The sequence below is a fragment of the Lepisosteus oculatus genome, chromosome 18 (genome assembly GCF_040954835.1).
Source record: "Lepisosteus oculatus isolate fLepOcu1 chromosome 18, fLepOcu1.hap2, whole genome shotgun sequence".
Taxonomy (NCBI): domain Eukaryota; kingdom Metazoa; phylum Chordata; class Actinopteri; order Semionotiformes; family Lepisosteidae; genus Lepisosteus; species Lepisosteus oculatus.
Genome location: NC_090713.1, coordinates 7851368 through 7995546, shown reverse-complemented (window position 1 = coordinate 7995546; position 144179 = coordinate 7851368). Strand labels below are relative to the sequence as shown.

General features: G+C 39.7%; 1 protein-coding gene and 2 long non-coding RNA genes across 3 annotated transcripts in view; 1 reads left to right on the top strand and 2 right to left on the bottom strand.

Moving 5' to 3' along the window:
* LOC138224051 (uncharacterized) overlaps window positions 1-590 on the top strand; it is a 2387-nt gene extending 1797 nt beyond the window's left edge. Inside the window, exon 2 of the long non-coding RNA XR_011182401.1 lies at window positions 201-590. This is a non-coding gene — a long non-coding RNA (uncharacterized lncRNA). The remainder of the gene's footprint in view (window positions 1-200) is intronic.
* Window positions 591-57334: 56744 nt separating this feature from the next.
* On the bottom strand, window positions 57335-134681 carry LOC107076257 (protein NLRC3-like). Its single transcript, XM_069180175.1, has 3 exons — window positions 133100-134681; window positions 109365-109538; window positions 57335-57512 (listed from the first exon to the last, which is right to left on the bottom strand). Exons 1-3 carry the CDS (start codon window positions 134581-134583, stop codon window positions 57335-57337), a joined length of 1836 nt encoding a protein of 611 aa, XP_069036276.1. The 5' UTR covers window positions 134584-134681.
* On the bottom strand, window positions 86013-101380 carry LOC138224062 (uncharacterized). The gene is made up of 3 exons (XR_011182417.1): window positions 100547-101380; window positions 95808-95981; window positions 86013-86181 (listed from the first exon to the last, which is right to left on the bottom strand). It is a non-coding gene; the product is annotated as an uncharacterized lncRNA (long non-coding RNA).
* Window positions 134682-144179: the final 9498 nt, after the last annotated feature.

Sequence of the window (144179 nt, the reverse complement as noted above, 5' to 3'; positions counted from 1 at the left end):
TTCTTTTCCTTTTATTTACTTTTACATTTAGAATTAAGCTTTATTTCTTCCTTTGCGGCTCTGATACAGCTGATACACACTGATACAGCTCTCTAGTTTACATTGTATACTGTTGTTTGAACTTGTTTACTTTGGAATTATGTTTAAGGCTTACAACTGAGAAAACTGAAAACTTTTTGTTATTTTGTGAACTTTTCAAGGATGATGGTAACTTTGTGGTGTATGGCCCAAAACCAATCTGGGACAGTGACACTGCTGGGACATACAATGCTGATCATCTGATAATGCAGAACGACTCTAACCTGGTGGCCTACAAGACTGATGGAAAAGCCATGTGGGAGACCAACACCTACACTAGCATCGGCTTCAAAGACTGCATGCTTCAGCTGAGAAACGATGGCATCTTGATTGTTGCAAGAGACGGTTATGAAGTCTGGTCTTCTGCAACATCTCGGGGTCTCAAGTATGGAGTAAACTTTTAGCTGAGCACTGCCGCCAATTGACAACTCCATTAAATTGTTCTGTTTTAGCTTGTTCAATGTTCAAATAGGAAAGCATACAAAATAAAAATAAATATATATATACATGAAGCATTTTATGTTTCTGTTACTTGTGGTTTAATGTCTAGCTGGGACTCATTAAATCCTGGACAAGGGGGACTAACAGCACCTCTTACAATTCTGTATTTAAGGCTGCAGTTCTGTGTAGGGATGTCAGAAGGCTTCACAGTTCTAGGATAGTTCACAGTTCACAGCTTCACAGTTCTGGCCACACACGTCACCAGAAGTTTTCTTGCCTCGTTCATGGCAAACATGGTGCTGTGCATACCTGTAACAGGAGTCGGTCCTGACTCCCGTGAAGTGCGTAGTTTAGGACACTGTGCCGACGGTATAATCTGGAAGTGACTAGAGAAGAGCTACGGGGAAAATATGGTGAGTAATGGGAGGGATGGCGAACAGGGGGCGGTGCCGACAGTGATCCAGGTGCAAGGGGGGAGAGCAGACTAACAAGTCCAAAAACAGTCCAAAATCCAAAACCAGGTGATCCATCCAAGACAAGACGATTAAAATCCGTGGGAAGGGGGAACTCAATCAGGAACACAAAGGTTAAAAGGATAATGAGACCAGGCGCTCCGAGCCCCAGATTCGGCTGGTCAGGACACCATTTGGAAGCCTTTGCCTTCAAGCTGCGGACATACGGCGACTTGATGCTAGGTGGGCCTCGGGGCATAAGTCTTCCAATACTTCCGGAGCACCGGGTTTAAATAATACTGGTGAATCCAGGGACAGGTGTACATGATAATGAAACTAAAACACAAAAGGGTCGGAACGCCCTCTAGAATAGGGATGAGGATCGTGACAATACCTGGAAGTTTCATCTATTTTGTGATGCAAATTGGAGGTTTTAGAAGACGCTGTGTATTTTACTGTTATTACGGTTTGAAATGCACTCTTTCATGCTGATTTTTTGTAACCCCAAAATCTGAAAATAGCATTGCAGTTCCCCTTTAACTACTAACTACCAAACAGGCTAGATGGGCAAAATTGCCCACTTTCGTTTGGAACTGTTCTTATGATCAAAGTTCTCATAATAGTAGTGAAAAATTGGTTCATTTAGCAGATTTTCAGGTAATGAGATATTACCTTCAATGTCACCACTACTGTGAATGTTACATACAATGTAGGTAGAGGGGTTTATTTGCCAAATGTACATTGGTATTCTTATTCACACTGCTCTATCAGGACATGCAAAGTACAACAGACAAGACAGTACAACAGACAACACCACACAATGTAGACGGTACATTATAAAAGTGGTACATAATAAATAGTGATAGTACTATAAATATACAAATAATAAACAAACAGAGCAATAAATATGTAGTAGAAGTCAAAAGTGCAGAGTGCAGAGGTGTATTGGCTTCTGAAGCATTGCACAGTGAGCAGTAGGGTAGAAGCTGTTCTTCAGAAAAGTGCTTTATTGGTGCTGCATGGGAGAGAGCAGTTTGCGGTGAGGATAGTTGAGATCTGGAATGAGGGATTTTGGGGGTTTTATTGTTTGTGCACAGATAGCCTATTACCGCTTCTGTGTACATTTTGCAGAAAGGATTTTGGTATTTTTGTGATTCTGTGATCCATGTTCTCCTAACTGAGCTGTTTCAGGAATGAAGAAAGTTAGAGAGACATTAGCTTGGCACCTCTTACCTTCTGTTGTGTAGTTCCTGACTGAAAAAAAAAACACAAAAACTATCACTTGTGAAACTGTAGTCTTTAATTATTTAGATTACAAAAGCAGAAAAGAAAATGTGCACTCACATCAGTATTCCAGGACATTTATATTCTTTTTTTTTTCTCAGTAGAAGAAGCAAATGGGGAAAACAGCCCTATTGACATAAGTAACTGTTCTTATTTAGATGCTTTAAAGTATGATAATTAGAAACAGATTAAGCATATATTTTGAGTTTGATTTATTTTAGGGGAGGGGATAATTATAGCAACAGGAAATGTTGTCCTCTTAAGAAAACTTTATAGTGGACAGATCACTATGCACACATGAGTTTTTCTATTAGTGCGGGCATCATATGTGAAAATATCACATATGATGCCCGCACTAATAGATCATTGGCGTCTTGCTCTCTCTTCTAGGTTCAGAATGTTAAATTAATTGTTATGTTTTATATTACATTGTTTTTTTTTCAATATTTCTGTTGTTCTAATAGTGATCCTCACCTTTGTGTCCAATCAATGTTACGGTTTCCACATTAACAAAATGCTACATAACTTAAACAGACCCTATGCAGCACAGCAGAAGCCCTTAAAGGGCAAGACCCAAAACTACAGTCTGAACATACGTTTAAATGCAAAGGTTTAATAACAAACCCATGAGAAATAACACTATAACATTGTCTATAACACAGTCTAAGGTCAAGGATATCAGGTGAACAGGATATCAGGATTTACAAGTCCAAATACAAGTGTAAGACAAAACACCAAGTCCCTCCAAAACCACACTTCTGTGATCATGATATAACCCAAATATACAGTCCCATATCCCAAGACCAGCACTGCTCCTTATGAAGGTATCTGTCACCAGAAACCGGATACAATGGCCATTCCCACAGGGTAAACCAGGACCCGGAAAACCAGGAACTTTACAACCCAGGAACATGGAGAAGCATATATGAAGAAGTTTGGAACCAGGAATAACCGGGAGTCTATGCCGAAGATCCACAACCAGGAAACCGAAAGCTTAAATACTGAAGCAAGTCCGACTGTACTAGCTGACACCAGAGAAGTTACAAATCTGACAAAGCTGAGCCCCAAATACGGCGGAAATCAACCTTATATACAAGGAAGTGACCAGTAAACTGATTCTGATTGGCCAACGCATGATCAGCAACATTCAAAGAGTGTTCTGACAATTAACGCTTCCTGACAATCAAACTCAATTCCTAATATTCACAGTTGAATATTTAAAATATCTAAAATGTTTTAAAATATGTAAAATTTGGCTTCGGTATTGTTATGTATTAGCACACATGTACACATTATACATTTATTAATACACATATTTAATACACACTGAATTTATTATCCACATTAAATTTGTTAGTACACATTAGACATGTTTGTACAGTTCAATCCCAGGAGAGAAGATCATGGATTCCATTACTTTGGAAACTATCCTAGGAGAAGACCCCTTCTCTCTGGGCCTACTGTAGAAGTACTACACAGCAGCAAACCTGAACTCCAAGGAACATTGCAAGGCCAGTGCCTTGCCTGAATACATCACAAGAGACTATTATAATTTCCCTCATTCTGAAAACTGTAATATTGACTGACTCATCATCAGACTCAATCCCGATAACATCATTCTAGATTTCAGGATCAGTGTTATTTGTGGTTTCAGGCATTGTCATAGGATCCCCAGTTGCACTCAATTACACAAATTTATTCATGGGTAATTCCAAGTTGGATTTTGTTTACAACGGCAATACATTTCTTTTGAGTTTAACAATATGTTTAGATACAGCAATGACACTTTTTTTTATTCTGGAGAGCCACAAAAATAGATCTCCAGTCATTATACTCATATGTCAATATATAATTTAAAACCTAATCTTTTCTGTGGAGTTTAATTGTTTATCAATCTCTGGTTAGAAGTGAAGATGACTTACGGCGAATTGAGGTTTACCTTTAAAAATCACCTAGAAATAATCTTCTTGATTGCTCTCGTTTTCATGTCTTATTTTCTATTGAATTGATATATGATTGTAAATAACTAGTATCGATTCGATGATGTAAATATTTATAAGGTTATTCTATTTTAATTTGTATCTGCATGGATGATTTTGTTAATAGGGTGTAGCGGCGAGGCTTATTAATAAGAAAGAATTAAGTGTTCTGAGCCTTCCCAAATGAGGCCCCATTTCTCTGTTCATCTCTGTGGTGCAGCCACAGAGAAACCATTCATGCAAGATGTTTTCTTTTTATAAGGACAGCTCCCAAAGGGGGATGCACTTAGCTAAGCCTGGCTATCATGATCAATGGTCATCCATTGGCGCCTATCTGTCTAGGGAGTGCCAGTTGGACATCTGGACTGCATTACTAAGTGTCAGGACTAAGTGACTCATATCTCACCTTGATCAACCAATCAGGGACTGGTAGGGCCGAGTAACCCACGTGGGACTCTGATGCCCATGGAACTTTCAGCCAATCAATGAGCTGAAGTTCCTCCAGGTAAAAACAGGCAACACAGAGATTCAGAGAGATTCAGAAGGGGAGATTCAGTAAGATTCTGAGGACAATTCTAAAGGGAATTCAAAGGAGAATTCCAGGGCAGGACGGCCCAGGAGCAGAAGGCTCCCAAGGGCAGGACATTCTCGCAGCGCGCCTCCTGACCATCCTGAGACTCAGCCCGGACAACCACGGAACGGCCAGTGTGTCCGAGTGCCAGAACTTTCCTTTGTTCTAAGAGTCTAGAGTAGAGGTTGCCAGAGAGTAACCAGCAGCAGGCCTCGTGAACAGGTCAGAACTGTGGACAGCTGAATCACTATTCAGAACTAGCTCTTCATCAGGAACGAACCAGTCCTCTTTCTGACTTGCTGGGACCCACAGTCATCTTTTCTCCTGCGCACAAACTTTGCTAGTTAAAGCCAACAGTGAGCATCAGCAGCGCACCGTCGCAAGCCGCACAGCACAGCCTGGCACGGAGCCAGAGAGCGCAGATTGGACCGCAACAGCCTGCAACTGTTTCTTTGTGCCCGCAGGAGATCTGAATCCCCGGAAACTGGATGAGTATTCAACTTCAATGCATTACAGCTCGAGAATTCAATTGTTATCCAAACCAGTTGATATCAATTTAATTCCTAAGAGTTATGTACTTGTTTGAGTATCTAATGTAGAAGTTATAACCAAGTTCATTTACGAAACGGTCTTAATGAATGATATACTGAACATATGTCCTCTTGATATGTGTAACTCTTTGTAACTGACCGAATATACCTTTTGTATTCTGATAACCCTCTCGATAAGATCTGTTAGGTTTATATGCATATTCTATGTATTAATAAATGTATCCTCGTGTATTAGTACCTGTGTGTGCGCGTTGTTTGAGTTATGTCGCATGGTTGGATTCTAAAGCCACCAAAAGAATCAACTTTGTGATTTACTGCTACAATTAATAATTGTCTCAGTAAATGCCCAAACCCTACAGAACTGGTGCCTTCAGAGAGCCACTATGATTACATATTTGGCGTCCCTGAACCGGTTTTCCCTACAAGGGTCATGTGATTTGTAAGTTTATATGGGAAGAATATCTGTTACTGTACATTTGAACAGAAAATAATGATTGGGAGTGCTATCCTTCTCCATTGACTAAGGGTCCTCTTTGTGAAGATACTCGTTAATTCCCACATGGGACAGAGGTGACGTGGGATTTCATGACAGGTTTACTGGGCCTCAGACTGAGAGGGGTTTCTGAAACAAGGTGTGAAGACACAATGCATCGTTACACCTGAGCATCTGCATACAGCCATACAGCCCCAAGCCATTAGCTCTGCCCACACCCAGGACATCACACGCTCACCCCAAACAACAGTACTTGCTCTGATAGATAAGGGCTTCATAGACCCAGACAGGGGTCAGACAGAACACGCACAGACTGAAAGAACAGTTTACACCACAGGACCCAGGAAGGTCTTGGACACCAGGGACTCTACAGAGAGAGCAGAGGAGAAAGGTCAGAGCACCGTCTTCCTCCTTCTCCACCCAAACTGGTCTTGGAGACGAAGAGGGTGATGGGGAAACATGCAGCACCGTGTTGTTCAGAATGGCTGGGATTGAGGAGGATGTCTGAAGCCACACAGAATGTCTTTGCTGTGGAAGAAGGAAGCACACCAGGTCACCAACTGGAGTGAGAAAGGAGATCCTGGACTGCTCCCCTGGGTCATTTGGGTTGTGGTAACCGGGGTCCACAGAGTTCTTTTATTGGTCTATGAGTTAGTGCCTCCTGTGGATAGGATGTAATATGGGGGTACTTCACCATTATGATTGTTACCAGGCTGAGAGACTGTAATAAAATGGGATATTATGTAGAATGGCTGTCTTGCCTGGTCTGAGGGTACACTGGTGGATTTACAAGGATGCAAATCAACCTGTTGCAGGGGAAATTGGTCACAGCAAACGTTTAAATTGCTAGGTTGCAAAGTTGGCTAAAAAGGCTAACTTCTCAAACAGGAAGTTGAGCTACAGCCATGTAGCTAGGAACTTGTGTTTTAAATAAAATACATGAGAACATGAGACTTAGAATAGATATCTGAAATCCTTTCATTTAGTCAGATGTCTTTTAGTAATTTTGAAGCTGTCTGCTTTAAATCTCTAATCCCTTTCTTCTAAAGATCTCAGTGTGTAACACACAAGTTCAAGTGGAATTATTTATTTTTAATTAATAGACAAATGTGGTCCCTCCTCACTCCTGTTGTCCATGAGAGTCCTCCTTCTGCATTTGTGACTATTGTACATCTACACAATATACAGTACTGCATCTACACTGCATTATCACAGTGAAGAGCAGAGAGCTCCTTCAACAAGAACGGCTATCGAAAATATCTATTTGTGATAGTTTTCAACCTAAATACCTGCGGATCATGCGGTCTCAGCACAATAAAACGTGCAATTGTAGAATAATTACAGTGCAAGGAGTTTTTATTAAAGCAAAACTTTCCTCTGGAGGCTTTTCAAAACCCAACACCAACCTCCATCTTGAAGCCCCTGTATATAACAAAACCACTTCATCAGACCGATGTATGAAAGTGTGAACTCTACCCACCAGCAAGTGGAAAGAACAGCCCCCTCAGTGTAGCTCCCTCTGCTGTCGACTGGAGGCTACAAGTCCCTGCTCTCTTCTACAGGGAGCTGCTGTCCCCTGGAGGCTGAGAGCAGGCTGTGTGAGAAATTCCTCCTCCTGGGTTGAGATCATGAGGAGAGCAGGGTTGCAATGATAATGCGCTCCCCACAGTCCCAAGCAGAGGGAGATGTTGTACAGAGTGAGAGGTTGTGATCTGTCCCTGGCCCTCACCTACTGGTGTCTCATATTGGTCAATGTCTCTCTTAAATTCAGTCAGGGATCAGACAGAAAGCACCTCTCTCTCATCTTTCAAAACCATGTGATTAATGAATGATGCAAAACAGAGGAAAACTATCCATCCATTTTCAAGTCCTACCTCTGCTCACAGCTTAGATCACATTGATTGCTTTAAAATAGGATTTATACAAAGTAAAAGAAGGTGCTTTGCATTCCAGAGCCACAACTACAGCAACTGATCTACTCCATGTTCTAACGACAGAGAAAGACAATTTGCATAGAAGAGGCACTTTGCATTGGCAGCACATGCTTCAGTGCTCTGGGAGTGTTTATAGCCCTGTGAGTTTAACACTTCATGACTGAGAACTGCCCTTCATGGCAACAGAACCCACAGCAACAATGACATTCATCACCATCTTCATCTGGACACTCCTTATCTCTGCTCAGGGTCAGGGTAAGATCTATGCACTGTTAATAATTTGCAGAAACGCACATACAGGACAGAAATGACATACAATGGTTATTACAGGAGGTCTGTCAACAGAGATACATAATTTGCCATAAATCACTAAATAGACATATTGGATAAAAAAATAAATTTATAGCAGATTTCACTCCGGTCTAAGTCACAGTAACTTGTCCACCGGACTCTGAAAATCAATAATAAATAATATTCTAAACATATGAAAACACAATATATTAATTTATTTTGCTTAAACTCTTTAAAGGTAATGGTGACTCCCCTCTACCACCAACGGTGTGTAGCACTCATCTCTATGATTTGCTGGCAGCAAAAGTGTGCCAGTATGCTTCTGAACTTTTTAATGACCACAGAATAAAAGTCAGTTGGGAACAAGGAATACCAGTAGTAGTGAAGTTGGCAGATTCTGTAATAGTTGGTAAATACACCTCTTGGAACACTTAGTGAGGAACAGATACAATAGGTTTCCACTTCTGGATCCTCACTGATAGTTCCTGTTGTTAGTTTTATCATTTGCTATCAAATTGTGATCACCTGATTTATGTATATTATTCAATCCTTTTAGTAAAGGAAGAGGAACTAAGGTTTTACCACCTGTGCTAGAACAGGCTATAGAGAACAATACTGGATATAAACAAATTTCCGAGGCTCAAGCCCTACTAATACGTAAAGTCTGAGGCCCTAAGAATGTAAATTACACAAACCTCAAACAATTCAGTGTATACTGCTGTACATTGTGTGCTTCAGGTGTCACGGGTAACCTGCCGGGATGTTATAACCAGGTGGAACAGGAGGAACTGAAGTGGGACATATGAACATCTAACACATATTCAAGGTTCCAGTGTTGCTACTTATTTGCATAATGGGAGGTATTAAAACTAATTTCTGGAGAAATTTAACCTAACTTTGTACTGCGTGTACCAAAAGGCACCTTATGTCACCCTAACTATTGAAATAGCAATTTTGTCTTGAGTAGGATATTTAATTTGAATCAAGTGATAAAGAGGTGGCACTCCAATGTACAAACAACAGACAGGATTTCTTGACAACATGTGCTTTGATATTGTTTTTCAGCTACACATCAAAACCTTATCTGTAAGAAAATAGAGAAGGTATGTTAAAAATATGAAAAGCAAGCTCGCACTCCAAGGTCACTACAGCAAACAGATGCTTCTCCATGCGGGCTGATCATCCACTGGTGCTGTTCAAACTTGTTATGAGTCCTTATTATAATGCTTCAGCTTTAGTCCAGCACTGAGTCAGTGAGTTTGCTCCCTCGAGTCAAACACATTCCCTAGTTGCGCTTTGCTGTGATACAAGTCTCAGCTTAATTCCTTGCTTTGCTTCACTGTACTCTGACCTTTGCTCATGTCTTCATCTTCTTTCCTGGATTCCCCTTGGCTTGTTTATTCCTACTGCCTACGTGGCTTTAAACCTTGCTTACAACCTTGACTCTATCTCCTGGTCTTGCCCTTTGCAACAGAATAAGCTTCCACTTAACACTAATGTCAGTGCAGCTATTTCAGTTTCACTCTTGCCTGTCTGCTAGCTGACTGCTCAGAGCTCAGCAGGTGGATTCACCCTTCAGTTCTGCAACCATTGCCCTTTCCAGTCAGTTTGTTTCATTACAAAAATAAGAAACAAAAGAAAAGAGCTGATTTGTATTAACAGCTGCTGCAACTTTATCACATACAGCATACTGAATCTACATTGTATATAAGAGTTGGGAAACCTCGGAGTTTCTGAATTGCTAGTTGCATTGAAATCAATAAAGGATGAAAGCACATTTCTTGCTCTTCTGTAAATAATTTCCTATAGCACTACACAAACTGGAGATTCAACCTATACTGTATATTAAAATATTTTATTAAAGAAAAGATAATAAGGGCGCTGTTCATCCAAGACTTGACTTGACTTGAACTTTATTGCCATATGTAACCGGTGCTGGTACAATGGAATTCTTACTTACAGAAAGTCTCTCGATTGTAAAACAAGTGTAAAAAAACAAAACAAAGTGCAAACAGTGCATCAAGACAATGTACAAACAAACAATAGACAATGTGCAAGTAAACATGCAGACAGTTTGAATGTAAACAATACAGACGTGTAAACAATGACTGGAGACGTACAATAAATAAATTACAATGAGGTAGATGGTGATGGTGTAGGTGTGGTCCGAGGGGGATGGCTAAATGTGTTCGCCAGTCTCACTGCTTGTGGATAGAAGCTATTGAAGAATCTAGTGGTAAGTGTCCGTATGCTCTTATATCTCTTGCCTGAGGGCAGTGGGGTGAAGAGCTCATGCCCGGGGTGGTGACTGTCCTCTGTGATGGCCAGAATTCTACCACGGCAGCGGTCCTCATAGAGCTGTTTAATGTCGGTGAGACCGCAGCCGATGATCTTCTGGGCCATATTGACCATTCTCTGCAGTGCCTTTCTTTCTCGCGAAGAGGTGTTGCCATACCACACGGTGATCCCATTGGTGAGGACGCTCTCGATAGTGCAGCGGTAGAAGTTCACCAACACATGTATTGGCATCCCCCATCGCTTGAGGCACCTCAAGAAATAAAGGCGCTGCTGAGCCTTCTTCATGATAGAGTCAGTGTTCACAGTCCAGGTTAGATCTTTAGAGATGTGAATTCCCAGAAACGTAAAGCTGGTGACTGTTTCCACTTCCGTTCCATCAATACTGAGTGGGCTGTGAGTGTGTGGCCTGTGTCTCCGAAAGTCCACTATTAACTCTTTCGTTTTCTTTATGTTCAAGTCCAGGTTATTGCTATGACACCACCTAAGCAGCTGTACAACTTCATCCCTGTATGTGGACTCGTCATCATCACTGATCAGTCCTATTATAGTCGTGTCATCGGCAAACTTAATGATGCGGTTGTTGCTGTGTCTTGCTGTGCAGTCGTGAGTAAATAGGGAGTACAACCTTGGACTCAGACAGCAGCCTTGTGGGGTTCCAGTGCTCAGGGTGAGTGGTGTTGATGTTTTATTGCCTATCCGCACCACCTGTGGTCTCTCGATAAGAAAGTCCAGCAGCCAGTTGCAGACAGAGTTGCACAGACCTAATCCCCTGAGCTTTGTCACCAGTTGACTGGGTATGATGGAATTGAATGCTGAACTGTAGTTCACAAACAGCATTCTCACATACGAGAGATTGCTTGAGGCATCAACAGATACTATACTGATATGACTTTCACACACCCTCAGTCATCAGTTAATATTCATCAGGCTGACGTGGGAGCTGTATTACATAAGTACCTCAATGAAGTCAAAGAGAACATATTCCTGAGTCTTCTTTCTCCAGTAACGATGAAGTCTGCGGTTAAATCAAAGAATGAAGTTTCCCGCTATGAACAGACTGACTCCCAGAAACAGCTCCATGCTCCTGAGGACAGCATGCAGCTGCATCTCTACAGAGAGATTGACAAGCTGCAGAATGGTATTGAGCTTTGTGTCTTTGAGGAATAGTGTGTCAAGAATACTTCCTGCAGTGGTCTAGTGTGTCCAAACTATACATCTGTATAAAGAGTAGTTAATATTTTGATTTCTGAAGTTAAATCAATGTTTTATTTCTGCCTAGAACTGGGCAGCCTGAAGAACAAACTAGAACAAAGGCGAGAGAAGGTACAATTGTTGGGCTTTTTGACATATTGGACCGTATAGCATTGTTTTGCAAATCTGCATCTTGTCTTCTGTGCCTTTACTCTAAACTCTTCAGAAGGATGCATTATTTTCTCTGTAGTTGTATTACTTACAGGATCTTTCCTGGGATTGCTTAAACTCAACTAGAATGTATTCTGATTTATTATTACTTTAAATACATATTTGTAGCGTGTTTATAGATTAAATATGTAAATTTGAATGTCAGAAACAGACAGAAATAGAAGATTAACTAGGTACAATGTTAAACATAAAATAATTAAAATTACTTAAGAGATCTGAGAACATCTTGGCTTATTTAAGATTATAATATGTTTTTAAAATTGAAAGAAATATAAAATATGGCAATATAAAGAGATTTTCTTCACTGTATATAGTGTGGTGTCGCCGGGGGAAAGCAGGTGTAAAAGGGATATAATTCACACCACACTGATCTTCTTTGTTCTTTGTCCATACATTTCCCAATTCCATTCCGTAATCCGTAAATCTTCATCATAAACCGTATCCCGTAGTCCGTTATTCTTTATTTCTTTCCAGCACAATCCTAAACCTCACCTTCACCTTATCGGCTTCTGCACCAGCTCACTGCTTCTGGGGCATTTATATTTTGTTTCCTGACGCAGCTCACCTGTGTCTCATTGTTTCGCCGCATAGATCTTTTCCAACAGCGGGTCAGCTGGTTATCCTGGCGGCCATCTTGCCTAGGTCTGGGATCAGTGAGTGGATTGCTGCCGGAGCTGCGACCTTCGGATCGGGTTTTTACCTGTGGAATACTCTTTGCCTTGGATTGTTTGGACTTTGGGGATTGCTTTGAAGTCTTCTTGCCTTTGGATTGGAGTGGACCCTTCGGAGAGCCTCCACTTATAATAATAATTGCCTCCACTGGTACCAACAGAAAGCTGGAAAAGCTCCTAAACTCCTGATCTATGATGCAACTAGTCGATATACAGGGATCCCAGAGCGTTTCAGTGGCAGTGGATCTGGGACTGACTTCACTCTGACCATCACTGGAGTGCAAGCTGAAGATGCAGCAGATTATTACTGTCAGAGTTACCACTACATCAACAGTAAAGATCTGTCCACACAGTGTTACACAGTTGTACAAAAACCTCCCTCAGGAGGACTGCACAGCGACTGTACTGCTGCAGCTGGGATGTACTGCAGGTGCACTTACAAGTTTATTTTGCTTTTATAAGAGATAATTGAATACAGTCACACTATTAAGAGAACTGTGATTATATTATTTCTCATTTTTGTGGTGTGCTTCAAATAACAGAAATACAAAAAAAGATAGAAGGAAAAAAATCATAAGTTACACATACATAAAAAATACAATATACAGTACAGTGGGTTTGCGTCTTACGCAAGTTTGAAATATGTGTTTTTAAACCAGTGGCAGCCATATCACCCTGCAACTCACAACTGGCAACCCATTGAAGCTAAGCAGGTGTGAGCCTGGTCAGTACCTGGATGGGAGACCTCCTGGGGAAAAAACTTCTGCTGGTTGCTGCTGGAAGAGGTTAGTGGGGCCAGCAGGGGGCGCTCACCCTGTGGTCCATGTGGGTCCTAATGCCCCAGTATAGTGACGGGGACACTATACTGTAAAACAGGCGCCGTCCTTCGGATCATTAAGAATCCCAGGGTGTTTCTTGAAAGGAGTAGGGGTGTAACCCTGGCGTCCTGGCCAAATTTCCCATTGCCCCTTACCAATCATGGCCTCCTAATTATCCCTCTCTGTGAACTGGCTACATTACTCTGCTCTCCTCCCCACTGATAGCTGATGTGTGGTGAGCGTTCTGGCGCACTATGGCTGCTGTCGCATCATCCAGGTGGATGCTGCACATTGGTGGTGGTGGAGGGGAGTCCCCATTACCTGTAAAGCATTTTGAGTGGAGTGTAAGCAATTATTATTATTATATTAAGTATATTTTTAAATATACTTAATTTTTATTAAGTATATTTTTGTTTGAATTATGTAGTGCGAGTCAAAATAACGAGCTCCGCATAGTTACTCCATTGGCAGCCCGATGCGAGTGTCTCATTGGTGCATTGGGAATGCTGGTACACAGTGATGCTATTGTTAAGAATTTTTCTCTCTCACATTTTCTCTCACTCTCTCTCAAATTCACTTTACAGTAAACATAACTGATGCATACTAACATTTTATGTATTTTATGCATGTCCATGTATACATGTCTGTGTAATCTGTGTTTATATTTTATATTATACATGTTGATGTATTGAAGGTATTTAGAGTATGCCACGTCCCATCATTCGCATCTAGAGGGTGTAAGTAGAGTGAAACTTATGCATGCGGAACGCAACTATAGCATCTACCATTATTTTAAATAGGAAAAATTAGTTTAAAATACGCAAAATGTACAATACGCGCGGGTTTCTGGAACGCAACCTTCACGAAAATTGAGACCCCTCTGTAAAACCACATGACTTGCATTACTTGCAAAAGGTGCAAGGCAGGATACACTCTGGAAGAGAAGCCAGTCGGTTGCTAGACAGACAGACACAAAAAAATACACAAACACTCACCCACTCACACTGGGGTAAATTTTCCCAGCAGCCAGTTATTCTAACAATGTATTTGGACTGTGAGAGGAGACCAGAGCACCTGGTGGGAAACCCATATGAACACGGGGAGAATATTTTGCACAAGCAAAATACAGAAATAAAAAGTTAATAAAAGTTTGGCAGTAAGGGATATTCCAATGGAATGTGATGATTAACATAGTATGATAAAAATTTGAAAATGCATTAATGATATCATAATGAACAATTAGATTGATCTGATTGAAAATGTTTTTTAAAAATATCTCTATTAGCACAATTAGCACAGCAGAATATCTTCACATATAGAATCATACAGTGTGTCCAGATGCCTGGATGTTCATCAATTACCACACAGTCAGAATGGATGTGTGCAGTCTGGCCCACACCTGGAATAGAGGGACAGACAAGAAAACTAAAGAGAACTAAAGGAAAAAAGATGAGATGTGGTCCCAAAGCTTCTGGTCTGCATCTTAAATAACAAGTGGAACATCCTGGAAGTCTCCCAACCACAAAATTACATATTTGCAATGTCCTACAAAACAGATCGCCTTTCCAAGATAAGACCTTCGGGAAGTTCAGGCGCAAAAAAAATATATATGAGTGCCAAAACTTGTCTTGACACGTTTGATAGTTCATGATAGTGAAAGCATATTTACTTGTATGTGAGAATATATGTGATTTATTCATTTTTTGTGATTTATTCAGCCTTTATATTCCAATATATTTTATGAGATATGAGATCATTAGAGTTAACATTATATATTAACTGATGTTATTAAGTCTTATCTTGGTAATCCCTGAGTGAAAGATCAATCTTTCCTATCACAGCAGATCACAGACAAATATATTCTATTAAGACTGATAGTTTATTATGCATGTTCTGGTGTTGTATCAATAAGTTGTACACCAATCAATAAGTTGTATGTTAGGCTGAAACCACTATTAAGCCCTGCAGTGAACTGACAGGTTGAGCCCGAAGCGCAGGACTGCAGGGATCTTTGGGAGATCAGAGAGATGAGATGGAGGTGAAGCAGCAAGCAGGAAGCAGAGAGCGAGAGAGGTGAGGGCGGACTGGGCTGGGAGCGAGTGAAGGCAGCAGTCTGCAGACTGGAACCTGTCTGTGGAGAAGGTGGGGAGACCAGTGCGAGAGGAGCTGTGTGGAAAGTAGACAGCAGGGTCACTGGGGAGAGTTCACCAGGAATAAACAGACAGAGGAATAGCAGGTTCTGTAGCAAGGCCAGCGGAGGACTGGGATCCCCAGGTGCTGGCAAGAGGACCTCCAGGGGAACGTGAGTCTCTGCTGGATCAGTGCTTTCAGAATGTTTAGAGAAAAAGCTGTTGTGTTTAAGAGGCATATATGCAGAGCCTAAATGTGGTAGAGCTCTAACATCAGAGTACTGATCTAGCACTACATATTATATACACATAACAACAGACCCAACCCTTGCAGATTGCACCTGTTCTCCCATCTCAGGCCTTTTCTAACTGTCTGAGACAGGATTTGTATACAGGAAGGAGCTTTGCATACCTGTGCCGCCTCACTGCTCCAAACACTTTAAGACTCACAGTGTGGATCAGTCACTGTTCAGCCCTTTCAGAGTCACTGACACACACAGGACAATGATGCCACTGATTCTACTGCTGTGGACACTGGGGCTTTTTGCTCAAGGTGAGGATTAAAGAAAATACTTCTCTAATTCTATTATTTTTATTTTGTTTTCATGAATTTCACAATATTAACTGTTAAAAGTTAAAGTTTAAAGAACTGAATACATTTAGAATTAATCTAAAATGTAAAGAGATTCAACAGAAGAGTAGCAGATGTGTTTTCTGAGGCAAATTTATTTACACGTTTAAAAAAGTATGTATTATAATGAATTACTGGATAGGTGTTGACTTAAATATACTTTTTGATATCTGCAGTATACTGTATACCTGTTACGATATTATGTAAAAAAGCTTTACAGAAAGGTGTAAAATAGCTAAAAGAAATTAAAATTACTTTGTTTTGTCTTGTTTTCAGAATCCAGTGGACAGGTTACTGTGACTCAGACTCCAGCAGTGAAATCTGTTCTCCCTGGACAGACAGTCACTATGAGCTGTAAGACCAGTCCTGCAGTGTATAATAACGACTTCCTAGCCTGGTACCAACAGAAAGCTGGAGAAGCTCCTAAACTCCTGATCTATAGAGCAACTACCCGTCAGACTGGGATCCCAGAGCGTTTCAGTGGCAGTGGATCTGGGACTGACTTCACTCTGACAATCTCAGGAGTCCAGGCTGAAGATGCAGCAGATTATTACTGTCAGAGTTACCACAGTGGTGGTGTGTTCACACAGTGTTACACAGCCATACAAAAACCTCCCTCAGCAGGACTGCACAGCGACTGCAGTGCTGCAGCTGGGACCTACTGCAGGTGCACTTAAAAAACTTTATTTTAAAATAAAAAAATCTGTATTTTTTACTACTATAAGTGATCATTTAATACAGTTACAGTATTGAAAGAACTGGGATTACTGTATATTATTTCATCATTCTGACTGTGAGGCTGGAGAGAGATTCTAATATGTCATCTCTGATACTCAAGGTGTTTCATTTTCCTGCTCATAAGAAGTGTGTTCTCTAGTGACAACAAAAAAGTCCATCCATCCATTTTCTAACCACTATTTCCAGTACTTTATAAAGCACTTTTATAAACACACTCCAACAATGTGTTGTGGCTTCAGTGGAACACGGTTTACGTTTCCCATAATTCCCAAAAATAACTCTAAATTTGTCTACATTTATGGACAAGAAAGTGACCCCATGTGTATCATGCCAGGCATGGAATGATCAGAGTTGGTTTGTTGATGTGCGCCCTGAAAAAGTGTCTTTTTAATCATTTCAGTTTGGTTTTCTCATTGTGCACTTGGATTCAGGTCTTGTGCTCCTTGTTCCTGTCCTCTAGTCTTATTGGCTTCTGCTTTCCTCCTCATCTCTCTTTCCTCTCCCTCCAGTTCTCTCTTTACCCATCTGCTCAGAGAGACACAGGCTCAGCAGGGAAGCTCACAGCTCTTCTCTCTCAGGACTTTATTCCCTGCAGCTGCTGTTGCCCCAGGAGGTAACTGACTAGTTTCCTGCCACCCTGAGCTTCTCCTAAATTATAATGTGGGTGAACCATGTATAATAAGTTCCAGGTGCACTGATAGTTGTGTAAGATTCATTGAGAATGTTTTGTAATTTTCTATGCATTTTAACACAGAGATGTTCATTCACAGGACACAATTGTTTCAGTGCAGACATTTACCCAGAAACATTATTTGTTATGTACTGAATCACCAAGTCACTGTATAAAGTAGTTCTACTGAATGATATATCAATGCAAAGTACACATCCAAATCAAACAATAAAGGTATCGTCTACTTCTCAAATCTTGCTTGGTACATTGCTAGTTACTATAGTACTGTAGAGATTTGCCCTAGGGACTGAACCAGCAGTACTGCCACTCTGACCCCCTCTGCTACACCCCTCCTCCCACTCCTTCCCTAGAAAAAGAGAGCTTTGCTGGGATTTGTGATTTTATTTATTAGTTGTGGCTCAAGCTAATAAATGCTATAATTCATAACACCTTCTGTGACAAAAAAACAAATGTTTTTAACATTTAAACCAACTTTTCTTTTCATAAATTTGGGGTTTTACGATTGGGGAGTTAACCCCAGTGTCCTGGTCAAATGCCTCCCTGGCCTCCTAATAATCCCCATCTGTGAACTGGCTCCATCACTCTCCATCACTCTGAGAGCTAGTGTGTGGGGAGCCTATTGGCACACTCCGGCTGCTGGTGCTTCATCTAGGTGGGGCTGCACACTGGATAAACCAAGTCAGTTTATGCATGAGCTTTGCTTTGTTCATGTACAGCACTTTATCGTTGATCATACCTATTGAGTTGGAAATGGTGTTATGTCATTCGCATCACGCCCCCGGAGGTCTCATCACCCTCAATCAACTCCTTCACATTCCAGTGGAGTCTCTAATTAAATAATCAGACACACCCTCTCCCACCTGTCTACTTCAAGCAGCCTGACACTCCACTCCTTGCTCAGTATTAGGGTTTTCCTATCCAGAGCTACATCGTTCCTGTGCTTCTCTAAAAGACTCCTAGTTTTAGTGATTGTGACGTCGGCTTGTTTACTGACTACTGTAGGTCTCTTAGTTCATGATTTGATTGTGTATTTTTTTGCCTTTTGACTCTGGCCTGGATTTTGGACTCATTAATTTGGATTTGTGTCTACAAGAAAATTTACGTTCAGAGGAATTCTGCATAGGGTCCTTAGACACGAGATCGTTACAGATGGTGCAGTTTTCAAGAGCTGCTAAGGCTGTTCCTACTAACCCTCTTTACTCTTGAATTGAAATACAATCGCATTAGTTTTTAACTCGATACATTCTTAAATTACAGTGAAACACCTGTGTTAAATGTATAGATAATGTGGGGTTTTGAAATTGAAATACATTTTGAAATTGTAATGTTACATTTGTGTGAACACTTGACAACTTTTATGAACCAATCAAAAATGATACAGTAATTTACAGTATTTCACATGGGTTCTAAATATATGACAAATAACAAATGTAATAGAATATATTTGTGAAACAATCTGCTGTCTGCAATTGATGATTACTTCTTTCAAAGAGCTTAAAACCTTCTTGTTTAGAAGGGCCTTTGCTTAACCAGCTCTGTTTATCCCTTTGCTCCAACTTATCACCTTTTGGGTTCGTTTAAATATACATCTTAAACACAGTTGAGCGTAACACAAGGAATGTGTTTAACTTAACTTTGTACTTGGATTATTTAGCAGTTTGTTCGTAGGTCAGCCAACTTCGAACTCTCGCCAGCTTACTCTAGGGAGTGTGTTCAAACTATCATGACACTACCGTATTCAGTAACCCCATCTACTTTATCCTCTCACTGTGTATTTCCATTGTTTATATCTTGTATATTTTTTATTGTTGTCTTTCTGTAAAGTACTTTAAGAAGCCACCTTTAAAATAGCTATGTTAAATAATTTTTTTTAATCAGATGAAATTAGATTAAATGTGAAGTTATTACTAATGGTAACTGGATGATAAGATGGAAAATAGACATAAATAGAAAGGATTTAATAAAAATATTAGGCATCAGGGTTGAAGGGTTGGGGTCAGGTAGTGTAAACTGGGTAGACGTACAGTATGTGCACAAAAGTAATGGAGCAAATCGACAGGGTTCCATAACATAGACAAAACTGCCACAAGAACCCCAGCTGTGCACTATATAAAACTATTCACCTATCCTTATCCTGTTTGAAAGACTCCACTTTACCCACGGGTTTTAGCAAAAGCCTTTCCCTTGATCCTAAAGCATTACAGTGTCTACTCTCCTCTCTCCCTAAACAGAAGGAGCTTAGACACAGCCTGTAGCTTATGTACACCTGTCTACTCATATAACCTGATAATAAATTCACTTGGATGTGGAATTTCTCACTGGACCAATCACATGAGCTCCAGAGGCATTCCAGTCACACAGGGCACTAAGCAGGCAGTTAAGCCAGGTGTGTCCAATTCTCACTCCCAGGAAAGGCCCTGGACAAAGCCTTGGATTGAGCCACCACAGAGTGGAAAGAGTGTTTATAGCATCAAGAGCAGGAGGTAACTCTTTACACACAGAAGTGTGGGTGTGTGGAACAAGCTGTCATAGCTACAATGTTGACGGTGATTCTAGTCAAGAAGAGGATGGATGAGCATCTCAGATCATTAAAAAATCACCACTTAATTTGGCTGTCCCATTCAATTTTATGAGAGCAATATGGTTGAGGTGCATTCTAAAAGGGCAAAACAGCAGTTGTCTAATGCTAAACTGCTCATCTTGCTCTGTCATAACACACAGCACCAAGCCTGTGTTTCCAGCACTGACTGGCTACAAGTGCTGCTGAACCCAGGAAGACAATTTGCATAGAAGAGACACTTTGCATTGGCAGCACATGCTTCAGTGCTCTGGGAGTGTTTATAGCCCTGTGAGTTTAACACTTCATGACTGAAAGCTGCCCTTCAAGGTAACAGAACCCACAGAGACAATGACTTTCATCACTGTCTTCCTCTGCACGCTACTCATCTCTGCTCAAGATACAATATAAAACTTGGCTGGATGCTGACTTAAAATGTTTTTTTAATTAATGAGGGAGGATATGGCTTTTAGCTTATTATGTTAAGAAGCTTTACAAAAAAGTGTAAAATAGCTGAAAGAAACTAAAACATTCACATTATTTAATTGCTGCACTTCCTGTATTTTGTCTTGTTTTCAGAATCCAGTGGGCAGGTTACTGTGACTCAGACTCCAGCAGTGAAATCTGTTCTTCATGGACAGACAGTTACTATGAGCTGTAAGTCCAAGCCTGCAGTGTAGAATAACAACTACCTAGCCTGGTACCAACAGAAAGATGGAGAAGCTCCTAAACTCCTGATCTATCTTGCAACTACCTGTCAGACTGGGATCCCAGGGCGTTTCAGTGGCAGTAGATCTGGGACTGACTTCACTCTGACCATCACAGGGGTCCAGGCTGGAGATGCAGCAAATTATTACTGTCAGAGTTACCATCAGCCCAGTGGTAAAGCTCTGCTCACACAGTGTTACACAGCTGTACAAAAACCTCCCTCAGCAGGGCTGCACGGCGACTGCACTGCTGCAGCTGGGACCTCCTGCAGGTGCACTTATAAGTTTATTATTCTACTGCAAGAGATCATTTAACACAGTTACAGTATTCAAAACACTTTGATTATATTATTTATCATTTCAATCATTTTGACTTTGAGGCTGCCGAGAGAGATACTGATCACGTCTCCCATCTCTGATATTCAATGGGTTTTGCTTTCTTGCTCATGGGAAGTGTGTTCTCTGGTGGCACCAAACAGTCCATCAATCCATTTTCAAACCACTGTATCCAGTACAGGCAGCAAAGCATTCTAAACTAAGTAAACTTGATTGCCAAACCAAGCCTTTGTGTTGTTAGGGATTTTTCTGGTGTGCTTGAAATATCAAAGATTCGAAAAAAGATAAAAACCATACAAACACATACAGTACAGTATATACAGAATACAGTATGATGCTACATGACTTTCATTACTTCCAAAGAGTGCAAGAAAGGATACACTCTGAAGGAGTCCATTGCAGGACAGACAGAGACAAACACTCACGCCAGGGTCAATTTTCCCAGCTCTCAACTAACAACCCACCGAAGCTAAGCAGGGTGGAGCCTGGTCAGTACTGTACGTGTCTGGGAGACCTGCGAAGCTATGGTTGCTATGGTTGCTGCTGGAAGAGGTGTAAGTGGGAACAGTAGGGGGTGCTCACCCTGCGGTCTGTGTGGGTCCTAATGCCCTGGTATAGTGGCGGGGACACTGAACTGTAGTGGGTGCCGTCTTTCGGATGAGAGGTTAAACCGAGGTCCTGACTCTCAGTGGTCATTAAAGGTCCCCCGGCATTTCTTGATAAGAGTAGGGAGTTATCCTGGTGTCTGGGCCAAATTTCCACCCTCTGCTCTTACCGTGGCCTCCAAATTGTCCCATGCATGATTGACTTGCACTTACCCTGCCATGGACTGGCACCCTGTCCAGGGTGTACCCTGCCTTGCGCAGCTTCACCGCGACCCTCACCAGGAAAAGCGGAAGTGAAAATGGATGGATGGATGTACAGTATATCACAGCTCTCTAACACTGAAGTCTCATCCTTATTTTGTCATGTTACATTGGGCTGATGCTGAATTTTTCCTCTTCATTTCCTAGGGAGGTCAATACCAGCCTCTAGAGCTTCAGGAAAATGTTTTGAACCTGCAATTGTTAATATTTTTTTAAATCCTTTTATGTTTAAGTTTACATTTGAATATTTCAAAAATATATTGTAAGATTATATCTCCTACTACTCCTGGGTACTACTGAAACACTGCTGCTCTTCAGACAGTTCTTATTTCTTTAGAAGAAACTAAAGAAATTAACCTGCAGTTTTATTATCTCTAGAACACAGTGATGTCTGGGTCTGGCTGTTAGTACAATGTACCATTTGTCTCTGCCGTCCTCGCGGGGGCGCTGTGGAGCTGACTAATTCTATCAGTCAGCTGGTTGCCATGGTAATGCAGTCAGACAGGAAGATGGCTCCACCTGTGGATCACCATGTCCTCCCTGTCTCCTGGTGAAGCAGGGTGTTTAAGGTCTGATTGATCTCTGCTCTGGCCTCCTGTATAGAGCTTTATCTCTGAGCCACTGCCTTGTTCTTGGCTGTGCTTGTATTTCTCTTTGGGCTATCAACCTGATTTGTCTCAACTCCAGCTTTGCATTTTCCTTGAGTTTCATTCAACTGTGTTCCTGGATTGCTTCTCATCAGATGTTTCCTTGTTCCTTTGTTATGTCTTTCCAGCTCCGAGCTATGATTGTTTCTTGACTTCAGTTCTGGACTGTGCTTTGCCTGTTTGCTGCTCCTGCCTGCTGCTCACCAGCTGACCTGTTCCAGCTCTACGGTTCATCTTATGACTTAAAGACCTCTTTTACAGTTCCACCTTAAACAGCCTCATTACACCCATAGGTCTTGTTTCTCTGTGCCTGGTTTCACTGTCATAGTATGGGACCCTCGTATAAGTCAGATTTAACCCCCCAGAACTCTTCCGGGGCTTCAAGGAGCGATTCTGGGAGAAGGAAGGGATCCACGGGGACAAGTCTGTCAAGGATCGCTCGTCGATCTTTATCTACTACATGAGCAAAGCGCTTGAGAGTGGGGTCGGGCTGCTCTGGCGTCTCACACATGGTCGGACGAGTCTCTGTTCTTCCTGGCGGCCATCCACGGCGAGGGCGGTCTGGTGAAGAAGTGGATCCTGGATGAGTCCAGCCTGGGCACCTTTGCACTCTTCACGCCCTTCCAGCTGACGGATTATTACCAGGACCTGCTCGTGCCCTTTCAGAGAGTCTGCTTCACAGGGGAGCACACTGCCCTGCCCCACATGGGGATCAAGACATCCAGGAAATCTGATGTGAAGGCAAGCTGGCGTGTGAACGACGGAGCATCTGCCGAAGCCGTTCCACATGTAAAGACAGAGCTTTAAAAAAATCTGCAGGGCTGCTTGGCTCTTCTTTCTAAAGCACAGTGAACTCTACAGGCTGGAGTGCTGTAAGCCCAGGCATAGCCCCTCCAGGGGTTAGAGTCTCACTGAGAGTCATTCTCACATATCCCTGGGCATGAAAATAAATCAGAGCAGTGTCTCTCAGCCCTGGGGCTGCAGGAACAAAGTCTGCTGGTTTTCATTCCAGCTGAACTCTGCTCCTCCAGTACGTGTTCATAACGTTATTGATATTTATGTTTGTTCAGACTTTTATCAAACTTCAGCTGTGCAGCGTCAGCACACAGGTCTTTAGGTGGCCTGTCCTCAACTTGCCGGCTGTTGATTCTGATTAAACAGCTCTTACCTGATGGTGAATTGTAAATGAACAGAAGGGTGGGAGTGATGTTGTATCAGACATGCCTATACTGTAGCAGGAGTGACCCTATATCTGACCCGCTAATTTTAATGAGGGACACTATTAGAAAAGCACCGACAATTGGAATGACATTATTGAACATGCCCACTTTGGAGACAGACAAGGTATGAGACATGCCCAGAAGAGGATTTTCCTTCTGCAGGTCCAATTGGCTACATTTCAGGTGCAACAGCAAACCTCTGAAACAGGTACAGATCTGTAACCTGTTACAAATCTCTGTAATGACAAATTACCTTTTTGGAACAGAAAGCAAATTTACAAATGTGCCCAACATGGAAAACATAAATCAATCAGCCTGTGATTAAGATCTTGTCTGGGTCTGAAATAAGCAAACACAGGGGGTTCCTCAAGAATCAGTCCTGGGACCCACTGAGTTTCTGGGCTGGGAAGAGGAGGCCTCCAGCACCTCTATCACACTCAGATTTGAGAAGGAGTGACCACAGAACATTCCTTACTTAGAAGAAACTCTAAATCTAGAAAGCTGTTAGGCATTGCTGTCCAGTTGTGAATATCCAAACCTCATTTTAGCAGAAACTATGGAAACCCTCTCTATAAACATTATAAAGCTGTTTTTTCCCTATGTTCTTCAGGTGACTGTGCTGGTGAATATTTTATTATATTGCATATCTTTTCTATATTATCGTGTTATTGTTTCACAGCATTAACAGTGTAGGGGTTTGTGATTTTACTGAGCCAATTATTAATTGTGGCAGTAATCACGAGGTGGTCTGTTAGGCTTTTAGACAATCAATTGTCAGAACAACCAACAACACACACACGCGCGGATTCAATACACGAGATACATTTATTAAAAATATATTGTGCATATAAACATAACAGATCTTATAGTGAGGGTTAGCAGAATACAAAACGTATATATTCAATCAGGAAGAGTTACAAACACCAAGAGGGACATACGTTCAGTATATTATTCATTTAAACCGTTTCGTAAATGAAATGGTTACAACTTCTACACTAGATACTCAAAACTACTCATAGGAATTAAATTCATATCAACTGGTTGAGGTAACAATTGAATTCTCGAGTGGTAATGCAGAATGTTGAATACTTATCCAATCTGTGTGGATTCAGATCTCCTGTGGACACAAAGAAGTAGTGGCAGGCTGTTGCATCCAATCGGTTTCTCTCTGGCCCGGTGCCAAGCAGTGGCCGGTGCGGTTGCGGTGTGGGAGAAGGATTCCTGCTGCTGATGCTCTCTGAAGACCGGCTAGTTAGTGTTGGCTTTAACTAGCAGAGTTTGTGCACAGGAGAAATGTTACTGCGGGTCCAAGCAGGTCAGGAAGAAGACCGGTTCGTTCCTGATGAAGTGCTAGTTCTGAATACTGGTATTCAGCTGTCCACAGTTCCGACCTGTTCAAGAAGCTTGCTGCTGATGCTAACCTCAGGTGGATCCTTTGGTTTCACGCTGGCAAAACTCCATTCTCGACTCTTAGAACAAAGGAAAGTTCTGGCATTCGGACACACTGGCCATTACGTGGTCGTCCGGGCTGAGTCGGAGGATGTTCAGGAGGAGCCCTGAGGCTGAATGTCCAGCAGTTGGGAACTGTCCTGCGCTGGAGAATGTTTGAAAAGTCTAGCAGGCGCTCTGAGGGGCTCTGTGTTGCCTGTTTTAGCTGGAGGGACTGCAGGTCATTCATTGGTTGAAAGTTCCATGGGCATCAGAGACCCACGTGGGGTTACCCTGCCCTACCAGTTCCTGATTGGCTGATCTAGGTGGAGGATGAGTAACCATGCTCTCTGACCTTGGGGTTGTAAACCAACTTTGAATAACACTTTCTCTTGGAATCTCAGACTTTTAGGCGTCAAAAACGACCATGTGTTACAGAGGTTGACGTCTTAGCTTTGGGGAGTTGTTCCTTATCAGGACACTCTATCAGCTAGAAAAACGTGAACCAAATTGAATGGCCTCTCTTTACCCAGCACCACTGAGATGGAGGAGAGAGGGACTGGCAAGGGAACAGAAAACTTAATTACTGTATTTTAATAAGCCTCGCCGCTACAACAGGATCCTCTATTATTATAGTACTGTAGATATGTTAATGGAAATCTGCAAATATTATATAGAGGGGCAAAGACATGCTATTTCTATTTTCTATGCAATTTAATTTGCAAATGCAGTATTAGTTATAGAGATTGGAGGACCTACAGTACATCATTAATATGATTACAGTGCCCAAAAAAGTATTCACCACCTTTTGACTTTTTTACATTGTAACAACATGGAACCATGACGTATTTAACTGAGAATTTTTGCCACTCATCAACACAAAGTACTCTATAATGTCAAAGTGAAAAAAAAAACAGACATTTGTTGTGGCAAACAAAGGGCATCAGCCGAGAGTTTGTGTGTTAGTTATCTTTATTTCATATGCATATGGGAGTTTTGCTCTTTAACTCAAAACTCAAAAGACAACACTTACAGTGCTCTTTTATACAGTGAAACAAACGATACAAGATACACTCCCACATGAATCTCTGCTTGCATTGTGGCTATATATGGTCATTCTAGAAAGCTGACTAGTACATTTATTTTCTTTACTGCTGGCTTGGGTGACAAGCAGCCCCTTCTGCTTGTAACTGAAAAGACAATTTTTTCCAGGATAGGTCACTCTGTCATTTCCCTGAGAACTATGCCAGCTATGTGTAAAGATACAGGACGACTGTATTAACTTTTGAGACAAGACATCCTTAGATGGAGTTAGTAAAATATAAGTAAAGAAATACATAGTCAACGAGATATAATACAAATTTTTAGTAAAAACTTTTAGTTAATTCCCTCATAACTTACAAAAGCGTGTCTCTTTAAAATCATTTTAATCTCTGTTTTACCAGTGACAGTCTTATATAGAAACAGAAAACAACCAACTGAGTACACATTGCCCAGAATTTATCCGTCCCATTTACCCCATTTGGTAGTTAAAAGCTAATTGATCTGAGGATTTTTCAACAACATGCTGGGAGGCTTGTTTCAGACTCTCACAGACCTTTCTACACCCTTGTAGACCTGAATCTCCATCTTAACAACCGACAGGTGAGCCTCATTGAAAGCCTTGGTTGCAATTCAAAGAGCCATCACTTTCATAAACTGACACATGAATATTCCATGAATGCTCACTGTCTCCAGCTGAAGTCATCACCCAGCCAGTCCAGGTCCAGATGACTGTCAACACTTATCCAATAGCTGCTGATCCTGTGAGGCTGAGATCCTGTCTTTGGATGTCTGAAAGTCCTAGACAGGTCCTGTAGACCTGATGTGTGAAAAGTGGCTCCCTCACTGCATTAACCCCACCAAACCGGACCCCCATTGACTAATTCCTCTGTGGCCCTCAGGACCCCTTGTTCCCCAGGAGAAGCAGGTGGCCCTGCTGTCCTGTACAGGGGAGTGTTTACACAGAGACACAGCAAGAGGTGAGAGAGAAACCCCTGGACTCATTAGATCAGATCAATTAATGAAAATTAGCAGTTGAACATTATTTAGACTAATTCTGTTTCATTATGTAAATAATTATATTCCTCTGGATTTTTAATGCTTAAAAAAGAGCACAAGTAGAACAGAATTCAGATACATGGCTGAAATGAAAGAAAGAAAAGAAAGAAATGAAAAACTAAATTATTCAAAATAAACAACAGTATCATAATGAGAACTTCAACAGGAATGAAATCAGAATAATTAATAGCATAGGGGACAATGCTTCACTTGCACTAGTGCCCACACCACAGATGCCACCTGACTTTGACAGGATTTGAATACAGGAAGATGCTTTGCATACCTTTGCTTTAAACAACAGCTGTAATAGCTGTGCTGCTCCACTGCTCAGGGTTTTAAAGCTGACAGTTCAACTCTTTCAGTCACACAGAGAGAATGTCTTCATTGGGTCTCCTCCTCTGCACACTGCTACTGCTTGTTCAAGGTACTGTAGGCCGTGTTTTCAAACCTCTTTATTTACTTAAATAAAAGAAAATAATATAGCTGAATCATCTTCAGCAAAAGGAATAGAGCGACTGTAGCAAAAAATATAGGTTACAATACCTCTGTCATCAATGTTATTCAGATTTATTTTCCTGGGTCATTAAAATGATTTTCTTCTTTTCTGTCTGTTTTCAGAGTCCTGTAGTCAGATTGTCATGACTCAGTCTCCTACAGTGAGGTCTAATCTCCAAGGAGAAAGAGTCACTCTGAGCTGCAAATCTAGTCAGCAGGTTTATCATCTGAGCTGGTACCATCAGAGGACTGGAGAGGCTCCTAGACTCCTGATCCACACTAAAGACACTCGAGCCTCTGGGATCCCAGACAGATTCACTGGCAGCTACAGTGGAGGCAGCGGCAGTGGTTATGGGACTGACTTCACTCTGACTATCACTGGAGTCCAGGCTGAAGATGCAGGAGATTTCTACTGTTTGCAGTATGATAGCTTCCCTCTCACACAGTGATACATGTCTGTACAAAAACCTCCCTCGGCTCTACAGGAGCTGCTCTGGCTCATAAACAGGAACCACAGAGAACTGAGGCTGAGAACAGCTGCTGAGCCGCTACAGTTGGACAGTAAATGTGCTGGAGTGCAATCATTACATTCTTATTTAAACATAATGCCATACGACATACAGTACTTTCTATACATGAAATGTTTCAGAAACACATAGAACAGATCAAAGGAAGAATGAATTGGAAATTGTCCCTAAACTGCCAGCTAGAGAACATTATTTTTGCTGTGCTACAATGAGCTTGAAAGAAAGAATAGCAGTCATTCAATATTATAGCTGACATGTTCTCTCTAATTTTGGAATCTGAAATCAGGATTCAAGTGAAAGATGGATTTGTGAAATCTGGTAATGGTAAAAATGATATACACTATGCCAGTGGTTCTCAAACTTTTTGGACCAAGTACCACCCCTGATCAAACCAAAACATCCAAGTACCACCTACAAGTCATCTTCTCATAAGAACCCCAGAAATTTTCAATGACCAACATGAGCACGAGCGCACACACTCACATACACATATAATAAATATAGCACTGAGCACTTACCATTTCAGTGAGAGGGGTTAGCCTGTTTAGTCGAGCAAAACAGATGTGAATTCATTGGTTGAGCCTTGATACAATTCACAACTTCGACAGCAGAGTCTAACAGTTTTTAGACTCTACACTGCAACTACACTGCTGTGTCTGCCTGTTATCACTCTAGTACCGTCTGTACAAACGCTGATGCATTTTTTCCAGTCGAGCCCATTCTCTTCAATAAATTCATTCCGAAGCTGAAATATGTACTCTCCTGTAGTTCCTGTTGGTACAAGAAACAGAAAGTTCTCATGAGACATGCCTTCAAGCTCGTATCTAACGTAAAACGAGCAATTGGCCAAATCAACGATATCTACAGGCTCATCTAATTGCAATGAAAAACATCTTCTCATCTTAACGCACTCTATCAGCATACTTTTGACATCATCTGCCATATCAATAATTCTACGAGTGACTGTGTCATTCAAAAGGGGCAGCAGGTTGAGCTGTTAAGCTGCTTGTTCTCCACACATAATACGTGTCAGCTCTTTTGCCAACGGTAAAAAAAGTTCTTCACAAATAGTGTGGGGCTTACCTGCTTTAGCAATCCGCAAGCTTCCATTTTTCCCCGTTTCAGTCTCAGAAGTTAAAAGAAGTTTTTATTTCATGCGCATGGGAGTGAAATACATATTTTTCTCAAATTAACCTAGAACAGTCCTTAAATATTTTTCTATCATGCTTTTCTGTGCTCACAAGATTGCCATTGTTCACATTATCCTACCTCTCTATTTGCTGAAGATAACTCTTTTTAAATACAATTGGTCACTTACTGTACATTTATAGGATGCATTCCTATACAATGGTATAGAATTTCATAGTAGCTCTTGTGTCCACTCAAGTATTAGCGTGTGCTGTATCGTAGTACATAGGCTGCGTATTTGACACATAAACTCATTTTATTAAAATAGAAAATATGAAAACCCGTCCTAGGTTTTCAGTGCTCACAACAAATTTCTAGGGTCATCTGGCATACCACCAGGGGGCGCGCCGCGTACCAGCAGTGGTACGCATACCACTGTTTGAGAACCACAGTTCTAGAGAATACAAAGGTGTTTCAAGGTTGTTTGAGAACTGCAATATGTGGTTTTCCAGGTTTGCAGGTGTGGTGGAGCTTTGTCACTCCTGTGTTTCCTCTTCTGCAACTGGGATTTTTAACTATATGTGCTTAAAGACTTTGATAGAGGGAGGAAACTAAGAGAGCACATTGCTCACACAAAGGAAAAAAAATAATATAATGTAGTATTTTGTAATTCCAAATCTTCTAACTGTGAGATAGTAAAGTATCTCATTATTACAAGATAGTCAATTAATTATGACATACCAATGATCACTTGAGTGTATAGAAAGCCTATTACATTGTACACAGCACCTAGAAGCTACTGAGAGCTCAGCTGGAAGGTTAAGGATAACAGTGTTAAATTTTGCATGGACTTACTTTCAACTAGGGTTTAGTCACAATGAAATGTTACAATTTTGATTAAGACTACATTTATCCAGCAAATGCATCACAATTGCCTGCATACTGTGGAAAAACTGACCCCAGCAATACAGTAGCTCTTCAAAACCAATGCAGTTCTTCTTCTCACATGAAGATGGCTCCACAGCCAAAATGTTGTGCTTCTTTTCCTTACCTATGGAATGGTATGGAATGAACCTTTACCTCCTCCTTTGTCAGAATTTGACTGGTTGCTAAGACCTCCTGGGAAAACTAAGGCTGCTGCTGGAGGAGGTGTAAGTGGGACCAGTAGGAGGCACTCACCCTGTGCTTTGTGTGGGTCCTAATGCCTCAGTATTTGATGGGGACACTATACTGTAAAAAAGGTGCCGTCCTTTTGATGAGATGTAAAACTGATGTAAGAAAAATCCTGACCCTCCGTGGTCATTCAAAATCTCAGGGCATTTCTCAAAAGTAGTAGGGGTGTTACCCCAGTGTCCTGACCAAATTCCCCCCTGGCCTTTACCAATCGTGGCCTCCTAATAATCCCCATCTCTGACCTGGCTTCATCACTCTGCTCTCCACCCCACTGAGAGCTGGTGAGTGGGGAGTGGACTGCCACATCATTCAGTTGGGGCTACACACTGCTGATGGTGGAGAGGAGTCTCCATTTCCTGTGGAATGGGGTGTTTAGAAAGGCACTACATAAGTGTAAGGGTTTATTATTATTATTGTAGTAGTAGTAGTAATAGAGACAAGAGACCTGATGTACAGTAGATATCTGGGTCTTTGCAGGCAGATGAAAGCACTGTAAAATGTCCCCACTGGATAATGTGCAGATTAGAAGAGGTTTTGCAGGGAACAGACCTCACACTTCAATGTGAAAATGTGCATAATGTCCTTTCCTTTTGTGTGGGCTGTTGTTCAAAATATATGAACTGACAGCAAGTTTTTGAACTTTCATTTTTTCATAGAGTGGGTATAAAAATAAATATCAATTACTTAACATATTTACTGTACCTTGTGTAAACATGTCTGAAACACCATTCCAAATTTATAAAGAGAAAGGAAATATTTATTATAATGAATTCTTCAGAAGATCTTCTCGGGAGACTGTTGTGGGGAAATGAAATCTAATCATGCTGTTGTTATAGTGGCGACAGTGATGACCTGTGTTTTTGTTGTGCCTGTGTTTTTGTTGTGGTTCTATTCGATGACACATCCAGAACCCCAGTGTCTCACATGACATTTAGATACCAATCCTTCTGCTTTAACAGAAGCATCTATGATCTGTCTTTAGATCTTTAATGGGCTGTATTATATTTGAAATGATAATAACAATGCATAAATATCACAATATAGAAAAAAATTAAATTTAGTTATGATAACAATATTGATATATTTTATCTGATGGTTTTTTTTAGTTACAATGTTAATAAACTTTATTTATTTGTAATTTTCTGTTACATAGCCTATTAAGTTTAATACTTACATACATCTACACATATTTCCTATATCTTCATAACACAACATTTATAAACGATTAAGACACTCATAAATGTCATAGCCTTTTAGGTTTAATAACATACGAGTATCTACACATTCTTTCTGTGTTTTTTAGTACACAATACATATATATATATATTGTACAAACCCATCTCTGTTCAGTTCAATAGTTGCAGCTCAGCAACTGTCTCAGTCTCAGACCTCTGTGGATCCTGCTGAGCTCCTGTAGCGATTTGTGTACAGACGTGTATCACTGTGTAAAAAGGTAGCTATATCTCTGCTGACAGTAATAATCCTGCATCTTCAGCCTGGACTCCAGTGATTGAGTGACTGAAGTGACTGAATCACTGCCAGTAAATCGATCAGGAACCCCAGACTGACGGGTTGTTGCCAAATAACCCAGGAGCTGTGGAGCCTGACCAGGGTTTTGCAGCTACCAGCTCAGATAGCTTGATAAAGGGCTGAAATGTCTGATGAAAGCTGTTGACATCAATTCCTGGCCAACAGCAGCAGTCGTTACCACTATGGACTATGGAGAGCATAAGGAGATGTATATGAGCAGTCCAAAAAGGCAGGTAAAGAAAAATATATTTCTGCACACAAAAAAGACAGCATATCTGTTTGCCTGTAATGGTTCATTTGGGATGAAGAAGTAAGAAAAGGAACAATAATAAAATATGTCACAGAGCTATAAATTGTGCTTATTCTTTCTTATCTCACTCTATACTTTCTTTCAAACATATTACTACAACCACTGTTGTATGTGTTTCAGCAATCGTTCTTAAATTTGTCACACTGCAGTCATCAGCTACCACAGCAATGAACTGCATTCCACATGGGACTGATCAACCCACTGCCATCTTAACATGAGCCACCTCTCACTCCGCAGTGAGGTTAATCACTCAATCAGGGTAATTTAAGCCTGTTCTTGGTTTTTGACATTGAGTTTGTTACCAGCTCTCAATGTTTCAATCTGTTTGCATAGATCCTGACTTACCTGCCTTCTTGACCATGTCTTCAGATCTTCCGTTAAGTCTAAACATGTCTTCGAATTATTTGTTACCAAACTTTGCCTGGACTTTTACCAAGAGCCTATTTCTTTTATTCAGCTTGATGATCTTGCAGCACCAGCCAATCTGCTAGCTGAATTATAAATATGCAAAAATGCCCAGCCAATGAGATACCTGCAGACTGGGGAAGACCACATGCCTGATGACATCACAACCAATCAAAACTGATTTTTCTATTTAAAAGGTGTCACATAGCCATGAGCTTTGTTTACTTTTTTCTGAGCTCACTCATCTTCCTCTCGAAACCTAAAAATCTGAAAATAATCAAATACATGACTGTTGTACCTGCTGCCAGAAAAATAACTTAAATTTGTCACACCGCAGTCATCAGCTACCACAGCAATGAACTGTATTTCCAGACGGGACTCTGATCAGCCCATTGCCAGCATAACATGAGCAAGCTGTCGCTCCTCATCATCAGGTTGGAGTCAATCACTCAGTCTGGGGTTTTTAAGCCTTTCCAGTGTTTCACTAGGTGCTCTGACATTGAGCCTGTAACCAGCTCTCAGTGATTCAATCTGTCCGTTCAGCCCGTCCTCTGTTCCTGACCTTGTGCCTGCCTCCTTGACCTTGTCTTTGGATCTGCCTTTCAGTCTGAATGTGTCTTCTGATTATTTGTTACCAAATTCTGCCTGGATTTTCACCACAAGACTATTTAATTCCTTAATCAGCCTGTTGTTCCTGCGGCTCCAGTCTAGTCTGCCAGCTGCCCTGTTGCAGCCCCTGCACATAACTCTGCCCCTGCTGCACATCCAGAGCTCAAATGTCATGAGGAAGTTGTAAGGTATTCGGGGTTGTTTAAGAACTGTCTGTATACAGATTTCCAAATGTTGTTGAGCTCTGCCCCTCCTCTGTTTTCTGTCTCCCCTCTGCCTCAGGTCTGATCCACACTGACCGAGCACCACCACACACCTCAACATGCCATGCCAGTGTGGAAACTGAGAGGCGTCTGGGTCAATAGTGTGCCCCACTGTTTGTGCTTGAAGATAGAGGAAGGAAACAGGCATCAGCCCTGTCAAGAGAACACTGGCCATTACTGTTCATGCAACATTTAGGTAACCCTGACCCAAGACTTTGCTCTTCAACTTCGATCACTATCAGAAACACACATCTGTATAAAAACAATGTATAATGTATCTGTAAGACATTTTATTACATTTACAATCAAATGTTATGAAAAATGTAATAATATAATAAACTATTTGGTGTCTTGAACAAACAACAGTTCCAGTGTCACACCCGCTGCTATTCGCAATCCTCCACACAAACGGTCTCACCCCAATCAAGCACCATCTGGAGGCAATCCACACAAACACGGCAGATCAGAACTATTATCCAATCAGGACAGCTCACTGGTTACCGCACCCTCCACATCCAGACATATTTAAACCCTCTCCCATTCTCATCTTGTTGCTCGGTATTGGTAGCTCCTTAGGAATGCCTTGCCTCGCTTATCTCTATCTCTAATATTACTAGCGGCCTTGAATTCAGAACCCGTTCTTCACTTCATTTCTCGTCTAGCTATTTGGCTTTGGTAGTACCGATAGCTTTCCAGTTCACATCTTTTCTGACCAGCACCAGAACTCCGCATAGGGTCCATAATACTGCATCAGCACTGCGTGCCGTTACATCTAGCTGCTGCCTACCCTGCCTGCTTCATCTTCCACTTGTTACTCAGTTGAGCCTCATTCTTCCCTGCTGTGGCACATGGATTCCTCAGCCTGATTACTGATGAGATTCACACCAAGGAAGCAGCTGCATCCTTACAAAATTAGACACTAGGATGAGAGTGGGTCCATATGCAAGTAGAATTCTCCAAGACTTTTCAGCCCAAGTGAAATCTTGTTACTAGATTGCCACCTTTAATTTTCCACAATAAATGAAAGCTTGACTATCGATGTATATTCAGTGGTAGCAGCAATATCTAGGAAGTGATCTGAGTTTCTTCCTCCTTGTCCTGACTCGCAGTCAGTCACTGAATTACACCATGTGCACAAACAGGTGTAAAGTCACTTAAGGGTAGAATCCTTTTCTATTTTGTCCCAGCGCCATAAGAACTAAATTCTCCTTAGTAAAACAACAGTATTGACTTACTGCCAAGCCAGCAGGAGACTGGCTGTGACAAATTCAATGTGTTTCCTCTCTGTGGGACATTTCAAACTCTCCACAGAATGGCCGAGCCAGAATGTTGGTTTGGATGAGTATCTGTTCAATGTTTACATCAGAAATTTCAATAATGTAACTATTTAACTACTGATGTAGCCATTCAGAATGTGTTAGAGGGGCTGCTCTTTATCATGACATGTGATTCACTGGCCCAAAATGATTGACAGGTGGCACTTGTGGTGTGTTTGATGTTAGTGAAAATGATTTCTTCATTTAATCTCTTTACTGTGCATGTTTGCATCTGCTTAATATGGAATATTAAAAAGGAATTTTACAACTAAAAGGACATTTTTGCAGCTGAGCATAAAAATAACAGGAGCATAACATCTCTGAATATCATGTACATTATGTTAGATAATATACTGTAGTGTATGTAGTATGTATGTAGTATACTGTATTTGCCTAATAGTGGTAGCTAAAATTAAAAAATACACAACAGTATTGCACTTTCTTCATAAACATTTTATGCATCAAAGTCTTTAACTCGGTCACTTACTGTGGTTATTTTGGAAAGGTTCCGACATGCTCATTCTGACTACAGTATATTTATATAAGTTTATATACTTTATAAAAAGCTATAATGTTTAAACCTGTTCTATGAATACTTGCTGTCGTTATTTCAACATGGACATTTTAGAGTCTGCTTAATATAATATGAAATCGCATAACTAAAGACATTAAAACAATATTAATTTAAGGATCTAAATGCAATATATTTATATAGCTGGTAGTATTACCGTATTCCACTTTCTTTGTAAACATCTGCATCGACTTATTGACTTGTGATTACTTTGGAAACATTCTGACCTGTCTGTTTCAGCTGTCTTTCCAAGTGGTGTGTTGGACCAATGGGTTTGGAGAGCTCCTCTCCCACCAGAGGTCTGTGTTTTATTCTTGCTTATGGTAAAGGTTTTTCTTTTAACAAACAAACTCATTTAAAAAAAATAAAATCCTAAATATTATGTACACTTTACTGACTTTTTATTGTTTTATATCACAAAGTATTCAATGTTAAATTATATCAATAGAAACATGAATGAGTAAAGGTGAATACCCATCATTTCCTTTCAAATGTATAATATTTTGTAAAGTATTGCACTGCCATAGAACTTATTTTTGACACAGGGGAGGCATGTTGAAAATATGACAGGTCAAGGCAGGTATTGACCCAAAACATTTGGGAACCCCTGCTTTACCAATTTGATTCACCAGTTTGAGTGGGTCTATCGTACTGTGAGGGAACCTGCGAAAAAATGAGTGGATTGAAGAAGCAGAAAGTTGACAGTGAATGAAGAGCGTGCATATAAAATTGCTAAATAAAGCAAGCTGCTCTCTGAAGGGGAGCTTTTGAAAGAGTGTATGATAGAAACCATAGATATTCTTTGTCCAGAGAGCAAGAACAAATTTGAGAAAATAAGTTTATCAAAATAAAAAATAAGTGAAGACTTGGCTTGTGTGTTGAATGTCAAGTTTTATTCAGTTTTTATTTTTTTATATTTAAAATATTTTTTCACTCAGGCTATCTGTAACAGCAGTGTGAAGTGGCCCGCTATACAGTTTCAAACTTTTATGTGGCCCTTGGGCCAAAAAAGTTTGCCCACGCCTGGTTTAGATAGTTAAAAAAACACTTCTTCGTTATCAGCTTAGAATCTTTGTGTATGCTGTAAGTTTTTGTTTAATTTTTAAATATTTTAAACACTTAATTTTTGTTAACATAACACGTACGGGAAAATCACTTTGTCTTCCTGTGGTGTGAAGCAGATCAGCAGGTCGCGGAGAAAGTAGCGCCCCGCCCACTGAGCTCCTTCAGAGAAGAGGCGGCACCGAGAGAGGGAGGAGGTATGGAGCTCAGCGAGACAGAATGAGCCATCTGCAGCCTGGAGTGCTTATAGCACCGAGCACATCTGCCTAAAATTAATCAAGCAACGTAAATCATTTCTTTTAACTTCAAAATTTTAATTGGCATTAAAATAGCTTTCTCACCATTTAGTTTTATTTTTGAAACCATCGTTAAACAAAGAAGGTGCTTTTTGTGCTTCCTCGTGACATTACACATGACAAAATTATACATTTAAATCGATTTTTAATAAATTTTAGAACAGTTTCATTTATACAAATACCACAAGCGATTCTCAATTGTATTTCTGAATGTTATGTCACACTTAGTTCAATATTTCATATACATCTAAATAAGAACGTCAGGTGTTAGCATGAACTATTAGTAATCAATAATTAATATGAACAATTTCAATGTAATAAATTGCTGCCCCTTTTCCACATCTTGAAAAAAATATAAATTTACAAGACTTTGTTCAAATATACATTAAATCTGACTATCAGAAAATAAGTAAAATACAAAATTTAAAAATAAAGAAAAATGAGGATAAAATATAATAGGGTCAAATATAATTTAAAATATTTTTCTAATTATTACCTAAATAATTACCTAGTATTACCTAAAGAATAGGGTTGGACACTGGTTAGCATGCTTTTTGTATCTTTTTTCAGAAATACAACAGGAGCACCAGAAGTCTCAGTGGTTTTCAAAATTAAATTATCATGGGTTTCCTCAGGTGACCTGATTTCCTCTCGTAGTCCAAACATACTGGCTGGTTAATAGGCTCCTGGATAAATTGGCCCTGGTGTGTTTGTGTTGTGTGTCTGCCCTGTGATGGACTGGTGTTATGTCCAGGGTGTATCCTGCCTTGCATCTGTTATTGCTGGGATAGGCTCCAGCTCCCCTGTACTGGATAAAGAGATTAGAAAATGGATGGAACTAAAGGCACTGTGTAACTATACACAGTGTTAGAAACCCACTATGAGATAGCAGCAGTTACTGAGGATACATTTTAAAGTGATGGCATAGGGAAATAGCTTTTCCACCTCTCTGGCACATCAGTATCCACAGGCTAGTTTGTTATTTAAGCAAATTGCCTCTAAATATGAACATCTTAAGATGCTGGCTCCGTGGATCATCTGCATCTAACACACAGTTCAATGCTAGCTACTGTACTACACAAAATCTAAAATATATTTATGTTTAACACGTTTTGATTAATTTATAATTGAAATATGCATGTTCACATGTTCTTTTGTAACACACAGCTATCTGTGATTGTTTTATATATTTAAGCTTTTGCAAGTGTTTGTGCATTCCTTTTCTGCGCTATGTCTGGATCAGGTGCAACATGGACATACAGAAGAACCAGCAGTACCTTTCTACTGGAAAAACTGAAAATACATGTTCAACCCCATTAGTACCAGCTGAAACCAGAGTGAACCCGGTTTACGCAGTCATTGTACACAGTCAGTTTAAATCCACATCCCTGCAGTGATGCCTTCATATAGACAAACTGTTCATACACACTCTTCCACTCTACATACAGAAAGAGACTTATTACTGAAAGTGTATGAGGGAGCCAGAGCCTATCACAGAAATCCATAGGCACAAGACAGGGTACAATCGGATCGGGACTCCAGTCCATCACAGGACACATACTCACACCAGAGTCAATTTTCCCAGAATCCCATTAATCTACGAACATGACTGTGGGAGAAAACTGAAGTACCTGGAGGAAACCCATGTAAACATGAAGAGAATATAAAAACCTCACACAGATACAGTAGCATCCCAGAACTTTATCCAGGGTCCCAGTGCTGTTGGGCAGCAATACTAACCAGTATGCTACCATGCCATCTTCCTAGGAATTAACTGCACAAAATAAAAACTTGCAGGTATGCAAAATCCAATTTTATTAAGACAAAATGTGCATAGCAAACCAAGAGAACTAATTATATATTTAAGATACAATCTTTTTTAATTCTAGAGATAAGAAACAAATTTATACTCATCCAATTACACACTGGATCAGATCCAGAGCAGGAGAGAGACCTGTCTCTACCTTCCACATATACTAGAGCACAATGGAAACACGGTCCTTCACACAGTCTACTCGGAGGGGTTTGATCAGCAGGTCTGCAGACTGTGGTGTTTGATGAACATCTGGAGGAGTTTGTTCTGTATCTTTGAAGATAAGGAATTCTGCCACCTTGCTCCGCTAAGGAATCTTCTTCAGTGTTAGGCTTAAATTCACCAGGTACTGTAAGGACAAAAAAAACAATGAATGGATTGCGTTCTGGCGCACTATGGCTGCCGTCGCATCATCCAGGTGGATGCTGCACATTGGTGGTGGTGGAGGGGAGTCCCCATTACCTGTAAAGCGCTTTGAGTGGAGTGTCCAGAAAAGCGCTATATAAGTGTAAGCAATTATTATTATTATTATTATCTAAAAATTGAACTCTTGCAGATTGTCATTGTTTTATTATTATTGTTATTTATTTAAAGATTTGTGCATGACAGTGTTTATGGCTAATACTATTAATGCTTAAATAATATTATATTATGTCACATTACATGTATTCAGAAGCCATTGTCACAACTCTTCCAACAGACACTAAAGCCAGGGACTGGAGAAATGGAAATGCAGTGCAATAAAGTGTGATTTTTATTACATGGAAGGTCAAATTATAAAAACTAGACTAGAGGACTACATACTGTACCAAATGAGTTGGATTAGCAAACACTGTGGAATAATCAAACAAAATAAAAAAAAAACATTAGATAGAAATTAATGGACAAACACCTGGCAGATTATGTGTGTTTGTTGTTGTTTGGCAGATACTGTTATGAAGAGAATGATTGAGCCAGATGGACAACAGACAAGAGAAAGAAAGAGACAAAGTAAAAGATGAGCTAGAGAGTGAGGAGCAGGATTTAACATGTCAGACAAGGAAATGAGAGGGGAAGCTTTCTTACAAGATCAAGTATCTTATATTTCTCATCACAGTTTTATTACTGGGCAAGGTGAGACACACTGAGATGAGGAGGACTTTAGAAAGATGTGTGTAGCCCTGTGTGGAACTAAATCCCACTTGCTCCCATTCAAAATCATGATCCCACCTGCAATATTGGTCCACACCTCACTCGGATCTAAAAGGGGAACTGCAGTCCTAAATTCTTAGACTTGGTTTAAAATATCCGTAACAAAATAAACTGATAGTATCTTAACATTTCTAATTTCAAATTAAGTACACAATCATGAACTCTGTGGAAGTACTGCATGGTTGCCATGTTGTCGAAGGCAGATGAGAATCAGCTGGTCTCACCAAGGGCGAGAGCAAGATTTTGGGAAAAGTGTGCCATAAACCCTACCCTTCCTGCTCACTAGTCGCTGCAAGTGAACAAGAAATGAAATGAAAATAAATATGAGTGTGTTTTAGTTGGTTGGCAGGTTTCTTTTTTGCAATACTTAAAAGAAACTAAAACATGTTGTCTTGTGTGTGTCAGTTTCATTAAATTATTTAGAATTAACATAGTAGCAAAACTGACTTGGCCTAGAGCATGCCTCATTCTGAATCACAGACAATGATGGCAATTTGGCACTACACATACTGTACATTGACACTTCGTCTGTTTTGTGATATAAATTGGAGATTGTTATGATACATGTTATCTTGTACTTGGTAGTTTCCTTATGATTTGAAATGCACTCATCATTGCAGATTCATTATAATCCCAAAATGTAAAATAAGCATCGCAGTTCCCCTTTAATATACAGATCCAGCCATTCAAAATGCACAGAGTTCACTGCGTCAAAACGCGGTGGGCATGGTGCATCATACCGCATGCAAACTGAAATATGATAATAGTAACCGGAAGCACCTTGTAAAAGTGCCAGGTGGAGCTAAAAAAGCTTAACATCTAATGTACAGCATTTGAGCTGGTGCCAGAAAACGCCCAGTTTTGAATCCCGGTCACTGCTGAGGGACAATCTTTTTCCAATTTAGAATTTAAGTTGTATACTCTTTAGATTTGTAATAATTGTAAACTGTATATTACAGTATGTTAATAATTAAACATTACAAAGTCAGTATATTTTATAAAAGTAAGATTGCTCAGTTGGACAAAAGTACACAACCTTCCACCTTCATCATAAATATTTTATGCATCAAAGTCTTTAACTTGGTAACTTACATGGGTTCTGGTTTTAACGTGCTTGTTCAAACATTATTAAGTTAAATTCTATACTTCATAAAAAGTTATAATGTTTTATCCTTTTCTAAGAATAAGTAGTAAGAACACCACTTGCTGTTATTGTAAAAAAATAAAAGTTGTTCTGATTAAATACAACTTGATAGCAATATTAATATGGAGTTGTGAAACTAAGCAGCTAAAATATTTTGGAAACATATTTTGGACATTTTGGAAACATTTTGACATTTGTTATTTTTTTAAAGCTTGTATTCTTCTTATAGTGGTAACAGAAAACATACTGCACAGTATGTTGAAACTGTACCATGAGAGTGAAGATGTGTTACACCTTCAAATAAGCCAGTGACTGTTGTTTACTATGATGAGACGAGGTTGTGTAACTCTGCAGAAAATTATTCTGTACACTGAAGAGTTATAGAGCAGACACGTTGTGTATCGCCTCATACACTTGTAAAAAATTTTCAATTTTGATGTGATACGGAAGGTATTATTAATAGTATTAATAATGAATGACCTTGGACAGGCTGTAAGCTCAAAGTATTACCGTGGTCCACTTTCTTTGTAAACGTCTGCATCAGTTTAACTCATTCACCCGTGATTACGTGAAAACATTTTGCCTATCCTTTTCAGCTGCAGCTTAAGTTGTAGCTGACTTCATGTTGGCGTATGTTGGTGTAATGGGTTAGGCATATACCTCGCATGCTCGAAGTCAGTGGTTCAAACTCAGTTATCGCTATGAGTTATCTTTTAACAAATAAACATTTCTTTGAAAAACTAAAATAGCAAATTTTCCGGACACTATATTGACATTTTTGATATTTCTAAATTTGACAACATGTTCAAAGCAAAGTGATTTATTAATAACAACGAATCATTTCAAACTGTATTTTAAAATTGTATTCAAGGTGATTTGTCACTCACTGTTTTCACAACCTTCAATTTATAGAAGAGTGTTACACCCCACTGTCGGTTATGGAAAATAGACAGTTCTGCTCGGGCGATGGGATAAATTTTCAGTGGCATGCTCTGTTGTCATTGTTGCTCTTTACCAGTACTCAAATGTCAAATGTCCTGTTTTTTCTTATCACTCGTTTTTCCATACTGTAGCTTTAAAACTTGAACAAAGACGTGCCACAGGCATACAGCGCAATGATGTATAGTTTTAAATCCACTACAGTATAGCTTGTGGGAAATACATTTATTTGTCCTGCATCAAAGTTTAACTTGACAAATTCCAAGCGTTTCATTTTGTCTATTTCTACAATAATCGACAGCAATGTAGTTAAAAGGAACATGTCAAAATGTTTCCAAAATAACCACAAGTGGATGAGTTGAGGGATTTGATCATTATAGAGAAATCATAACAATGACCCCTTGTTGCTCATCATGCATACCCAACTGAAAGAAGGACACTTAAATCGACACGTGATGGTTTTGTGTTTAAGCATTTCCTACTGGAAATCTTTTAAGTTAATCAAGGGAGGGGGGAACGGTTATTTTTTTCACAATTGCAGTAATCGAAGAACAGCCTTTCAACATGATGGGCAAATTATTATTTTTTATTTTCAACAATTTAATCAAAAATAAGATACAATTACATGTTCCTGCCTAACTCAAACATTGCATTACTTTAAATGCTGTAAAAAATGGTTTAGATAGTTTAAAAAACACTTTTTAATTATACGTTTAAAATACCTGAATTTCATAAAAGTTGTACTGATTTAATACCTCTTGATAGTAATATGAATATGGAGTTGTGTAACTAAGCAGCTAAAATATCACAAGGGGACATTTTGGAAACATTTGACGTTATTCTCTTCTTTTTTTCAGCATGGAATAAACCCATTACTTGTTCCTTTGCAGCCTACGCATGCTGACGCAGCTACCCACCTGAACTACAATGGACTGTCATGTAGTGCGCTGCACCCAGGCTTTTCAAACCCTGATCAGAGAATTACTTTGTTTCTTACATAGCCGAATATATAAACATAGTGCACTATTATAGCTTGTTGTTGGCTGTGGTGTGAGTTTATCTGGATGAATTATTATAAGTCATGGTTTCGTTATTTAGGATTTCTTCACGCTAACTGGGGTAAGAAAAGATATTTCACACATACTTTGAAACCATACAGCTTTTGAACAGCGGGTGGCAAGATATAATTTCAGAATTATAAAAAATAAACCTTTGTTGAGTGCACAAGAGACAAAAGGTACCTTTTGACAAGTTGTGTACTGCTTGCAAAGTTGCAGATATTGACAAACATCTAATTTTGCTTGAAGAATTTAAAATTTGTCTGTACTGTAGCTTTTTTTTAAATTGAGCAGAAAGTCACCTTGCTGTTACAACAGTAAGTATAAAGCAAGTATGTTTGTAATTGCTATTCTTACATTTTGTATTCAGTAACATATCACTTGCTTTATACCGTTAAGCAGAGTTTGTGTTAACACATCACACCCTTTGAATGGGTTTTAATCAACTTTGTCAGTGGAAAAAATGACTGCGGGCACTTTTCCTTCCCCCCTGGTGCGAGGTGACAATGCGGGAAATGGGTTTATTATTTTACTGGGAGTGTGAAAATTTAGTGAGCACCGGGGCGTACAGTGAGACTAACACAGTGAGATGGGTAGTTTTAGTAAATATGTTGACAATGGACAATTATATCAGAATTTTTGCAAGATCAAATTGAATCCAACTGTGAATCAGCTGCGTGACCTTGCCCCCGTGAAATTGTGGGAAAGAGGTTTAGTGGGCAGTGTAGTGACTATAGAGTGTTTTAATACACTGTACAGTATAACAGTATAAAGCAAGTATGTTTGTAATTGCTATTCTTACATTTTGTATTTAGTTTGCTTCTGTGTGTTAGCTGGTGGGCAAACGTTTGAGGTGAAAATTCTTCCACAAGGAGTGTGTACCTTTAAAGCAGAAAAGACCGCACCAAACTTTTTTTCTCCTTGACACTTTCTTTAGTCATAAAGGTGGGAAGATGCCTCCCCCCTCCCCCTTCCCTCTGCCTGCCTCACCTGTTCCCATTTTTAATTATTCTGTGTCTGAATTGCAGCGCATGAAAGAGAGTAGGGATAAACAGAAAAAAGGTGAACCCTGGTTTTTTTATAGTCAGATTTAATATATGTTTGAACACAGTCTTAAAAAATTAATGTTTTTGTCACAGTAAGGTGAACCTTATGGGTGAGGAATGTCCCTGCGTCGTGTACGACTACGCCACCTAGCAGTATAAACGGGGTGCTAGGGCCCCTCTACATTACCACAGGTTCTGTTTATCTCCCAGAATCACCAATGCACACACAGACCAGCGACAAGCATTTGTATTGTATAAGTGCCCTTTTATTTTCTACATACATCAACACAATCTACTATTCTAAGAAGCATAAAAAAGGAACATCCACAACAACCAGAAAATAGTTGGGGGCACAATGAAATAGTTGGGGGCACAATGAAACCCAAAGGGACAACAGTCTTTTCTTCTGTAAAGTACTGAAAAGAGGCCACTACCACATTTCTTCTTAATATCGGTGAAAGTCGTTGATGGCCTGGAGGCAAACAACCACTTTAAGGAGAGGGGTATCACCCAGTTCAATTTCCCTGTCTCCGTTCAGGTTACACTCGAAATACTCCCACGAGCTGTACTCTATTTCCGCTCAGTTTGCATCCATTAACTGGGCCAGGTTCTTTGTCCTTTGCCTTCAGGTATTAAAAAGTCTCTGTACCAATGCCAATATCTCCCGTAGTTGTCAATTCCTGGATTAATAGGTCCTTTCCTCCATGGTCTCGCACTCTGCAGCTTCCCTGGCGCTGCCTGTGTCGTCTCCAGGGTCCAGTGGGAGTTCCGAGACCCCTCTGTCCTGTCTCAGGTGTTTTTATCCCTCTGCTTAGCCAGTCCATTTCAGGGGATTTTCCACAGTACCTGGCAGAATCAGGTTTGCCCAGTATTTTCCAGGAGGAAGCTGGTGTTGTCTGAGGACTGTGGGGGTGCTGAGCTAGGTGTCATGGGACCCTTTCAGTTCATTGTTCACTCTCCAGCTCTCTCTCCTCCTCCCTTCGTCTGGCTAAACTGGCTCTGTGACTCCTCACACCTCCAAGTCTAACCTAATTGTTCCTGCTAGACGGTATTCATTGGGACAACTGCAGTCGCCCCCCTGAGTGAGAGGCAACATTAACACCACCCTGGAAATCAGCATAACCTAATCACCCAGCCTTTTACTGCCTCAATGGCCCATATCCTGCAACACTAATCAACATAGCCCAATCAATCTCCACCCTTTGAGTGTCTCAACGCCCCACATCCTGCGACAGTTTTACAAGATGTAGAAGTGCAACGATGTATTACAGTACGTATTTTAATACAAATGATTGATTACTAATAGTTTATGCACCTGATGCCTGACTTTATTTAGATGTATCTAAAATATTGAACTGTGACAAAACAGTCAGAAATACAATCGGCACCACCTCTTCTCTGACTGAACTCAATGCAGTGCGCTAATTTCTCAATCACCTGCTAATTTGTTTCACACCACGGGAAGACAGGAGAAAGTGATTGTACTGTATTTGTATGAGATGCATGATGCGTTTACAAAATTAAGTGTTAATTTAAAAAGTAAAAAAAAACTTACAGCTTACACAAACATTCTAAGATGATCACAAGGAGAAAAATCACCTTTATTTCGTGGATTTCGTGTTTTAACTAAACCGTTTTTTATGGGTTTTAAAACCATGCAATGTCTATTTGAGGCACACGTTATTGTTTCCTATTTTTGAACTTCTTAAAATTAAAAGAATCAGTTGCCCATCGGGCCACACAATATTACGTTACATTTTTATGTTTTTGAGAGACTTCAGAAGGCTTCAACTGATGCATAAAAAATATAGCATAATGCCTTCTCGTGTTATGAAGTCACTTGCACCTGGGATCCGCTTTATTCAAACTAATGTTTCTAAAAATGCAACCAGATACTAGATATTGTTTAAATAAAAGCTGTGAAATTTTTCACAAATCCAGATCTTTAAACTGTAGGTTGCAGGCTCTGTGTCATTTGTTCACAAAGTTATTGACATCTGAATCATCATGTCTCATAAATAGGTATTTTAATAAGCAAAGTTTATGAAAACCGAAGAAAAAAATGACTCTGAAAAAGATAGAAGAAGCTTGAAATAATTACTATTAAATTAATACTGTTAATAATGACCAGACACATTATTATAGTTTCAGTGGTATTTTTAATACTGTTTTGTTATTCTCGATTCTAATTAAAATCTATACAATTTCACTTTAAGGCTTGAGGCGTCTGTTGAATTGCCCCACCGAATAAAGTGTTTTGAATTAAACTGGTTGAACAGCTGACCGTATTCACATTTTTATTTCATTATTAATATAACTTAACATTGAATGTGTTATAATCTATATACAAAAAAAACAAAAACATGTTAATTTAGCGTACATAATACTTCATCATGCGTGAATGAGTCAAATTAAAAATAAAACGTGTTTACAAAGAAAGTGGATTACAGTAATACTACCAGCTATATAAATACTGTAGAGCCACGCGGGGCGCTTTAGCAGGTGCACGCAACGCAGGCTGAGAGTGGCACCTGGGGGCGGGACTACGGGACTGTATATAGTAGTGCAGAGGCTGGGAGACTGCCTCTTCCCTTCGTCTGTGTGTGTTTGTGAAGGTGCAGCGCTGTAACTCCTGTCCCTGTGTGTGTACCTTCCCCCGGTTCGAGTTAATAAATGTGTTGTTCAGCTGCATTCCCTTAGTCCCATGCCTGCTCCATTCCATACCGAAACCCACGGTTGTTACAATACATATATTTAGAACATTAAATTATTATTGTTATTAATTTCTGCAGATAAGCGATTCCATCATACAAATGCAACTATTCAAAACGAGCATGGTACGCTGTGGTACAACGCAGTGGGCATGTCACATTATAACGCATATCGTATCTCGTCAAACCGCATGACACCGCATGCAAATTAGTTAATAGTTAATAGTGTTAATAGTATCCGGAATCACCTTGTATAACCGCCTGGTGGAGCTAATAAAGCTTAACCTCTCATGTACAGCATTTGAGCTGTCACCAGAAAACACCTGGTTTCGAATCCTGATCACTGCTGAGAGACAATTTTTATTCAATTAAGAATTTTAAGTTGTATACTCTTTAGACTTTTAATTTTAAACTGTGTATTACAGCATGTTAATCATTAAATATTAAAAAGTTGGTATATTTTATGAAAGCAAGATTGCTCAGTTGGACAAAAGTACACAAACTACCACCTTTATCATAAATATTTTAATTATGCAGAATTATTTTTTTCGTCAAAGTCTTTACCGAAGATAATACTAATAGAATTAATAATGAATGACCTTGGACAAGCTGTAAGCTCAAAGTTTTACCCTGGTCCACTTTTTTTGTAACAGTCTTTGTAAACGAAAATACTTTATTTTTTCATTGACAAAAAGTAACACCACAGCATTTCGTTGATCCGATCACATATTTGTTTCCAATCATACAAAGTAAGTTTTGAGAATCTTCGATTCAACATGTCTTTCACATGCTCATAAACAATATTAATTTAGGAACTTAAACATTTATGTAAACTGTATATGGCTGGTATTGGTATTTTAAAGAATAAATACACACCAGTATTTCTCTTTCTCCTTAAACATTTTGAGCATGTGTTTATTTTGGAAACGTTTCTACGTGCTCCTTCTGACCATATTAAGTTTATATACTTTGTGAAAAGTGATAGTGTTTTAACCTTTTCTGTGAATTCGCTCGTTACCGGCATAAACAAAAGCATACTTTTAGAATTCGATAAACAGGGAATTAATAATGATATAATTATATTCATGTACTGTCTGGTGGAATAAATTGAAGAGTTAGTTAATGCGACACAGAAGATAGAATTAATAACGTAGTGCTTTCAGGCTCACGCTCTACCAGTTGGGGAATTGAAGCCAGGCCTCCAGCGCCACTTACAGGGAAGCAGCCAGTCAAGCTACAGTGAGATCTGCCTTCAACCCTGACAGACCAGGTCCCTCCTATTCATATGAAAAGCAGTGACGTCATCGCACTGGCAAGCCCTCATTAAAGTATAACTCGTTCTGAGCGCCCTACGTTACAAACTCCAAACATTTCATTTTGAGCTGAAGACCCTCACACCTGAAGAAGGCTTCAAACCGAAACGTTGCATTTTCTCTCTTCTCTTTTCAGCATGGAATAAACCTATTACTTGTTCCTTTGCAGACTATGCAGGCTGACGTGGCTACCCATCAAAAGTAGTTATAGTATATGTATTGCAAGGTGCTCTGTTTTATTAAAAGACACTCCCAACTCAAGTGTTGTACAGTGATAATAGATGTGGGTAATGTCATCCCCATTAAACAATGTGCTTATCGCACAAATCCTGCTAAACTAAAAATTAGACACAAGAAGAGTATTATTAGACAATGTTGTGAGGGTCTAGTGGAATTTCTCTGTAAACTGAAGAGTTATAGAGGAGACACGTATCACCTCTTTTTACACTTGTAAAAAAGAACATTCCACTCATTGGGCAATGCATTGTTATCTCAATCACCTGCTAATTCATTTTACACCACGGGAGGACAGGAGAATGTGATTGTACTGTATCTGTACAGAATGTGTGTTGCGTTTACAAAATTAAAGTGTTTAAAATGTATAATTAAAAAGTAAAAAAAAAACTTACAGCTTACACAAAGATTCTAAGATGATCATGAGGAAGTGTATTGCATGTCTAATGGTCTAACACCATTACCCCCATTTTGATTAAAATTGCAAATATGTGTTTAATTAAATGCCTTTATTGATTCACAATCTGACAACAGATGGTGTGTAATTGCGTATCAATTAAAATGACGCCATTTTTTTGACCACACACAAATATTCTTATGTCCATATCTTTGCAAGAGAAACACAGAAAGCCTTCAAACAAAACGCATTTTAAAGACTTCTACTTGTGAAAATGTTCACAGCCTCTACACAAAAGTATTAGTGAGCTAATTCTCTTTTTATAAACCTCCGGTGTTTCATCAATGCGTAATTACAGACTAACTGGAACCTGTAAGCACGGGAATAAAGCTTTGTTTGATGTCTGAAACCCTTTCTTTATGTCCTGTTTCCATTCAGGTAAAGGTCAACTATATACACAATACTGCTGACAGCAGGCAAATTCCTATACTTTACTAAGCAGCGTCTTAAAAACAGCACCCATGATGTTCAAACCGATTTTTTACACAGGAGACTGACACAGATTTGCGTTGTGAATCTCTTTTTCTAATAAAACATTTGTCAGTCTGTCTGTGGGGGGAAGGGGGACTGTCTTTCATTGAAAGTTTCACCTACTCTACTTTGAGAATGAAGAGGGGGAGGAAAACTGCCTGCGGCCAAAACTACAGTATGCTTATGAGCTGTAAAACTAGTTAAATTCCAAACAACTTATCCATTGGGGCAATTTAACAAAATTTCACTTTTTTCACATATTAAATATTCACGTATTAAACTTAATATGGTCAGAAGGAGCACGTAAAAATGTTTCTGAAATAACCACATATAAGACTTTGATGCTTAAAATGTTTAGGGAGAAAGTACAACACTAGTGTGTATTTTTTCCTTAAAATACCAACACCAGCCATATACAGTTCGTAACGTAGGGATTTCTATATTAATGTCTTTATTTAGTGGTTACATTAGTGACAAAGGCTACACTTTTAGCTTCAGTAACGCGTACACCTTATGGCATACATGTTTGTTATGTCAGTACTAATATTAGTCGCAGTTTGAAATTATTCGTTGTTATTAATAAATTACTTAGCTTTGAACGAGTTGTGATATTTAGAAATATAAAAAATGTCAATATAGTGTCCATAATATTTGCTATTTTAGTTTTTCAAAGAAATGTTAATTGTTAAAAGAAAACTCATGGCAATAACTGGGTTCAAACGCCAGACCTCAGGCTTAGAAGTCAGTCACTTAAGCCATCACACCATAGACGCAGTCACATGGAAGCCACTGAAAATGAAGAACAAATATCCATAGAAAGTCTTATACTACTGTTTGAGCTACAGTACATGTACATTACATTACATTGTTATTAATTTCTTTAGATATGCGATTCCATATTATATTCCCTATTAATCAAATTCTAAAAGTATGCTTTTGTTTACTCCGATAACAAGCGTATTCGCAGAAAAGGTTATCACTTTTCACAAAGTATATAAACTTAATATGGCCAGAAGGAACATGAAAAATGTTTCCGAAATAACCACATGTAAGACTTTGATGCTTTAAATGTTAAGGGAGAAAGTGGAATACTGGTGTGTATTTTTTCTTTAAACTACCAATACCAGCAATATACAGTTTACATAGTATTTTTATGTTCCTAAATTAATATCATTGATGACCATCAGATGCATTATGCTCCTCTTCTTTTTATGCTCAGCTACTAAAGTTTCCCTTTAGTTGTAAAATTCAATATAAATATTCAATACTAAGCAGATTATAATGTGCAAAGTAAAGAGATGAAATGATTAAATCTTTTCACTAATGACCAATGCAACACGAGTGCCCCTGTCGGTCATTTTGGCCAGCCAATCATGTACCCCGGTATGCCACGGTGGCTTGTGGGTAGCTGCGTGTGGTACGGGTTTGTACCTTGCATGTTTGAATGGCTGCATCTGTATGTTACCTATTTAGCGGATTTTTAAAAGTATTGTTTTTTTTCCTCCGATTACGAGTGCAAGTATTCATAGAAAAGATTAATCACTTAACTCCCTTAACTTTGAACTTGTTGTGATATTTAGAAATACCAACAAATTAAATATAGTGTCGATAATATTTACTATTTTAGTTTTTCAAAGAAATGTTTATTTGTTAGAAAACTAATGGGAAGAGCTAGGTTTTAACCCTCTACCTCCAGCATGTAAGTCAAATGCCTAAGCCATTACACCAACATGCCACTTGACAGTTTAAACTATAACTGAACAGGGCAGGCAACATGTTTCCAAGTATTTGTGGGTGAATAAGTTAAACTGATGCAGATGTTTACAAAGAAAGTGCACTACTGTGATAATTTGAGCTATATAAATATAATCATATCATTATTAATTTCTTTAGATATGCAATTTCATATCATATTCCCTATTTAACAAATTCTAAAAAGTATGAGGTTTTTTACTGCGATAACAAGTGCAAGTATTCATAGAAAAGGTTAAAGCATTATAACTTTTTAAGAAGAATGTAAACATTATATAGTCAGAAAGAGCATGTAAAAACTTTTCCAAAATAACCACAGTATGTAACCGAATGAAAGACTTTGATGCTTAAAATGTTTAGGAATTAAGTGGAATACCGTTGTGTATTTTTCCTTTAAACTACCAATACCAGCCATATACAGTTTACATCACATGTTTATGTCCCTAAATTAATATTGTTTATGACCTTCAGATACATTATTCTCCTCTTCTTTTTATCCTCAGATACTAAAATGTCCCTTTAGTTGTAAAATTCCATATTAATATTCAATATTAAGCAGATTTAAACATGCACAGTAAAGAGATTAAATGAAGCAATCGTTTCACTAACAAAAATGCACCATAAGTGCCACCTGTCAGTCATTTTGGCCAGTCAATCATGTACTGGGGTATAACACGGTGAACTGTAGATAATTTTGCATGGTATGGGGTTATACCATGCATCTGTAAGTGGAATGGCTGAAAAACAAACAACAAACCTTGGCATTTAAAAGGTGTAAAACTATTTTGTGTTGCACATGATGAGTATGTGGATATAAACAATGTATATCCATTCTTGTGAGATACTGTGACTGAGATGGAATTTGAGAAGAGCTGTGCTGCCCAAAACCCATGTATGGAACAACTACAGGGGAAGATGTAGCTTAGATGCTTATTAATCATTTTTAGGAAAGAGGAAATGACACAAATGAAATATTTTCTGTGTTGACTGACAGTGCCCCTGCCATGGTAGGAAAACTGATGTTATATTTGATAAATCTTTGTAGTATTTCTCCAAAGCATGGATGTTAAGTCATTCAAAGCACTGGAGTTTAAGCCTCTAGGTACAGAAAATATATTTGCTGTTTTCTAGGGACAATCCTGCATGGTTGATAACTACTTTGGATCTAAGGTACTTTTTGGAACTTCTTCCTGAAATGTAATCTTAGTTGTTTAAAATGTTAATGCTGTGTTTAACTTTAACAGCTTGGATGAATGGCAGCTCCTCAGGAAAATGATGAAGTATCCAACTAAATTAAAACATTACCTTTTATTGCTAATATAACTCAAAGAAATAAGAAATTGCTAAAGTGTTAATAAATTAAACACATATACAATAATTTGTAATGTGAAGTCATTTTGAGGTTTGAGACAAACTGTATAGAACAGAACCCTGACTTTAAACCACTTAAAAGAGGAATGGTTATTCAGGTGCTTAAGATTATACTCTCAGCTAATATAAATGCATTGTAGCATTTGAACTCCATCAACATCACTGTAAACAAACAATTACCCAATTCAGAGTCACAGTTACCCAGAGCCTGTTCCAGGAAGCACTGGACACAAGGGAGGACTGAACCCTGGACAGGATGCCACTCTATCAAAGAGCACACACTCACACCAGTGACAGCTTTCCCAGAAGTCTATTATGTGCCAGCACATTTGTTGACTGTGGGAGAAAACTGGAACACAACACAAACATGGGGAGAACATACAAACTCCATGCACAGCACCCCAGATTTAAAAGAGATTCAAAGATTAGAGATAAACAAATTGATAAATATTGCAAACCATACTACTTCCTATTTATTAGAAAAAATGAGGAATATAAGAGATAAGGGTAAGATTCAAATGGAAAGGGAGGCTGGCACTCCCATAGCAACTGAAGAATCTCAAATCGGCATAAATCCACTAATTCACCTTCCTGGAGAGAATCACTAGAAACTGGTTAAAGCTGCACAGACCTAGTGTTCAAATCTGGAAGAACTCTATGACTGAAAATTCAAGAAGAAAATTACCTACAGAATTAAAAATCAACTACATACAGTATACAGTATATTTTTAAAAAGGTTGTGTTTTGAGCCTCTCAGTAATTGTAAGTAGTTGTCATATGTTTACAAAGAGCCCAAAGACAAGAACTTGTATAACATTGACAAAAAAATAATTTTGTATGTCACCCTTCTTCTTTTTTGTTTTGTATTTTATAGGTGTTACGTTTTGATGCATGTGAAAATCAGAATGCTGTGTGTCTTAACATATCTAAATAAAACAATAATAATAAATCACCAGTGTTCACTTACGTCAGGTTTGTTAATTTACAGTTGGGATGCCTCCGAGCTCCAGACAGCAGTTTCACTCCTGAATCCCCCAGGCTATTGAGACTCAGATCCAGCTCTCTCAGACTGGAGTGTTGAGACTGAAGAGCAGAGGCCAGATCTTCACAACATCTCTCTGTTAGTTCACACCATGACATCCTGCAGACAAAAAGATAAGAGCACAGCTGAACATCTGCACAGCTCATCCACACCTTTCTTTCCAAGTCACTACAACACCCAGCTCAGCAGTAATATACTGCAAAGGAACAAGTAATAGGTTTATTCCATGCTGAAAAAAAGAAGAAAGAGAACACAACGTTTCGGCCGTGGAGCCTTCTTCAGGTGTGAGAGAGACAGGGCAGTAGGCAAAGGTAAAGTAGCGGGAGAACAAAGGTTGGGAGGGAGGAGGAGTGAGAGGCGGGAGCAGGGGACAGAAAGAGAGGCCAATCAAGAGGTGTGAAGTCAGAATGGGTGCAGAGAGGTGTGAAATGAAACTTCCAATGAGAAAAGAAAATTTAAAAGAACAGTAATCTGTCGTTAAGGGAAGGGTGAATGTGTGATCCTAACTGCAGAATAATTTTAGTTTCGGTGGTCTTTCTGATGTATGAGTTCGGAAAACCGTCTTTGAGAACACAGACGGAGAGATTAGTGTGGTCGTGGCCGTCAGAGGTGAAATGAGAAACAATGGGCTTGGAGAGATCTTTAATCTTCACAGCCCTGACGTGTTCTCTGAAGCGGTCTCCGAGTCTCCTTCCTGTTTCTCCAATGTAGATGGCTGGGCATTTACTGCAAGAGATACAGTAAATAAGGTTGCTGGAGGTACAAGATGCTGTCTGGGTGATCCGGAATTGTCCTGAGGGGCCTTGAATGAGTGTGGTGGTGGCTGTGTACTTGCAGGTGATACAGCGAGCTCTGTTGCAAGGGAAAGTGCCTGGTGTGGATGGTTGTTGAGGGCGGTCAAGGGAGCTGTGAACAAGGAGGTTACGCAGATTAGGTGGTCTGCGATATGAGATGATAGGGTGATCAGAAAAGAGGGCCCCAATGGAGGGATCATCCTGTAGGATGGAAAAGTTGTGGTTAATGGTCCTGGGGATAGGAAGTGTTTTAGGGTGGTAAGGAAGCACCAAAGGAATGCGGTTGTTACGGCGGGAGTTCCTGATCGGGTTAATGGTCCGGGGGGTGTTTTTGGCTGTAGAAAGATGTGTCTGAATATAGAGCACTGAATGGAACTTTTCTTTCTATATAATTCCCACTTGCTCCTAATCAAAATCATGACCCCACCTCCAATATTGATCCACACCTCACTCAGAGGTCCCAAGCTCTCAGACAGGGTTTTAACTCTTGGTATCAAAGTAGTATTGCAAAATTCTGCAAATTTCAGTTCAAAATCATGACCTAATTGAAAGTACTGCATGGTTGCCATGTTGGTGAAGGAAGACGAGAATCTGCTGGTCTCACCCCTGGCGAGAGCAAGAGTTTGCGAGGATTGTGATATAAAACTGGCCCTTCCTGCTAACTTGTCGATGTAAGCGAACAAGAAGCCAAAACTTGAAAATGAATATGAGTGTGTTTTAGTTGGTTGGCAGATTGTTCTTTTTTTCAATACTGTATGGCCTGTTTGCTGTGAAGATTAAAGATCTCTCCAAGCCCATTGTTTCTCATTTCACCTCTGACGGCCATGACCACTCTAATCTCTCCGTCTGTGTTCTCAAAGATGGTTCTCCGAACTCATACATCAGAAAGACTACCGAAACCAAAATGATTCTACAGCTAGGATCACACCTTCTCCCTTCTCTTAACGACAGACTACTGTTCTTTTAAATTTTCTCCATTCATTGGAAGTTTCATTTCACACCTCTCTACACCTATTCTGACTATACACCTCTTGATTGGCCTCTCTTTCTGTCCCCTGCTCCCACCTCTCACTCCTCCTCCCTCCCAGCCTTTGTTCTCCCGCTACATTACCTTTGCCTACTGCCTACGCCTGCTAAACCACTGGGTCAATGGAAACCAAAAGAGTAAATTTGTTTGGCTGACCACTACAACCAAGTCTGAAAAAAGTCTGAAAAAAGGGGATCTAATTGGTTCAAATTGCTGTCATTCATTATTGACCATTAAGAGCCCTAGGAGACATCACTGCCTCTGTAACATGACTCAGAAAAGAAAAACAAAACCTCAGCAACCGGTTTGTTTACTTAGTAACCAGGGGTCATCTATTGTCAACAATTACCCCTGCTGATAAGCTGGCAGTGAAAATCAATTAAAACTCCCCAAGCACTGCCCAGAGGATTAGTTCAAGTTCACATTTATTTGAACAGTATACAGTAGAATGAAATATCATTCCTCCTGGTCCACGGTGCAAATATAGGCAAGAGAGACAGGACACTGACATAGACATTGTAGACAGGATAGTAGATAGGATTGTAGTCAGGATACACATAGCACAAAGAGCAGATAGTGCAAATTACAAGGTAATACATTATACAATATACACATCACACTGGGGGGGAGGGGGGGGGGTTATATAGTAATATAGCAATAACTATTATAGCTTTTCATATTTTTGAATTATAATTCTGGATTTGTGACCATTATCATTCCAGGTCCTGTATTCACAAAAATTTAGTAACTTTATTTATATGTTCAAATTCGTCTTGATGTTTTATCCAAGCTAGTACACATATGATAACATCTACAAGCATTTTCAGCTGTCTGACAAGGCTAAAACTTGAAAATTTGATCTTTTGAAAACCAAGAAAAAAAATATTTGTTTTTTTTTCATCCTGCATATTTCTACCTGGTGAGAGGCCACAGTAAGACATATAGTATAAGAAATCTTAGACGTCTACTGTATATTGTATAGTTCTACTGTAGAATTACATTTTGTAATTGCAGAGTTATTATAAACTGTTTGAGAGGACATCATTCCAGGTGGAAATTATTTGGCTAAACTAAACTGTATCTTCAAACACAAAAACCAAAAGGAAAAAAACGTGGATCCAGAAAAAGCATTTGACAGGGTATAACAACCTTTTGTATTTAAAACTTGTAGGTTTTCACAATGTTTTTTTATATATACAACCAAAAGTACACGAACAGGCTAATAGTATTCTGTCAGAGAGCTTAAATTCATACAGGAGAAGAAGACGAGGAGATGCTTGTCACCACTGATTTATTCTATCAGAGCATAAGACAACACAAGGATACAGAGGGAGGCGATATAGCAGGAGGAACACACAATCAGGCTCTTTATAAAAATGAGATGTTATTATATACAGCCGAAATTCAACAACTTTTCCTGTTCTCACAGATGTAATCACAGACTACATCTGTTTAGTGTCAGAATAGGGATTAATTCTGAAGCAATGTTAGTGGGGAATCTATATCCCTGGAAGTCAAAAATAAATTTAATTTACAATAGGATTGGGATAAGATAAGATGTTGAGCAACTGCAATACCCAGAAACCTAGAAAACACATTAAAATATAATTAAGAGGTGCTAGAAAATCAGCACAAGCAAGACTTCAATAGATGGAAACTGCTGCCTGTCTCATTCTTGAGAAGGATGAAGACAGCAAGAATGAAGGTACTTCCAGGATTTCTGTCTTGTTCCAGACCTTCCTTATGCATCTCAATGACCATTACTAAAACATTTATTTTATGTGGTTTAAAGTCAGGGTCCCTGGCAGTTTTTTGTCTTCCTAGATGCCCCCCTTCTTTTTTGTTCCTTACTTCCTATGTATTTCTTTTCTAATGCATGGGAAAAACGGAATGTTGTGTGTCTCAGGATACCTAAATAAAACAATAAAAAACTAAGAAATCACCAGTGTTCACTTACCCCAGTGTTGTTAATTTACAGTTGGGATCCCTCAGAGCTGCAGACAACAGTTTCACTCCTGAATCCCCAAGGTTATTATGACCCAGATTCAGCTCTCTCAGACTGGAGTGTTGAGACTGAAGAGCAGAGGCCAGATCTTCACAACATCTCTCTGTTAGTTTACAGCTCTCCATCCTGCAGACAAAAAGACAGGAGAACAGCTGAACACCTGCACAGCTCATCCACATCTTTCTGTTTAAGTCTTCACTACAACACCCAGCTCAGCAGTAATATACAACATAATGTCATTATCTTCTCAGAGTGTCCATGGAGGAGGATGATGAAGATAACTGCTGCTTCAAAATTTGGGGTCCAGAAGGAAGAAGAAAGTGTCAGGAAGGGAGACAGTGGGAAACAGGAAGACACACAGAGTTACAATGAAAAGGAAAACAGAAAGAAAGACTTTGACTTTTAACCATAATAAAAATTGCTTCACAAATATTAATATATTTTATTATTATGTTATCTTCTTATAGTTATTTTAATTAGTTATAGGGTTGTTGTTGTTTTCTTCAAATTAATCTCAATGTAAATTACCAACACTGGTGTAAGTGAACTGGAGATTTTTTTATTGTTGTTTGCAGATATTTTGAGAAAAACAACATTCAAATTTGAAGAAAAAAACAACAACCAGGGTTTTAAGTATAACAACACATAAAATAAAAATAATAAACAATAATAATGTGAAGCAATAAACAGCATACAGTACACAAACACAACCCTTATATACCAAATCCCACTAAAAAGAAAAAAAAACAACGATAATGAAACTAAACAAACCCCATTCTTCCCAAAAATATACAACACTGCACACTTTTTACACGTGACTACACATACTCCCACATGTAACATAGTCAAAACACACCGACACCTTCAAACAAGAATCTCTACAATTTAACTGGAGGCACCATGGGCGACTGATTTTTTCTTAAGAAAAAAAACAATGAATTGAATAACTTAGGAATTGCATGACTTTTAAAAGCTATTAAAAACGGGTTTCGTTAAAAAACACTTTTTATGCTCATTAAAATGGATGATTTTTCTTCCTTGTGAACAGCCTGGAATCTTACGCTGTAAGTTACTTTTTAATTAAACGTTTAAAACACTTGAATTTCATAAACACAAAGAAAAAAATCATATTCTACCATCTTCCTATGGTATGAAGCAGATCAGTAGGTCTTTTTTTCCCCAATCAGAGGCTGGGAAAATAGTTCCCCGCCCACTGCTCTGTGTCAGAGAAGAGGCGGCACTAAGAGAGGGAGGAGGCGTGAAGCTCTGTAATACAGAATGAGCCGTCTGCAGCCTGGAACGCTTAAGGCACAGATCGCGTCTGCCTGTATAACTTAGTTTTTAAAATTAAGCAACGTAAATCATTTCCTTTGACTTTTCCAAGTTCTTTAATTATCAGTAAGGAGAACTACTTTCTCACCAATTATATTTATTTTTTAAACCATTGTTAAACATAGCGGGATCTTATTGTACTTCCTAATGACATGTCATGTGGAAAGATTATACATTTCAATCGCCTTTAGGTTTTTATAAATTTTAGCAAAGTGTCATCAAAACAAATACCACAAAACTATTCTCAATTGTATTTCTGAATGTAACGTCGAACTTTCTGGGGAACAGTATGTGTGGAGTTTGCATGTTCTCTCTGGGTTCATGTGGGTTTTCTCCAAGTACTCTACAGGTACCTACATACTGGTAGGGTTAATTGGCTTATGCAAATACTGGCCCTGGTGTCAGTGTGTGTGTATCTGTTTGTCTACCCTGTGATGTACAGTATTCTGTGTATTCTGGGTGTATTCAGCCTTGGGCCGTTGCTTGCTGGGATAGGCTTCAGCTCCCCTGTACTGGATAAAGAGATTAGATTTATATATATATATAGATTATAAAAAATATTTTATAGTGCTGGCTTAACAAAACAGCTTTTCCACTCTGGCACACCAGTATCCATAACTAATCTGTAAACAAATTGCCTCTAAATATAAATATCTTCAGATGCTGGCTCTGGATCAGCATCAGCTATGTTTGCCCATTCCTTCAATTTATGTGCATCCAAAACACAGTTGAACGCTAGCAATTTCACAAAATCTAAAATACAATCCTCATTTCAGTATCTATGTAAATATACAGTCTGTTAACTTTATCATCTTCCTCTGCAGTCTGTAACATCTCCTGTCCATTTGTCAAAAGTATGCCTTATACTCTAAGGAAGTGTCCTTGTTATCAGTGTATTCCTCAACTTTCCCCAAATTATCTTTTTCCTACCTACATCTCTAGTCTTAACATGCTCCATGAGAACTTACTTCTAACCTGAGCCTTTTCATCTACCACATAGTACCAAACAATCTTTGTCTAATTTTACTGTACCTGCCATTTTTTTGCATCCTGCAGATAACACTTTCAGTTATTCTAGATGAAACCTTTTCTATTACTTTGAGAAACTGAAAATCCTATTGTAATTTTCATCCCTGTGCCAACTCCTCTTCATTCCTCATTTCAACTATACTGTTACTACAGGAAGTTTCAGGTCAACATTCCAGCTTCTGTGTTGTTCATTTATTTCTTCCTCACTGTTCAAAGCTCCTCTTACTTTCTTAACTCTACTGCTAGTAGATCTTTTGTCCATACATCCACCCTTGCTTCTTTTTCACACTTTCCATCCTTCTCCTTCAGTGTCTGCAACCTGGCATCTCTTATTCTAGCCATACCTTGAATATCCATATACTTTGCATTCATTTCTAATATATTCTAAGTATTCTGTTATTTTACATATGTTGTTTTTTTTTGCAAGAGCTCTTCAGACACGCTGTTACTAGCCTGCAAATAACTCCTAATGCTTTGGACCCTGCAATAACTCAGCCTAACTTAAATCCTCAAAAACTCTTTGTATTAATGTGTTTAAATCACAAACATCATATGTAAATACCAGCCATGGAGCATTAAAAAAAGCTGCATTGTGGAACGTCATACTGATTTAGTTTATTTAAAGGGAACTAGAGAAACCAGGGCTTCTTTTTCTAGAAATGATGACTGCACATCCTTTTCACTGGGGTAATTAAATCCACACCAAGCAATCTCCAATATGTTCAGAATTTGAGAGCCAGAAACCTGATCGGGTTGCATTATGCCTATCTTCAAGTCCTTGCACTTAGTTCCTATCAGGTTTTGAGTAAACTTCAACATCCTCATCCTCATTCAGTACCTGTCTGGCTTATTATCTGTCTACTCCTCACCTTGCAATCTTCATTCGTCTGACTGGTCTTCTAGCTGTCCTCAAGAACATCTACATTCTGTGGGTGACAGGGCCTTCTCTAGCTACACCCCAGGGCTCTGGATTTGTATCCCCAGTGTAGTGGCGAGGCTTAATAATAAGGCAGAATTAAGTGTTTCTGAGCTTCCCAAATGAGGCCCCATTTCTCTGTTCATCTCTGTGGTGCAGCCACAGAGAAACTATTCATGCAAGATGTTTTCTTTTGATAAGGACAGCTCCCACAGGGGGATGCACTTAGCTAAGCCTGGCTATCATGATCAATGGTCATCCATTGGCGCCTATCTGTTTAGGGAGTGCCAGTTGGACATCTGGACTGCATTACTAAGTGTCAGGAGTAAGTGACTCATATCTCACCTTGATCAACCAATCAGGGACCGGTAGGGCCGAGTAACCCACGTGGGACTCTGATGCCCATGGAACTTTCAGCCAATCAATGAGCTGAAGTTCCTCCAGGTAAAAACAGGCAACACAGAGAGCCTGCGAGATTCAGATTCAGATTCAGATTCAGATTCAGATTCAACAATTCTAAAGGGAATTCAAAGGAGAATCCCAAGGGCAGGACATTCTCGCAGCGCGCCTCCTGACCATCCTGAGACTCAGCCCGGACAACCACGGAACGGCCAGTGTGTCCGAGTGCCAGAACTTTCCTTTGTTCTAAGAGTCTAGAGTGGAGGTTGCCAGAGAGTAACCAGCAGCAGGCCTCGTGAACAGGTCGGAACTGTGGACAGCTGAATCACTATTCAGAACTAGCTCTTCATCAGGAACGAACCGGTCCTCTTCCTGACTTGCTGGGACCCACAGTCATCTTTTCTCCTGTGCACAAACTTTGCTAGTTAAAGCCAACAATGAGCATCAGCAGCGCACCGTCGCAAGCCGCACAGCACAGCCTGGCACGGAGCCAGAGAGCGCGGATTGGACAGCAACAGCCTGCAACTGTTTCTTTGTGCCCGCAGGAGATCTGAATCCCCAAAGATTGGATGAGTATTCAACTTCAATGCATTACAGCTCGAGAATTCAATTGTTATCCCAACCAGTTGATATCAATTTAATTCCTAAGAGTTATGTACTTGTTTTGAGTATCTAATGTAGAAGTTGTAACCAAGTTCACTTTACGAAATGGTCTAAATGAATGATATACTGAACGTATGTCCTCTTGATATGTGTAACTCTTTGTAACTGATTGAATATATATCTTTTGTATTCTGATAACCCTCTCGATAAGATCTGTTAGTTTTATATGCATATTCTATGTATTAATAAATGTATCCTCGTGTATTAGTACCTGTGTGTGCGCGTTGTTTGAGTTATGTCGCATGGTTGGATTCTAAAGCCACCAAAAGAATCAACTTTGTGATTTACTGCTACAATTAAAAATTGTCTCAGTAAATGCCCAAACCCTACAGAACTGGTGCCTTCAGAGAGCCACTATGATTACATATTTGGCGTCCCTGAACCGGTTTTCCCTACACCAGTGATATTAGAGTCACTTAACCTGAGTGCATTTAAATCTAACCTCAAAACCTTTCTTTTTAGAAAGGCTGTTTTTTAGTGTCTGTATCTGCTTCATTTTCTAACATTGGTAGCACTTCTAACTGCTTGTCTTTCTTATTTGTATTTACTTTGTAACTTGTGGTCCTCATAACTGTTTTTACACCTGCTATATTGTTTTGAGATACTTGGATATGTGCTATATGAAATAAAGTTTCTTGTTCTTGTTATAGAGAAACCTGATCAGATTTTCCCTGGTTCAGAAAATAATAGGGTCTAAACTATACTGGTGTGTCACTCACAGCCTGTTTGCTAAAAGACTTTGCATACTGATCTGATTAATCTTACTGTACATATTTTCTGAGCTTTCCCCATCCTGTTAGATTTATAATTATAATCTCCTTCTCAAAAAGATTAATTTTTAAATATCTGTTTTCACTGTTACCATCTACCACCAACACAGTGACAAAATATATACTGATCTTAACTTGCCAGCTGCCGAGTCCTAAATTCATCCTGCTACAACATTGAATAAAAAATCTTTAGATTTCTATATTTATTTATTTAGTGGTTCCATTAGTAACAGGCTAAATTACTTTCTCTGAAAAATGTATTTTATGTGTTGCAAAAAAAACCTGACTTGCTTTAACACAATATATTTACAAAACATTTCCCCTCATGATCTACCTGAATGCTCAACTATTTGAGAAGCCTTCCATGAAACTATGTTTGCTACTAATTCATTTACTGTAAGGCTTTCTGATAAAATTACTGTTTTTCATGTGTTAATGTTCTGACTCTTTATGACCCATCAAACCTTCATTCTCACCCTGCCAGAAATGCACCTGATTATTCAAGCCCCTCACTCTCTGCCAAATCTGCTTCAGGTTCACATGTTCTTTGTAATACATGGCTTTCTGTGATTTTTTGTATATCTAAGGTTTTGCAAGTGTCCCTGCATCCCTTTTCTGCACTATGTCTGGTCATGACTTTTTTCTGTTTGCTTATTTCAAAGTAACACCATGTAGCGGCAAGGCTTATTAAATATAGGAGTTAAGTTTGCTGCTCCCTTGCCAGTCTCTCTCTCCCTCATCTTAGTGGTGTTGGACACAGAGAGGCCATTCCATTTGGTTCAGATTTAAAGTGTTTTTCTATCTTATAGAGTTTCCTGATATGGAACAACTCCCAAGGCTGAAATTCTCCATCCATCCTAACAAATGGTCATTCTGGCGCCTTACTATCTGGGAGATTCCTTGGGAGAGTCTCATCCCAAATTGTTTAAAACCCTAATGTCAGAGAGCATGGTTACTCATCCTCCACCTCTATCAGCCAATCAGAAACTGGTAGGGCAGGGTCTCAAATGCCCGCAGAACTTTCAACCAATGAACAACCATAGTTCCTCCAGGAAGGGGCCCCTCCAGGACATTCTCAGACTCAGTTCGGACAATCATATGACGGCCAGTGTGTCCGAGTGCCAGGACTTTACTTTGTTCTAAGAGTCGAGATCGGAGGTCGCCTGCGCGTAGCCAAAGGATCCGCCTGAGGTTAGCCCAGCAGAAAGCCACACGGAACAGCTGGTACCCCACCGTGAATGCTCGCCTGATCAACAAGTGAACTACGGTCGGAACTATCGACAGTTGAATCTCAGTATTCAGGACTAGCACTACAAATGGAATGACCGGTCTTCTTCCCGTATAAAAAGTGTGACTTGCTCGCACTCGCAGCACTCTGCTAGTTAACTAGCACTCTGCTAGTTAAGCCAGGACTAACTAGCCGGTGTTCAGAGAGCCCACTGCCAGTGCACCGCAGCAGGAATCTCTCCCTCCTTCTCCCACACCTCACACCAGGACTGCCTGGCACCAGGCCAGAAGATGCCGATTGGACGCAGAAATAGCCTGTCGGTGTTCCTTTGCGTCTGCGGGAGATCTGAATCCACATAAATTGGATGAGTGTTCAACATTCTGCATTATAGCTTGAGAATTCAATTGTTACCTCAACCCCAGTTGATATCAGTTTAATTCCTATGATTGACATACTTGCTTTTAAGTATCTAGAGTAGAAGTTGTAATCAAAGCTCATTAAAGAAACAGTATAAATGACTGGTATACTGAATGTATGTCTCTTGATTTGTTACTCTTCGTGATTGATTTTATACCTTATGTATTCTGCTAACCCTCACTCTTAAGATCTTTTATGTTTATATGCACATTTTACATTAATAATATATTCTCGTGTATTAGTATCTGTGTGTGTGTTGCTGAGTTATTCCGCAAAGAATCATTTTGTGACTTACTGCTACAATTAATAATTGTCCCAGTAAAGGCACAAAACCCCTACAACCAGCTCAATTTCTAAAAAAATTTTCTCATGTGCATTTTTGTATTTATTTACCTCTAACACTTAAATGTCCTAAATTTTCATTTGACATAATTCTTTAGACTGAATTTTAGTTTAAGCCTTAAAAAGCTTAAGGTTTTTCTAATTTTTTTTCTTGTCCTACAGAGCTCTTTAATTGTGAAGTTTCCAGCATGTTTACATTAATCTATGTACATTTTAAACTGTTATACTAATTACCAAATGACTGTTTTATGGCTTAATTCACCCTTTCCTGAACTTTTATGGCAAGCAGTGCTGGTGGTGTCTCTGGTGCAATCTTTTGCAGCTGAAATTTCACTGTTTAAAAGAATAAGAAATTAGATTGCTCATAAATCCAATCACTTATTCCCATGGTTCTCAAACTGTGGTACGTGTACCACTGCTGGTATGTGACGCGCCCCCAGGTGGTATGCCAGATGACCCTGGAAATTTGTTGTGTGCACTGACAAATTGGGTCAGGTTTTAGTATTTTCTATTTTAATAAGAGTGTCAAATACCCAGCCTACGTACTATGATACAGTTTGCGCTTGTACTTGAGTGGACACAAGTGCTACTATGTGATTCTATACCATTGTATCGGAACGCATGTTATGAACATAAGTGACCACTTGTATTTAAAAAAGTTATCTTCAGCAAATAGGGAGGTAGGAGAATGTGCATTATTTTGGAACAATGCCAATCTTGTGAGCACAGGAAAGCATAATAGATTACAGTAAAATATTTTTTACTGTAGGACTGTTCTAGGTTAATTTGAGAAAAATACACGAGCATTTCTGTGTTTCGCTCCCATGCGCATGAAATAAAACTTCTTTTAACTTCTGAGACCGACTCCTGAAACAGAAAAGGGGAAAAATGCAAGCTTGCAGATTGCTAAAGCAGGTAAAGGCCACACTATTGGTGAAGAACTTTGTTTACTGTTGGCAAAAGAGCTGACAAATATTATGTGTGGAGATAAAGCTGCTAAACAGCTCGACCTGCTGCCCCTTTCGAATGACACTGTCACTCGTAAATTTATTGATATGGCAGATGATGTCAAAAGTACACTGATAGAGCTCATTAAGATGAGCAAAGGCTTTTCAATGCAATTAGATGAGTCTGTAGATGCCATTGATTTGGTCAATTTGCTCGTTTACGTTAGATATGATTTTTAAGGCACGTCCCATGAGTACTTTCTGTTCAGTAAGCTGCTACCAACAAAAACTACAGGAGAGCACATATTTTAGCTTCTGAATGAATTTATCGAAGAGAATGGCATCGACTGGAAAAATGCGTCTGAGTTTTTACAGATGGTACGAGAGTGATGACAAGCAGACATAGCAGTGTAGTTGCACGAATTAGAGAGAGAGAGTGCTCCAGATATGAAGTGGACGTACTGCAGCATCCACTGCGAGGCCTTGGCTGTCAAGAAAATGCCAGAGGATTTAAAAACTGTTCGACTCTGCTGTCAAAGTTGTGAATTGTATCAAGGCTCAACCAAGGAATTCACATCTGCTTTGCTCCACTAAACAGGCTCATCCCTCTCACTGAAATGGTAAGTGCTCAGTGCTATTTTTATTATATGTGTATGTGAGTGTGTGCGCGCATACGTGCTCATGTTGGTCACTGAGATTTTCTGTGGTTCCTATGAGAAGAAGACTTAGTAGTTAAAGTAGGTGGTAGTTGGATGCTTTGGTTTGATCGGGGTTGGTACTTGGTCCAAAATGTTTGAGAACCACTAACTTACTCTATATTCTATATAACACAAAGTAATTGCTCTCTGAAAATGCTACTTTTCTTGTTTGTTTTGGAGACCTTGATCGATACTGATTTACGATGTCAAAACCCATTTATTTTCTATTGGTACAGATGCAGCCATTCAAAATGCGCGGCACAGACACGTACCGCTGGTAATTGGCTACGCCATCGAGCGTCATACCGCAGTACATGACTGGTTGACCGACGGGCACTCGTGGTGCGTTGGTCGGTCATAGAAAGATTTAAATGTCTTTACTGTGCCCGTTTTAGTATTGAATATTTATATGGAATTTAACCACTGAAGGGAAATCTTAGTAGCTGAGCATAAAAAGAATAGGAGCATAATGCGTGTGAAGGCCATAAACAATATTAATTTTGGAACATAAACATACAGTATTACAGTATATGGCTGGTCTCAGTACTTTAAAGTAAAAATACCCACCAGTATTCCATTTCTCCCTAAACATTTTAAGCATCGAAGTCTTTAACTAACATGTGAAATAACGTGTATAAAAAGTGGTAGTTTTAAGCTTTTCTGTGAATACGCTCGATACCAGAGCCAAAAGGCATACTTTTAGAGTTTGATTAATAGGGAATATAATATGGAATCGCGTATCTAAAGAAATTAATAATGATATAATTATATTAATGTACTACAACACAATAGTACACGCTGTACAATGTCTGTTGATACTGTTTGTGTAGGGCTGTTTCACCACTGCTCATGTGACCTTGCGGGTGGTACTATGGTCTAGGTGCCTGACTTTTACTGTCAAACTGACGAGCTGTCAAAGCGCAATGAAATCTATTACTTGATTCTTATGGACGCCCGGTCCCACCAGGGATTTAAGAAAAAACATGCAATCGCGTATCTAAAGAAATAACAGTATAACTATGTTCATGCACAAATAGTAGCATGTTACATTATTAGTTTGGGTGTCTCCTCTTGCCAGAAAGCTCTAAATTGCATTTTGAGTGAGGTTTTTGATTTTTTAAAATTACAACCCATAAATAAAGCTGATACTGTTTAGACTTTTAATTATTTTAAACTGTATTACAGCAGCACAATGCACAATATAACGTAAATCGCTACCTTTGTCTTCTGCATAATAATGTTCACCTCTCTGTCCAGCAAATGTATTAATGGTTTTTAATTACCATACTTTTATGGTACATGACTTTGCTAAAATGTATTTAAAAATAAAAACGATTACAAACGCCAGCAAAGAGAGAGAGAGAGAGAGAGAGAGAGACACAGTTTATCATTGTCAAGAAGTAATTGTTTTTTATTTTGTCAGCACCCAGACAAACGCAAACGTGTTTTTAATAAAATGCTTTTATTCATTCGTAATCAGACTCACATTCCCGAATACCCCCCTGCCCCGCTCAACAATCGTAGGAAGAACCAAGAAACAGCCTGTTAATAAAATTGTTGCAGTTTTGTTCGATCAGTATTTCCTCCCAGAATTTGTAGATCGCATTGATCAGTTCTTGCTTTGTGGTGGGTTTAGCAGTTTTCCGAACATAGTCTTTCAGCAAATGCCACACCATCTCTATCGGATTTAAATCTGGGGATTCGGCTGCAGTTTTCACCCAGTTCACTCCTTCTGCTTTAAGCCTCGCCCTTGCTGCTGTGTTTCAGATCGTTGTCTTGAAAGAGACAGTGTCTTGATCCAAAGTGCTCCCTGATATATGGGGTGGCATGCTGTTTCACCACGACTTCCTCGAAGAATTCACGATCCATAATTCCTTTGAAAATAAGAAGTGGTCCCGGGCCTCTTCTAGATATACCCCCCCAGACGTGAACCTTCAGTGGATGTTTGGGCTTTGGCTTGTCCACATATCTCCCCTTGTAGAGTGTATCTTATTTGCCTTTCCTGACTGGTGGAGCTCATCCAGATGTGTCTAGAGACACAGGCCAGGGTATCAGCTTGTTCCCCCCTCCCGCCCCTCTCTGTGTACAGTAGAGCCTCCAGTCCTGACCGGTGGAGCTCATACAGCTGTGACTGTCCTTTGAAACTCATCAAAAAAGACACACTCACCAGAGCTTGCACAACTACTGTATAACTAAAAAAGACCTCTTCACTGTGTGAAAATACAACCTTTATAAATTTATGCAGGTAAATATTAGGAATGATTTTTTAATCTATCAATGTTAGATTAAAAAAAAACACACATTGCCCGACGTTAGAAAGCATCTTGCATTACATTGCTTGAAAAATAATTTTATTTAGAGAGACTGGATAATTAATTCAAGTGTTTTTTTTAACTTCCTGAAAAACAAGTAATAATTTAACAATATGTGCAAATGATATGTCGCTGTTGTGAATGTCTGTAGAGTGTATCTTATTTGCCTGTCTTGACTGGTGGAGCTCATCCAGCTGTGTCTGGATATCTTGGTCAAATATTTGGCTAGTGTGTATTGTCTGTTTAGGGTTCTGTAGCATTCCACATGGCTGGACAGCTTGTCTCCCCCTCCCGCCCCTCTCTGTGTACAGTAGAGCATCCTGTCCTGGCTGCTGGAGCTCATACAGCTGTTTCTGGAGAGAATCCAGGGCATCAGCTCAACCGCACGGCTGGGCAGCTTGTTCTCCCCTCCCACCCCTCTCTGTGTACAGTAGAGCCTCCTGTCATGACTGGTGGAGCTCATACAGCTGTGTCTAGAGAGAATCAGCTTGTGAGCACTCTGTGATTAAATTAATTCTCATTATATTATCATTCCCACTGTGCATAACAAGGAAGATTAATAAACACAGGGTTGTTTAATGACAATCTATTGTATATCTCATGGCTAAATAGTCAAGTCTAGCCAAAAGAGAAAACATCGACTTTATTTAAACCCAACCAAAAGTATTAATGGTTTTTAATTACCATACTTTTATGGTACATGACTTTGCTAAAATGTGTTTAAAAATAAAAACGATTGCAATTGGCACGCCTGTAGCATTTTCACAAAACCTCCGAGGGTAACGAAATTCTTGTGTTGTACAGCTTTTCAGCTAAATATACAGTATTTATCGATTACGCCTGAAATTGGAGCTGCTCGCTTCGCGGTGAATAGCGACTAATAAGCAGTGAAAATATTTGTCTGTCTTTCTGTGGGGAGAAGGGAATCTGATCTGATCTGCAATCTCTGGAAGACTCACCCCCTTCTACTTTGAAAATACCTGTGAAACCAGTTTAATTCGTCACAGCCAGCACTCCCGCAGAGAGTGATGAAAACCATGCTGGGCCACTGCTATATGGCATTTTAGTTATGGAGGCGGAAAGACGCACCCCCCACCTCTGGGTGCCTGACTTGTCGCCATCTTTAACCATTCCGTGTTCGAGTCGCAGTAGGTAGAGACACGTACGAAAAAAAGTTCATTCCAGCTACAATACATATATATTTTTGTGGTAAGAGGGAGCAAAACACCAGTCTTTACTGCTAATAACTAGTGTACGATTTAAAGTTGAAATTCTGCGCCTAAATATAAAGTTAAAATCTCGACAAACGAAGCAATGTAGGAAATGCGCACACAGAAATACACAGAAAATAAATCCGTTCTGACATCTCAAATCAGTTTTGATCAAGGTCTCCAAAACGAACAAGAAAAAGAGCATTTTCAGAGAGCAATTATGCTGTGTTTATGTAGAATAAGTGATTAGATTTATGAGCAATCTAATTTCTTATTCGTTTAAAACAGTGAAACAGCTGCAAAAGATCAAGGTAGCGATTTATGTTGCATTGTGCATTGTGCTGCTGTAATACAGTTTAAAATAATTAAAAGTCTAAACAGTATCAGCTTTATTTATGGGTTTGTGTTTATACATGAACATACTGTAGTTACAGTATACTGTTATTTCTTTAAATACGCGATTGCATGTTTTTTCAATTCCTGGCAGGACCAGGCGTAAGAATGAGTCCATAAGAATTAAGTTATAGGTTTCATTGCGCTTTAACAGAAACCAAATTTCCCAAATTTAATATGTGCTTTTCTATATTTATTGTCAGTTAATTGTCCATAATATTGCTATTCTATTTTTTCAAAGAAATGTCACGGCGCTGGCTGGATTTGAACAAATCTAGTCGGGCACCTAGAGCACAGTACCACCCGCAAGGTCACATAAAAAGTGGTGAAACAGCCCTACACAAACAGTATCAACAGACATTGTACAGCGTATACTATTCTTGTGTATATATAGTTATATCATTATTAATTTATTTAGATACGTGATTCCATATTATATTCCCTATTAATCAAATTCTAAAAGTATGCTTGTTGACTCCCGTATCGAGCGTATTCACAGAAAAGCTTAAAACGACCACTTTTTATACACGTTATTTCACATGTTAGTTAAAGACTTCGATGCTTAAAATGTTTAGGGAGAAATGGAATACTGGTGTGTATTGTAACGCTTACGGCCGACAGGTACTGTGTAAGAGCCGACGTCACCACCCTTCCCTGTGATAGCAGGACTAGAGCTACTGGGCTGTAGAGAGATCTCTCTTTGGCTCACTGGGCTGGGTCACTGCTGAGCGATGCAGGAGCCCTGGGTTCAACCCTCTGATTGTGGGGGGCTGACCTAATGCGGCAAGGGTGCTTGCCTGAGCCCCTGTTGCATTGCAGTAATTTCTCTTTAAAGTACTGAGATCAGCCATATACTGTAATACTGTATGTTTATGTTCCAAAATTAATATTGTTTATGGCCTTCACATGCGTTATGCTCCTATTCTTTTTATGCTCAGCTACTAAGATTTCCCTTCAGTGGTAAAATAACACTGGTTTCCGACAAAAACAAACTAGTCTTTAATTAGGGGATAGCTTTGCTTGCTCTGTGGGTGCACACACAGAGTAAAGTAAGCTTGTTTCGGTATTATCAAAACTAATCATTAACTCATACCAAACACTTTTTTTAGAAGTGAAATTAACTGAATTGGTAATCAACTCACGCATCTCAAATAAATAAGCTGTTTGGATTTCTCACCGGTATAATGGTTTCTCCCGCAAACCCGTAGGACCCCAATTTTGGGATGGCAACAGGGGCTGGCTGAGTAGTGCCTGTTTCAAGATTGCACATGTGTGGATTGATTTGTATGAAAGTACCATTAAAAGGGGGTAGTATTTTCTAAAATAACAGTTATGTACAAAATGGAGTATGATATTGTATTTTTGGTAATAATATGTTCATTGTTAAGTTGTATATTTAATGTAGAAATCTGTATATCAGAATTCTCATTATTATTTTGTCAAATTATTTTTTGTGCTTTATAGTGGAATATTCTAGGGGGAGGAGTTTAAGGGAGTTAGGAGAAGGTGGATTGTGGGGTAGAATTGGAGCTGCCCGCAACAATCTAGTGGTTTTTTGTACAGTAATTAATGTATCTATTTCGTGCTTTGTGTTTTTTTGGGTTAGTTTGTGATTTTCACTTTGTTTTTTTTTGGGTGTGGACTTTGGGAACATAGTTCCTCATAATGAACACCATTGCACATCTTTGCAATTGTGGCTATGCCATCGTTATTGTAATCTTCTATCTACAGATGCAGCCATTCAAAGTGAGCGGTACAGACACGTACCGCAGGTAATTGGCTACGGCATTGCGCATCGTGACGCAAGATGACGCGGGGTACCGCTGTACGTGATTGGTTGACCGACAGGGGCACTCGTGGTCCGTTGGTCTGTCGTAGAAAGATTTACAGTAAACGTCTTTACTGTGCCCGTTGTAGATATTGAATTTTACCACTGAAGGGAAATCTTAGTAGCTGAGCATAAAAAGAATAGGAGCATACTGTAACGCGTGTGAAGGCCATAAACGATATTAATTTTGGAACATAAACATACAGTATATGGCTGGTCTTGGTACTTTAAAGAAAAAATACACACCAGTATTTCATTTCTCCCTAAACATTTTAAGCATCGAAGTCTTTAACTAAAGAGATACCGTAGTCAACAAGCATACTTTTAGAATTTGATTAAAAGGGAATATAATATGGAACCGCGTATCTAACGAAATTAATAACGATATAATTATATTCATCTACCGCAACACAAGAATAGTACACGCTGTACATTGTCTGTCGATAATGTTTCTGTAGTGCTTTTTCAGCAGTCAGCATGTGACCTTGCTGGTGGTGCTGTGTGTTAGGTTCCTGACTACCATGTCACATGGTCTGTGATTGAATCCCACTAAAACTATGACTCATTTTTTTAACAAACATTTCTTTCAAAAAATGAAACGTTTCCCTTGGTCAGAGATATAAATATATAATATATAAATAAATTAAATTTAACTAACATGTGAAATGGCGTGTGAAAAAGTGGTAGTTTTAAGCTTTTCTGCTAATATAATATGAAATCGCGTATCTAAAGAATTTAATAACGATATGATTATATTTGTGTACTGCGACAGGGCTGTGTAGGGCTGTTTCGCCTCTCTCTTCATGCGACTGTACCAGGAAGAGGATTTCTTTCTATTCGAAACGTGTATTTTAAAAGTTTAAGAAGTAAAAACCTTACAGCGTACACAGATTTCTAAACTGATCAGAATCGTTATCTTTGTCTTATGCATAATAATGTTCACCGCTCTGTCCAGCAAATTAATAATACACTTTATTTTATATAGTTTATATAGTTTAAATGAATAAGTAATTAGATTGCTCATAAACCTAATCACTTGCTTTTTCTTTTTATTTAGGCTCAGATTTCAACTATAGATCGTATTATTAATAACCATAATAACAACCAACCAACAAAAACAACCATATAAACATAATACCAACCAAAAACATAGATAACAACCACAATACAAAATCAAATAATCAAACCATTTTACTCTCGCAAAGTCCTCCAATTATCATAATCCCGCCCCTTATGCAAAACCAAACCTTCCTCCCATCCCAGTTTATCCTGTTTATCATAAACAAAATCCACCTCAATTTTCAACATAAAGCATTACACAAAATCAATACCTCAACACTCCATACTCAACAACGATAATTCACAAACAGCCAGAACATGTAACTACACATTTCCAAACAGACTTAATTTCCATACCCCCGCCCCTTATGCAAAACCAACATCCCTCCCCTGTTCTCTCTCTCCCCTGGCGGGGCATAAATAAATAAACATAAACGTTATATTAAATTTATTATATTTATTATATTTATAATAAAATAAATGTATTATTTATTAATACGGGATAAATAAATAAACAACGGGTTTAGAAATGAGTTATTTCAAGATGAAAAAGAAAACATACACGAAACATGGTTTTATTACGACCAGAATCGGTCTTGAGATATTTTTAACTTGATTTACAGTATTTGAGAGGTATGTCTTAACACCGATACTACAGTGCTTAAGTACTGCTCACGTATATGTTTCTAGGTTTATATTATGCATTTCATACGGTCAAATTACTTTTGAGCAACTAATAAGAAGCGCTAAACGGTATGCGTTTTAGTTTCGTTTTGTGCTGGAACCCGTGGATTGATTAGAGATATCAAGTACATACAAGTCATTTTTTAAATGTTGTAGTTCGTCTTGAAAAAATGTTACGAGTACATCATCTATCAACAATTACACAGGTTCTGTTTCCATATTGCGGATTTTGGTTAGGTATTATCAAATTCAGTGGCGCTGTTAGTTTACTGAGTCCCATGTCACATGGTCTGTGATTGAAACCTGTAAAACCGGTTTAATTCGTCACAGCCAGCACTCTTCAGGTGTGAGGGTCTTCTGCTCAGAATGAAACGCTAAAATGTTTGTGTGTATTCTAATGGTAGTGGGGGCAGGGTGTGTGGGAACAGGTTTGGTTGAAATTGCATTGGAGATCTATGTTCTTCACATCTGAAACATTTTCTCTGAAAGCATTTTCTTCGCAGTTTAACCGATCTTGTTACAGCATGTTACAGTTTACTATTATTAACCATATTAATTTTAAGTGCTTAATGTAAAATCTTGTAAAAATATATTTTCATTGTTCAAATATACATTAAGTCTGACTATCATATAATAAGTTAAATACAAAACTAAAGAAAAAATAGGGTTAAATATAATTCAAAATATTTTGCTAACAATGTTAGCTGTTTATGAATAATAAAATGTATTAACTAAGGAGTAGGATGGCACAGTTGTTAGTATGTTTTTTGTTTTGTTTCTTTTTCATAAATACAACAGTAGTACCTGATGTCTCAGTGGCTTTCAAAATTAAATTATGCAATAAATAACCACATGTAAGACTCTGATGCTTAAAATGTTTAGGGAGAAAGTGGTATACTGGTGTGTATTTTTTCTTTAAACTACCAATACCAGCCATATACAGTCTGTAACGTAGGGATTTCTATATGTCTTTATTTAGTGGTTACATTAGTGACAAAGGCTAAACTTTTAGCTTCAGTAACGTGTACATATCTCCCCTTTTTATAAAACGACATGGTTGAAAACTGTTCCAGAGCCACTGTTGTTTCACCAGTGAAAAGTACATCATGAAATGCCTCTCCCTGTTCAATCCACTGGAAAAAAGAAAAGGAGCATAAAGCTTCTGATGGTCATAAACGATATTCATTTAGGAGCAGCATCAGAGGTATGTTTTTAACTGCAGTGCATTGGAGAGAATACCATAGTGTGTTTTTTTTTTTTTACTCCCTGGCGGAAACTGGCTTCCAGAAGAATCAGTATGGCTCAGAGATTAAATAAAACTTCTTTCGCACCAAACAAATGTATATTTCTAGAAATCACAACATGATCGAATTTAAGTCATTTTAATAACAATGAATAGTCACCTATGCGTTACAATATAAACATTTATATTGATTTAAATCGCGTTTAAATCACCTTTATTTAAAACCCATAAATAAAGCTGATACTGTTTAGACTTTCAATTATTTAAAACTGTATTAAAGCAGCACGATACACAATGCAACGTAAATCGCTATCTTTGTCTTCTGTGTAATAATGTTCACCTCTCTGTCCAGCAAATTTACAATAGTAATAATAATGAACTTTATTGTATATGGCGCCTTTAAAGGTGGCTCCTCAAAGCGCTTTACAGGTTAAAAACAATACTGTGAGGCTGGGAAAACGATTTTTTTTTAAGAAATACAAAATGAGATATAATGATATGTTCCGGCTTAGACATTAACGAAGAGCATAACGCGTGTACTGTATACACTGCAAGTACAACCCCCCTCTCTGCAGGAGTGCTGGCTGTGACGAATTGAACCGGTTTCACGGGTATTTTCAAAGTAGGATGCGAGATTTCCAGCGAAAGACAACTCCCCCCCCCTCAAAAACCCAGTAAGTACAGTACTTACTAGTTAAAGGCTAGGCTCCCAACTACGGCGAAAGGAACCCTTCTTTCATTAGAAGACAATGAACATATTTTAGCCCTGAATGAATTAATAGCAAACATGGTTTACATAAAATACATTTTTCCAAGAAAGTTTAGCCTTTGTCACTAATGAAACCACTAAATAAAGACATAAATATAAAAATCTTAAGATTTTTAAAAGACATGACTTTGCTAAAATTTATTTGAAAATAAAAACAATTACAACCGCCAGGGGAGAGAGAGAACAGGGGAGGGATGTTGGTTTTGCATAAGAGGCGGGGCTATGGAAATTAGGTCTGTTTGGGAATGTGTAGTTACATGTTCTGGCTGTTTGTGAATTATCGTTGTTGAGTATGGAGTGTTGACGTATTGATTTTGTGTAATGCTTTATGTTGAAAATTGAGGTGGATTTTGTTTATGATAAACAGGATAAACTGGGATGGGAGGAAGGTTGGGTTTTGCATAAAGGGCGGGATTATGATAATTGGAGGACTTTGCGAGAGTAAAATGGTTTGATTATTTGATTTTGTATTGTGGTTGTTATCTATGTTTTTGGTTGGTATTATGTTTATATGGTTGTTTTTGTTGGTTGGTTGTTATTATGGTTATTAATAATACGATCTATAGTTGAAATCTGAGCCTAAATAAAAAGAAAAAGCAAGTGATTAGGTTTATGAGCAATCTAATTAGTTATTAGTTTAAAACGCTATATAAAATAAAGTTTATTATTAATTTGCTGGACAGAGCGGTGAACATTATTATGCATAAGACAAAGATAACGACCCTGATCAGTTTAGAAATCTGTGTACGCTGTAAGGTTTTTACTTCTTAAACTTTTAAAATACACGTTTTGAATAGAAAGAAATCCTCTTCCTGGTACAGTATGCATAGCAAACCAGCACGTCTTTTTTCTCCAATCAGAGGGGTGTCAGATGGTGTCAGCCAATCACCATTCTGCGTTGGGTAGCAACGGGTGACTGTTCTCAGGCGGAAGATGTAAACAGCTTAATGTTCGTGTTTTAAATATTTTTTTTAAATTCAATTAAACGGGCACAGTTAAGACATTAAATATACCTATACATACTGTATACAGTACAGTTTGCATACGGTAATATGTTTATGTTACGCGATTAAAAAATAAATAAATAAAAATGAAAAGTCCAGTACCAGCTGGATTTGAACACACAACCTGCCAGTTGGTAGTCACGCACCTAGACCAGTAGGCTACAAGACAGCTCACATGATCAGGCAGGCGAAACAGCCCTACACAGCCCTGCCGCAGTACACGGATATAATCATACCGTTATTAAATTCTTGAGATACGCGATTCCATATTATATTCCCTTTTAATCAAATTCTAAAAGTATGCTTGTTGACTCCGGTATCACGTTAAAGACTTCGAAGCTTACAATGTTTAGGGAGAAATGGAATACCGGTGTGCATTTTTCCTTGTGATATTTTAAGCTCTAGTTGAATGACAGGTGTCGTATTTTAAATCATTTTCGTAGTTAGAAATTATGAAACGCCCTGTTAAAAGCAAGGACGTTTTTATGCCCGTTGAAGTAAAACAAAATGCCTGACAAAGTATGGCTTGGACAGATTCCAAGTGCTTGTACAAATGTGCTAAAGAAATTATACTTTGAGTATACAGCTTGTCCAAAGTCATCCATTATTAATACTATTAGTAATATCTTCAGTAACGGCTTTGATGCATAAATATTTCTGATAAAGGTAGGTTGTGTACTTTTGTCCAACTGAGCAATCTTGCTTTCATAAAATATACCAACATTTTAATGACTGATGATTAACATGCTGTAATACACAGTTCAAAATTAAAGGCTCAAATGCTGTACATGAGAGGTTAAGCTCCCCCTGGCGGTTTTACAAGGCGACGCCGGATAGTTAGTCACGTGACACGTGAACTGCGTGATACCGCGTGATACCGCGACACGCCCACCGGGGTATGCCGCGAAATACCTCACCCATTTTGAATGGCTGCATCTGTATGCAGAAATATTTTATGCATCAAAGTTTTACGCACGAAGATATTACTAATAGTATTAATAATGAATGACCTTGGACAACCTGTAAACTCAAAGTATTACTCTGGTCCACTTCCTTTGTAACCATCTTTGTAAACGAGAAGACTTTAGTTTTTCATTGACAAAAAGTAACACCACAGCATTTCGTTGATCCGATCACATATTCGTTTCCAATCATACAAAGTAAGTTTTGAGAATCTCCAATTCACCATGCCTTTCACATGCTCATAAACTATATTAATTTAGGAACATAAACATATTATGTAAACTGTAATGTATATGGCTGGAATTGGTAGTTAAAAAAAAATAGACACCGGTATTCCATTTCTCCCTAAACATTTTAAGCATCAAAGTCTAATATGTGGTTATTTTGGAAACGTTTTTACGTGCTCCTTCTGACCGTATTACCGTACGTTTATATACTTTGTGTGAAAAGTGATAGTTTTAATTAAATTAAATCCTTAAAATTAAGGATGTTAAAGTGCTAGAGGTGTAAAAAATACAAAAATGCACATGAGCAAAAAGTTTTAGAAATGGAGCAGGTGAAAAGATTTGTAAATATATTTTGTTAAGGTAAGTCAGTTTTTTGCCACACATAAAATACATTTTTCCAAGAAAGTTAAGCCTTCGTCACTAATAAAACTCCTAAATAAAGACATAAACCTAGAAGTCTAAAGATTATTTTTTTCAATGTTGGTAGCAGGATGAACTGTCTTGTTGAGCTAAGTGTATATTTTGTTGCAGAGTTGCTTCAGCTTATTAAAAACACCCATGATGTTCAAACGGATTTTTTTACACAGACGACCGACACAGCTTTGTGTTGTGAATCTCTTTTTCTAATAAAACATTTGTCAGTCTGTCCGTGGGGGGAACGGGGATGTCTTTCATTGGAAGGTTCGCCTATTCTACTCTGAAAATGAAGAGGGGGAGGAAAAGAGTTGTAAAACCTGTTTCTTTACAAACAATGTATCCAGTGGGGCAATTTAACAGGCGCCTCAAGCCATTGAAAGGCTTCATTGAAAACCTAAAATAGCAAATATTCTGGACACTATATTGACATTTTTAGAATTTGATTAATAGGGAATATATTATGGAATCGCGTATCTAAAGAAATTAATAACAATTTAATTATATTCATATACTGTAGCTTAAATCCTGCTAAACTAAAAATTAGACACAAGAAGAGCATTATTGGACAATGTTGTGAGGCTCTGGTGAAATTTCTCTGTAAACAGAAGAGTTAAAGAGGAGACACTTGTGTATCGCCCCCTTTTAAACTTGTAAAAAAGGAACATTCCAATGTTAATGCGACACGGAAGACATTATTAATAATGTAGTGAATTCGGGTTCAGCGAGGTCGGACACAGAGACTCAGACTTTGTGGAGTGAAAAACGGCGTTTTATTTCTTTTTGGCACAACCAGCCAGCCAGCACTCCCGCGCGCCAGCCGAGAGAGAGAGCGAGCGCCAGAGAGAGCGAGCGAGAGAGAGAGAAAAGGGGCTGCAGCAGAACTTGGCACTGCTGGAGCAGTACTGTCAGACCTGGGCACTGACAGTCAATCTGGACAAGACCAGAGTTATGGTTTTCCAGAAGAAAGCCAGACCTCAGGGAAACAGGTACAAATTCATACTTAACAACAACACATTGGAGCACACATCCAGCTACACATATCTCGGTCTCACCATCAGCTCTTCTGGGAGTTTTGACCTGGCAGTGAAGGCACTGAGGGAGAAGGCACTCAGGGCTTTCTACGCAATAAGAAGGAGGCTCTTCAACATCAACCCACCAACAAGAATCTGGCTCCAAATATTTGAAAGTGTAATCCAACCCATTGCCCTATATGGCAGTGAAGTGTGGGGTCCCCTCACAGACCAGGATTACACTCAATGGGACAAACACCCCACAGAAACTCTGCACATGGAGATCTGTAGAAACATCCTCCGTGTGCAGAGAAAAACACCTAACAACGGGTGCAGGGCTGAATTAAGCCAGTACCCACTATTGATAAACATACAGAAAAGAATATTAAAGTATTGGCTACACCTAAAAAACAGCGACCAAAATTCCTACCACCACAAAGCCCTGCAGAGTCAAGAGCTGAGCCCAAAACAGAGCCCCCTGAGCCAGCTGGTCCTGAGGCTCACTGACCTGAGCCACACCGACACTAACCAGCCTCAAGACAGCACTGCTAGCGCACCAGACTCAACCACATCACAGCACAGATCAAACAGCAATATCTCACACACTGGGACACACACACACAAACACACATAAACTGGAATGCTACAGAACCCTAAACAGACAATACACACTAGCTGAATATTTGACCAAAATAAGAAACAACAAACAGAAACAGACCCTGACGAAGTACAGGCTCAGTGACCACAGCCTAGCCATAGAAACTGGGCGACACAGGCAGACCTTGCTGCCCAGAGAGGACAGGCTGTGCTCCCACTGCCAGCGGGGAGAAATAGAGACAGAGGTGCACTTCCTACTGCACTATGACAGATACTCTGGGATTAGAGAAACATTCTTCCTGAAATTCAGAAATCTAATCCCAGAGTTCCCATACCTGCCAGAATACCAATGGGTCTCAATCCAACTGGGAGAGGGAGGAGGGAACTCAGTTGAACTGGCAGCCCAGTATGTGATCTCCTGTCACAGCCTAAGGAACAGTGAGTCTGTCTCCAATAATGCTCAAGCTGCCTACAGTATATGTCAATATTTTATAATATGTCTTTGTTGTAAATCTATAATATGTCTGTAGATTTTATTTTACTTGTATTTTTTGTTTTGTTTAATGTAAAGATCATTACTTTCATTTGCTTTGGCAACACTGATTGTACCCATCGGTCATGCTAGTAAAGCACCTTGAATTGAATTGAATTGAGAAAAGAGAGAGAGCAAAATACAGGGGTGCGAAACCAGGGAACTATTTACATGAAAATGGGCGATCTCCCCAGACTGTACGCGCGTTTCACCGTGGGTCAGCTGCACTGGTCAGCGGCTTTCCTAATCCCCGCCCTGACCACTACCACTCTTGTCCTAACCCTCACCACATACCCCAGCCGGGCGAATGCCATACATGAATGTAGGGCTTTCGGGCTCACGTGGGTTTGCGTCCTACACCCTGCGGTACCGCTGTGTACATACAGTACGAACATGCTGTGATATTTAGGAATATAAAACATGTCAATATAGTGTCCATAATATTTGCTATTTTAGTTTTTCAACTAAATGTTTATTTGGTAAAAGAAAACTCATAGCAATAGCTGGATTTGAACACCCAACCTCAGTCTTAAAAGTCAGTTACTTAAGCCATCACACCACAGATGCAGTCATGTAGCAAGCTGTAAAACAGCTGTACACATATCAATAGAAAGTCTTATACTACTGTTTGTGCTACAGTACATGAATATAATTATATCGTTATTAATTTCTTTAGATATGCGATCCCATATTATATTCCCTATTAATCAAATTCTAAAAGCATGCTTTTGTTTACTCCTATAACGAGCGTATTCACAGAAAAGGTTAAAACTATCACTTTTCACAAAGTATATTGTAACGCTCCAGGGTTCTGGTTGGCCCCCCCACTGTCAGGGACTCGAACCCGGGCTGCCAGCGTAGCTCAACAGGGACCCAGTCGCTTGAGTCAAAGGAAGATCTCCAATCAGCCCCGCGGCTGTGGGCCCTGCTATTACAGGGAAGGGCGGTGACGTCACCGCTCTGGCAAGCCAGCTCTTACACACTCACTGGTGGCCGTATGTGTTACAAAAAAAACGTAATATGGTCAGAAGGACAAATAACCATATGTAAGACTTTGATGCTTAAAATGTTTAGGGAGAAATGGAATACTGGTGTGTATTTTTTCTTTAAAGTACCGAGACCAGCCATATACAGTACAGTTTACATAATGTTTATGTTCCTAAATTAATCTCATTTAGGACACTCAGAAGCGTTATGCTCCTCTTCTTTTTATGCTCGGCTACTAAAATTTCCCTTTAGTTGTAAAATTCCATATAAATGTTCAATATTAAGTGGATTAATATGTGCACAGTAAAGAAATTAAATGATTAAATCTTTTCACTACCAACCAATGCACCACAAGTGCCCCTGTCAGTCATTTTGGCTAGCCAATCACGTGCCGCAGATTATTTGCCGCAGTATGGGGTTTTACCGTGCCTTTTGAATGGCTGCATCTGTACCTGCTAAACCACTGGGTCAATGAAAACAGAAAGAGTAAATCTGTTTGGCTGACCACTTTTCTGAAAAGTCTGAAAAAAGGGGGGTCTGGTTCCAGCTGCTGTCATTCATTCATTATGGACCATTCAGAGCCCTAGGAGATGTCACTGTCTCTGTTATCACGATTCAGGAGAGAAAAAAACCCTCAGCAACTGGATTGTTTACTTAGCAACCAGGGGTCATCTATTATTAACAACTCACCCTGCTAATAAGCTGGCCGCGCAAAAAAGCAATTAAAATTCCTCTATCACTCCCTAGAGGATTATATAGTAATTACAATAGCTATTATAGCTTTTAAGATTTTTAATATATTTATTTAATATAATATCTTGTATGGTTTGGGTAGTTGATGAAGTTGGGTAGGGCGTTAGACGACGCCGAAGACCAAGTGTTTCGGGTTTTGTAGTTAGGTCAGCTTCCCCTCATTTTATTACCCAGTTCCATTTTGTTTGTTATTTACATTCCTTTGGTACCACTTTGGTACCACTCATATTTTCTCTTCTCCAATACCTGTCACCTGTACAATTTCACTCCTGTTTACCTATTATAATTCATTACAACTATCTTTTCTCCACACCAAAGATTTCTCCCTGCACACCTGAAATTCCCTTAATGTCACACTCCATATACCCTTAGACTATCTGGGTGCGTAACAAATGTCTCAATGTTTAATCCAAACTAGTACACATGGGGGAATGTCTACAAGCATTTTCAGCTGGCTGACAGGGCCACAACCTGAAAAATTGATCTTGGAAAATTGAAAACAAAATATGTTTCTTTGTTTGTCCTAGATATTTCTGTTTGGTGAGAAGACACAGTAAGACATATAAGAAATTTAAGGACTCTACTGTATACTTTACACTTCTACTGTATAATTGTCACGGATGTCGGAAGGGACAAACCGTGGAGAGGCAGGAGAGCGAAAAAGACCTTATGCGAGGCGGCGGAACGGGGAGTTAGCCCGGGCTCGTCAGTGCAAAGAGTTCTGGAGTGCCGTATAGAAACCTATGCCCTCAGGTAGCGGATGTGGGGGGACCTGGTGCTAGGCAGGTCTCAGGACATCCGAACGTCAATGCAGAGCGAGGCAGAATAAGTGACCCGGAAATATCTAGCCCAAGGAAAGAGGGAAACAGGAAGGACAGCAAAGCAGGAAACTAGGGACAGGACAGAGTAGGAGCGCCCTCTGGCTGCAGAGGGCGTGACAATAATTACATTTGTAATTCCAAAGATATTAAATGTTTGAGAGGACATCATTCCAGGGAGAAATTTACTATTTTGTTGGAGGTCTTATTGGGCTAGACTAAACTGTATCTTTAAACACAAAAACTGAAAACTGAAATGAAAAAAAGTCTGGATCCCGAAAAATAATTTGACAGGGTATAACAGACTTTTGTATTTATACAGGGAATGAGAGGAGGAGATGCTTGTCACCACTGATTTATTCTCTCAGAGTATAAGATAACAGAAGGATATAGAGGGAGGTGATATATCAGGAGGAACACACAATCAGGCTCTTGTTATTAGATGATGTTATTATATACAGCAGAAATTCAACAGTTCTTCCTGTTCTCACAAATGTAATCACAGACTACAGCACCATTTCAGGATACAAATTAAAATCGCAAATTCTGAAGCAATGCTATCCCTGAAGATAAAAAAAAATTCAACTTGAAATTAAATTTGGATAAAATAATATGTTTAGCAATTAAAATACCCTGAAACCCAGAAAACATATTAACCTGTAATTAAGAAGTGATAGAAAACTAGCTGAAGCAAGACTTCGATAGATGGAAACTGCTGCCTGTCTCATTCTTAGGAAGAATTAAGACAGCAAGAATGAAGGTACTTCCAGGATTTCTGTCTATTTCCAGACCTTGATTATGGCCCTCATTGACCATTGCTAAAACGTCTATTTTATATTATAATAATAATAATAAATTTATTTTATATAGCGCCTTTAAAGGTGGCTTCTCAAAGCGCTTTACAGGATGACAATAACAATAAATAAGAAGACTACAACAATAAATAAGAAAATTTCACAAGACAGGACACAATTATAATTACAACAATACAACAATAAAAATAGGGGAGACCGTGGAAGATGGTATTAAGAAGAGCAGAGGGGTGAAGAATGGAACCAGTTAAGTAAAGGCTTTTCTGAAGAAGAAGGTTTTGAGTCTGGATTTGAAGGAGTTTAGAGAAGGTGACTCTCTAATATCCTTGGGCAAAGAGTTCCAGAGCTTGGAACTGGTTTAAAGTCTGGGCCAATTGCTATTTTTCTTGACCCCTCAAAACAACTATTCCTTTCTTTACTTGTTTTTTCACAATAAATTTTTGTATGTTATTTTTTTTTTAAATTGCAGAATTTATTTATTTTGAAAATGCTTTGAGTTAAATTAGGTGTAAAACATAAGTTTTAAGTGAGACAAATCCCTCTTCATCATTTTGCTGGGGAGCTGTCACTCAGGTTGTTGAAGCTTTAAGCTGAGCTGCACAGAAGTAAGACTGTTGATTTGGGAGAGTTCAAGTGGTGTAGGTTTTACCTGAGGTTTTCTTCCCTCCCAAATAAATTTAGACTGACGTTTGCCCTGAAATTTGACTATATTTAACATTACAGGGATGAGTTTATAGTAGTTCAGGTGGGTAGCTACGTCAGCATGCGCAGACTGCAAAGGAACAAGAAATAGGTTTATTCCAGGCTGAAAAGAGAGGAGAGAAAAATACAACATTTCGGCTGTGAAACCGCATCTCTTTTCAGCTTGGAATAAATCAATTATGAGTTTATATTTTCAGGAAATTCACAGACGGCAGTGTAGCATTTGAAAACCATCAACATCACTTTTAATAAACAATTATCCAATTCAGGGTCACAGTTACTCAGAGCCTGTCCCAGGAAGCACTGGACACAAGGCAGGATTGAACCCTGGGCAGGATGCCAGTCTATCAAAGAGCACACACTCATACCAGTGCCAGCTTTCCCAGAAGTCTATTAACCTGCTAGCATGTTTGTGGACTGTGGGAGGAAACTGGAACACCAGACAAACCTGGGGAGAACATACAAACTCCACACAGATAGCACCCCAGGTTTGGAATTGAACCCAGTGCTCCAGTGTGATATCTCCTGTAATGATCTGATGGAAGCAGTAATCTGGAGACGGAATCCAGGCCAGGCTCTGCTGGAAGCAAGCAGGGCAGGCAGGAGAAAGTAAAACTAGAGACGTGATCAAAAAGGTAGGGGTTGAGCTAAGAGGTACTGATTAAAGCACCAGAGAGAGTCTGAAGGAGAGTCGTTTAACATGCAGGGTTCAAAGCACAGGAATCAGTCCAAGATGTGGTCAAACAGGTAAGGTCAAGCACAGAGAGAGAGGAGAAAACACTGTGGAAATTCAAAGCTGGGAAGAAGTAATTGAGACTCTAAAATGAGAGACTAACACATTAATACATTTTGCAAACCTACTTTACTTCCACAGCTATATCCTTTCAAATTTATGAACAATATCAGAAATCAAAGGAGGAATACATAAGTTAAGAGTAAGATGCAAATAAGAAGGCGGTTGCCACTTCCACAGTAATTGAAGAATCTAAAACCATACAAATCTGTATAAATCCACCAATTCACATTCATTTAGAGAAAATGAGTAGAAAGGTCATATTCAATATTGGAAGAAACACCAATTGCAAGCTAAATATGATCAATTTGGAGGCACAAACTGTTGGAAGAATGGCCGGGAACATCATAAACATATTTGGCATGAAAATAAAATGGGGAAAGATACTGTACTTAAAGAAACATAAAAATATAGCTACTTTAGAACTGTCAGGACTGTAGCCATGAAATAAATCACTAGAAACTGGTTAAAGCTGGACAGACCTTGTGTTCAAATGAAGAAGGACTCTATTAATTAAATCCCATGGAGATTATTACCCACAGAATTATCAACAACATATACATACTGTATGTGTAAATAATTTGGTCAAATGGGAAAGATTGCATGTCAAGTCTCTTGGTAATGAGATATTAACAAAGAAGCCAGAGGCAATAACTTTTTTGTTTTGTACTTCCTAGGTGCTGATGCATGTGAAAAGTGAATGTTGTGTGTCTCAGAATATCTACATAAAACAATAAAAACAAAGAAATCACCAGTGTTCACTTACTTCAGTGTTGTTAATTTACAGTTGGGATTCGTCAGAGCTGCAGACAGCAGTTTCACTCCTGAATCCCTCAGGTTATTGCCACTCAGAACCAGCTCTCTCAGACTGGAGTGTTGAGACTGAAGAGCAGAGGCCAGATCTTCACAACATCTCTCTGTTAGTTTACACCATGACACCCTGCAGACAAAAAGACAGGAGCACAGCTGAACATCTGCACAGCTCATCCACATCTTTCTTTCCAAGTCTTCACTCCAACCCCCAGCTCAGCAGTAATATACAGTACAACATCATGTCATTATCCATCTCAGAGTGTCCATGGATGAGGATGATGAAGATAAGAGCTGCTTCAAATTTTAGATTCAAGAAGGAAGAAGAAAGATGAGAAGAAACTGTCAGGAAGGGAGACTTTCACTTTTAACTACAATAAAAAATGCTTTGCATTTATTATTATATTTTATTATTATGTCATTCTCTTATAGTTATTTTTAGTTAGTTATATGGTTGATGTTGTTGTTTTTCTTCAAATGGTTTATTAATCCCAAATGTAAATGTATAACGCTGGAGTAAGTGAACTGGAGACTTTTTATTGTTAATTGTAGATATGTTGAGAAAAACAGCATTCCCTTTTGAAGAAAATAAACAATTTGAATAAAAAAACTGACCTGTGTTTTAACTTTATCAATGTATAAATATATATGTCATCCTGTATGAGTTGGAGTGGTGGCACTGTGCTAAGCATCTGTGCCTGTGGCTGGAAGGTTGCTGGTTCATATCCCACAGCAGGCAGAAGAATCCTACTCTGTTGGGCCCCTGAGCAAGGCCCCAACTCCACCTGGGGGTGCTATATGATGGCTGACCTGGTACTCTGACACCCAGCTTCTCTCCTGGTCTGTGTTTCATGTAGAGTAAGCTGGGGTATGTGAAAAGATTAATTCCTAATGCAAGAAATTGTATACGGCTAATAAAGTGATCTTATCTTATGTTTATAACAACACATAAAATAACAGAAGTAACAATAATATGAAGCAATAAACAGCATACACACACATCACCTAAAGACTCTCAGCACGGAAGAAATAGATAGACCCTTTAGGATCCAAAACAAACACAAATTAATGGACAACAGTGATGGCGTGCACATTTCCCCTTTCCAACTTTAGAGAGTGATCTGTACAGGCTTCCTAGGACAGCTGAGATTAGTCCATAGCCTGACAGAGTTTTCCCCTCAGCTGAAGCTAAAGACAGTTCCCCTAAGGTATAAGACTATTACAGGTCCCAGCAGGCCAGGGAAGAGAGACACATCAGGGGGATGACCCTACATTAAAAGCAACCTCTGAGAGGAAGTGCAGACAGAATCTGACATTAATATCTGCCTGTATACTGCAGTGAATACCGCCCCAGTGTAGCTCACATCTAGTCCACACAGTGCCAGCAACCCAAGTCCATGTGCAGCAGGTGGTGTAGCTGGGTGACATTGGTTCAGTGCAGCCTGCTGGTAAAAAATGAGTAATGGCCCAGTTCTGTCTCCATTCTCTATTGTGGATATCAGTGTATTTTCAAAATTAATCTCCAGCAGTTATCACTGGATTTAAAAGGTGTTGTTAGACCATGAACTTTATTCATGCACTTTATTTCTTTGACCTGCTCTCTCAATCTGTGGCTGCATCCACTTTGTCTGAGCCATAAAACTGAACTTTAAGTACAAGATGGCAATTCAAGAGCGAGTCCGTATGAACTAGAATTCTGCCTAAGACTTTGTCAGCCACAGGTGAATCTTTTTAGCTTGGGATCCATCTGGAAATTTCACTAGAATTTAGATAACATTGATACAGTTGGGCTTCACTGTCAAAAGAGTCTGGATGATCATCCAGACAAAACCTGACTGGAGCTATGTATTTGAACCATACTAGAGAGAGCTTGCTATTCTGTGTTTTTAAGGAACTTGCATTTCCTGGGTAAAAGAAACTTCAATTAGAGATGTCTCCAATTTATAATATCTATTTTGTGGCACCTGGGTTTTTCACAGTGCCCTCATACATCAGTGTAAACCGAGTCCAGGATAGTAGGATCAGGGCAGCCAGGAATGTACAGCCATTTACTGACCCACTGCAGCCAATGAAGAAGAGAATGAGGTTGTATTTATTTAGAAGGCAAGTAATCTCTTATTTCGCCACTGTAGGCATTATTTAAGAGTTTAATACACAGTAGAAGTCAGGAGTACTTTCTGGGTGATTAGAATGTTAGGCCTCTGGAACACCTTGTTTGAGCACAGACCGTTATAATAATAATTAATAATTGCTTACACTTATATAGTGCTTTTCTGGACACTCCATTCAAAGCACTTTAGATTACAGGTAATGGGGATCCCCTCCACTACCATTCCCACCTGGATGATAGTGCGCCATAATGCTCACCACACATCAGCTATCAGTGGGGAGAAGAGCGGAGGAATGAAGCCAATTCACAGATGGGGATTATTAGGAAGCCGTGATTGGTAAGGGCCAATGGGAAATTTGGCCAGGACAGCAGGTTACACCCCTACTCTTTTTGAGAAACGCCCTGGGATTTTTAATGACTACAAAGAGTCAGGACCTCTGTATTATGTCTTATCCTAAAGACAGCGCCTGTTTACAGTCTAGTGTCCCCGTCACTATACTGGCATTGGAACCCACATGGACCACAGGGTGAGCACCCCCTTGTTGGCCCCACTAACACCTCTTCTAGCAGCAACCTTAGTTTTTCACAGAAGGTCTCCCATCCAGGTACTGACCAGGCTCACATCTGCTGAGCTCCAGTGGGTTGCCAGTTGTGAGTTGCAGAGTGATATGGCTACTGGCCTTAAACATAGTAATTTGTGTGTTGTGTGTTCTATTGTCTGTGGTGTAGTATACAGTACAGTATGTCTGGTACAGTTGTGCCTCTAATTATACCAACTGCTCGGATATATTCTGGAAAAATCACAAATTGGGGTTTTTAAATATTTACTTATTCACTAAACAGCTCAGTCAATTCCTGATTTTCACATGTTTTGTTAACCCCGCATTCACTACAGTGCATAGTGGAGCGTAACAGACCTGCTGTGATCAATTCGCCAACAGTTTGATAAGTTTGATTGCCTATTTGATAGTTGGAGTATTTGAGCGAAAACAGTGAAACAAAGAGACCAAAAACGCACCGTTACCACAAGGAATGGGAGTATTTTTTTCGCATTCAAATCTGCAATGCTAGCGTCTACTTGAAAAGCAACATTTCAAAACTGCACACAAAACGTATGATGTGGACTTTCCCGCTAAAAGTGAGTTACGGAAAAGAAAAGTGGAAAAATTAAAATCTCAACTAGCAGCAGTCGGTTTTCACGAGACCTAATACAATCATCGCATCGTTCTCTGTGTGCCACATCCTGGCTCATCACAAAAAGTCGTTCAGGGATCGAGAAGTAATAAAAAAGCGTTTGTTGAGACTGCTGACTTGCTGTTTGTAGATTTCGAAAACAAACATTTTTGGTGAGAAGTGTTCAGACAGCTGTTGCCTGAAATCAAAGAGTTTCTCAAGTCGTATAAACATGGTGAATATGCCCAGTTAGAGGATAACCAGTGGCTTTTGGATTTAGCAATCCTCACAGACTTGACTGAACTGCTGAATGACCTGAATGTCGAGTTGCATGGACAAAATAAAAATGTCATCGGCATGATCAGTAGTGTCAACACAGGTAAAAAAATTACAAGTGTTCTGTGGTAAGCTTCTCAGTGCCAATGCTCACATTAAGGTAGGATAATCTTTTTTCTAAAATAGGGAAGATTACTTGTTCACTGTAGCATGAGTCACTGTTTTTTTTTTCTGTTATTTTAGTGAGGGGTATCGTTATTGTACTGATGTGCCCACTGTCTGTTTTCCCTATATCAGAGCTTCAAATTCACACTGGTAGATCGCACTGGACTGGCAAATGAAAAAGTAGATCTTGCATTAAAAAAGGCTGGGCACCCCTGAACTAGAGGATCACATACATGAAAAGGTCAATAGGGATTTAGAGAAGATAGTTCTTGTATAACCAACTTGTTTGCTATTTGAACAAGCAAAAGCAATAATGAACACACAAAGCATACAGCATGATACTGTGTATTTGCACTTTCAACATTTTTTAATAAAATTCTTCTTTTATGTGGAATTCTCAAATCACAGGCAGAGAAGCATAAATTTAGAATTATTTAAAAAATAGAAAAAAAGAGCAGAGATAACATGAAGCAAACAGAGGTGATGTAATTATTAGAGTACCACAGGAATCTGTACTAAAACTCTCAGGTCCTGAGTCTCCAACTCACTGACTCCACTGTCGTCTCCATCTGATCTCCTCTGAGATCATAATGTAGGTCCCTCACTGAGCCAAGTCCTTCTGTCGCAGATTCCTGGACTCAACAAGCTGCCTCCAGCCTCTCACGTCTTCACTTGACGCCACTGGGCTGGGTCTCACACACACACACACCTGTCTCCAGAGACTCACTACCACACTCAGACCTCTCACACTAACTATCCTGAGTCTCTCTTCATCACATCTCACTGCTGAGACTCAACACACTTTCTGTCAAAACATACACAACCTCCTTGGTGCCTAACTCTCATAACCCAGATTGTGTATTCACAGCTGATGGTACACCTCAAACCCGTGCCCAGCAGCCACTGTGTTTTGACCAGAGCTTTGCAGCAAGACAGACCTAACTCTCTCACCTGATACCCCTTATCATCTGGGGGAGGGTCCCTCTGTGGCACCTCAGATGCTGGCACATACACACTGACTCCAAACTCACTAAACACTCATACAGTGGGCTCCTGGACAACCCTGATCACTAACAAAAAAACAGGTGGCTGTCCCTTTAAGTCATTCAATCTTTCAAATCTGTAGGCTCTCCACCACAATCCCCTCCAGGATTTTCACTCTTCCTGGTCCCTTCTGTGATTTCCTTATTCTCCTTCGAGACTAAAGCTCTCCTTTCTCTCCCCTCATTGGGGTTCTTTCACTGTTCTATTCACAGTCTCCTCCCAGACTGTTGTTCTCCCATCTCTTCTCCTTATCGGTTTGTAGCTGCAGCCGTTAGTCTGTCTTCCCTGTCACAGACCTGTTCTTTCCTATCAGCTGTGGTTACCGAGGCAACACATCTGTTGACAACTCTCTATTGACAACTCCGACTCCCTGTCAGACACACCCCGTTTATTTGTGAAAAACACCAGATGTTTTTATTAACATCCATCTTTTACATCTTCTACACACTGTGGGAAAGTAATAAACAATGCAAACACAATGCTAGGATATATAGTCAAAAGTGTAATTATTCTGCGTCAAGGACATCCGCAGGACTGTGTTGGAAAGTTAGATTTTACATCATCATAAACAACATATTCTGCAATTGGTATACAAAGTATTACACATGCAAGTGATCTCCCATATCCTCTTATTCCAGCAGCTGAATACTGTATGTTTTCACAGTAGTGAGAGGAGTATTTAGAAAAAGAACATATTAGTGAGTCAGTGCTGACCACAGGGATGGTAGACCACAGGAAGACATAATGCTACCAGTCACTTTCATCAAGTTTTAGCAACCAAATTAAAACATAGTGCAACAAACCCTATATCATAAGAAACAAGTCAATCTCTACTTCAAGAGTGTGTTTTACATCCTAATCAGACAACATGATCCTTACATATAAGATCATTTTCCTGATGGTGCAGTATACATGATGCCAAAATAATGAACATATACTTGAGTCCTTATTATAGTGGAAATATTGTAACAAAAGCAATGACTTGTCCAAATGTCAAAACCCTGCATCCTTACTGGGAAAATGCATTACTGTTTCAAAAACCACATCCCATGACTGAGACATCTGTCCTCTTGGCTGTGTCTCCAGTTTTTCCTGGTTTGGCAAAAACTGTGACAGATTGGCTGTGTGTTGCTGGTGAAACTCACTGTAACTCAGTGAAATCTGACCATTAAGATTTTGCAGAGGTTGAAAACTGATAAAGATTATATTGTACATACTTGTCCGTAGTCTAATCCTGTGAATAGCTATTGTCTCACTTCAATGGAGATACCAAGAGCATCTCTCCATTGAGAAAGAAAAAATATTTCATGACACTTTATCACTTCCATTGCTTGGAAGAACAAAGACAGTGGCACGGAAGGATCAGAAAGAACAGAAAAATAGAATATTCTTGAAGTTTTGGAGGAGATTTACAAGAGTGACTGATCAGCTCTCCAGGCTCTCTCACGGTCTACATAGAAATACACTTTTCGCAAGTATTATCATCTGTGATGTATAGAAATGTGTTTAGCCTTCCATATTACATTTCCATTTGAGAAATCTCAAAAAGCTAAGTCTTTTCCTTAGCTTTTCAAAGGCTGAGGTGTCCTTTTGTATACCTGTCAGTCTGATTGAGATCAAATAAACTGTGATGTTATCAGTGTGTTAGGAGTCTGGCAGCCCTATCTACAGGAGATAGCTAATACACAGTGTCAACAGTGGCACTGCCAGTAGCTCACTGATAATAATAATGGAAATCTTCATAATTTTGTTTCAATTTATTTTTTTTACTTTGAAAGACTAAAAAAACCTTATTTATAACTAGCTTATTACTTTCAAACCCATATCTATATAATTATGTTGTGGAAAATTCGTGTTCTGGCACACTATGGCTGTCGTTGCATCATCCAGGTGGGGCTGCACATTGGTGGTGGTGGAGGGGAGTCCCCATTACCTGTAAAGCACTTTGAGTGGAGTGTCCAGAAAAGTGCTATATACGTGTAAGCAATTAATTTATTAAAATTAATTAATTAATCTGTATAAGTGAATTGAATCTAAGTTCATGTGAAGGGGAAAACAATCACAGGTCTCATATGCTTCAACGTGAGAAGTCTGCAGGAGGGTTAGCAAATTTCAAACTATAAAAAAAGTCTGGATACAGAAAAGGCACTTAAAAGAGTATTACAGCCTTTCTGTATTTGAAACTTGAAGGGAATTTGGTTTTCATAATGGTTTTATTGTTTGGCTACATGCAATGTAAAAACAACCAAATGCACAGGAACAGGCTCATGGTATTCTGTCAGAGAGCTTTAATTCATAGAGGGGAACAAGGCTAGGAGATGCTTGTCACCACTGATTTATTCTCTCAGAGTATAAGACAACAAAAGGATACAGAGGGAGGTGATATAGCAGGAGAACACACAATTTATAAAGATGATATTATATACAGCAGAAATTCAACATCTTTTCCTGTTTTCACAGATGTAATCACAGACTACAGCAACTTTTCAGAATAGGAATTAAACAAAGAAAATTCTGAAGCAATGTTATTGGGGAATCTATATCCGTGGAGACAAAAAATACATTCAATTTACGATAGGATTTTGATAAGATTAAATGTTATTGCAGATTAAATTGCAGTACCCAGAAACCTAGAAAACATTAAAATGTAACTAAAAGGTGGTAGAAAATCAGCTGAAGCAAGACTTCAATAGATGGAAATTGATGCCTCTCTAGCTCTCGGGAAGGACTGAGACAACAAGATTGAATGTACTGTACTTCCAGGATTTCTGTCTTGTTCCAGACTTTCCTTATGCCTCTCAATGACCACTGCTAAAACATCTATTTCATGTGGTTTAAAGTCAGGGACCAATGCTAATTCTCTCAATCTCTCAAAAAGACTATTCCTTTCTACAGTATATTTTTTCATAATACTCTTTTTCTTCTATGTGATTACCGTATTAAAATTGTTTAAATTATTTATTTTCACAATACGTCGAGTTAAAGTAAGTATAAAACAAGGTTTCAAGTGAGATGAATACCTCTTCACCATTTTGCTGGGGAGCTGTTACTCAGGTAGTTTAAGCTTTAAGCTGAGCTCCACAGAAATAGGACTGTAGATTAATAATAGTTGCTTACACTTATATAGCACTTTTCTGGACACTTCACAGGTAATGGGGACTCCTCTCCACCAACAGTATCCACCTGGATGATGCAACAGCAGCCATAGTGCACCAGAACACTCACCACACATCAGCTATCAGTGGGGAGGAGAGCAGTGCAATGAAGCCAATTCATAGATGTGGGTTATTAGGAGGCCATGATTGGTAAGAGCCAATGAAAATTTGGCCAGGAAACCAGGGTTACATCCCTACTGTTTTCGAGAAACGCCCAGGAATTTTTAATGACCACAGAGAGTCAGGACCTCCGTTTTACATCTCATCGAAGGATGAGCAGGAACCTTAGTTTTTCCCAGGAGATCTCCCATCCAGGTACTAACCAGGCTCACACCTGCTTAGCGTCAGTGGATTGCCATTTGTGAATTGCAGAGTGATATGGCTGCTGACAAGTTGGAAGAGATTTGGGAGAGTTTGAGTGGTGTAGGTTTTACCTGAGATTTTCTTCCCTGCCAAATAAAATTAGAGAAATTTGACTTTATCTGACATTACAGGGATAAGTTTATACTATTACTTAATTGACAAAGAAGGCAGTGTGGCATTTGAACACCATCAATATCACTTTTATTAATCAGTTACCCAATTCAAGGTCACAGTTACCCAGAGCCTGTCCCAAGAAGCACTGGACACAAGGCAGGATTGAACCCTGGACAGGATGCCAGTCTATCAAAGAGCACACACTCATACCAGTGCCAGCTTTCCCAGAAGTCTATTAACCTGCCAGCATGTTTGTGGACTGTGGGAGAAAACTGGAACACCACACAAACATGGGGAGGACATACAAACTCCATACAGATAGCACCCCAGGTCTGGAATTGAACCTAGGGCCCCAGTGTGATATCTCCTGCAATGAGCTGACGAAAGCAGTAACCCGGAGACTAAATCCAGGCACAGGCTCTGCTGGAAGCAAGCAGGGGAGGCAGGAGAAAGTGAAACCAGAGATGCTATCGAAAAGGCAGGGGTTGAGCTGAGAGGAACTGATTAAAGCACCAGGGAGAGTCTGAAAGAGAGTCGTTTAAAATGCAGGGTTAAAATTCAAAGCTGAGAAGAAGTAATTGAGAATCTAAAGAGATGAACACATTGATCACAGAACGAAATCACAGACTGAACGCAAGAGTTATGAGTACCATTCAAATGAGAAAAAGGACGTTGGCACTTCCATAGCAATTGAACAATTTAAAACCATTCAAACCTGTATAAATCCAGCAATTCACATTAATGGAGTACAAGTAAAAAAATCATATTCAATATTAGAAGAAAAACAAATTGCAATCCAAATATGATAAATTTAGGAGCACAAACTGTTGGAAGAATGGAACACCAGGCATATCATAAAAATTTTTGGTATGAAAATAAACTGGCGAAAGAGTCTTGAAGACAAACAGGGACAAACACCAGATGAACGGCCTTCAGAGGCACGAAGATACTTGTTTAGAACTGTCAGAACTGCAGCCATTAAATAAATCACTAGAAACTGGTTAAAGCTGAACAGACCTTGTGTTCAAATGAAGAAGGACTCTATGAATGAAATCTCATAGACAATAGACAAAATTCTAAATCAACAACAAATTAAACATATGTGTAAAAAGATGGGCAAAGTGGGAAAGTTTGCATGTCGAGTCTCTCAGTAATAAGATATTAACAAAGAAGCCAGAGACAAGAACTTGTATAAAGTTGCGTAGCAGTTTTTTGTCTTTCTAGATGACCTCTTTCTTTCTTGTTTTGTACTTCATAGGTGTTACTTTTTGATGCATGTGAAAAAGTGAATGTTGTGTGTTTCAGAATATCTACATAAAACAATAAAAAACAAAGAAATCACCAGTGTTCACTTACTGCAGTGTTGTTAATTTACAGTTGGGATTCCTCAGAGCTGCAGACAGCAGTTTCACTCCTGAATCCCCCAGGTTATTGTGACTCAGATCCAGCTCTCTCAGGCTGGAGTGTTGAGACTGAAGAACAGAGGCCAGATCTTCACAACATCTCTCTGTTAGTGTACAGTACCTCATCCTGCAGACAAAAAGACAGGAGCACAGCTGAACATCTGCATAGCTCATCCCCATCTTTCTTTCCAAGTCTTCACTACAACACCCAGCTCAGCAGTAATATACAACATCATGTCATTATCCATCTCAGAGTGTCCATGGGTGAGGATGATTAAGATAACTGCTTCAAAATTTGGGTTCCAGGAGGAAGAAGAAAGATGAGAAGAAATTGTCAGGAAGGGAGACAGTGGGAAACAGGGAGACACACGGAGCTACAGTGACTGGAAATAGGAAACAAAAATAGAGAGACTTTGACTTTTAACCATAATAAAAATTGCTTCACATTATTATATTTTATTATGATGTCATCTTCTTATAGTTATTGTAGTTAGTCACAGTGTTGTTGTTTTTCTTCAAATGGTTTATTAATCCCAAATGTAAATGACCAATACTGGAGTAAGTGGACTGGAGATTTTGATGTTTGTAGATATTTTGAGAAAAACAACTTTCCCATTTAAAGAAAATAAACCATTTGAAGAAAAAAAAACAGGGTTTTAACTATAACACCACAAAAAATAATTAATAATTATATTAAGCAATAATATAATTATTATTACAAAAAGTAATAAAAAGTAATAAAAAGAATAAAGAAATTGATCATGAAACTAAACAAATCTCATCCCTCGCAAAACTACACAACACTGCACATGTTTTACACATGAAAGACCCTCTACACAGACTCCCACATGTAACATAGTCAAAACACACCAACACCTTCAGACAAGAGTCTACAGTTTTACTGGAGGAATTCTAGAGACATCCTGCTCTTCACCAACCCCTCAAACACTCTCCTCCTCTACAGACCCTCCACCTGAGACTGTGTTTATCCTGCTCTTGTAGAAGAGGAGTTGGCTCTGGCGCAGCAGAAAGTGCACTGGGTACAATTCTCTTCTTACTGACATAAATCACCCTAAACACAACAGCAGGGCTGCTGAAGGTCAGAATAAGGTTAGAGAAGAGGTGGATCAAGAGACTCAACATGGGAGTCAGACAGGTTCAGGTGCTATAGCAGTGAAAGTGTACCTGAATATCAACACAGAAGTGAAACCAAAACCATTACAACATTAAATTCATACAGTATATAACACAATGGATGACATAGGTTCTTAATGTGACCGATGTTAATGTTCTTAATGTGGCATAACAAAATGACACTTTTAATTTGGCAGTGCCTCCACCTGAAACAGACCTGAATCAATCTGTGAGTATATTAGGCTTTTGGGACACATACTGCAGCCTACTGCTAATGTAGCAGTACTGCCAAATTGTAATGTACTGCTTGCTTCATTAAGTGACACTAGCTTGGCAGCACCTTTCAAAATGAAATGAAAGCCTAAACCCTGCTTTAGAAAACAAAATCCTGGACCAGGTAAAGTCAACTTTAGCAAAGACACTTATATAACAAAACCATGGTTATGTACTATTAGGTGAGGGTCTGTAGAATAGATTTGAGCTACTTTTGGAGAGGCACAATTTTTTGTTTGTTTGGGAGGGGGGTGAGACCACTCCCTGTGCATCACTGCATGGTCCCAGTCTGGTAATAGAAGGTGCTCTACATACCTCAACAATTATGACAGAGACACTTATCTGACAAAACCAAGGTGATTTTCTATTAGCTATGGGTCTGTGGAATAGATCTGAGGTATTTTTGAAGAGGCACAAATTTTGGTTTGGTCGGGAGGGGAGTGAGACCACTCCCTGTCCATCACTGCATGGTCCCAGTCTGGAAACAGCAAGTGCTCTTATAAACCCCAGCAACATTTCCAAAGACGCTTATCTGACAAAACCATAGTGATTTTCTATTAGCTGTGGGTCTGTAGAATAGATCTGAGCTACTTTTGGAGAGGGACAATTTTTTGTTTTGTCAGGAATTAGACTTTTTCCTGTCTAGAAGAGCACAGCTCTGTGTCAGTTTGCAAGCAGAAAGTGATATAAAAACACCAAAGAGATTGCAAGAAAGAAAAAAAATAATGAAAAACGGCAATTTCCTATTACCTGTGTGTCTCTGTATCACATTCCACCCAGTTTTAAGGATGTACAAATTGTTGTTGTGCTATAAATGTGACTTTATCTGGTCCAGGATTTTTTTTTCCTAAAGCAGGGTTAGGGTTCTTTTATTTTGAAAGGTGCTGCCAAGCTGGTGTCACTTAATGTAGCTAGCATCACGCTACTAAAGCCCTTCTGCTATGTTTATTTACCTTGGTTGAACTAAAATATAACTTTTACCTGAATGTATTAATATTAACATTATATTCACATACTGTACTAAAACAACAAAAAATGCATATGAAAACTACATACATTCACACAAGGCTACAGAAGGAACAGACTCGACTGGATTTAAAACACACGTAAGCTAATTGACAGAAATGGTAGAGTACAAGACGACGTACTGTCTGATACCTCCGAAGTTATCTCCGAAGTACAAAAAACGTATAAATACGTGGGAGAGGTTTAAATAATTTAAGTGTGATAACACTTTGTTACGGAGCCCGGGAGGGGCCTTCAGTAGGAAAAAATGTTATATCAAGGGAACGATTTACAATTCGTGCTCACGAAATTACTTTTTCCTTCGTTTTCCTTGTGTCACGGTATTCTCACGCATGTAGAAAGTTTCTAAAATGCCAGCATTATCCCAGGCTCCGAGCAACCACTATCAAACGCTATATAACACATTTCCGCGTCTTTATATTTGTTGTGTATCTTAATAAAGAGCCGTTCTTATATTATTTTACTATTTTATTAACTACGCAGATCATGCCCTTACACCATATATTCCCGCCTTCTACTCTCTCGTTCTGTTGTCTCGTGATGTCTACTCACTATACTACATCCCTTCCTTTGTTATTTTTAAAGTCCATAACTTTACCATACAATTGTAAAAATTCTATATCAACACACAGTAAACGGTTATTAACTATTACAACAAAATGTATGTAAAACCTTCCATTTCTATTCAACACATTCACCTTTTTTTTCTTTTTTTACAACTATTTCTATGCGTACCAACATTTTAGTTCAATTTCTACTTAAGTCCCTTCTAAATATCACCTCATTTCTAGCAGTCTAAGCAACATCTACATAGATAAACAAAATAGAGCAATTTAACATTTGGAGAGCTATGCAAGTCCTATATTTGTAAATGTCTCTGTAACGAGCCGGTTTCCTGATAACCCTGCCACTTCTGGTTGTTACTTCACTTCTGGGTAAAGTTACTTGCTCTCCTACGGATGTACTCTCCACTGTGTGAGGACTCGGCACTTCCTCCACGTCAGAAAGTCCAGTATTCTCCGCATTTTCTGCTTCTGCAGATTCAAAATCAAGATCCAATGGAGGAGCGTGTCGAAGATGTTTTACATTTCTCATTATTTTTGAGCCATCTTCCACATTCACTAACTCAAAAGAGTTACAAGAGGTGTTGAGGGGTTTATGATCCGTTTGAAGTGTGAACTTGCCTCCCCATAAATATGTCCTAAAATGTTCCACTGCCCAAACACAACCCAAGGTTTCACACTCTATTTGCGAGTAATGCCTTTCTGTTGGGGTAAGTGAGCGACTTGCATATGCCACTGGTTTGTTCTGTCCATGTTCTTTGTAGTAATACTGCTCCAAGCCCTACAGGACTCGCGTCACTGATCACTACTGTTGGCACATCTAGTTTGAAGTATGCCAGACACGGTTCAGTTACAAGTTCTCTTTTCAACTTGGCAAAGGCTTTCTCAGTTTCCAGTGTCCATTCCCACTTCTGTCCTTTCCTCGTTAGTTTTCTAACGGGTTCTGATATACAGTATCTGCATAATAAGAAATGAATTTAATCAAAAATCCACAAGTGCCTAAGAACGAGCGCAAAAGTGCAACATTCTCGGGTCTCGGTGCACTGCAAACAGCTGTCACCTTTTTCGGGTCTGGTTTTATTCCTTCTGCAGTGACCAAATGTCCCAGTATCTCGATCTCTTTCAGGCCAAAGATACACTTATCTCTATTTAAAGTTAAGCCTCTGTCTTGGAATCTTTGGAATACTTGCCTGAGCCTCTGTTCTAGTTGTTCTTCATTTTCCGCATGTACTACAACATCATCCATATACCATACAACACCAGGCATTGCACACAACATCGAGTCCATAGCCTTCCGATAGGCCTCTGGGGCACTAGACAAGCCAAAAGGAACTTTTCTGAAACGGTAACAACCCCTGTGTGTGATGAAGGTAGTCAGGTGTCTTGATTATGCTTGAGCTGCTTTATGAATTCTAGCGACTGTAAGAGCTCTTTCTAAAGTCAGCCCTTCCTCCTGCAACAATGTATCACGCAGTCTCTTATGTGCACATTTTTCCACAAGCTGATCTCTTAACATCTCAGCTTCCAATACTCCAAAGTCACACGATTTAGCCAGTTCTCTTAGTGCATTCACAAAAAGCATAAACAGATTCGTCCTGAGACTGAGTTCTCTGCCTAAATTTATGTCGTTCCAAAACCACATTTCTCCGCGGTGTAAAGTAAGTGTCTAAGGCAGCTACAGTCTGTTCATATGTACCTTTTTCTCCAGGGAGTTTGGCGAAAATCCGCTGCACGGGCGCCCCGATACAGTGCAGTAATATAGCACGTCTCACGGCATCCGGAGCTTCTGTAGATCCACTGGCTATTTCAAAAAATCTGTACGACTCCATCCATATCTTGTATTCCGTATACAAATCCGGAGCTCCGAGGTTCAGTGGAAGCGGTGGAGAGAGCTGGGCATAAGCAAAGCTTCTCGGCGGGGCTGCCGTATCTTCCATGGCGCAAGCTAAACGAACAGTCCGAATATTCAAGAGTTCGTTTCTACCAGCAAGAGAACGAAAACCTGCAGTGTTCTGCTCGCTTTGAGTTCGTCGAGCACTCATCTCTCGTCGCCATAAATGTTGTGTATCTTAATAAAGAGCCGTTCTTTTATTATTTTAACTATTTTATTAACTACACAAATCATGCCCTTACACTATACTGTATATTCCCGCCTTCTACTCTCTCGTTCTGTTGTTTCGCGATCTCTACTCACTATACTACAAGTACAGTACTCTCACACGTACCATAGTCAAAACACACCGACACCTTCACACAAGAATCTCTACAGTTTAACTGGAGGCACCAGTTATAAAAAAAATCAAAAATAAGAAACAATGACGTGACCCTGCCTAACTTAGGAATTGCATGACTTTAAAAGATTAGTTTAGTTGAAAAAACAGGTGATTTTCTTCCTCGTGATCAGCTTGGAAACTTACGCTGTAAATTACTTTTTAATCAAACGTTTAAAGCACTTGAATTTCATAAACACAAATAAAAAACATATTCTACTATTTTCCTATGGTACGAAGCAGATCAGTAGGTCTTTTTTTTTCCCAATCAGAGTCTGAGAAAATATCTCCCCGTCCACCGCGCTGCGTCAGAGAAGCTGAGAGGGAGGAGGCGCGGAGCTCTGTAATACAGAATGAGCCGTCTGCAGCCTGGAACGCTTAAGACACAGGTCGCGTCTGCCTTTATAACTTAAGTTTTCAAATTAAGCAACGTAAATCATTTCCTTTGACTTCCAGTCCTTTAATTATCATTAAGGATAGCTACTTTCTCACCAATTATATTTATTTTTTAAAAGCATTGTTAAATAAAGCAGGAGCTTATTGTACTTCCTAATGTAATTGACATGTGGAAAGATTATAGATTTTAATCGCCTTTAGGTTTTCATCAATTTTAGCAAAGTGTCATAAAAACAAATGCCACAAAACTATTCTCGATTGTATTTCTGAATGTTACGTCTAACTTAGTTCAATATTTGAAATACAAGTCATTGTTCAAATGTAAAATCAGAGTATTGAAAAATATCTAAAATACAGAATTAGTAAAGAAAGGATAAAATATATTTTAAAATATTTTGCTATCAACTATTAATAACAGTCTTAACTGTTTATAACAATTAAATGTATTAACTAAGGAATAGGTTGGCAGTGTTAAGCATGCTTTTGGTAAGTTTTTACATAAATACAACAGTTGTACCAGATATCTCGGTGACTTTCAAAATTAAATTATGCATGCAAATCTGTGAACTAGAAAGATAACTAAGCTATCCATCCATTTCTAATGGTAGCACAGTGGTTAGCATTGCTATCCTACAGTGCTAGGGCCCCAGGTTCAATTCCTGGGGTACAGTATGTGTGGAGTTTGCATGTTCTCTCTGGGTCATGTGGGTTTTCTCCAAGTACTCTTTATTTACTCTATTTAGTGTTTCTATTAGTGACAGGCTAAATTACTTTCTTTGATAATGTATTTTATGTGTGGCAAACACAAACTGACTTGCTTTAATGAATGTTCAACTATTTAAGAAGCCTTCCATGAAACCATATTTGCTACTAATTCATATACTTTAAGGCTTTCTGATAAAATTACTGTTTTTCATGTTAGTTAATTTTCTGACTCTTTATCCCATCAAACCTTCATTCTCACCCTGCCAGAAATGCACCTGATTATTCAAATCCAAACCTGTTTCAGGTTCAGACATTCTTTAGTTAAACACACCTTTCTGTGATTTCTTGTATATCTAAGCTTTGCAAGTGTTCCTGCATCCCTCTTCTGCACTGTGTCTGCTCATTACATTTTTCTGTTTGCTTATTTCAAAGTAACACCAGCTCCATTTCTAAAACGTTTTGCTCATGTGCATTTTTGTATTTATTTACCTCTCTAACATTTTTAGACTGAATTTTAGTTTCAGCCTTAAAAAGCTTGGGTTTTCTCTATCTTTTGTATCTTTTCCTACAGAGCTTCCTAATTCCTAATTGTGAAGTTTCCAGCATGTTTACATTAATCTATGCACATTTTAAACTGTTATTACTGATCACCGAATTATTGTATTATGGCTTAGATTAGATTTCTCATAAATACAATTATTTCTTCATTTTCTAATTGAATGAAATTAGTTTATGTGTCAAATACGCAGCCACGTACTATGATACAGGGCACGCTAATACTTGAGTGGACACAAGAGCTACTATGTAATTCTATACCATTGTATAGGAATGTGTGCTCCGAACATAAATGACTAATTGTATTTAAAAAACGTTATCTCCAGCAAATAGGGAAGTAGGAGAATGTGAATGGAAAGCGGGCTAGATAACAGAAAAATATTTTTAAAACTGTTCTAGGTCAATTTGAGAAAAATACACCAAGCGTCTCTGTGTTTCGCTCCCACGCGCATGAAATAAAAACTTCTTTTAACTTTTGAGACGGACTCCTGAAACAGAAACGGGGGAAAATGCAAGCTTACGGATTGCTAAAGCAGGTAATCCACACACTATTTGTGAAGAACTTTGATTACCATTGGGAAAAGAGCTGACGAGTATTGCGGAAGAAGGACCCAAAGCAAAATCCTCTGAACTCAAAAGTACCAGCAGAAGTTTATCGGGGAACGGGGAACGGGGAACGGGGAACGGGGAACGGGGAACGGGGAACGGGGAACGGGGAACGGGGAACGGGGAACGGGGAACGGGGAACGGGGAACGGGGAACGGGGAAGCTCTAGCTAGGTGAAACCCAATACTGAGCAAGGAGTGGTGTGTCAGGTTGGTTTAAGTAGGCAGGTGGAAGAAGGTGTGTCTGATTAGTTAATTGGAAACTGCACTGGAATGTGAAGGAGTTGATTAAGGGCGGTGAGTTCTCCAGGGACGTGACATAACACATATTATGTGTGGAGAAAAAGCTGCTAAACAGCTCGACCTCTTGCCCCTTTCGAATGACACAGTCACTCGTAGAATTATTGATATGGCAGATGATGTCAAAAGTACACTGATAGAGCTTTTTAAGATGAGCAGATGCTTTTAACTGCAATTAGATGAGTCTGTAGATTAAGTTGATTTGGCCAATTTGCTTGTTTACATTAGAAATGAGTTTGAGGGCACGTCTCATGAGGACTTTCTGTTTTGAAGACGCTACCAACAAAAACTACAGGAGAGCACATATTTCAGCTTCCGAATGAATTTATCGAAGAGAATGGCCTCGACTGGAAAAAATGCGTCGGAGTTTGTACAGATGGTGCTAGAGCGATAATGGGCAGACACAGCATTGTAGTTGCACGAATTAGAGAAGTTGTTCCAGATATGAAGTGGACTGCAGCATCCAAGGCCTTGGCCGTCAAGAAAATGCCTGAGGTATTAAAATCTGTTAGACTGTGCTGTCAAAGTTGTGAATTGTATCAATGCTCAACCAATAAATTCACATCTGCTTTGTTTGACTAAACAAGCTCACCCCTCTCACTGAAATACTGTAAATACTGATGTTTTACTCCCCCTTACCACAAAATGATGCAATCTCCATTGCCACACACACGGCCCTATCCCATCTGGACAAAAAGAACACATACACAAGACTACTATTCATCGACTTCAGCTCAGCTTTTAACACTATTATCCCAGAGAAACTAGTCAAGAAACTCAGTGCACTGGGTCTCAACACCACCCTCTGCATCTGGATTCGGGACTTTCTGACAGGCAGACCTCAGGCTGTCAGGCCTGGAAACCACACCTCCGGCACACTTACTCTGAACACTGGGGTCCCCCAGGGGTGTGTGCTTAGTCCATTGCTCTACTCCCTCTATACCCACGACTGTAAGGCCAAACACAACACCAACTCCATCGTCAAGTTTGCCGATGACACCACAGTTGTAGGTCTGATCACAGAAAATGATGAGAGGGCCTACAGGGAGGAGGTCAATCTCCTTACAACATGGTGTGATGACAACAACCTCACCCTCAACGTCAGCAAAACCAAGGAGCTGATCGTTGATTTCAGGAAACTACAAACCGGACATGCCCCTATCCACATCAACGGGACTGAAGTGGAAAGGGTCAGTAACTTTAAATTCCTTGGTGTCCATATCACCGAAGACCTCACATGGTCTCTCAACACCACCTGTCTGATCAAGAAAGTGCAACACCGGCTGTACTTCCTAAGACGGTTGAAGAAGGCTAAGATATGTCCCCAGATCCTCACTAACTTTTACAGATGCACTACAGAAAGTGCACTGACAGGCTGCATCACAGTGTGGTATGGCAACTGCAGTGCTGCTGACCGCAAAGCCCTACAGCGGGTGGTGAAAACTGCCCAGTCCATCACTGGGGTTACCCTCCCATCTATCCAGGACATTTATGACAGACGGTGCTTGAGGAAAGCTCTAAGCATAATCAAAGACCCCACACACCCCAGCTACAGACTTTATGATCTGCTACCATCTGGAAAACGGTACCGGAGCATTCGGGCCCGGACTACCAGACTCAGAGACAGTTTTTACCCCCGCACTATCAAACTGTTAAATTCCCAGCCTCTCTCACTCTCACTCTCACCTCACCTCTCACCTATGATCTGAACCTCACAGTGCATTCTTCCTTTCTTTCTTTCCAAAAACCCAAACACACATTGAAAATCTACCTCTACCATACATGTCAAAAGCTCACTCCCCATAATTTATATCCCTTTATTTTATTCTGTTGATGCATATTTTTGCACATAACCTGTTAACTTTTTGTTGTTTTGCACATTGCCTGTTGTTGTTTTTTTTTGCACATTGCCTGTTGTTTTTCTTGCACATTGCCTGTTGTTGTTTTTTGCACACTGCCTGTTGTCTCTGTCTTTCTTTTGCTACACAATTGTATAGTTGTTGTTGTTGTTGTTGTTTTTTCTCTTTGTACTACTTATGTCCGAGAGCTAGCTAAACAGCATTTCGTTATACCATATACCATGTATATGAGTGTAATGACAATAAACTTGAACTTGAACTTGAACTTGAACAAAAAATATATTCGTAATATGACTGGGATTCATTTTTTTTCTGTCTGTGTTTCTCCTTACTCTCTCTTACCCACTGCGATTCGGACACAGAATGGTTAAAGAAGGCAACACGTCAAGCAGCCAGAGGGAAGGTGGGTCGTCGTCCTGCCTCCATAACTAAAAATCCAAATAGGAGTGGCTCAAGTGACTTATAGAGTCATGCAACTGACAGTTTGAGGTACCATATCGTGTAAATATTACATTGTTGCTGATAGGTTAAGCTTTCCAAACTCAGGACCAAAGAAATGTGACTGATTTTTCACTCTGTTTTGTTGGTTAAACTCAAAGATCATAAGCACCACCATTTTAAATGGGATGTACAGTATAGTTCTTAGTTCAGTTTGACTTTTAACTGTATGTACTGTCTTCGTAATTGGATAGTGCTTTAAAGAGAGGGAGCACCAAAAATTTTCGGAGCCATCATCTCCGCTTTAAAGGTACCCTCCTCATGGAAGAATTTTCACCTTGAATGTTTGCCCAGCCCACTAGAGGAATTCTAGGGAGATCCTGCTCTTCACCAACCCCTAAAACACTCTTCTCCTCTCCAGCCCCCCTGCCTGAGACTGTGTTTATCCTGCTCTTGTAGAAGAGTAGTTGGGCCTGGCCCAGCAGAAAGTGCACTGGGTACAATTCTCTTCTTATTGAGAATCTTATTATGCTCGCTTTGAAAAACCTGATGTGGAGGCCTCCTCATTACCTACATTTTCATCCTCCTTCTTTCTCCATCCATACTGACGAAGTAAGAGCAATCTTCAAAAAACAAAATAAAAGGAAAGCCACAGGCCCAGACAATTTGTCAGCTGTAGCCCTCAGCTATTGTGCTGATTAACTGGCTCCTGTGTTTACCAACATTTATAATACTTCACTTCTTCAGCAGAAAGTCCCTCACAGTTTTAAAATATCCACTATAATACCTGTTCCTAAATTTTAAAAAAATATCTCGCCTCAACAGCTACAAACTTCGGTGGCTGTGAAAGCCTTTGAGAATCTAGTGCTTAAGCACCTCAAGCACTGTACACCTCCTCTGATGGATCCTCACTAGTTTACCTACAGGGCCAACAGGTCTGTTGCTGTTAACCTGGCTCTCCATTGTGTACTCCAGCATTAGGAGAAGCCAAATTCCTATGCCCACATCCTTTTTTTGGATTTCAGCTCAGCATTCAATACCATTAATCTTCCTAAATTATTCAGTAACATGATGGACTTGAACATCAACCCTTCTATGTGTCATTGGATTCTGGACTTTTTAACACATCACCAACAGACTGTCAGGGTGAATAACAGGACATCTTACTCTCTGACTCTCAGCACAGATGCTCACTAAGGCTCCTAGTCTCCTGGAGATCCTATCTCCATGGCTCTTTTCCCTTTTCACAAACAACCTCACATCTTGGGATGACTCTTTCAAGATTTTCAAATATGCAGATGACACAACCATTGTTGGCCTCATCTCGAATAATGATGAGACTTGTTACCGAAAGCAGATTGACTGGGGAACAGCCTGGTGTTTGGACATCGACATCATACTCAACACTTCTAAAACCAGGAAAACCATCACTGACTTACAACGCATTCAGAACACAAAACTTCCAGTCTTCATTAATGATCAGCCAATAGAGACCACAAACTCCTTTAATTTCTAGGTACATACATAAACAGTGATCTTAAATGGAGTACCAACACTGACCACATAGTCAAGAAAGCACAGAGAGGATGTTTTTTCTTAGGCAACTCAAAAAACACAGAGTGAACTGGCAACTCCTCCTTCAATTCTACACACCCATAATCCAAAGTGTTCTGACAACCTCTATTATAGTCTGGTATGGGAGCTTGGATAACTACTCAAAAGGCAAACTGGAAAGGATTGTGTCCAAAGCTGCAAAAGTTGTTTGCTGTGAACTTCCTTCTGTTTCATCTCGCCACCAGGAAAATCATCTCAGACCCCTCTCACCCAACTCATAATCTCTTTCAGCTTCTCCCTTCTGGAACACGTTTCAGATCCTTCAATTCAAGGAGTACCTGCTTCAACCTCAGCTTCCTTCCCACTCCCTTACGAACTCTGAATTCACGTTGAACTCCACTGTATAATGAGTATGAGTAATGTATATGAGTCCACTGTATAATGATGCTGCTACATGGAAAGTTGTTTACATATGTATGTGACGATGTTTGTCTGTCTTCTGTTTTATTTAAATTTGTACTGTATATGTCGTATGTACAGTATGTCTCATCTGTGTTCTTTCCTGTACCAAAAGCAAATTCCATTGAATTCTGTTGTGTGGCACTAAAGAATAAAGAAAGAAAGCATTATGTTTTAAGTGAGATAAATAGTCAGGTTGTGTGCTGAGCTGTCATTCAGGTTATTGAAGCTTTATAAGCTGAGCTGCACAGAAGTAAGACTGTAGACCCAGGGCCCCAGTGTGATATCTCGTGTGCAGGGCAGGCAGTAGGAAGTGAAACTAGAGACATGATCAAAAAGGCAGAGGTTGAGCTGAGAGGAACTCATTAAAGCACCAGGGAGAGTCTGGAGGAGAGTCATTTAACATGTAGGGTTCAAAGCTCAGGGATCAGTCCAAGACGTGGTCAAACAGGCAACGTCAAAGCACAGAGAGAGGAGAAAATGCTGGAGAAAGCTGAGAAGAAGTAAATGAGACTCTGAGATGAGAGATTAACAAATTGATACATTTTGCATACTGAACTTTCTTCCAAAGCTACATCCTTTCAGATGTACAGTATGTACAATATCAGAAAACAGAAGAAGAATACTCAAAAGTTAAAAGTAAGATGCAAATGAGAAAAGGAGTTTGGCACTTCCATAGCAATTGAAGAATCTAAAACAATTCAAATCTGCATAAATCCACCAATTCACATTCATGGAGAGAATGTGAGTAAGAAATTAATATTCAGTATTGGAAGAAAAATAAAGTGCTGGAAGAATGGCTGGGAACACCTGGCATATCCTAAACATTTTTTGGTTTGAAAATAAACTGGGGAAATATTGTGAAAAACAAATATAAAAAAATTCCTTGTTAGGAGTCCTTTTTCTTCTGGCACAAACACCAGATGAGCTGCCTTCAGAGGCAGAAAGATACTTGTTTAGAACTGTCAGAACTGCAGCCATGAAATAAATCACTAGAAACTGGTTAAAGTTGGACAGACCTTGTGTTCTAATGAAGAAGGATTCTATGAATGAAATCTCATGGAGAATATTACCCACAGAATTCTAAACCAAAAACAATATATATATATATGTGTGTGTGTGTAAAAAAGATGGGCAAAATAGGAAAGATTGCATATTGAATCTCTCAGTAATGAGATATTAATAAATAACAATAGTCACAAACAAGAACTTGTATAAAAATGCATTGCAGTTTTTTGTCTTTGTATATGCCCTGCTTCTTTTTTATTTTTGTAATTCCTAGGTGTGGATGCATGTGAAAAAGTCAATATTCTGTGTCTGAGCATACCTAAATAAAACAATAAAATACAAAGAAATCACCAGTGTTCACTTACCCCAGTGTTGCTAATTTGCAGTTGGAATCTCTCAGAGCTGCAGACAGCAGTTTCACTCCTGAATCTCCCAGTTTATTGTCACTCAGATCCAGCTCTCTCAGACTGGACTGTTGAGACTGAAGAGCAGAGGCCAGATCTTCACAACATCTCTCTGTTAGTTTACATCTCTCCATCCTGCAGACAAAAAGACAGGAGCACAGCTGAACATCTGCACAGCTCATCCACATCTTTCTTTCCAAGTCTCCACTACAACACCCAACTCAGCAGTAATATACAACATCATGTCATTATCCATCTCAGAGTGTCCGTGGATGAGGATGATGAAGATAACAGCTGCTTCAAAATTTGGGTTCCAGAAGGAAGAAGAAAGATGAGAAGAAACTGTCAGGAAGGGAGACAGTGGGAAACAGGGAGACACATGGAGCTACAATGAAAAGGGAAACAGAAAGACTTTTAACTATAATAAAATGGCTGTACATGTATTATTATATTTTCTTATTACATCATCGTATAGTTATAACATTGGTTGTTGTTGTTGTTTTTTATTAAAATGGTTTATTAATCCCAAATGTAAATTAGCAACACTGAAGTAAGTCAACTGGAGACTATTGTTATTTGTAGATATGTTGAGAAAAACAATTCAATTTGAAGAAAATAAACCATTTGAAGAAAAAAAACAAGCAGGGCTTTTATAACACATAAAATAATAAAAATAATACATAATAATAATATCAACAAATAACTAGCATACACACTACCCCTATATACTGTACTAAACCCCCTAAAAAAGTAATAGAAAATGATCATGAAACTAAACAAACCCCACCCCTCCCACGAATATATAAAACATATTTACACATGAAAGACTCTCTACACAGACTCTCACATGTAACATAGTCAAAACACACCGACACCTTCAAACAAGAATCTCTACAGTTTCACTAGAGGAATTCAAGAGAGATCCTGCTCTTCACCAACCCATCAAACACTCTTCTCCTCTCCAGCCCTCCTGCCTGAGACTGTGTTTATCCTGCTCCTGTAGAAGAGGAGTTGGGCCTGGCCCAGCAGAAAGTGCACTGTGTACAATTCTCTTCTTATTGACATAACTCACCCTGAACACAACAGCAGGGCTGCTGAAGGCCACACTAAGGTTAGAGAAGAGACTCAACATGGGAGTCAGGAGGGAGCAGGTGATATACCAGTGAAAGTGTGCCTGTTTCTCAGCACTGAAGTGTAACTATAACCAGAGGTATAACATTAAATTCATACATTATATAATAAATGGGATGACCTAGGTTCTTAATGTGACCGATGTTGTGTCCCACTTCAGTCAATTGCACAAAAAATGATGCTTTTAATTTGGCAGTGCCTCCACCTGAAACAGCCATCAATTTGTGACTATATTAGACTTTCAAGGAATTTCAACCATAATTCTACCGGTGATCACAAGATGACTTTACAAGGCTTGTGTGCCCAATGAGCAAATATCCTATTTACTTTCTGTAATTTAAAATTGAAAATCACACACAGACCACCCTGCATTGTGAAATTTCTCAAACACAACAACATATATAAATAACCGTCGAGAAACTAAAAAAATAACATTCACTATAAAGGAATGCACGGAGTCTCTTAAACCCAAAAAAATCATTGGCACGCTAGTTAAAAGGCGAGACGATATATTCCTCAAATTTAGTAATTTCACAAACTTTAAAAAAAAAATGTGTTTTAATACTGGATGGTAAAAGTAAAGTCGGAAAAAACAGGTTTGTCCGCGATAAAACAGTAAAATAGATTTGAGTCCTGACTACAATAAAACAGACAGTCCGGTGAGAATAATCTGTATCCTGTGTCCACTGTTCTCAGCTGTAAATCTTCAGGTTTACTTGCAGCCTCTGATGATCGAGAAACTTGCTGCCTCTTCACTGCGCTCCGCAGATCCCGAGTGTTTTCTTTGAGAATGAATGTGGATGCCTTGCACATCGTCTCCAGACGTTTTTCTTATCCCAATCCAGTCCCTTCTGTTTCTCTCTTTTCCCGATAATCTCTCCTCTTTTTCTCCAGTCGTTAATGAAATTTTAACTCACCTCTCCGCGCACACTAGCCGATCTGTATACTCCGGATCTCTCCACAGTGCTTTTTTTTCTCTCATGAAATTTACCCTCGGACCCCCTCCAGTTCAATGAATACAGTATATGTTTATTTAACCTGGTTGAATTACAATATATAGGGCAGTGCGGTGGCTCTGTGCCGGTGGCTGGAAGGTTGCTGGTTCGTATCCCTTGGCTAGCAGAGGAATCCTACTCTTTTGGACCCCTGAGCAAGGCCCTTAACCCCAGCTGCACCAGGGGTGTCCTTTAAATGGCTGACCGTGTGTTCTGACCCCAAGCTTCTCTCCCTGTCTGTGTGTCTCATGGAGAGCAAGTTGGGGTATGCGAAAAGACAAATTCGTAATTCAAGACATTGTATATGGCCAATAAAGTGATCTTATCTTAATATAACTTGTATTTCACCTAAACATATTGACATTAACATTATATTCACAAACTGTACTAAACAACAAAAAGTACACAATGTAACGCAACGGGGGCTCTAGCGGGCGCCCTTGCCGCATTAGGTCGGCCCCATCCCGACTGAGGCTCGAACCCGGGACTCCCGCGTCTCTCTGCAGTGACCCAGCCCCGTGAGCTAAAGAGAGATCTCTCTATAGCCCAGTAGCTGTAGTCCTCCTATCACAGGGAAGGGCGGTGACATCACCTGCTCTGGTACGCCGGCTCTTACACAGTGCCTGTCGGCCGTATGCGTTACAATATTAAAACTACATAAATTCACACAGAGCTACAGAAGGGACAGACAGACTCTGCTGGATCTAAAACCGACACAAACTACTTGACAGCAATGGTAGTGCACAAGACTCCCCACTGTGGGCTGTCAGCATTTTAAGTGAGGTGGGATAATGCGGGGGTTTTGGGATTGCAGGGTCCACTGGCTTACTGTCCTATATCTATGAAGGAGACAGAGTGCCGGTATGGAATCAAGACGTGGGTGAGGTATTCTTTTAAATATTTTAAGAGTGAGCGATATCGCTTTGTGGAGAGATTAACATAAATTTCTCTCTAGCTAGAGAGAGAGAAAAGTTATGGAATGTTTGGTGCTGTTCTATGAAGAACGATTTAGTCAGTCACATGAGCATTTAGTCTAGGCAGACTCAATTAGATACAGTACATCACGCTGATATAATCAATCAACATGATGCCGGAGAGTTGCTCCTCATCTTTATGTCTTTATCTGTTTCATATTGTGGGATTTTTGTATCCAGTGTATCTTTTCAGCAATTATTGCTTGCAAGTATTCAGTGCTTGTGAACACTGGATCGAGAATCGCTGATTTAAACACAGATATTTCCTATCTTGGGTGGCTCTGCAAACTGACCCCCCAGCTGACTCAGAGCAGAGCAGGCGAATGCGAAGGACGCGGAGCTTGGAGGACTTCAAGCGAGAGTGAAGCGCCGCGGCTACCGGACCCCGCTCCTGAGTGTCCTCCTGGCCAACGTGCAGTCCGTGGAGAACAAGATGGACGAGTTTAGCCATCAGAGGGATTGTTGTGTTCTCTGTCTCGCCGAGACCTGGCTGACCCCCAATACACCTGACTCAGCCGTTCAGCTTGACAGATTCTTCACCTGTCACATGGATCGCTCTGGTTCGGCTGGTAGTGTATGTCTAATGATAGTCAACTCTTGGTGTGCAGATGTGAACATTTTGAAACAGTTTTGCTCTCAGGAAGGCTGGAAGTATCGCTAAGGATACCAGTCATCATGGTTTCTCACTTTTCTCCCCCTTCCCTCTAGTAAGTGTTATAGGAGCATAAAGGCAAGTACGTCCAGATTCAGAGACAGTTTCTTCCCACAAACTGTCAGATTACTGAACGCTACCCCTACCACTGGCTCACACCGATTTATTTTCTAAGATGTATGTTATTTAACTTGTTGTTGCTGCCGCTGTTCTGTGTTTGTTTTTGGTGTTAATGTGTTTGTAGTGGAGCATACATGTAATGAAAGTTAGAGGGATGTAATTGCTGGTATTTGGGGCCCTCTAGTGGTGATCAGTGGTAGGGCATTAATTTTTATCCGCTGTGTCACAGAGAAATCTGTACAGGCTTTCCCAGGCAGGCTGTATCCCCATTCAAGTTTCCAGTGAGTGTCAGGGAGAGATGACAGATGAGATCAGTGCACAGCCCGTACAGAGCTTTCCCCTCAGCTGTGACCAGAGATCGTTCCTCTAAAGTACGAGATTATAGGAATGTTTGTATCTGTTTAACTTACATTTGGGAACCCTAAAACATTTGCCAGAAGGAAGAGGTTCATATTATAACGCAACGGGGGCTCTGGCGGGCACCCTTGCCGCATCAGGTCGGCCCCTGCACCGTCCGGGGCTCGAACCCGGGATTTCCGCGTCTCTCTGCAGCGACCTAGCCCCGTGAGCTAAAGAGAGATCTCTCTACAGTCCAGTAGCTGTAGTCCTGCTATCACAGGGAAGGGCGGTGACATCACCTGCTCTGGTACGCCGGCTCTTACAAAGTGCCTGTCGGCCGTAAGCGTTACAATATTCAGAATTGAGGATATGGGAAGGATCTGATATAATTTTTTCTGCCTGTTTGATTATGGATTTTTCAAAGATTGTCTGCAGGGAGGGATGTTGTTTCACTCCCATGACTTCAAAGCTGTTTGGACGAGGCGGGAAATTTGCAATTTAAAATGAACTGATAGATTACCAAACCACACTGTTATACCATTTCTGATGATGCTCTCGATTACAGCATGGTAAAAGAGCAGCATTACTTCCTGTCCAACCCCAAACACTCTTAGTCTTTGCAAGAAATATAAGTGCTGCTTAACTTTGGAGCAAAAACTCTCTACATGAGTAGTCCAGCACAGGTTACTGTCTATGTATACACCTAAGTACTTATATGAATCAACCTGAGTGATAAGTTCTTTGTGGATTACTACATCTGGGTGATCACCAACTGCTCTGGGATCAAAATCTGTTTCTTTTGTTTTTTTAACATTCAGAATTAGGCAATTGTTGTCACAGCATTGCACTAACCTATGGGTTTCTGACCTATACAGATGAGCTGCTTCCTCTGCGCATTGAGCCAAGCACAGCTGTATCATCTGAGAATTTGAAGATGAAGTTGCTTTGACTACTGATTGCACAATCATTTGTATAAAGTGTGACCAGAACTGGAGAGCTCACACCGACCTGAGGGTCACCTGTGCTAATGGATCTTGATTCCGAAAGAAAGAGTTTTATTGACCTACTGACATACTGTGTATGGTTTTTAAAAAATGAGTGATACCATCTTATAATGTAATGGTTAACGGACATTTGCTTCAACTTGCTTATCAATAGATTGGGATGCAGCGTATTAAATGCAGAGCTGAAGTCCATCAACAGCATCTGAGCATAGGCATTGGGGTCCTCTAGGTGTTTAAGAAACAGATGCATAATGCTGTTGATTGCATCATCGGTGCCCCACCTGTGTTTAAATGCAAACTCATATGGATCCAGTACAGTGTTCACCTCTGAGCACAGCATGGATACCATAATCCTCTCAAACCATTTCATAACAACAGACGTCAGTGCTACCGGCCTGTAGTCATTATTATGTGAGGGACAGGGCTTTTTGGGTATTGGCACCATCATTGCTTTTTTCCACAGCGCTGGAACAAAGTGAGAGTCAGCAGACTTCTGAAAGACGGGGCACCATCCTGGTGTTAATTCCTTTGCTCAATTTTTTAAAAGAGAGGCAGAGATGCCATTGCGGCCTGTTGCCTTTTTCGCACATATGTGCTTGAAACATTGTGTGGTCATTTGTGGAATTATTACAAGCCTACCAGCACTAATGTCTGCTGTAATAGTATCTAATATACTATCACCTGCAACAGAGAAGTCCTGTGTCTCAAACCTCAGATAAGTCAGTCAGATCATATGCTTTAGCCAACTCATCCATTGTATGGACGCTCTTGTTTGAAGATTTCATGTTTGTGACTGTTTTCATTGTTTACCACAGGCTCCTGGAGTTCAATGTTTCAAAGTCACTCTCCATTGTCTCATTGTGTTTCCTTGCATTCCTGAGTTTTAGTTTAAGCTCTTCTTGCAGTAATTTCAGTTGCACTTGATCCTGGTTTTAATAATTGAGTCTTTTACAGTTGATGCAGTCTATCACATCCTTAGTTATATATGGTTTATTATTTGGGTACACTGTTCTGCTTTTCAAGAGGCAGCAAGAGGGGTGACCCTACATTACCAGCATCCCCCGAGATGTAGCGCAGACAGAATCTGACATGAATATCTGCCTGTACACTGCAGGGAATACAGTCCCAAAGTAGCTCACATCCAGTCCACACAGTTCCAGCAGCCCAGGTCCATGTCCAGCAGGTGGTGTAGCTGGGTGACACTGGCTCAGACCAGTCTGCTGGTGAAGAATAAGAAGTGGTCCAGTTCTGTCTCCATTCTAGTATTGTGGCTGATGGGTTGTTTAAGAGGGAACATACAGTGGAGCAGTGGTTAACATAGCTGTATCACAGTACTGGAGTCCTGGGTTCAGTTCAAGACCTGGGGAGCTGTCTGTGTGGAGTTTGTATTTTCTCTCCATGTTCACACTGGTTTCCTCTGTTGACCCTCTGGTGGACTGACAACCAGTCCAGGCTCCTGTGTTGAGTCCATTGCCATTGCATTGTAGGATAGGCTCTGGCTCACTCATGACCCTGAATTAGAAACCGTGACAGACTGGGCGTCTCCTCCTCTCTCCAAACACACAGACAGCACCACTCCTCCAGCAGACTGAGGAGAAAATGTGGCAGTGGGGACAGGTCAACCCCACAGGTGTCCAGTAGAAAGAGGACCAGGGCGAGTTTGAGGTCTCCTGCTCGACTCAGCAGGACACAAGGCTGGGCAATGAGCAGATGATGACAACAGTTGAAAGTCCTCTAGTGATTTTCACTGTGCCCTTACGCTTTGCTCTCCCCCAGCCATGACCATGATGTCATCAGTGTACTCTGAGTCTGGGATAGTAAGATCAGGGCAGCCCGGGATGGACAGACTCTTGCTGACCCACTGCAGCTGATATAGAAGAGGCTCAATGGCAAAGTAGTGGAGTATATCAGTGTATTTTCACAACCAGCAGTGATCTCTGGATATAAAAGGTACTGTAAGGCCACTAGCTTAACTAATTTCTTTGTTTTTTTTTCTTTTGTCGTGTATATTTATGTCTGTTGAGAGGACACAGTAAGACATATAAGAAATCTAAGGATTCTACTGTATACTGTATACTTCTACTATATAATTACTTTTTTCCAGAGATATTATAAAATGTTTGAGAGGACACCATTCCAGGTAGAAACTGACTATTTGGCTGGAGGTCTTATTAGGCTAGACTAAACTGTATCTTTAAACACAAAAACTGAAATGAAAAAGAATTCTGAGTCCTGAAAAAGCATTTGATAGAGTAAGCAGCCTTTTGTATTTGAAACTTGTAGGGAATTGGGTTTTCATAATGGTTTTATTGTTTGACTACATGCAATGTAAAACCAACCAAATGCACAGGAACAGGCCTACAGCAACTTTTCAGAACAGGAATTAAACAAAGAAAATTCTGAAGCAATGTTATTGGAGAATCTACTGTATATCCCTGGAGATAAAAAATAAATTTAATTTACGATAAGAGTGGGATAAGATAAAATGTAGGGCAAATGTAATACCCAGAAACTTAGAAATCATTAAAATGTAACTAAGAGGTGCTAGAAAATCAGGTTAAACAAAAACTTCAATTCTTGGGAAGGATAAACACAGCACGAATGAAGGTACTTCCAGGATTTCTGTTTTGTTCCAGACCTTCCTTATTCCCCTCAATGACGATTACAAAAACATTTGTCTATTTTATGTGGTTTAAAGTCAGGGTCCCATGCTACAAGTATTTCTCTCAACCCCTCAAAACGACTTATCCTCTATTTAGTTTCTTTCATAATACAAATTATTTTCTTTGGCATTACTAGATTTAAATTGCAAAATATATTTATTTTCATAATGCTTTGAGTTATATTAGGTGTAAAACAATATTTTAAGTGTGATGAACAGTTCGTCACCATTTTGCTGTGGAGCTGTCACTCAGGTAGTTGAAGCTTTAAGGTGAGCTGCACATTAGTAAGACTGTAGTTTGGGAGTGTCTGAGTGGTGTAGGTTTTACCTGAGGTTTTCTTCCCTCCAAAATAAATCTAGATTAAAGTTTGCCCTGAAATTTGACTTTATCTGACATTACAGGGATAAGTTTATACTGTCAGCTACAGTAGTTGACAAAGAAGGCAGTGTAACATTTGAAAAACATCAACATCACTCAATAAACAATTATCCAATTCAGGTCACAGTTACCCAGAGCCTGTGCCAGGAAACACTGGACACAAGGCCGGATTGAACCCTGGACAGGATGCCAGTCTATCAAAAAGCACACACTTACACCAGTGCCAGCTTTCCCCAGAAGCCTATTAACCTGCCAGCATGTTTGTGGACTGTGGGAGAAAACTGGAACAGTACACAAACATGGGGAGAACATACAAACTCCATACAGATAGCACCCCAGGTCTGGAATTGAACCCAGGGCCCCAGTGTGATGTCTCCTGAACTGAGCTGATGGAAGCAGTAAACCGGAGACTGAATCCAGGCGCAGGCTCTGCTGGACGCGAGCAGGGCAGGCAGTAGGAAGTGAAACTAGAGATGCGATCAAAAAGGCAGGGGTTGAGCTGAGAGGAACTGATTAAAGCACCAGGGAGAGTCTGAAGGAGAGTCATTTAACACGCAGGGTTCAAAGCACAGGGATCAGTCCAAGATGTGGTCAAACAGGCAACGTCAAAGCACAGAGAGAGGAGAAAATGCTGGGGAAAGCTGAGAAGAAATAAATGAGACTCCAAGATGAGAGATTAACAAATTGATAAATTTTGCATACTGAACTTTCTTCAAAAGCTACATCCTTTCAGATGTACAGTATGTACAATATCAGAAAACAGAGGAAGAATACTCGAGTTAAAAGTAAGATGCAAATGAGAAAAGGAGGTTGGCACTTACACAGCAATTGAATCTGCATAAATCCACCAATTCACATTCATGGAGAGAATATGAGTAAAAAATTAATATTCAATATTGGAAGAAACATACTGTAAACTGCTGGAAGAATGTCTGGGAACACCTGGCATATCCTAAACATTTTTGGTATGAAAATAAACTGGGGAAATATTCTGAAAAACAAATATTAAAAAAAAATCCTTGTTAGGAGTCCTTTTTCTTCTGGCACAAACACCAGAGCTACCTTCAGAGGCAGAAAGATACTTGTTTAGAACTGTCAGAACTGCAACCATGAAATAAATCACTAGAAACTGTTTAAAGCTGGACAGACCTTGTGTTCAAATGAAGAAGGACTCTATGAATGAAATCTCATGAAGAATAATACCCACAGAATTCTAAACCGAAAACAATATATATATATATGTGGAGGATATGTGACGGAAGAGGAGGATCAAGAGGATTAACAAGGATGTCAGACAGGAGCAGGTGCTATAGCAGTGAAAGACCAGCTCCCTCTCTGAACAGTAATCAGACACAGATGGATCCAAAACAGACACAAACTAACTGACAGCCAGGATAGTGCACAGGATTCTCCACTAGCAGATTACCAGCTCTGACAATAATTCAATTCAAGCTTCATGGTCCCATTGGTCCCAACGTAACAGCACGATGACAGGCAAAGTCAGTGAAACAGTGTTACAGTACGATAAGGGAGAAGATAGTTACAATACATTGTTTGAAAGAGATATTGCAGTAGGGATGAAAGATTTCCTGTTTATATTAGTATTACACTTGGGTACACAGACGCACCTCCCAGAAGGGAGAATTGTAAACTCACAATGCAGAGAGTGAGAGACACAATCCACAGTACACAGTTTCTCTGCCACTTTCTGTTTGAAGAGGATATTTAAGGTGATTTGATTTGCCACAATCATTTGCTTCTTAATTTGACTATTTTTTTCAGGCTATTACAATCAACGGTACTGATGTTTCCAAACCAGCAAGTGAGACAGTATGTTAATACACTTTCAATCAAAGACTTGAAGAAAAGTGATAGCATTGTTCTATCTACCTTGAAATTGCTAAGCTTACTTAGAACAGAGTCTATGTTGAGGTTTTTTTTTATAAATGGTGTTGCAGCATTTGTCCTAACTCAGTTTTTTTCTCTGGCCAGTCCTGTATACCTGTAGTCATTGACAATTTTGACAATCTGACCATTAGTTACTGTAGATTGGAGCGGTGTTGCATTTTTCTTAAAATCAATGACCAGCTCCTTTGTTTTTAAAACATTACCTGTAATGAGAACTCTTCACACCATTTAGTACGGTCCTTTAGAATGGGTCAATGATGGTTTTCTGGGTTCCTTAGTAAGCTGACCAGTGCTGTGTCCTTAATCTACATATAATGTCCTTAATGAAATGTACAAAAAGGACAGTAAGGGAGACAAAACAGAGCCCTGTCGTGATCCAGTGGAAGCACAGCGAATGTCTTATTAACCAGTTCCCCAGTTTGAACTGTTGAGTCCTATTTGTTAAGACGTTTAGGACCTACAGTAACTTATCAATATACTGTTTAGCGTGACGTTCTGAGAGTGTCTATGCAAGCTGCAATTGTTGTATTGTGTTAAAAACAGAGAGAAAGTCAACAGATAATATCCTTACATATGACCTTGCTTGATCAAGTTGCTGATAGACCGGATTTAACAATGTGAGTATTGCATTGTCTGCCCCCTCCTTTCTCTGTATGCAAACTGCAGGAGGTCAATGAGGTCTTGTGAGTTTTTTGTAATGTAATGCTTTAAGATTCTCTCCAGACTTTTCATAATAATAATGATAAATAATGATTTATTTCTTTCACAGAGAAAGGATGATTTGTAGATTGAAGGACATTTGAAAATATGCAGCTGAGATTCAGAAATGCAACTGAAATGGAAATCTATGAGAAGCAGGATGCATATCATCAGCTGTTTTACTGAGGGAGATCTGTACAGGTTTCCCCAGAAAGGATGTGTATCCTACTGCACCCCCAAACGAGTTCTCTGGGGTGTGTGAGGGAGTGCAGACAGCCGAGATCTGTGCACAGCCTGTACAGAGCTTTTTCCTCAGCTGTGTCCAGAGACCATTCCTCTAAGGTATGAGACTCTATGACAGTGAGAGCAGGGACATGAGCAGGCTAGTCTAGAAAAAAGGCACTATAGACCTGAGAGGCAGTGCAGATAAAATTTGACATGGATATCTGCAGGTGGTGTAGCTAGATGACACTAGCTCAGAGCAGTCTGTTGGTGAAGAAGGAAAAATGGCGCAGTTCTGTCTTCCATTTGAGGAGTATGGATATGGTTGTTTCAGAGAGGTGGCACAGTGGCTTAGTGGTGAACATTGCTGTATCGCAGTGCTGGGACCCTGGGTTCAATTCCGCACCTGAGGTGCTATTTGTGTGGAGTTTGCATATTCTCTCTGTTCACACAGGTTTTCTCAGTCTGTGTTGTGATGAATTGGCATCCTCTCCACGGCCCTGCATTGCGCCCATTGCTTGTCAGGTCTGGCTCCAGCTCTCCCATGAGAGTGAATTAGAAACAGTGGAGTCCAGGACCGACAGGGCAGCTCCTCATCTTCACACACAGACAGCCCCACTCCTCAAGCAGACTGAGGAGGAAAGGACGCAGTGGGGACAGGTCAACCCCACAGATGTCCAGTAGAAAGAGGACCAGGGTGAGTTTGAGGTCTCCTGCTGGATTCAGCAGGACACGAGTCTGGGTCATGAGTAGTTGATGACAACTGTTGAAAGTCTTATATGGTTTTTCACAGAGCCCTGAAATCCTGCTCTCCCACAGCCATGACCATGATGTCATCAGTGTAAGAACAGGGCAGCCCGGGATGGACAGTCCCTTGCTGACCCAGCGCAGCTGATATAGAAGAGTGTCAATGGCAAAGGAGTGGAGTATTTCCAAAAGTGACAGAGTACATCAGAGTATTTTCATAACCAATCTCCAGCAGTGATTACTAGATTTAAAAGGTGTTATAAGGTGAACTTTACTCATTTTCTTTGACCTGGTCTCTCAATCAAAGCCTGGGTGAAAAATTGACCATATGACTGCTTTCACCTTGTCCAATTTAGGAAACTTTAAAACTTTAGTATAAAACAGCAGCCCAGAGAGAGCAAGTCCATACAAACCAGAATGCTGCCTGAGACTTTGTCTGTCACAGGGGAAATCTTGTGATTCACAAACCAGCTGGGAGTTTCACTTCAATTCAGTTAACATTGATACAGTTGGACTTCATTGTCGACAGAGTTTATAATATACTGATGTATATTCTGATATTCTATGCAATAATCTACAGCAGGCAGTAAGAGCACTATATCCTGGGACAGTCTGAGTTCTCTCACTTGCAGCAGGACTCAAGTCAGGCTCTGTGTTCAGACTTGCACCAAGATCAGCGGCGCTCTTCCTGTCGGTGATGAGAGCAAGCCTCACCCCTTAACCTTTTAGTATGGCCAGCTGACACAGGCATCAAGAGAATTTCTGTCTGGAATGATATCCCCTCAAACGTTTTGCAATCTCTCTGGACATGTAGACACTAGAGCCCTACTTTAGAGCTTAAATTGAAGCTAACTTCTTGAGCATTATGTGTACGTAATCGTATTTCTTTTATGTCTTACTGTTTCCACTCACCAGAGAGAAACATCCAGGAAAAAAACACATAAAACAAGAAATAGATTTTTTAAGTTCTGGACCTTAAAAAGTCTGAAAATGCTTATAGACCTTTCCCTATAGTATGTGTCTTCTAGCTTGAAAAAAAATAAACATTTGAGACAAATGGAACAAATAAAAAAAATACATATTTTATTGTGAAGACCTGGAATGGTATTACTAAGTGTGTGGGCCACTGAAACGCCGGCATCTGAGCTCTGTACTAAAAAGAGTTTTACAGACAGTGGACATTTTCCTGTTAAAACTATTATAACATAAAATGGAAAATGTGTGTTTTTTCATCCGTTCATTTAGCAGTATTCACAAGGAAATGTACACTTTCCCTCACAAATCTGATGATATTTAACCCTAACCCTAAACCAACTCTGGTGAATTTATGCTACTCAGACCTGACTACTGTTTCTGAATAGCAGTGTCATCAATTCAGATCACCATATGCCTTATAATAAAATGAATTTTCCCCATTTTTATGTTTTTCTATAACTTGCTACAGTATATGTTTTGATTAACGTATAATGTATATAATTTTAATATATTTATGTTTATTTTAGTCAAGGGTGAAATGTTTGTCTTTTCTGATGTTTTCAAAACCTTTTGTCCTTCCCCATTTTCAGTGTTTACAGTTTGTGGTTTAACCTCACGGGGAGGGGCTGGCCTGTTGTATATAAATGGGGTAGTGGTGGTGAGAAAGTGGAGTCAGTCTTGCTGAAAGGCTCAAAGGAAGCACTGGCTTAGTGAATTATTAAAGGGCTTTAAAGCTGTTTTCAAATTAATTACATGAAGCAAATTAAAAATTTCAAGATAGACTATCAACTCTCATAGTTGATATATTTCAATTCTGATGTTACTAGCTCTGATTTATTATTACGGTCAATAAATCTGGACTACATGAGGGTGGGAGACTGATGGAACAGGGGTGAACACTGTTGCCTTGCAGCGCCGGGGCCCTGAGTTTAATTCCTGGAGTGCTGTCTGAATGGAGTCTGCATGTTTCCTTAGATTTCCCCCATGTGGTTCAGTTCCCTCCCTCAGTCAAAAGACATACTAGTGGGTTAATTTTTGGGAAAATGTGCCCTTTTCTCAGAGCATTTGTGTCTGTGTGTCCTGTGATGGACTGGTGTTCTGACCAGTGTATCCTGCCTTGTACCCATTGCTTGCTGGGTTAGACTCTGTTTCTCCTGAGACCCTGTATAATAGCAGTTCCCAGTCCTGGTGTGGAACACACTCAGACCACCACAACTACAGCTCTATCAAGGTCAAAGGCTGGGCCTGTACATCGTCAGAGCACATTCAGCAATAGATACACTAGACTTGAAATTAAATTTTAAAAGAGTACAAAACACATTCAAAAATAATAACAAACGATTGTTTAGTTCAGGCTACAGAAATACAAGTAAAGCACTATGAGAACCAAAAACACAGACAACCACAAAATGCAGATCTATGCCTCAGATGCTTTGGGATAGTGAAACACTACAAACACATCCTAAATAACTGAAGAAATGCACACTGACAATTCTCAAATCAAGAAGTCAATTATTCAAAACTAGTTTGAAAAAATGGAATACTTTAAATGCAGAAAAAGCAAAATAATTGGGCATCCAAAATGGATCAGTTTGGAAAACCCTTTTTGAAAATCTCTAACATCACATCCCAAATACAGAATTATTAGGCAAAACAACATAGAAGAAAAACTAATAACACTTGAAATGGCTATTCAAAACAAGTTAAACCCTTCAGACACTCTGAACACAGAACATGCTAGACAAACTCCATGCCCTTAGATCATGACAGGTCAGTGGCCAAGATGGAGTCGACAAAGAGATATTGAGGTACAACAGCTCGGAATTTCAGCAGGTCCTGCTCAACTCTTCAACCTTGTACTGAGAGCTGGGTGTTTCCCTGAGGCTTGACCCTTAATACTACCAGGGCACCTGAGTGAACATTAACATGGGCAAGATATTCTGCAGTATCATGGAAGCCCAAATAATGACCTCCTTTAATAACCGACCTCAGTAACAGTCTAAACGTGTAACAGACTGCTGCACACATGATAACATTTACACCCTGCACACACTTATAAACAAACATGTCCACCAAAAAACTAAATTAAAATATTTATCTGCTTTAATAATTAAAAATAGATTCATTTTGGCGTGAAGTTTTACAAACGTCTTCACTGTGGAGTAAGAGCTAAAGTCTATGATGTAATTATGGCAAAGGACAGAACATGTGCACAGGGAGAAAATCAAAACAAAAGAACAGAATTCTTCACTCAGGCTTGTGGAGTGAGACTGGGCTATAGCCTGAGCCCAACACTGACCAGCTAGTTGTGCTGGAACAGTCTGCAGCCCCTGGCCTCACACTGCACAACACAGATATCAAATTCCTGCTCTATGCTGATGCCCTGGTCCTGCTGTTGCCCACAGAACAGGGGCTACAGCAGAATCCAGCACTACTGGAGTAGTACTGTCAAACCTGGACGCCAACAATCTGAACAAGACAAGAGTCATGGTTTTAAAGAAGAAAGACAGATCTCAGGAAAACAGGCTCCACTTTACATTGAACGCTGCACTGGAACACAACCAGCTAAAATACCTTGAGCTGACGATCAGTTAATGTAGGACTTTTCACCTGACAGTGAGGGCGCAGAAGGAGAAGGCACACGGGGCTTCCCAGATAGTATTGGCTTAATCACCTCTATCACCTCACACACTGAGATAGGATTGTCAAGACTGCTTTTTAAATCAGTAGCAATTGAGGGAACAAACATCCAGCTAGTATATATCAACAGTGAATTTTGGTGTGAATATGTTAGAGTAATAGTGTTTAAATGTCTCATTAATATAACTGGGATCTGTGGTGACAGAACTGTTCTCAGCCCAAAGTCCAGAAATTAGTTGGGGTGCCCATCACTGCTGCAAGTGGTGTGCCAGACATTTCCCAGAAGACACTATGTTGAGAGAATGTGGAGGGAATTTCATCAAGAGATTCACATTTGATTCACGCTGCTGGTTGTTTTAGTTTGCAGTGGTCCTTCGTATTACAGGTATTATGGTACCACAGTTTGTATTGTGGGTAATTGTGGTGTCCATCATGGCTTTCAGTTTAGTGGATTTTATTCTGCACCCGACTTTGGAGCAGCCTGAGAAATGTCGCAAGGCAGATAACGGGTTTTAGTCTCTCGGTTTACTGGGGACATATCAGATGTTAAACTGAGGAAGGCATTCAACCCCCATGCCCCAGAAAGATGGTTATAATGTGATAAACACAACTTTGTGTGTAAACACAAACTCTAACAGAGCCGCATGTGAGAGCAAGGTGACTTTCTGCTCAATTACATTAATCTACAGTACAGTCAGATAGATTTTAAATTCTTGAAGCAACATTAGCTGTCAAATTCACCTACTTTGCGCAGTACACAACTCCTGAAAAGGTACCTTTTTCTCTCGTGCAAACTCATCAAAGGTTTATTTTTTATAATACTGAAACTTGGACGGTATGCCTCAGTGATTCATTCATAATATAATGAAAATAACCTCCCCCTTGTCACTGGCTCACTTAAAGATGTAACACGTCTGTCTTCACTGTTATGGTGCGGTTTCAACATATTGACAAGTTGTTCTCCGGTTACTGGAAATTGCAAAAATGACCCTTCTTCCCTTCTTTGTTTAAGGATTTCTTCATGGAATTCTTTAGGTTAATCATAAAACCATCATGTATAATAATTCATCCAGTTACACACACGCTGGAGCGAATTTAGCCAGAAACAACCTTCCAGAGTAAGTCTTTGGACTGTGCAGTACTGTACAGTACAATATATGGTTTAAACTTTTAAATTTAAAGTTAAATTGTTGGCTGATTACTGGCTGCTGAAATTTGGATTAATACAAAATATAGATTTTCCCAATTTGGATGTAAACCTGAAGGAGACACTGTTATGGAAGCTAGGTCAGTCTCCTGTGGAGGACAATGTTTAGACCCTATGCAAGGTGGCAATTCCAGACAGACAGGGTTCAGGGAAGACAAATGGGGTTTATTGGTGCTCACCGCAGGTAATAACTAAAAGGACTAACATGAGGAGTATGGAGCGCCCTCTGGAGGAAAGGATGGTGACCGTAACAGACACATCATGTTCACAATAAGCTATAATAGTGGACTTTTTTATGTACTCGACTAAGTAAGAAAGAAACCAAAAGTAATTCTCTGATAAATCTTTGAACTGCCTGGGTGCAGCACGCTAAATTCCAGTCCATTGCCCATTTCAAGGATAATAAAAGTTTTAAAAAACACAAATGTCAAAATGTTTCCAAAACAGCCACTTGTGGTATTTAAGCTGCTTGGTTACATGATTCCATATTAATATTACTATCAAGTGGTATTAAATCAGTACAACTTTCTTTTACAATAACAGCAAGTAGTGTTCTTACTACCATATGTATTCTAATAAATGGATAAAACATTATTCAATAACTTTTTATGAAGTACAGTATACTGTATAAACTTTATAATGTCAGAATAAGCACGTTAAAACCATTACCCATCATAGGTCACCATGTTAAAGACTTTGATGCATAAAATATTTATGAAGAGGGTGGAATACTGTTGTGTACATTTTCATATTTAGTTATCCCTGCCATCTACTGTGCGTACATTAGAATACTCTATGTATTACATTACAGTACTGTTTTTATTTTCTGCTACCAAAATTTACCTTTGGATTTTCTCTATGTGAATGTAAACCTGAAAAAGGCACATCACGTTCACAAGCTACAGTATTATAACAGTTTAAAATTACTAAAAGTCTGAGCAGCGTACAGCTTAAAATCTATAATTAGAAAAGGATTGTCCCTCAGCATTGACCGGGATTCGAAACTAGGCATTCTCTGGTGACAGCCCAATTGCTCCACGAGGCATGTTAAGTGTTCACTGATCTAACTGGCTGTTTTACAAAGAGGTGCAGTCACATTAATAAAATTCATTCTAAAACCCTGCGGTCTCCTGCTGTCTACCACAGTCTCGCACAGCTGCTGGACTGAGAACTACTGCAGTATCCCTCAAGCATTCTGAGTGGCTGGATCTGTACATTCCTTGCAAATCATTGGCTGTGTACAAAAATAATAAGCCCTGGTTCAACAGGGAAATTAAAACCCTGAGGTAGATGATGCCTACTTCTAATCCAGCAAATACAAATTCCCACATGTAGTAAAGAGGGCCAAAGCTGAATATAAGAACAAACTAGAAAACTTATCAGCAAAGAAAACTGAGGCATCTGGCCAGGCCTTCAATTAAACACAGACTACAAGGTGAAACAAATTGCTTCAGCTGATGATCCCTTTCTCCCTGACAAGCTGAATGAATTCTACTGCAGGATGGATAAACTAAACAGTCTGCAGCAGGCTATACCTACACAGCCAGTGCAGCCTCTCCAGCCATCCTTTAACATTCAGGAGCATGAATCTCCATACACAACAGCTACACTAAAATCTTGTGCAGCTCAGCCTTCTCCTATCTTTACAGTGTGGTACAATACAGGGAGTGTCTGGTGGGGGGCAGATTAAGGAACACACGTTGCCGTGGAAACCACACCTGAAGTGAATAAGTGAATGAGCGGCAGGTGTAGAAGTGGTTTAAAGGAGGAAAAAAATCCAGCAGGACCTTGGCCTTGCTGTGGCTGCAGTGGTGAGAGAACAAATGCGGAGGCTGTGCTGTGAGACAGCCAGGCTGAAGCATGACAGTAGCGGGTGTGACGCTACTAGCCGGGGCGATGTTAGAAGGGCGTGCCGCCATTTACAGTATGGGTGAGCAAAGACTTGATTGGCCGCTGTAGAAACCCAATGAGGGGGTAGAGAAGAACGACAATTCCAGAGGGGATTGTGAGAGCAATAGCCTGCAAGGAAAAGAGTGAAAACATCAGTCTGTGAGGAGACTGACAGAAGAAACAGAGCTTATGAGATCATTTTAAAGGGACAGCATCCTGCTAGGGTGTGAGAGCAGGGCTGTTGTGTCCACTGTATGATTGAGTTGTGAGTTAGTGTGTGTGGACCAGAGTGGGTTGTGTGGTAGAGGGACCCTCCCCCTGGCAATACATTGGTATCGGGGAAACGAGTGGGGTCTATCTAGCTGCACCCTCTGGGAGTGCAGTGGTGGTTTGGCACAGTGAGGTGCGTTGGCAGCTGTGTAGATGTAACAGAGTGCTGGCTGGGCACGATGTGAGGTGCGCTGGCAGCTGTGAGTTCACAGCCTGAGGGCATGAGAATGAGGTGCCAGAGAGGTTGTGAGTGTGTGTTAGAGAGGGACAGTGTGTTGGGTCTTGGCACAGTGTGTACAGTAGGTAGTGTGAGTGTAGCAGAGCTACAATAGTGTGCTGAAGTCAGCGCCCTCACTGCGTGTATCAGGGTCCTCAGCTGCCTGGGCTGAGGGAGGTCTCTTTTAGCTCACACGGTTGGTGCCCTGTTGCCTTACGCCAGAGTACGCATGAGTTTGTGTAACCCAACCTGTTGGCATCAGGAGAGGATGTCAGGGCTGTAGGCGGACCTGGGAGTCCAAGGTACTGGTTGAGTGAGAAACCCTGTCCTAATGGAGTTGGAGCAGGAGGCTCCATGTTGGAGTCTGGGAGCAGGAGGTTCCTAGCAGTGAGGACAACAGGATGAATTTGGCAAACTTGACACTCCAAAGTTAAAGAGCCCAGAAGTAACAGAATGTGGAGTCATGTATCCTGTTACCCCGATGAGGGGGTCAGTGTGATCACCACTCTCGGAGGAGAGTGCAAGTAATATAAAGAAAAGGAACCTAAAAGAGTATAAAGGGGTGTGACAGGGGAGAGTGAGAGTCTGTTCGCGACCAATGCGGTGTCAACTACCCCCATGGCACCACAACAGGTATTTTCAGTTTCTCCCTTAAGCAGGCTACAATACCACACTGCTTTAAGATGTTTACTATAATATCAGTACCTAAGAAATCCACTATGAACTGCCTCAATGCCTTCAGATCAGTAGCCTTGATTTCTCTTAGCATGAAGGTTTTTGAGCAACTTATGGCCAATTTTCTATATAAAATACACCTATTTTGCCTATAGAGCACACAGGTCAGTGGAAGATGCAGTCTCCCTGGGGCTTCATAATATATTTCAACACCTAGACGCAACCAGCACATATACCCAGACCCTCTTTATTGACTACTGTTCTACTTTAAGCACAATCACTCCTGTCAAGCTCTTTGATAAGTTTACAGAGAAGAGCATTGGCTACTGGATTTCCTTTCTGATAGTAAGCAGCTGGTGAAGCTGTAGGATACCCTCTCTAAGCCTCTCACAGGAAGCACAGGAAATCCTCAGGGTTGTGTCTGATCACTTATGCTTTACTATCTGAACACAAATGACTATATTTCATATTCAGGTTCAGTCAAAATGTTCAAGTATGCTGCTGACACTACTCTCATAGGGCTCATCAAAAATAATTGTGTCAGTATACAGGAATGAAATAGCTCAATAAGTTGAACAGTGCAACCTTGATCTCAAACTAAATGTGAGCAAAACAAAAGATCTTGGGGTAGACTTTTGGCAAAACAAAGGAGCCCTCTCACCACTATTCATCAATGGTCAGGCTATAAAGGTGTGGGTCAAATTTAAGGTCCTGTGCATCACTATCTCCAACACTGTAAAATGGGAGGACACCACATCCATTATGGTCAAGAAAGCTCACCAGAGGCTGTTCTTCCTGAGACAAAGACGTTTGAAATGTTGCAGTGAAGATACAAAATGTGAAGAAGGGGTTAACTGATTCCTTTCTGCATGAGGACTGGACTTCTAAGAAACAGGCTAGAGTTTTGGCAGAAAAGGGGGATAACTTAAAGGATTCCAGATGCCAGCTAGGAAACCCCCAGGGAAACCCTGACCATTTGGCCAAAAGTCTGTGAACTGTCCAAGTACTGTGACCTCCCCCCTTTACCATAATAATGAGCTACGTCAGAAGCGGCAGCAAAGGGCTATTACCATAGTAATGAGCTACGTCAGAAGCGTCAGGAAAGGGCTATATAAACTGAAAGGTTTGTACCGGCACTTTGAACAATACTCCGGTTTTGTTGTTCCTTGCGGGAACAAGACTTCTGTTTTATTGTTCCTTGCATGGAATAAACTCATCTGTTAAACTTCATCCCGGAATCCAGAACTTATTTTTCTGTTGACCATGTTTGACCTTCTCCATAACTGTGTGGCAGCACTTCTACCCAGGATAAGAAAACCACTAGACACAGTAGTCTACATCACTTCCAAATTTGTAGGATACTACCTTCCCTCTGAGACTGACTTTCTGGACTGAAACGCAAAGCTATAAAGATCCTCACTGACCCTCTCATCCAGCCCACCTTCTGTCTGCTTCTCTTCCCTCTGGTAGGAGGCTTAGGTCTATTAAGACAAGACAAGGACTACAAGGTTCTGGCACCCACCCAGAGGTTCTGAGATACACAAAGCTGTGCGTTATCAACTTTTGATATTTTGCACAGCTCATTGTTACATCTTCAGGACCCACTATTATTTAACTCACTGTTATTTATTTAATTACTGGTGTATTTAGAATGGCCATCACTCATTGGTGCAAAATAGATTAAGAACTTCTGATTTAAAAGATTTCAAATTTGTTGGTTTAAGATTGTTTAAGTTATAACAGGTTTGCATTGCTACAGTTAAAAGCTCTTCAGGATTAAACTATGTAAATCTGCAAATGTATAATAATGTGTCACAAACCGCATGCAAGCGCTCCCGCATTTCCACGAGCTTTACTCTCCCTAAATGCCCACGCACCAATTAACTCCACACTATTTAAACCCTCACACGTTCCCTTTTCTTCGCTCACTATTGATGTTTCCTCCCTGAGCTCAGAACTCCATTATTTTTCCTGCGTTTTCTAAATTACTAGTCTCCCAGCATTCAACTCCTAGCTCTTGTCCTCAACTATGACTTCACCTCTCGTTTTTGTACTTCGTCTCTTTGGAACCTTCCTGGCTTTTGACCCCAAGCTCCCATCCAAGACCACAGCTTCATCTCTCGAGTTGGCACCGAACCACAAGGGATTTAAAGTATACAGTAGCCACGCACAGGGTCCTACCTTCTGTTGCTCCGTGCTACATGACATAATGCTTAAGAACATGATGGTCAAATAAAGTACAACTCATACTACAGCGTGACACAGTATCACTGAAATTCTCATGATAACAAATCCTCTTTTTTCAAGTTTCGTCTGTCGCACCCCTCCTCCTTTTTCCCACACTTCACTTTGCAGGGGTCCCAACGTCCTCATCATCAAAGTGGGGAAGAAGGGGGAGGGGGGAGATTGTTCCACAACACTGCTAATCTTAAATGTTTGTAGTTTATTGTCTTATTTACACCATGTTCTTATTATTTTAGTTTTAATTCTCAAATAGATTATACAGTGGCATGATAAGTATTTAAAAGCAAATAACACAAAACCTCAATTGTGATTTCTGTTTAAGGGCATCTTTAAATCCCTTACTCTCTCCAAATAACAGGTAGAACTGGTTTTTACTTCCACATAGTATTGACAGTATTCACGTTTTTGCTAACTTATTTGTGTTGTTTACTGTTTTAATATTTAACATACTGTGATATATAAACATGTCTTTAGAATATACATAATTCCTTATTATATTTCATTATTAGAGAAAGAGTAGCCAGGAATCCAGGACCTTATAGCATGAGGTAAAAATTCTGTCACTCAACCAAGACATCACATTTCACTTGGTTCACATATGTTTCATTTTCAATTAAAACAGCAAATTATATTTAAGGTTATCAAACCCTTTCCAAATAAGTGTCCGAGTTAAAGCATTTGATGGAGATGGTTTTGAAGAAAAAGCAATACACTACCACTACAACTTATATACTTTCAATATATTTAGAAGTATATCATATAGAAGTACAACAACAAATTAAATTAGGCTGATGTTTTTATTAAAATCTAACACACCACTAGCCCGCCCTATCAATCTCCCTTGGCCAGTGACAGTGTACTGCGGTGTAGTGGTGTCTGGGTGTTCTTCATGATATAACAGGCTTGTCTTTTGGAATTCCCATGGACACAAAACTGCTCAGAGAGAAGAAGTTTTCTGAAGGAATGCAGTTCCTACCTTCAGCTACTGGAGATTTGAGATTACTGTATTTTATATTCACCTATATCAGCCAAAGAAAATGGAGGCTGCAGCTGGAGTGACACCTGCAGCTGGAGTGTCTGAGTTTCGAGCTGCAAGCTTATCACTTGGTAAACTGCAGATAGCTTTAGGTTTAGACATGGGGTTCTCCATCTGGGGGTCACGACCCCCATGGGTCGTAGTGCGACATAGTCCCAGCGGGGTTGCGCAATAGGCAACAAAAACAGAATCAACCAAAGGGTAAATGGGACACATACAGTAAGCCGGTTCATGGTCTTTACACATCAAAGGACAATGACAGAGGTAAACAATTAAATATTAAATACACCTGCACAGTTAAGACAATTTACATTAGCAGGTGATTAAGGGGTCACTGCGAGCCCACAGACCACCCCTGATACATCTCTCAGCCTGCTTTGCAGTGCGCCCAGCGAGGGCGCTACATGAATTTCTTATATTTGTAGCACTGTTTTCTTTTGTGCAAGGTAGTCGTGATTAGTCTAGCAAGGGAGCTCTCAGAAAGATTAAGCACCCCTGGTTTAGACAATGTTATGTAGCATAGAATTAATAATTAATTCAAAATAGTAAAAACAATTATGGGCTTTAACAATGAAAAATGAAAAGTGTGCTATAGCATGAGGTGAACACATCCACTCCACTGAGCACCTAGCCAGAAGACCCCTCACAGGGGCAGTTTTTACTCAACATCTTACTCTGTACAGTATGTGAAGTAAATCTGAGGTACTTACCTAAGGGTTTTTGTTATCTTTGCCACAGGTAGCAATCTCCGTACACACTCCTCTGATGTAGCATATTCACTCATGTCAAAGAAATCAATCTCTTTCTCAGACAGCAGTGAGAAATAGGCGAGTGCTGAACACTGGGAAGGTGAAAGACTTTGTCTTGAAAGTTTTGTTTTATCCAGAGTCACTTTGAACTCGTCTATTAAAGACTTGTCCTTCAGTTCACTCAGACAGTGAAAAAGGTTGAGGCATCTTTCAGGAGAGGAAGTTTCTCTAATGAGTTTCTTGATGAATTCTGCTGTTTTCTGGATGTCACTGGAGTGATCTTTAGTGTGTGACAGGAATCCCTTCAGAAGCTCCTGGTTGTTCTCCATTTCCATTCCCAAGAGGAATCGGACAAACAGATCAAGGTGACCAGTCCTGCTCTGAATAGTTCTTTCCAGGGCAACCTCATTCAGGCTGAATAGAGATATTCTTCCCAACCAGGAAACACCCATAACTGTTTTCTTTAGTGGGTTAATATTATTGTTTCGATAGGAACCAAAAACATACAGAGCTGCAAAATACTCCTGGACTGTTAGGTGTAAAAAGCAGTATACCTTTTTCCGAAACAAGACTGAATTTTGTTTAAATATTTCCTTGCACACCCCTGAGTAAAGAGAAGAGTTGTTGAGATCAATGCCATGTTCTCTCAAATCTTCTTCATAAAACACAATTATGTTTTTCTCCAGACTATCAAATGCCAACTTTCCCAGCTTCAGAATTGCTTTTTGATTTGATTTGAGGACAATTTCTTTTTTTTTCTTCTGTTCCTTTGCTGTCAGTAAGACAAGCAGAAAGTATGTATAGAAATCTGTCAGTGTTGTTGGATTGTCCCCACTGTTCTCTTCCAATGTGTGCTCCAGAACAGTAACTACAATCCAGCAGAAAACAGGGACATAGCACAAAATGTAAAGACTCCTCAGTGTCTTTATATGTGAAATAATTTTCTCTGCTAGAGCTCTGTTCTTACACTTCTTTCTGATGTACTCTTCCTTCTGCTGATCTTCAAACCCCTGGACCTCTGTCACCCTGTTGATGAGCTCTGGAGGGATCAGACCTGCTGCAGCCGGTCTGGTAGTGATCCAGATGGAGGAGTCAATGGGAAAGTTTCTCTTGATGAGGTTTGTTAACAACAGGTCCACTGAAGTTTGCTTTTTCACATCAGACCACCTCTGATTTTTCTGAAAGTTTAAAGGATGTCTGCTTTCATCTAGACCATCAAAGATGAACAGGACTTTGTGGCCATCTAAAACATTATCAGAGGATTTTATCTCTGGACAGAAACACTGAACCAGTTCCTGTAAACTCATTTCTAATTTGATCAAGTTTAATTCACGGAATGGAAAAAAATAAATAAAGTCAAAGTCTTGGTTGTCTTTTCCAGTAGCCCAGTCGAGAATGAATTTCTGCACAGAGAATGTTTTCCCGATGCCAGCAACTCCCTTCATCAGTACAGTCCTGATGGGTCTGGTCTGTCCTGGCAGTGGTTTGAAAATATCGCTGCACTTGACAGAGTGGATCTCTGATTTTGTGTTTTTGGAGACAGTCTCTATCTGTCTGACTTCATGTCCATGATTCACCTCAACACAGTTGCCCTCAGTTATCCACACGTGTGTAAAGATGTCATCAAGGAGGGTCTGCTCTCCTGGCTTAGCAATTCCCTCAGCCACAACTTCAAACTTCTTCTTTAGAGCTTCCTTGTGTTTGTCTTTCAGTGTCTGCAGCCACCCAAAACAGACAGAACACGAAAGTAAAGAGACAGTCTGAGGCTGCAGGAGAAATCCTGACAGTGTGATGTGATGACAGATCTCCATCTGGGTCACCAGCTATTGAGGTTTACGTTTGCAAGTATGAGACACAATCAAAACAGATGGACACAGATAAAGTCCAGAGTCAAAGACACAGTCTATCAGTGTCCCAGCTGGAGCTCCAGGCAGCAACTCCTCATTTTTAATGTCCCTCTGATAGTCATGTTCTGCTCTCTCACACCCTCACAGACACACCCTCTCATGAGGAGAGTTTCCACACAGAGGATATTTGAATAAAGACTAGTTTTGCCCTACCATAGATACCGGAAAGCTAAGTGGAAATTAGTTCAAGATGTCGACAGACCATTGTGGCAAATGCAAAATGTGTCATATTATTAACTGCAATACACTATTCTTAAAAATATTTAAAATATTTATTCACTGTATTGAGGTGATTGTTGAATTTACAGGAACAATTAGAAATTGGTACAATAAAAGTAAAAGCAATATTTGCACATAACACTATAAATAATGTATTACTACAACAACAGAATGTGCACAGAAAACACACTACAAGAGTCTATAGAACTCCCTTTAAACATTGTCACCTTATAATAATAATTGCTTACATTTATATAGCGCTTTTCTGGACACTCCACTCAAAGCACTTTACAGGCAATGGGGACTCCCCTCCACCACCACCAATGTGCAGCATCCACCTGGATGATGCAACGGCAGACAATGTGCGCCAGAACACTCACCCCACATCAGCTCTCAGTGGGGAGGAGAGCAGAGTAATTAAGCCAATTTATAGAGAGGGATTGTTAGGAGGCCATGATTGATAAAGGGCGATGGGAAATTTGGCCAGGACGCCGGGGTACACCCCTACTCTTTTCGAGAAACCCCCTTGGATTTTTAATGACCACAGAGAGTCAGGACCTATGTTTTACATCTCATCCGAAGGACAGCGCCTGTTTACAGTATAGTGTCCCCGTCACTACACTGGGGCATTAGGACCCACATGAGCCACAGGGTTAGCACTCCCTGCTGGCCCCACTAACACCTCTTCCAGCAGCAACCTTAGTTTTTTCCAGGAGGTCTCCCATCCAGGTACTGACCAGGCTCACACCTGCTTATCTTCAGTGGGTTGGCAGTTGTGAGTTTCAGGGTGATATGGCTGCTGTATATATAGTTTGGACCTGACATCCTACCCTCAACATCCAAGTGAAAAATATTCTACAAAATGTTTAGCAAATAAATAGTAGAGTGGAGAGTAGCAGAGAATCTAAATTAGTTCATGCGCACTGAATCACCTTCAGAATCACACATCTTTTTCTTTGATAAAAATAAAGTAACAGTACAGTAACACATACAGATGCAGCCATTCAAAATGAGCGGGTTATACCGCGGTAAAATGCGGTGGGCCTGTCGCGGTATAACAGGGGTTACCGTATAATACCACATAATACTGCAAGTAAGATAATAGTATCCAGCATTACCGCCAGGTGGAGCTAATAAAGCTCAACCTCTTATGTACAGCGTTTGAGCTGTCGCCATCAAAATCTTTACCGAAGATATTACTAATAGTATTAATAATGAAAGACCTTGGACAAGCTGTAAACTCAAAGTATTACCCTGGTCCACATTCTTTGTAACTGTCTTTGTAAACAAAAATATTTTTTCATTGACAAAAAGCAACACCACAGCATTTCGTTGATCCAATCAATCATTTGTTTCCAATCATACAAAGTAATTCTTGAGAATCTCCAATTCACCATGCCTTTCACATGCTCATAAAAGATATTATTTTTAGGAACATAAAAATATTACTGTATGTAAACTGTACTGTATATGGCTGGTCTTGGTATTTTAAAGAAAAAAATTCTCCCTAGACATTTTAAGCATCAAAGTCTTACATGTGGTTATTTTGGAAACGTTTTTACGTGCTCCTTGCTCCTTCTGACCATGTCACTGTTACGTTTATACAGTATACAGTACTTTGTGAGAAAAGTGATAGTTTTAAGCTGTTCTGAGAATATGCTCGATACTGGAGTAAACAAAAGCATACTTTTAGAAATTGATTAATAGGGAAAATAATATGGAATCGCGTATCTAAAGAAATTAATAACGATATAATTATATTCATGTACTGTAGCACAGTAGTATATACACATATCTATTGATATGTTTCGCCACTTGTCATGTGACTGTGTCAGTAGCATGATGGTTTAAGTGCCTGACTTATAAAAGAAATGTATGGTGTTCAAATCCAGCTATTGTGATGAGTTTTCTTTTAACAAACATTTCCTTGAAAAACAAAAATAGCAATATTATGGACACTCTATTGACTTTTTTATATTTCTAAATATCACAACATGTTCGAATCTAAGTCATTTTTTAATAACAACGAATAGTTTCAAACTGTTTCAAACTGTTACCGATATCATCAATATGTGAAAAAAGTGAATCCTGTTTTGTTTATGGTCTGTAGCTCAAAACCTGCTTAACTAAAAATTAGGCACAAGAAGAGTATAATTGGACAATGCTGTGAGGCTAAAAAAATCAATAACGATATTAATTCAAAGATCTAAATATATTTAAAGCATACGCCTGACATTAGAGGGTGTGTCTGCTCGTCTGCACGGTGACGTCATCGTCTTTCACGTCACACTGTCTGTGTGGTGTGATGCAGTGGTGGCCGGGCACAGTGCAGTGTGCTGGCAGCTGTGTGGTGTGACGCAGTGGTGGCCGGGCACGGTGCAGTGTGCTGGCAGCTGTGTGGTGTGATGCAGTGGTGGCCGGGCACGGTGCAGTGTGCTGGCAGCTGTGTGGTGTGACGCAGTGGTGGCCGGGCACGGTGCAGTGTGCTGGCAGCTGTGTGGTGTGATGCAGTGGTGGCCGGGCACGGTGCAGTGTGCTGGCAGCTGTGTGGTGTGACGCAGTGGTGGCCGGGCACAGTGCAGTGAGCTGGCAGCTGTGTGGTGTGACGCAGTGGTGGCCGGGCACGGTGCAGTGAGCTGGCAGCTGTGTGGTGTGACGCAGTGGTGGCCGGGCACGGTGCAGTGAGCTGGCAGCTGTGTGGTGTGACGCAGTGGTGGCCGGGCACGGTGCAGTGAGCTGGCAGCTGTGTGGTGTGACGCAGTGGTGGCCGGGCACGGTGCAGTGAGCTGGCAGCTGTGTGGTGTGACGCAGTGGTGGCCGGGCACGGTGCAGTGAGCTGGCAGCTGTGTGGTGTGACGCAGTGGTGGCCGGGCACGGTGCAGTGTGCTGGCAGCTGTGTGGTGTGATGCAGTGGTGGCCGGGCACGGTGCAGTGAGCTGGCAGCTGTGTGGTGTGACGCAGTGGTGGCCGGGCACGGTGCAGTGAGCTGGCAGCTGTGTGGTGTGACGCAGTGGTGGCCGGGCACGGTGCAGTGTGCTGGCAGCTGTGTGGTGTGATGCAGTGGTGGCCGGGCACGGTGCAGTGTGCTGGCAGCTGTGTGGTGTGACGCAGTGGTGGCCGGGCACAGTGCAGTGAGCTGGCAGCTGTGTGGTGTGACGCAGTTGTGGCAGGGCACGGTGAGGTGCGGGAGTAGGGGTGTGTGCGAGTGGGTTTGTGTGGGTGTGTGCGGATGGGTCTGTGGGGCCCGGCGGGTCCTGGCCGTGGTCTGGCCAAAAACTATAAATAAGATGCAATGTCAATGTTTTATGATATGTCTATGGTGTGAATGTCTGTAGATTGTATGTTCTTTTTAGTTTTTGTTTTGTTTCATGTTAATTTTATAAGGGAGAGTGTCATAGAGAAGACTCCCTTACCCCCATCTTGATTAAAATCGCAAACCTGTGTTCCATAAAATACTTTTATTTTTCACAGTCTGGCAATGCCAGACAGAATCCACATTCACAGCAGCCAAACTGCCTTGCAGATCAGAACATCAAGGAAGAAAACAATTATTACGCCCGGCTTTTCAACGTAATTGCTTTAACTTGCTAATGAGTTACTGTAACAGTGCGGGTGTGGCAAGCGTCTAATGTCTCCTGACTTGGGCGAAAGGAATAAAGCTTTGTTTGATTTCTGAAACCCTTTCTTTATGTCCTCAGTTTTCTTTTAACATTTAATTTGACATTTATTCCTTTGTTTTGTGGTCTGGGTAATTAGAGGCTACGCTGTTATGCTTCCTATGGTGATATACGGGTATTTCGCACAAAGCCGTATTGAGCAGTATTTCTCATGTTAAGAAAGTTAGGTGTTATCATAAACTATTAGTAATCAATAATATTAAATTTAGCACTGTAATAAATTGTGCTAATAATAAATTCTATTCTATTCTGAGAATGTAGGGGGGAGGAAAAATGCAGTGGTCTTTTCACCGATAAACTTGTGTGTAAAAACTACAGTATGCTTAAGAGTTGTTACAACCATTTTTTTTCAGCACAGCACAGACTATGCCTGCTAGAGCACCACAATTCACATTCAACTACATCACAGATCACAGATCAGTCCCAGTGTGTGAGATCTTGCTGTTTGATCTGTGCTTGATCTTTGATCTGAGCTTTAACAGAGAGCTTATCTCTGTAAATATATTAATATCGAGTGGTATTAAATGCAACTTTTTTGTATAGATTACACTTTTCTAAAATGTCTTTAAAAATAAAAATGATTACAATTGGCATGACTGTAGCTTTTTCACGATACCTCCTAGAGTTACGAAAACACTTGATGTGCGTACAAACTACATGTGGCTGTTTTCACAGCCTTCACTATGTCGTTTTTAAACCAAAGTTTTTGACCACACTCGAATATTCTTCTGTCCATAACTTTGGAAGGGAAACACAGAAAGCCTTCAAACCAAATGCATTTTAAAGACTATGACATGTGAAAATGTTCACAGCCTCCAAACAAAACTTTCAGTGAGCTAATTCTGTTTTTTAAAACCTCTGGTTTTTCATCGATGCGTAATTACGCACTAACTGGAACCCGGGGGGGACCGCTGTGTACACATGTTCACCATGCGAGAAATACTGCTCAATATGGCTTAGTGCAAAAAACCTGTATGTCACCATAGGAAGCATAACCGCGTAGCCTCCAATTACCCAGGCCACAAAGAAAATTAATATTCTTTACTCAACAGCTTTTTAAAAACAGCACCCATGATGTTCAAATCATGATGTCCATTAATTTTTTTACATAGAAGACTGATACAGCTATATTCGACTAGTGTGTATTGTCTGTTTAGGGTTCTGTAGTATTTCAGTTTATGTTGTGTTTGTACTTGCAAGAACATTAAAAAACATACTTGCTTTAAACTGTTTATACTGTCCAACTGAGCAATCTTGCTTTTATAAAATATACTGACTTTTTCATGTTTAATGTGTAAGATGCTATAATACAATTTAAAATGATTAAAAGTCTAAACAGTATACAACTTGAAATCTTATCTCTATTAATATGTATAACTATCAAGTGGTATTAAATAAATACAATGTTTTAGTATAGATGACACTTTTCTAAAATGTAGTTAAAAAATAAAAACGGTTACAATCAAATCTTTCCACATGTGATCCCATGAGGAAGTACAATATGCTCTTGCTTTGTTTAACAATGGTATGAAAATAAATCTAAATGGTGAGAAAGCTATGCTTTAAGTTAATTAAGGGACTTAGAAGACAAAGATAACGATTTACGTTGCATTGTCAGATTGTGAATCAATAAAGGCATTTAATTAAACACGCGTTTGCGATTTAAATCAAAATGGAGGTAATGGGGACTCTCTATTATTATCAAAGCTCGTTCTTTTGGAAACATTTTGACATGTTCCTTGGAACTACACTGCTGTCAATATTGTAGCAATAGACAAAATGAAACGCTTAGAGTTTGTAATGTAGGGATTTCTATATTTATGTCTTTATTTAGTGGTTTCATTAGTGACAAAAGCTAAACTTTCAGCTTCAGTAACGCATATGTCACATGGCCGACATTACAGGTTTTGTGCGAGCTGGCTTGCCAGCTCTGTCCTGAGGCTAGCTGGTGTTTGTGTGGCTCGGGCTACACACACCTCAGAACGGTGACGTTACTGCCTTTCATATGAATCCTTTCATATGGAAACATTTTGACACTGCACTCATCAATCTTAGGAAGAACACGAAACAGCCTGTTAACAGTCTGTTTTTTGCCTAACAATTCACGCCCGACAAAGTGAAGGCAGTGAAAACATTTGTCAGTCTGTCCGTGGGGGGAAGAGGGACTGTCTTTCATTGGAAGGTTCGCCTATTCTACTCTGAGAATGTACGGGGGGAGGAAAAGTGCCCATGGTCATTTTTTTCATTCACAAAGTTGTGTTGAGCTGTTCAACCAGTTTAATTCAAAACACATTATTTAGTGGGGCAATTCAACAGATGTCACAAGCCTTTGAAAGGTTTCTTTGAAAAACTAAAAATGCAAATATTATGGACACTATATTGACATTTTTTGAATTTGATTAATATGGAATATAATATGGAATCGCGTATCTACAGAAATTAATAACGATATAATTATATTCATATACTGTGGCTCAAATCCTGCTAAACTAAAAATTAGTCACAAGAAGAGTATTATTGGACAATGTTGTGAAGCTCTGGTGGAATTTCTCTGTAAACTGAAGAGTTTTAGAGGAGACACGTTGTGTATCGTCTCTTTCTACACTTGTTAAAAAGAACATTCCAATGTTAAGAAACCCATATAGTTACAGACCAAATTAGAGTTAAAGCAGCTTAATACAATGATATATGTCCAGACGCAGTGCAAAAGATCCAGTCAAGTCAAGTCGAGAGTTCATGTGTGTAAGTTCCTAACATTTAGCTACCATTAAAGGGTAGTCTGTCACAAACTCCTTAGGTTTTAAATACAAGTTTAAATGAACTTAAATGGACCATTTTTCCCTTCAGCACAATATTCAGCAGGTGACAATTTAAAGAGACAAAACATACTGCATAGGGAGCCCGTGAAAGAAATGGACTGTTTTAGTCCTGGACAAAGCAGGCTATGAGTGGACCTGATACAGGGACACCTATAACCTGTGTCACATAAGGCTCTACTTCATCCTCTTACATCTTCTGCATCATGCTTTTCTGCTGAAAATTGTGACTAACCTGTAATGTAGTTATGTCAGGGAAAGACCTCAATTATCTGTTACGACAAGCAGCTAAAAAGTATTTCAGGACCCTGTGCGGTGATCTCCAAACTTTAGGCATAAAATCCAAATCACTAGGCAAAAGACGTAGTCATTATGCAGGCAAAAATCCAAAACCCAAAGGTTCAGAATTAGTAAGGCAATGAGAACAACAGGCGAGGTACAGTAGGAGCTCCAGAGGAGAAACCAATACCGAGCGCTGACTGATGCTGAGGGTTTATGAGAAGTGGAGATTAGGGTGAGTTAAGTGAAGGACAGCTGAGACTGATTGATTAACACATGCTTTGTGGTATTAGTCAGTGCTGGGGACTGGTTAGAGCATTTTCTGGTAACAGGTTTCTGATTCCTGGTTATGACATGATCTTATTTTATTTAATATGTATTTATTTTGTGTTTCATTTGTTGAACAGTACAGTGTAGAGTAATGCATTGTACAGTAAATTGTTATGGCTATTGGATTGAAGTGTCTAAGAATTTAGAGATAGTCGTTAACATCTATCTACTTAAAACATTCATGCAGATCTCAGAAGCTTTAAAGCAAGAAAGAAACTGAGGTGTATGCTGAGTTGTAGGGGTACAGAGACACACTGATCAAAGGAACTGTCTGGTTAATTAAGTTAGAAGTAAATCATTAAGAGTCATCAACAATCCAGGAAAACAGTTTACAAAGACAGAGATAGAAGGAGACAAGGGGAAGAACACAGAAGAGGAAAAAGAAGACACCAGAGGCAAGACATGCTTGTCCAGATTACTGTTACCCATAAACACCAGATTCGAGTTATCTGAACCTTATTAAGAGAGTTTGCCATTCTGTTGTTTTTAGGAAACTCTGATTTTCTGGATAGAGAATCCCTTAGCTAAAAACAATCTCTCCTGGTTAGACGATACAGTACATTTTTTTTAAATAAGGAGACAGTTCCATTCACAGATTCCCATTCCCTCAAGAAGGCAGCAGTTACTCAGCTACAGTTTCACATAAGTTCCCACCAACTCACTGGTATTGACCAGAGCAAGGAAATCAGATTATATCATCCCTAGTCTAGCAAAGCATCATCTCAGACAAGCAATTTCCACCAAGAACTTTTAAATAGATCTTATAACCCTTCTTTACCAGCAAGCCTCTCAACTTCTGGTACTATAAACTAATTTGCTATCTATTTTGTTTTTAGTTATTAAGTTCCCTGACTTCTTTTTTTAGCTTTTCTTTTATGTGAAGCATATTGAGATTTACTGGAATGCAATATCTTAAATAATCATAATAATAACAATAATAATAATGCTTTTTAATTATTGATTATCCTGCTAAGTATTTTCTGTAAATATCTATTTTTGTCACATGATAACAACATTATTTATAGATTTAATAAACGGTAATAATCAAGCCCCAATGTTTATTGTATTTACAGGAGATTATATTATTATATATTTGTATTTTAAGTTACATTATGCTATATTTGGAATTTTATTATTTTAATTATAGGATTTTAAAACTTTTTTTCATTTTTCACTTTCTACCTCTACATCGGCAGGGGAAGTTTCTCGTTCTACCCCTACCTTGTAAAAGCAAGGGCTTGTAAGGCTGCATCCAGTTATAGCCGAGAGGGTGGTACTGTGTCTGAAGCACAAGAGTGACAGAACAACCAGGAGACCCGACTGATTGAGGGCTCAGATGCTCCTGGACAGAGAAGAAGTGAAATTGGAAACAGAAAGTGATAATAGAATAACTGATTACTGACCAATGGGGCTTAATAAGCCAGAATATGATGAAAAAGAAAATAAAAAAAGTCAAACAGCTGATCCCAGCTAGTCAGCTAGAAAAGAAACCAAGTGAGACACAACTGTCTGGGAGATGCAAGCTGTTTGTATCCCTGGTGACCAACGGGCTAGCCCCAAGTTAGACTACTCATCCCGGCCCTCCACTGGGACATTCGGGTCTGGAACAGAACCGGCTACTAAGCCCCCAGAAGGAAAGGTGGCCACACGGCTCTGGTAGGCAGCACTCCAAGTAGCCATGGGTGCTCGCTGGCAAGCCCACAGGATGATGTACTGGACAGGAAAAGGGAAAGCAGTCTCCTCAGAACACAACTGTGCCTTTACCAGGAGGCGTAACTGAGAGGATGGGCCCACCAAAACCAGAAAGAGGAGT

Bases quoted from the DNA above. Each gene is read 5' to 3' on its own strand.
- LOC107076257 (XM_069180175.1), bottom strand. From the start codon at position 134,583: ATGAAGGGAGTTGCTGGCATCGGGAAAACATTCTCTGTGCAGAAATTC. The intron at 109,539-133,099 runs GTAAGTACCTCA...TTTTGTCTGCAG, and splicing joins AAGATAACAAAAACCCTTAG to GATGGAGAGATGTAAACTAA. The intron at 57,513-109,364 runs GTAAGTGAACAC...TTTTGTCTGCAG, and splicing joins TGCAAATTAGCAACACTGGG to GATGGAGAGCTGTAAACTAA.